This window comes from Talpa europaea (assembly GCF_964194135.1).
Source record: "Talpa europaea genome assembly, chromosome: 3".
Classification (NCBI taxonomy): domain Eukaryota; kingdom Metazoa; phylum Chordata; class Mammalia; order Eulipotyphla; family Talpidae; genus Talpa; species Talpa europaea.
In genome coordinates, this window is record NC_140069.1 from 102,534,136 (window position 1) to 102,646,087 (window position 111,952).

General features: G+C 39.7%; 2 protein-coding genes across 3 annotated transcripts; one reads left to right on the forward strand and one right to left on the reverse strand.

The window, feature by feature from the left end:
- Positions 1–7,476: 7,476 nt before the first annotated feature.
- Positions 7,477–17,574, reverse strand: FKBP14 (FKBP prolyl isomerase 14). Its single transcript, XM_084229314.1, has 4 exons — positions 17,363–17,574; positions 14,123–14,274; positions 10,027–10,154; positions 7,477–7,898 (listed from the first exon to the last, which is right to left on the reverse strand). The coding sequence occupies exons 1-4, from the start codon at positions 17,557–17,559 to the stop codon at positions 7,740–7,742; spliced, it is 636 nt and encodes a 211-aa protein (XP_084085440.1). The 5' UTR covers positions 17,560–17,574; the 3' UTR covers positions 7,477–7,739.
- Positions 17,575–19,782: 2,208 nt separating this feature from the next.
- Positions 19,783–81,786, forward strand: PLEKHA8 (pleckstrin homology domain containing A8; the record flags this gene model as incomplete). Of its 2 annotated transcripts, none has more annotated exons than XM_084229867.1 (14): positions 19,783–19,822; positions 41,426–41,542; positions 42,672–42,827; positions 44,182–44,306; positions 49,011–49,181; positions 50,201–50,241; positions 53,311–53,468; positions 55,324–55,483; positions 55,884–55,969; positions 61,721–61,779; positions 62,138–62,268; positions 62,907–62,977; positions 76,576–76,637; positions 81,589–81,786. In XM_084229867.1, 14 exons carry the CDS (start codon positions 19,783–19,785, stop codon positions 81,784–81,786), a joined length of 1,575 nt encoding a protein of 524 aa, XP_084085993.1. The 2 variants fall into 2 exon arrangements, with proteins under 2 accessions (XP_084085993.1, XP_084085994.1); XM_084229868.1 differs by having other exon boundaries at positions 49,011–49,169.
- Between the last annotated feature and the right edge of the window lie 30,166 nt (positions 81,787–111,952).

Below are 111,952 nucleotides of genomic sequence, written 5' to 3' on the forward strand. Positions count from 1 at the left end.
AATTCTCTCACCCTCCCACGCTTCTGACTGTACCCAGTGCTTGTATAAATAAATAAATAAATCTTAAAAAAAAACTCAACTTTCACAGATATTTATATAAAAAAAGAATTATTAGAAAATGTCTACATTAGGCAAGAAAAGAGAGAAAGTAAATTGGTGGTTGCTTAGGAAGTGTGGGAAAGTGGAAATTAATGGACTGATAATGGTTCTGGGGTTTTCTTTTTGAACTGATAAAGACATTCTAAAATTGACTACAGTGATGTTTGCACAGTTTATTGAACTTTAAAAATAATCATTGTACTATATGTTCATTACATACAAAAATACAATCTTGACCTCAAAAAACCATTGCTTGGCTCAGAGGAAATAGGTAAGTGACAACAAATTTATAGTGCTGAAGCTAATTATTGCCATGGTACCAAAATATTAGGAAAAAAATCCAAGCAGCAGAGTTGATTTATTATTCAGTCTTAAAGTAAGGATCAATTAATTTTAGTAGGCTTCCTGATTTTTGTTACAAATCCTTTTTAAGTTCTTCCCACTTTTCCTAAAAGAAAATGTTGCCTCTTATTTTAAGGCAAATCTGGATCGGTATTCCTCTTCCTCTTGATTACTCTGCAGAAGTATAATTACCCATTTAACAAAATTTAGCTACTAACTTCAGAATTAATTAAAAAATCTAGAATGTCTTAAACAGGAAGTAGTCTGCACAAAATAACTTCACAACAATTCCAGGAGACATTAACAAAGTGAGAAAGAGCCTCTAATATGTGGTTGAACACTATGAAGTCTTAGTCGCCTAACCAGATATAAAAATAAGATTCAGAGTTATATTGATGTAAAATGCATTGTGGCAAAGTAACTCTAACAAATGAATGAGAAAATGTTATAAGAAATTGGAATTAAGCCCCAAGTGTTCTTCCTATCCTACTTCATTCTTTATAATAATGAAAACTGTTCCTCAATACTTCAATTTATACTGTGCATGACCTGTTTTCACTGCAACTGTTTACTGGAGAGGAAATTGTCCTTATTCTAATGCAGTATGGAATTTCAAATTAATGAAATGACTTGTGAATTCCCAGATATCCCCAAGTGGGATATAATTTAGCTGTTAACTAGAGACCAAGGGGATACCCTTCACTTAACTCTGAATTTTAGAGAAAAACCTCAACATTCATGTCATTTGGTTTTTGTTGTTGTTATTAAAGAGATGTTTATTGATTTAAATTGGTACCTGTCATAACCAATATCTTCTAGATCAATAATCAGTAATGTGAATTTACAGTTTGTGAACTCAGGAGGCTTACAGCTAAATCAAAACATGTCGTTTGTTTTTAGATCATAAAACAAAATTGATGTTCATCTAGCTCACAGGCACTTAGATTGGCTTTGCGTATTATTGGCTGACTCATACCCACTAAAGTTATCTACTTTATGCCAGAGGTTTTATTAGTACAGGAACACAAAGAGCTGGTAAACAAAAGAATCCAGAGTGTTCTATAAGCTTGCAGATCTCCCTGCATCTTCCAGCTTCTCCTTAACAAGAATCTTTAATACCAGATGAGCCATGAATCCCTTCAGTAAACCACAAACTGAGGGAGTAAAAAGATTACTGTTGGTTTTACATGGAGAATTACTAGAAGATTTTACTTAAGTTATAAGTTAAACACAAAGATGTGGGCAAAGTATAGAATGACAGACTCCAAATTAACAAAAAAGAAATTTGACTGCATGATAAAGACAACTTTTCAGAGAAGTGAAATCATGTACTAGGGAGAATATTTCAATGACTTCTTCAGTACAAAACACTAGATAGATAGATATCTACAAACATAAGCAGAATATAGTTTATACATTAATATACACATATTTTATATATTTAAGTGTTTATATATAAATGCTTATATACATCTGTATTTTCCAAGAGGATAGTTTTATTTTTTTCCTAACCCTCCACTTATAGAGGGGTAGGTTGCAGATAATTCTGAAAAAATAATATAGACGATATTCTGGAAAAGTGTGGAGTACTTTTCTCTCTTCTGGTAGGAAAAAGATTAACAAAAACATATTTATGTACCATGTAACTTTTTGCAGTTAGAATTCAGAGTCATTAAAAGTCTCTAACCAGGGGAAAATGGCATTGCCATACAACTTATCTAGACTATAAGAAAGAGTATTCGTAGATGAGAAAAATATAGGAGACTATATTTAAGGGCAGAAAATTAGTGAAATTGATTATCACTCAAATTAATGTTCTTAGACCACCTGCATCAGATCATCTAGCAAGTGGGTTAAAATGCAAATTCATGGGCCCAACCCAAGAATTAATCCAAATCTCTGCAGAAAGGATTTGGGAATCTGTACCTTTAACACATTCCATGTAATTCTTCTACCACTGAAATGCAAATTGCTGCTATAATTTTGCAACCATTAGTAACCATAACATACCTCTCATTGTATCTGATGGTTAAGCTATGAAACCAAATGTCTGCTAAGGTTATTGCTTGGATCAAGAAACCAGAGGTAGCAGAAGCAAAGCCAAAAGCAGAGGCAAAGCAACATATTTTTTAAAAGATTTATTTATGCATACAAGAGCTGGGGTGTAGGCCAGATGTTGGGAGCGGCGGAGGGAGTGAGAGTATTCACCAGAGACAGAGCGGGGAGCAGAACAGAGAGATTGAAAGAAGTACACTGCTGAGGGGTGCAGAAGGTGAGACAGCAGAGGTCTGCTGCACCATGTGGGTCAGCTCCCTGGCCAGGGGATAGAAATAGTGCTTCAGTGGCTGTGGCTTCACAGTGCTGAGATTTAACCCCCTGCACCACTAGGGAAGGCCCAAAGCAATATTTTAAAGAGAGGAAGGAACTTGGGCCTCCCCGGTGGCACAGCAGGTCGAGCGCAGTGTTGTGAAGCTATCCGCAGCCTCTGCAGTGCGTATTCAATTCCCGGCCTGCCAGGGAGATACCCACATGGCGCGGCAGACCTCTCCTGTCTCACCCGCAGCTCCCCTTAGTAATGTATTTCGGTCTGTCTGCCTGTTCTGCTCCCCGCTCTGTCTCTGGTGAAGCCTTTCACCCTCCCACGCCTCTGACCTATACCCCAGTTCTTGTATAAAAATACATAAATCTTTAAAAAAAGAAATGAGAGGAAGGAACTTATCTTCAAATAAGATTCTAAACCCATATGTAAGCATGTGTGAACTTCAGTATACTAAATAAAATTTGCAAATCCTTCCACAGAGAATACTACAGCTTTTAAGAGATAGAAGTACTATAATTTTAATATTTTCAAGTGAGCATGTGACTTTATAATCACGATGGACAATTTAGATTTTAACTCAAGATAAAGTGGGTAAGAAGCAAAACTAAACAAGAAACCCTTATGTCCAAGTGCTCTACATCCTGAAAAATACATTCCTTGCTGTCTTTTTCCAGGTTATTATTCCAATGATAATTTGCTTTTTTAATAGACGGGTGAGAGAAGTATTTGTCCCATAACATTTCTCCAAGTGTTTCCTCTTGCAGTTGCCAAACACTGAGAAATCATCCATAGACTCAATTCAGTGGGAAGAGATATCATGCTGATATCTAAATAGCATTACAGATGTCAGCAATATCCTGAACCATAAAAAAGAGAAGTAAAAATTGATTTTCAAAAGGCATTTTCTGATTAATTGCCCAACTGAATCAGAAATCACTGTTTCTTATTGTTTTTATGACAACCCAGCATTTCATTAAATCACAGAAGGCATATCACAGCAATTGTTTACTCGGTGGGCATAATCATCACAATGTCCACCTGTGCCACATAATACAATCCCGAAACAAAACAATAGTACTAATTTGGTGGTAGGTGTGGTGTGATAATATATATCTGAAAAGGTGTGAACCTGTACCTGTGAATCATCTATAGTGTTGTAAACCAACAGTATCTCAATAAAAAATAATACAATAAAAAACAATAGTGCTAACTCCCATTCCTTCCCAAAATACAAAAACCACATACTGTTTTATTACTAAAACTTACCTTAATTATTTCTCAAGGTTTAATGCTTATTTCAAGATAATTTAAACTAACCCACAGATTTCATTATAAATATATTTAAACAGAGCAGGTAATTAAAGCACATTGAAAGTGTCACTCCTACCCCTCTCATCCCACTATCTGTTCATCTTCCTCATTTAGTTTTGACATAAAACCTGGAATAAGTTTAAAAAAATCTAGAAAGCTAAAGAAACTGGGGCTTTAAGAATTTTTCGTAAACCCAATTATTTCCCAAAGAAACTTTATTTTGAAAAGAATATCGTAACCATCACATAAATTTAAATATGACAAATCTGCTGTATCAGGGAGTCAAATTATCTACAAGTGAAGTCACTAAACTAAATGGCAGATAACTAAAAAAAAAAACAAAAACAACTATTTATCTTTTCATTTCACACTTGCATCTAAATACTTAGATGGGAACTGACACAGATTCATACGAGATAAAGAATTATCCTGCCTGAGTAATCAAAATTCTTTTTATTATTCTTGCTCTACATAGGTAATATCACTAATGTCTATACAAAGCAGCAGCACCCATATGACAAGCTACTTTCTTCTCCCAATTAATACAGTGGAGAGCTTTCAGTACTGTGGCTTCTAACTTCTTCTGGGTGAGGAAAGCCGTAGTGACAACTAAAAGTTTTCTAGATATGGCTGATTTCATTTATACATATTGTTCCCAAAAACCTTATCATTTAGTGAGGAAAATATCAATATATAATCAGTGAAAGCAATTATAAGGTAAATGGAGGGTATCAGTTTTTTCTGCCCTCCCGATATTAGCATCAATGATCAACACCTGTGGTCTTACACGCAGGCCTGATGTGAGTCACCTAGACCATGGTGTGAGCGTGCATGAGTGGGCGCACCTGAGCCTAGAGGCTGAGCATATAAGGACGGTGTCACAGAGATGCAGGAGCAGAGGACGTGGCAGCAGAGGAGGTGGTGGCAGAGAGCAGCAGAGACCAGAGGAGATCAGGAGAGAACGCCAGAAAGCCCAGTAAGAGTAAAAATTCGCTGGGGGCTAGGAGGCCTGTCAGCCTCCTGGCGCCCTGTGTTCCCCTGTCTTCCCTGCGCCTGGTTGCCTCACTATAAATGGTGTAGCAAAATATTAAAAGCCTGAAAAAGCCATAGAGGGCACCAGGACTCCTCTACCCATCTGCCCGGGTCCATAGAGAACCTGCTGTGTGCCTTTCTGGCACTACAGTACTCTATATATGATATAATAATTGTTCCTTATTCTTTTTTTTAAGATTTATTTATTTATGCATACCAGAGCTGGGGTGTAGGCCAGAGGGGCAGAGGGTGAGAGGATTCACCAGAGACAGAGTGGGGAACAGAACAGGCAGATTGACTGAAGTACACTGCTGAGGGGAGCAGTGGGTGAGTCAGGAGAGGTCTGCTGCGTCATGTGGGTCACCTCCCTGGCCAGGATGGAACTCTGTGGATTACTTTATAGTGCTGACACTTAGCCCCTTGTACCACCAGGGAGGCCCCTGTTCATAATTCTTTTAAAAAATAAAAATTTAGAGGTATATAAGAACCTGGATACAGACCTTGAACTTCTCACTGCACAGGGTCTTGGAGACAATTCAGTGCTTTACCCCCAGATGATTCGATGAAACCACAAACATTTTCAGTTCACAGGGAGAATTCTAAAGCACTGGAAAATAGCCAGTAAACCATCATCAAAAGATGAGGACTCAAAGACAAAAAATAGAGCTGACTGCTAAAAGTAAATTGAAGAGAAAATTAGACTCAACAAATTTAAAGAAAATTTTCACCTATTCAATAGTAGAGGGCAGTAAAAAGATACTGAACTAGCAGACTGAAATTTGTTTGTACAGTTAGCTTTTGACTTTGGACACAACAACTATAAAGTAAGTGCATTAAGATCCGTTGGCTTTTTTATAGGCTTCAGAGCTATGATATTTAAAGACAATGATGCACTTCATATCACTATGTAAACTATGAAGTTTACTATTCTTAGTAAATGGAGATTTTAAAAGCATTAAGGAAAAAAGCCAACTTGAGGTAAAATTATAAACCATCAATCTTTTGACCCAGAATATCTCTCTATTCAATAGTAGCTGCTATGAGTTGCCTCAATTTTCCATGAGGCAAAAATGGGAAAATTTGAGTTGACTTAGTCTCACCCTTAATTTCTCTTATGATACAACATGATTTTAATATAGTTTTAGTTTTAGTTAGTCTAGTTTTAGAGTTTATTCATTAAGAACTGAGAAGGGTAATTTGCTAGTATTAAAATGTAAACATTGTCTGCAACTCTCTACCTCTACTACAATGTTTTGACATATTTCATTATGAAGAAACAAACACAGAAGTAATTCTATTTATGATAGATTGTTAGTCAATAGGAACAGAATATTATGTAACATAGTTCTAGGCAAAATGCATGTTTCAACATATACACTTTTATTTATAAATTATTACCTTTATTACTCACTTCAGCATTGCAGTCTCCTCAGTAAAGCAGTAAATGTTAACAAGTAGAGCCCAACAACCATTTTCCTCTTTTCCTTAAGCAAAACTCAAAAGCAGTTACAGATTCATTGGTTCATTGCAGAGGCATCCCCTGCTTTTGAAAACTTTGTGCTAGGCCATTCCACTTTTACAAAAGACCAACGTTTAGTGCCTATTTTCAATAATTAAAAGAAATTCAAAGATGATTTTTGCTTTAATGACAAAAGTGAAAACAGCATCCACATTTGTTTTTCAGTAGCCATTCCAGAGAACACACACCCCGAGCTGGAGTGGATGGAGCTGCCAAGCTCCTTCCCAGGAACTGCTTTAGACAGGCTGTGTATTTGCCATGTCATTCCTACTTTTACTATATGTTCGTATTATTTTAGTTTTATGTGGTACTTGGTATGATTTGGTGGATTGTTCTGGTCTAGGAACACTATGAGTTTTTTCCATATACAATAATGGTAATTGTTTCTTCACTTGATGCCATTTTGGCTTATGGAATGTTTCATTGTAACACTCTACTTTTGGATAGCAGGGGAAATCTGTAACAGGAAAACAGTAAGCTTTGGGCTATTGCAAAAGATTTTTCAAATATTAATATCTAACTTGGAGAAGACAGGGAAGCAGTAACAAGGGAGACCAATTTTGTGCTATAGTCTGGCCTTATGTTGTGGCATGTTCTCAGCTGTAATATTTTTTTATTCTTTTTATGAAGATTTATTTTTATGCATACAAGAACTGGATGTAGGCCAGAGGTGTGGGGTGGGGTGGGGTGAGAGGATTAACCAGAGACAGAGTAGGGAGCAGAACAGGTGGATCAACTGAAATACACTGGTAAGAGGAGCAGAGGGTGAGACAGAAGAAGTCTGCTGCACCATGTGGGTCAACTCCCTGGCAGGGGATGTAACTAATGCCAGCTGTAATATTTTTAAGTTACAAGTAAGCAAGTAAAACAAACTTTCATATATAAAAAGAGAAAATGGTCCAGAAGTCTTCTATTCAAAGACAAATTGTTTTCTTCCCAGTAACTTATCAGAAAGAAATGGGTACTTAGAAAACCTATGGAATTCTTCAAATAATATTCAGGAAAAAATACAAAAATAAAAATAAATCAAGACCATAATTACAAAGTAAGACTTTCTTGTAAGATGACTGTCCCCTCTTTATGGATAGATACTATATAAAAGGGGCAGACAGAGCTCTATAATTCATCATGTTTATATGTAAACTCTCTAGCAGATATAAATCCATCTTTGTCTTCATCTTCTTTATCAAAAATATCCTCCACCAAAACATCATGATGACTTTCATTCACCACCGCACCATGTTTTTCAAATTCCTTCTTTAAGTACACTTTAACCTACAAAATAATAATTCTAATTAGTTAAGAGATCCACATTGAGCCAAACAATATCATAGGTTTGACTGGTCATTATTAAACTCTTTATAGTGACGACTAAATAACCATTTTATGATAGACTTGTAATGATAGTGAAAGAATTATAGGGCATGTCTTCCCTTAAACACCGTTGCTACAGTGCTACAGTAGATAGCATATTGCTCAGAGACAGAAATAAGGCTTATCTCATCTGAAAACATTTGTTCTTAATCTGAGTTGTAATAATGCCAAGTTTTTGAAAATCTGCTGTCCTTTCATCTACTGAATTACCCAGATCATGTTTTCTAACAAGGATCACAACTCCAGACATTTCACTTAAATGACTTTTTTTTTATAGAAGTGTCTGGGCATAGTACATGCTGTGGACCTCACTATGACTATACCACACAACCTTTTAATTTCAAAAAGTAAAGCAAAGTCCAGTCCGATGAGTGTTTAATCTAAATCTTTCCATTATCCTTCAGATGTTTAAAAATATAAACAAAATACTGCTTCCATTTAACCAATAGATTCACCATTATGGAATTCAACTTATATTTTCATTTTTAATCATATCTCTAGCACTCCTTTTATATCAGCAATTTCATATCTTCTTTCCTCTCTCTATTGCCAATATGCATACACCTGGAGCATATTTATTTGTAAGATTAAAATAATTTAATTCTGTTGTAAAAATTAAAAAAGTGTGGTGAAACTCTTCCGATTAATGTAGAATATCTGTAGGATATATTGTGTGAATAAACCAAGACACCAAATAGAATGTATAGTGTGCTATCTTTTTAATAACAAAGGGGGAAATAAGAATATGTATTCATATTTGCTTGTACTTACATAAAGAAACTATGGAAGGATATATTAGGAACTAAAATAATACAAGTGGATATGGAAGAAGGAGGCTCACACACCAGAAGACGATGAGGGTAAGAGAATGACTTCTTAATATCTTAAAATTGTTTGATTTTTTTTTTTGATCAAGTGAATGTGTTGAGTGTTCAAGAATATTTTTAATAAAAGGGAGTTAAGATTTATCTTGGATAGAAAAAAGTCATGGAGCTAGCAAACACCGAAAGGGTTCATAAATTTATAAGGCCATGATGCACTACAACTTTGCTTACTCAAGGCAGTCTTTTTTTTTTTAAGATTTATTTATGCATACAAGAACTGGGGTACAGGCCAGAGGTGTGGGGGTGAGAGGATTCACCAGAGACAGACTGGGGCACAGAACAGGCAGACTGACAGAAATACACTGCTGAGGGGAGCAGCGGGCAAGGCAGGAGAGGTCTGCCTCTCCTGTGTGGGTAAGCTCCCTGGCCAGGGATCGAACTCACACTGCAGTGGCTGTGGACAGCTTCCTAGGTTGTGTCTTAACCACTTGTGCCACCAGGGAGGCCCTTAAGGCAGTCATTTCTTGACCACCAGAGTGAAAATGATCAAAACATAAGAAGGAACTTAATTTCTGATGTGTCAAGCCAGAATGGAGAGCATAGGGATTAATTTTGACTTTCACTCTATCCACATATCAGCCCGACTAAGACAGGCGAGTACAGCAATGCCTGTGAAAGCCCAAGTTAGAGGGAGAAGACTTCCTCCTTTCTCCTCACCCAAAAACTGGGGCTTTGGGGTGGGGAGGGGCCTGGGAAAGGCTTCCTGCTGTGGAAAAGTTCAATCTGCAGTCCCCCTTCTCCAGGTGCTGAGCAAAACTGAACATGTGAGTTTCTTGCTATTAATTGCTTGGAAATAACTCTCTGCTAGGAAATAAATCTGTGTGTGTGTGTGTGTGTGTGTGTGTGTTCAAAAATGGGATTTGTCCAGGCAAAACAAATCTTTCAAAAACTTGGGGCAAGAGAAAGCTATATAGTGAACACTAAACATTGGGGAGGAAAAAAAACAAAAGAATGAATGATTATTTTTTTAAGTGTCAATATATTGAATGAATGAAACAATGAATCTATGAAAAGCCGTGGTATTTTAAGAAAAATAATATATAGCATTTTACCCCAACATTATTTTCTTTAAAAATATATTTCTAAAAAAGTCAGCACCCCCCAAAAAAAAATAAAAAAGAGGAATAAGAGAAAGAAAAGGTCACCTCATCTTTAGAGAGTTTCCAGTCATCATTAAGATCCATTTCTTGGAATGATTCATGGGATCTTGGTCCATTTCGAATCTCCAGGAGATCAATGTTGAATATTAATGTACTCTCAGGTGGAATTTTACCTGCCATGGGGAGAGAGGGGTTTAATTTTTATTAAAAAGCTTGGCCTTCTTGGTGGCTTGGGGTTAAGTCTCGGTGCTATGCTGCTGTCACTGCTGAGGCCTGAGTTTGATTCCCGGCCAGGCAGCTAACCCACGTATGGCACAGCAGACCTCTCCTGTCTTGTTCACTGCTCCCCTTAGCAATATATTTCGGTATATCTGCCTGTTCTGTTCCCCACTCTGTCTCTGGTGAATCCTCTCACCCCTCCTCCCACTGCCACACCTCTGACCTGCACCCCAGTTCTTGTATACATAAAAAACTAAAAGTAAATCTTTTTTTAAAAATAGTTCCCAAACTTTTGGTGAATGAAAGTTTATGTAATAAACATATATTTCTTTTAATTGAATTAAATGAAGAATCTTTCTAAGACAATCACATATGATGGAAATTCTAATAATTACATTTTATCCAAACAAATAGAATAAAGGAATAATCTAAACTCATAGACTAAAAGCAATGTTTTCAGCTTTGAAATAAAAAAAAAATTGTTTTATACACAAACATATGTCTAGTGTCCCAGGTATTAATTTTAAAATATAATTAAGATGTTACATATCAAGAATGACTTAAAGGGCCTTAGATAATTTGAAGTTAATTATATTACATGCAACTTACTAACAACCAGGTTAAGAAAGTCCAGTAGCACTGCCATTTTCTGCCACTGGGAGGCAGTATGTAACTAAGTGAGCTATGGCATCATGCTGTCATCAGTTCAGAAAGTGGGACTGAAGTTACTTGGCCTGTCTTAAACCTTAGTTTCCTCTTTGATAAAATGCAAATGACAAATATTGCCACTTCAAGAGCTTGTTGGGAAGATGAAGGGAAATAATCCATGCAAAATACCTAAATATGGATTATGTCTCTTCTTCCTGAATAGCAAACTTAATACGTTACCAAGATTAAACTCAGATAGACTTATGACACTCCAGCAATTTTAGAAATTTAGGAAATACCTCTTCTAATATAGAACATTATACCTATGTTTAAGGATTGTCACGGGGGCCTCCCTGGTGGCGCAAGGGGTTAAGTCGCAGCACTATGAAGCTATCTGCAGCCACTACAGCACAGCACAGCACAGCGTTAGCTCTCCTATCCCCAGAGGGCCAAGGAGTTACCCACATAGCACAGCAGACCTCTCCTGTCTCGCCCACTGCTCCCCTCAGCAGTGTATTTTGGTCAATCCACCTGTTCTGCTCCCCACTCTGTCTCTGGTGAATCCTCACCCCCATACTTCTGGCCTATACCCCAGTTCTTGTATGCATAAGTAGATAAATCTTTTTTTTAAAAAAAAAAAAAGAAAGAAATGTCATAGGCGGGGAAAACATTAAAGCAAATTCCTAGGAAATGAGATAAAAATCTTTAAACATGAACAGCTTTGTTAACATCCCCAAGGAATCAAAAAAACAAAAAACTTTCTCAGATGTATGGATACTTTTTATCAAGTTGTTTAGTTATAACTATAATACCCAGGTCTGAGTATGTGAAATAAATATATATGAATATTTCAAATATTTCTTAGTTCCTCCCAGCCCACATATTTTCATGAAAGAGCATTTGTAAGTGCAATGAAAACAAAACTTACACTGTATGCCGAAGTTTACCAATCCAGATCTAGACAAAGAAGGTACATGCACTAGAGGTCATCAACAAAACTGGTATTTTCCAAAGAAGGCATGCAAACATGGTACTAAAAGACTACAAAATTAGTGTTAAATACATATTAGCAGAATTAGTTTCATGTAACTTAGAAGGAAATGACTCACATTTAGATCTCTACTTGCTATCAAGTAAAACTGAGTTAAATACTACAGTTTGGAGAAAGAATAAAGGACTAATTATCTATAAAGTTTAAAGATGAAACAATAAAATACAGGAAAGTGATAGAATATATTGAAACATCAGAGAAACATTTTCTAGATACTTGATTTTCTTCTCTAACAAGAATGTCATTAAACAAAGAACTGAATTTGGTTAGTAAATCCTGGTTTCTGCAAAAGATTCATATAGCAAGTTTCCTTTTAGGTCACATAATGCTTCACATGACATCTATTCTTAAGAAACTGGGGCTAGAAATCCCAATTCCCACTGTACAAATGGTTAAATTAAGACCAAAGGATGCTGTGAACTATACTTAACTACATCAAAGAGTTTTGATAACACTAAATTTTTTCTCTTCATTTTGTGAGATACATGCCAATTGTAGAAAATTTGAAAAGAACCAGAAGTAAATAGAACTATCGGCCCCAAAGCCCATTGTTAATATTCCATGTATTTCTGGTGATTCACTTTGCATGTATTTTTTCCCAATACTTACTGTTATATACTATAGCTTTATTTTCTACTTTATTTTATGTATAACATATAATACACATTTTGGATATAGTAGTACTAAAAATCTTTGAAGCACTATTTTTACATAACTAAACCATGTCTTCTTCATCTAATCCCTTCCCTTTATAATCTAAGATTGGTTCCAGTTTTTCTGAGATTCTAAACAATATAGTGATAGGTGTTCCTGCAGTAAGGAACACAAATCTTTCACTTGATACCTGTATTCCATTAGGTTATATTCCAGTAAAGGAATTGTAACATAGATGTACATAAATATCTCCAGGCCTCTTGTAACTAGCCCTTTGGCAAACTGCAGAGGTTCCTGGTTGAACAGGAGTATGTGCCTGCTAGTGAACAAAGTAGCCCAAAGTTTCCCCAACTCATTTCATGCTACTCCATTATTTTTTAATTAAATTATCAAAAGTATTATAAAATAACTTTAAAAACAAATATGATAGAATCTTCAATAAGGCCTCTGTTGTGGGAGACTTTGATTGTGAGTCACACACAACTCACATCCAAAATTGCCTTTAATACCTTAAAATCTGTATTTCAACTGTTTGACTCAGCAAGACAATTATGTTAAGTAATTTTTCTTTTTGCATTGTTAAGACATATTGTGAGTCTCATTTGGCATGGAGACAAAAGATGTGGAGATGGAAAATGGTGATGCCTTGTCCAATAGTGTGAAATTACTTGATGCCACTCAACTGTATGCTTAAAAATGCTTGAAATGTTAAACATGTGGGGCCTCCCTGGTGGCGCAAGGGGTTAAGCACAGCACTGTGAAGCTATCTGCAGCCTCTACAGCACCAGTTCGATCCCTCGCCAGCCAGGGAGATACCCACATGGCGCAGCAGACCTCTCCTCTCTTGCCTACTGCTCCCCTCAGTAGTGTATTTCATTCTGTCTGCCTGTTCTGTTCCCCATTCTGTCTCTGATGAATCCTCTCACCCCCACACCTCTGGCCTGTACCCCAGTTGTTGTATGCATAAATAAATAAAAATCTTGGGGCCTCCCTGGCGGTGCAGGCAGTTGAGCACCGCACTCTGAAGCTGTCTGCAGCCTCTGCAGCATGGGTTCGATCCCAGCTGGCCAGGGAGATACCCACATGGCACAGCAGACCTCCCCTGTCTCGCCTGCTGCTCCCCTCAGCAGTGTATTTCATCAGTCTGCCTGTTCTGCTCCCTGCTCTGTCTCTGGTGAATCCTCTCACCCTCCCACGCATCTGGCCTGTACCCTGGTTCTTGTATAAATAAATAAAAATAAATTAAAATCTTTAAAAAAAAGAAATGTTAACATGTTTTTATATATATATATATATATACACATTACACCAAAATTTAAAATAACTCACTATATTGATGAACAATATTAATAAAGTACAGCTACAGAACCTTTTTCTCATTAACTCGGTTGACCATTTAGACAATATGGCCTTAGTTGGCTACTTTAAATGATAATCAAAACATAATTATATTTCCCAAAGAAATATTAGTTCTTTATTTTCTAGGGGGGAAAAACACAGTAGTTACACTAATTTCTGTCTCTAACCCAGAGAACTTAGTGCTACAGTAAAAATGTACAATGTTATTACCTTTTCCTTCTTTTCCATAGCCTAGGGCAGGAGGAATGATGAGCTTTCTCTTCTCTCCTACACACATTCCCATCAAGCCCTGGTCCCAGCCTTTGAGAGCCTCTAGGATGCCCAGGGTAAACCAAATGGGCTGACCATTGTTATGTTTGTGACTACAATAGAAAAAAAACACATTAGAACTCTTCAGTTACTTTATTTTTCCCTTATTGCTGGTGCTATATTTTTTCCACCCATCCATGGTTAACTTTATTAACGAGAAATTAATGAAAAGTTATTCTTTATACCCAAACATATACCCCCAATTTTTTAGCAACTTATTGGCCATCTTTCTAGATGCAAATTTCACAGTTGACTGAGGTAGAAAAGGGCAGAGGGAATAATCATAATAACCATTAACAATTGCTGAAGCATTTACTGTGTGAAGGTATTCTTCTAAACACTTTGTCTCTTCTAACTCCAATAATGATCATATAAGTACCATTATTTCCCTTTGTATTCATGAGGGCACTGAGGTTAAGTGTTTGACCTAGCTCCAAAGTTCAAGATCATAACCAACAAATGATGCTGAACCAGGAAGGCTAGTAGAGTGCAGAGAAGTTAGAAAATAATAGACAATGGATGAGTTTGGAAAGATGGCACAGAACACTGGAGAGGCAGGTGCACAGCATCACATGTATTGCCTCCAATGCAGACTGATGTAGAGTCTGCTGATGACTGATAGGGGAGAAATGCTTCTCCTCAACCCTGAATTCCCACTCAGACACTGGCCAGTTTCCTCTCTCTAAGGGTTTACTGAGAGGCTCTGCAGGGAAGCCTGGAGGAGCGGCCCCTCAGAGGATGGAGGAAGAAGGGATGGGGTAAGGGCCTCTCTGGTGGCGCAGGGGGTTGGGCACCACACTTTGAGGCGGTCCGCAGCCTCTGAGGTACGAGTTCAATCCCCGGCCGGCAAGGGAGTCAGACCTCTCCTGTCTCACCCGCTGCTCCCCTTGGCAGTGTATTTCAGTCGGTCTGCCTGTTCTGTTTCCCACTCTGTCTCTGATGAGTCCCCCTCACATCTCTGGCCTGTGACCCAGCTCTTGTATGAATAAGTGGATAGATCTTTAAAACAAAGAAAGAAAGAAAGAAAGAAAGAAAGGAATGGGTAAGGTAGTGCATGCATGGTTAAGGTAGTGCTCATGCACTGAAGAGAGGCCACCGGAAGAAAACAACCTATGAGTTACTGCAGCATCCTCAGTCCTATTGAGGACTGAGCAGCATCTAAGTTCATTAGCTTTCTTTTGTTACAGTAAGTAAAGTGTTTTATTCAAGGACACCTTATAGGTAAGAACTAAAAGTCACTACTGGGCTTTGTGGGTAACCTGATTACTAAATCTAGGTACAGGTCATTACTTCCTCTTTTCCTTAATTTCCACCATGATCAAAGCAATAAAATGGCAACTATAGGAAAATGGGGAAAGCTAGAGAATAAAGAAGAGAGAAACAACGCACCACCCAGCACTGACTACAGTATTGGCACATGTTTTGTCATATCTAAAGGACTTAAGCTACTTAATACATAGGCTATGTTTCCAGAAATGTGAAATATTTTTAATAAACTGATGATAGTATTCCTTCATAATACTCAGAGTTAGCAGCTCTAACATGATACTAGTCCCCTCATCAGAACTTTATTTACTTATTTTTTTTGTGGGACCCTCGCCAGCAGCCAGAGAACTGAACCGGCGCTGCAGAGTCTGCGGGCAGCCTCGCAGCCCAGTGCTCAACCGCTGCGTCACTTGGGGAGGCCCCTCATCAGAACTTTAGTAGCAAACTGCTAAATAATGTTCCACGGTTGCCACTAAAGTCCCCAGTTCCGAGACTGGAAAGAAATCAGGTTGAGTCTAAAAGAGATCAGACTAAAAATAAGAATGTAGTTGAAACATATAAATGCAAGTCATATTGTTTAACATTCACTGTGTCAATAGCCTTATTGATAAAAGGATAGGACTGTTGAGAGTTCTATAATTCTATCACCATTTTGGAACTTTTTGCTAGGACAAATAGAATTCAGAGAAGAGTCTTTCACTTGAAAAGCTCACAACAGATCAGGTCTGAATGCCATTAATGGCAGTTTATCAGAAAAAGAGGTCTAGGGTGGGCTGTGATTCTTTAGTTCATGCCATCCTCTCTACTTGTCTTTCCTGCCCCTTCTCCACAAGGAAATCTCCATCCCTTGTTCCTCTCAATTATGAACTCTGGGAAGTCTTACTTTTCCTTACTTCTCAGAGCATAATTAATTCCAGATTGCATTATGCTTTGTGAGCACTTTGAACATCCTCTACTCTATATTGTGAGTTATTTACTTGTCTTACTACCTCTGCAGACAGTGCACTGATAGAGGACTAGAACCCCATTTCAGTCATCTTAGCATCCCCAGGGCCTGCCTTGGGGGAGCAAACTCAATCAGGGTTTGATCTGGTGCATTGATGAATCAATGAATGAGAATGGAGAGAAGCCAAACTTTTTGAATATCTCTAGTATCAAGCACATAAAAGAAATACTTAGTAAATACCTTTGGAATGGAGTGAAGAGACTCATGCCTAATTGGAAATCATTACACTCAAAAATTTTTCCATGTTGCAATGTCTTTGTTTACAGAACAGAAATAATGATAATGTAAGCATCTGAAAATGCTGTAGGTATTGGATTAATCTCCAGTACCACACCGGTTAATAAAGTCTCTGAATTTCTAGAAAGAAACAAATCATGGTCCTGTGCCTAGACCAAAATGTCATCTGTCAGAACAAAAGTTAAATAGGTCAATGGACTAGCATTACCATACCCTTCAACAGATAAGTGCATGTGCTTTCTGCTGTGAAAAGTTTTAAGTTTTCTGCGAAAAGTTTTAAGTAATTTTCACATATACTAAGCTAAAAATGAACTTGAGAAGTTTCCCCTCAGGAATGGAGCTTGACATATAAGAATTCCTCTAAGCATTTTCTGCTTATTGCCTAACTATACACCTAGTTATTTCTGTAGTATTTCCACGATTCTAGTCCTAATGTTTATAGTGAAAAAATTAAGTGTTTTATGCCAACAAGTTTCAAATATGACTTTCAAGGCCCTCCTATCAGGTTGGATTCAAACGATTTGCTTTTCCGAGGAAGGAATAAAGTCAAGTACACGCTCCCTTTCCAGCTTAAGAGCTGGCAGAGGTGGGTGGATTCTTTTATTATTTTACTGTGAGGCATAATGACTTACGTGGAGTGAAATAAGGAGCCATCCTTTTCTAAGTATCCTTCATAGTGAACCAACATCAAATCCCCTCCTTTGGTCTTGCGATGGCAGATGAACGGCTTCTGGAGAACTTCAATCTTCACTTCTGGTTCAGGGATCAGAGCCCCACTCAAAGGAGTGACTAACAGCATAAGGACTGCGTTCCACAGGAAAAACCTCATGCTGCTGGAGCAGAGAAAAGTTCCTACAAAAACAGAGAAAGGGCCCCCGACCTCATAGAGTTAAGAAAGTAGTTGAAAGCTAAAGACAACTGGCCTCTTGCAAGTTCAAGACTCCCCCTACCCAGCAGACGTGGCACAATTACTACCCACAACTGTCCCAGTCCCAAGTCACCATAAAAGAGTTAAACCCACACCCGGCCTGATTTGCTCTTAGAGCACAGCCGCCGGGAAGAGCGGGCTTCCATTGGTCGATGGTTTTGTCCCTCACGAGCCTCTCCAGCTAATGATGCTGGGACCCTGTAGTTTACAGCCCCGTAAAGCTGGACAGTTACCCCGGGGCCAATCAATCCGAGTGGTCCTAGAGTGCGACGGATTAAAGAATTGCACAACCTCAGACTTTGGTGAAGGGGTGGAGACAGAGCTAACCGGAAACTCCTTAGCGGATTTACATCTGTAAAGAGTAGGGCGGAGCTTGGGGGAGCTCTGGAGCCTGGTGTACTAACAGCGGATTCAGTGAATATTCGTTTATTCTCATCCTCTGTGAGAGTCTCCCCAAAATTCCACAATCCAAGGCACCAGTTATGGTTTATTTAATTTACGATAAAGACTTAGCGCTTTAGCGTTCACAGAGCGTGTCCCTGTGAGTAATCCTCACTACACTGCAAGTAAAGCGATTGCTTTATCCCATTTAAAGGAAAAGCATATTTACACTAGGTATAGAGGTTAAGTGTACTGTGGAAGGTTAAGGTTAAGTTAAGGTTAAGGTTAAGTGTACTGTTGTTCAGCTCCAAAAGATTTAAGTTCCATCTTCAAACCTGGTCTTCTGCATAATAATTTATCACTTAGGTGACCTTATCGCAAGAGGGTCAACAATAGCCTGTATTGAGGATAAAAGAATGTGAAGCCTTATGTTTCAAAGAAGAAATAGCAATCACTGTTACGAGTTATTCAGACTCAGTTTAAATTTTTTAGTTCTACATTTTTTGCCTAATTTCAAAAGCAGCATACGTTCATTTGTAGTCGATTTGGATGAAATTGGAAAGCACTAAGTAGGGTTTCCAACTAAAATACAGGAGCAGAACTAAATTTGAATTTCAGATAATGCATCGTAACTTTGCACTAAAAAAAAGAAAGACCGGCTCGAAGGCCATGAGCCATAAAAATCATCCTAACATTTTGGTGCATGCTTTTGCTACATATGCCTGAAACAATTTAGATCATATTGTTCACTTTGTTTCATATCCTGATTTTTCCATTTAATCAATAGCTAGCATTTTCCCAGGTCAACTATCCTTTAGCAGAGTACTTTCCCACACTTTAGTGTGCATAGGAATCCCCGGCGGGATTTTGTTAAAATCCATATTTTGATTCAGGAGATCTGGATTTGGGCAAAACCTGCCCTAGGACAACTCTTGGATGAGTCCAATGCTGCTGCCCAGGTATCTCACTGCCCGCAACTGGGCCTCCTCTAGAATTCAGACAGCATGTGTTTACACTGCTTGGACAGTGAAACCCCCACCATTACCGTAGGCCCTAGGGTTGCACACCTCGGGGTGTGTGTGATCAGTTACTGTTGAAGAATTGGACCCTGGGGGCTAGAACCCAGGCTGTACCCCAAGTGGCTACAAGGACGCCCAAACATCCAAAGGTGGTACACGATCCATCCACACGCACCACTAAAAGTCACGACTGAGTCCCACTCTTGTCTCAGAGGACTCGCCGCGTCACAGCCCTCCCCCTGGCACCGGTTTCCCTGCGAGCCGCTTTGGCGCGGCCGCCCTCGCGGACGCGGCGAAACCCCGGAGTGGATTTCGGGACCGGGCGCGCCGGCGGCACACTGCGCGTGCGCGAGCGGAGCCCGGGCCCGGCGGGCGGCAGGCGCAGGTAGCGCGCCGTGGGGAGCCTGCGGTCGGCTGCCTCCCTGGCCGCGCTTTGGAGGCTCAGGGGCCCCTCGGCCGCCCTGGGCTTTGGCCTCCGGGCGGAACGAGCGCCGGCCCGGTCCTCGCGTGCTGCGCCGCCGCAGTGACCCCGCCCCCGCCGAGGATGTGAGCCTGGCTGGGCGGCCCCGCACCGGGCCCGGGCGCCGGGAGTGGGCGGCTCGGCAGCGCCGGGCGATGGCCCTGCAGCCGGTGCGCCGCGCCTCCTGGGGCCTGGGGCTCTGAGGGGACCCGCGGGCTGGAGGGAGCGGCCCCGCGCGCCGGGGGCGAGGGACCCGCGGGCGCCATGGAAGGGGTGCTGTACAAGTGGACCAACTATCTGAGCGGTGAGTTGGGGGCGCCCCAGGGCCCCGGTCCTTTGTTTGAGCCGCCGGAGGGCGGCGTCGGGACGCGCCTCCCGGGGGTCGGGGGCCGGTGGGAACCAGACCGCGGATTCCTGGGCGCACCAGGAATGTGCCCCCCGGAGCAGTTTCTTAGGGACCGTGTCACCCCTGCTGTGCGGACACGGCCCCTTGGGGCGGGGTGACGGCAGCAGCCGATCTTTCCCCTAGAAAGAGACGGAATACTAAGATTTGGAGTGGTTTGGAAGGTGGATGCCCAGGGGTCGGTGGGAGAGGCGCTGGCGGCCGCCTGTAGGGTCCTGCGGGCGTCTCCAATTCTGACCGAAGAGCGGGTCCCATGAGTTAGCAGATAGGTTGAAAGGTTCCAGGTGAGTTGCCAGCAGTACCTGTGATCCAAAGGTGAAAGGTCCTTTTTCAAACAGTCTTCAGTGAAAATACTTTCCCTTTGTTACTTCCAGAGTCATCAAGTGCATCAGATTTCCATCTAAAGAGTTTCAAAGCCCCAAGTATGCACAAGGATTTTGATTTTTTTTCTTTCTGTTTCATAGACTTAGAAATAATTCACAACTGTTTTTTTTTTTTCCCTGAAAAGGACCCCCCCCACCCCCTTTTCTAGTTGTGGAAGTACTTTTTTCTTATCTTAAGAAGTACATCATTTTCCTTCAGCTGTTAAGATAATTCAGGGGCATTTTTTAAAAGATTTATTTATGCGTACAAGAACTGGGGTACAGGCCAGAGGTGTGGGGGGTGAGAGGATTCACCAGAGCCAGAGCGGGGAACAGAACAGGCAGACTGATGAAATACACTGCTGAGGGGAGCAGCGGGTGAGTCAGGAGAGGTCTGCTGCGCCATGTGGGTGAGCTCCCTGGCTGGCTGGGGATCGAAAAGGGCATTTTTTTTCCTTTTGTATAACCAGTATTTGTTTTAAAAAGCCTTCTATATGCTAGAAACTGTGCACTTTGGGAATTCAACTTTTTATTACGGAAAATGATTTTGACACTTTTAATTTTAATTGCAATGCCTTAGAAACTAGAAATGCCCTCATAGTTCGTAGAATGAGGAGGTATATTTTCCATCCTTCTCTTAGTAGGACAATTTTTTGAATGATTGTAGCATGGTGATGCTCTGGCATGTTTTAATGAAAGGGTGTGTGGGAGGATCAGTTGTCATAGTGACCAGATGAAGTTTAATAGCACAGTCAAAAGTGTGTGGGGGGGGGGGAGGGGCAGGAGGTCGTTCCCAGAATCTCTTCCCTATACATAGTGTGATTAGAAGTGAGTTCTGTTTATTTTTCCTGTAATCAGTAGAGAGCGAGTGAGGAAAGGTGTGTTAGAAAAGCTGGCCTTTGCTTCAAGGACCTTCGCTGATGTCAGTCCATTTCATTAGATGTGGATAACTCAAGGCGGCACTTCTCTGAATGTCCAAGGCTGATTAAACACCTCTAACCTAAAGGGAGGAGATGCTTTGTGTTGCTAGTTTTTTACCTCTATCACACTTTTTGACTTTTTTTTTTCTTTCATTCTCAGTGCTTTTATTTTTAATCCCTCCCCCACCCACCTTTGTTTTGCCTCATACTTTCTTCCTCTTCCTCCTATCTATAGAGTTTAGTGTCTAGTATTACTTCCTGGTTGTGAAGTGTTTTTCTTCTTTTTCTGACTCTTTTATTCTTAAATAAAGCAAAATTTCTATTTGAATAATTTTTTGAATCTTTATCATGTGACATCTGCACATTCTGTTTCATTGGAAAAGAATCTGCTTTATTCTTCCCTAAGTAATGAAGTTCATTTTGTGCAGAGGGCCAGAGTAGAAACCCTAAGGGAGAGGGATGCTGGAGTCATCGCCAGAGGCAGCTGTCCTTATACTGTATAGCTTGTTCCCTTGGCCCTCATGCCACGTCTTTGTTGGCACACAGTTCATAGAAGCCCATCACACCACTGGGTGCTCTTCCTGGGTATACTTAGAATTATGGTTCAGCACATTCTCTTTCATTAAGAGATGAATTTACTTTGGAAAGGAACAGTAATAACCTAGGAGGACCAAATGCATTCTTGTTCCATTCACCTTCCTATAGAGTTAGTCTCCCAAAAAGAGCATAGCGTGAGTATTAATGACAAGCTTTGATGGGGCTATCACTACATTTTCTTCTTGCTTATTTTTAAAATTAACATTTTTTTTTCATGTGGTTTCTTTCACACATAATAATTTTAAAGTACATATAATCCCAGTTCAAGTTTTTGTTAATTCTGGGTTATTCTCCAAAAGAAGTAGATAACCTGTTTGTGTAGGTTGTATTTCTGTCATGCCCACATCTTGATATGAGATAACTTGTGTCAAATTTGAGTGAAGTAAGGAAGTAAGGAAATCAGTTTATCAGTTGATCCTTGGAAAGGATGTTTTAATGTCATGTATCACTTACTTATGTGGGCACTGTGCTAGGCATAGGACAATCAACACTGAACATGACAGACATACCCCCGCCTTCCTTGAGGTTATGGTTTAGTGGGGAAGAAAGACATTCATCGAATAAGTGGTTATAAGCAAGCTCCAAGTGTGTGTATTTGGGGGTTTCAGGCAGAACAGGAGAGGTTAATCTTAGTCATTGGAGAGGGATGCTTTTTTTTTTTTAAGATTTTACTCATTTATTTTTGTGTAGAAGAACTGGGGTGTAGGCCAGAGGTGCAAGGGATGAGAGGATTCACCAGAGACAGTCTGGAGCACAATAGGCAGATCTACTGAAATACACTGCTAAGGGGAGCAGTGGGCAAGACAGGAGAGGTCTGCTGTGCCATATGTGGGTCAGCTCCCGTGTCTGGGGAACGAACTCAAGCCATAGCAGTGGTAGAGCTGAGACTTAGCCCCTCGGCCACCAGAGAGGCCCTGGAGAAGGCTTCTTTTAGGAAAAAATTTAAGAAGAATCTGAAGGTGGAAGCTAGATAGGTGGGAGGCCAAGGCAGAGGTGCAGTTGGAGGCTCTAAAAAGGAAGAACTTTTTAAGTACAGGGATATCTCTGTGAAGGCTCTAAAGCAGGGTGGAGAACTGGTGGGTTTGAAGAAAGGAAAGAAGACTTCTGATAGGAGAGCTGAGAAGTGAGGCTCCAATTAGACTATAGGAGTGGGAGGCTTGATGTTGTCGAGGGCTGCATGGGTTGGTTTAAACACTGTGGAGTGATTGTGTGTGAGAGAAAAATGATGAGATTGTTTAAAGACTTACTTTGATGCATTTATTGTATTTTGTCCATTACTCTATTTGTTTTGTGAGCTTCTCTTTCCTCTTGAATTAAAATGATAGGTACCAATTACTAGAAGTTAGAAACAGCCTCAAACCCTGAGAATAGCATCTTAATTGCTTGCATGAGTATACCACTAAAATAAAAAAGAGAAAGGAAGAAAAGTCTTTTTTCTCTCCTATACTAGGCATACCCAGGTACCCTGTGCTCCTTCAGAGGAAAAGGAAAAAAACAAATGTTTATTTGTATTTTTTTCAGTAGTCCTGAGCCATCTTGCCTTTTGAACAGCAGAACACTGGATATAAGAAAAGGGAATGGATTTCACAAGCACCTGTGTTGTGGGAGACGTGGTGCTAGACACTGCATGTTTGTTGTTTGTATCTTTCAAGCCGTCAGAGTTAATCAAGGGATATGCTACATGTATGGTAATACATATATAGAATTTTAGTGTCTTCCTCCATGAAAATGAGAATTACCAGCAATAATTATAACAATAGTAAAACAAAATTATTAATGCTTACAATGTACCATGCACTATTAACTCCTTGATTCTTTGTAGCAATTTTAAGAATTTTATTCCCATTTTATAGATAAAGACATTGAGACACAAAGTAGGGTAACTGGCCCAAAGCCAAACAGTGAATGGCACCAGAGGAAATACTCCATTACATAATACTTCTTGCTTGATCATTATATAATTCTAGGTGATTCATAATATACCTATATTTAAAAAGTGTTGACTTAGAATAGCAGATTCTATTTGGAAGTGGGAGGTAGTGGGGGAGTTTGGAGGTGAAGAAGACTTTGCCCAAATGTACATGCATTTTGTCACAAGGAAATTTCCTGAGCTGTGCTGTGAGTTTTCTTTTTTTTTTTTTTAAGATTTATTTATGCATACAAGAGCTGGGGTATAGACCAGAGGTGTGTGTGTGGGGGGGGGGGGGTGAGAGGATTCACAAGAGACAGAGTGGGGAGCAGAACAGGAAGCTCTACTAAAATACACTGCTTGAGCGGAGCAGGGGGTGAGACAAGAGAGGTCTGCTACGCCTTGTGGGTTTACTGTCTGGCTGGGGATCAAACTGGTGCTGCTGTGGCTGTGGATTGCTTCATAGTACTGAGACTTAACCCCTTGTGCCATGAAGGAGGCCCTGTGCTGTGAGTTTTCTTCCTCAGTTTTAGGTCCCTTTCCTACCTGCTCAGTAGACAGAATGACTTCTGTCCTGAGCTCCAGCCCACTGCAGGCTTCTTGGGCCCTCAGGCAGGTTAGGGTATACACACTTTGCTATACTGCATTCCAAAAATAACAGAAGCTTTTATTATGCTGACCACATGGTTATCACTGAGGAGTTGCTATAATTTTGTTTCCCTCGCCCCCGGAAGGTGGAGGAAGATGATTCTTGCCCATATATGTTTGTGTTATATAAACATTGCCAAGAATATGTGTAATCTGGAGCAAATTATTGTTTCACAACTACTGGTGAACCTTTTTGTTTTTTAACATCTTTATTGAAGTACTAGTTCACCCATTCAAAAATGCACTTATTTTAAGTGTACTAGTCAGTGGCTTTAGTATATTTAGAGTGCAGGCGTTACCACAGTGAATTTTAGAATATTTGCATCATCCAAAAAAGAAACACGGTACCCATTATCTATCAATCCCCCTCATCCTCTTGGTAACTACTAATCATGTCCGCATAGATTTACCTAGTCTGAAAATTTTCATATAAATGGTGTCATACATTATGTCGCCTTTTGTGCCTGGCTTTTACCTAGTATAATTCGTTCCATTTTATGACCAAATAATATTCCATTGTATTGATATACTGTATTTTATTTATCCATTCATTAGTTGATGGACATTTGGGTTACACCATCTTTTTGATTATTATAAATAATAGTACTGTGAACATTTGTGTCAAGATTTTGTGTGATATGTTTTCATTTTGCTTGGATATTTACCTTGGAATGAAATTGTTGGCATATGGTAACTCTTTGTTTAACAATTTGAGGCTCTGTCAGACTGTTTTCCAAAGTAGTTGCACAATTTTACATTTTTTTTTTTTAGATTTATTTATTTATACAAGTACTGGGTACAGTCAGAAGCGCGGGAGGGTGGGAGAATTCACCAGAGCCATAGCGGGGAACAGAACAGGCAGACGGACGAAGTACACTGCTGAGGGGAGCAGCGGGCAGCAGGAGAGGTCTGCGCGCCATGTGGGACCCTCACCTGGTGGCTGGGGATTGAACCAGCGCTGCAGAGGCTGCAGGCAGCTTCGCAACCCAGCACTCAACCACTGCGCCACCGGGAAGGCCCCATTTTACATTTTATTAGTAAGGAAAAAAGAAAAAAGGTTCCTATTTCTCTGCACCATTACAAACACTTGTTATTTTCTGCCCTTTATTGTAGCCATCCTCCTGAGTGTGTTGTGCCATGTCATTGTGGTTTTAATTTATATTTCTCAAAATGATGAATGATCTTGGTCATTTTTTCATGTGCTTCTCTATCTTTGGAGAAATGTCTATTCAGATCATTCTGCCCATTTGTTAATTCATTTATTTTTTTTATCATGGCACTTCTAAGAATTCTCTATCTGGATGTGCGTTCCTTATTACAGATATAATTTGCCAATGTTTTTCCTCTATTGTACATTGCCTTCACTTTCTTGATCATTTGCCCACAGAAGTTTTTAATTTGATGTCTGATTTACCCAATTTTTTTCTCTTATTTATTTTTGCTTTTAATGTCATGTCTTAAGAAATCATTTCTTAACCTATGGTCATGAAAACTGTAATTTTTTTTAGTTATTATAAAATTTCTTATAGTTTTACGTTTAGATCTTTGAACCATTTTAAATTTAGTTTTGTGTGTGCTGGGAGGTAAGGGTACTTCATTCTTTTGTATATGGACCTCCAGTGGTCAGCTCTTTATTCATGAAATTCATGGGTTCAGTGACAGGGCCATGGACCCATATATTTGATTGCTTACATACAAAATGCTGGTGTCAGAAAGTCCTGAGTACTAACCTGTGTCCTGCTTCTTACTAGTGCTGACACATTGGGCAAGTTACTCTATTTCCCTGAACCTTAGTTTTAACAGGATTGCATGAGTAATAGCCATGTATATGTTTGTAAACAAGATGAATGGACTGCCTTTGTGAACCTTCCTGGTACATAGTTCACTTAAAAGTAGGTTAATTGGTTTGTGTTATGATTACTGGTGCCAGAAAAATTCATCCTGTTTGTATTCCAACTTTCTGTGAAAATTGTGGCTTCTGAGGTTATATGTATCTTGTATTCGTTCAGTCCTCCTTTTGGAAGTTGGAGAGGTATATCTTAAAAAGGAAAACAATTTAAATGATTAGAATTTTTGGAAATGACTCTGTAGTCCTAAGACAGTCTTCCTTTTAGAGGAACGATGGATAATTACAGATCATGTAATTCTGTGTACTCTGCAGTTTTGCTTCCAGCAAAAATTAATTTATAATTTGTTCAGAAACTTAAGAGCTGTTAGTCCATTGTCTCATTGGCGCCTCATCAAAAGCAGCACCAGTCTTCCTGTTGATCCTGATCTTTAATGTGGTTGGAGGTCTTTGTAGTGATCTGCAGAGTTTTATGTCATTGGTCTGTGGATGGAAGAAGCCTGGGGACCATTGTTCTCGGACTATATTCTGAGTATTTAATCTTTACCACATTTTGTTACCATTCCTTTCATCTTGTTTAGATTTAACTAAAGCCAGTTAAATTCCTTTTAGAAATGGATTTGAGATGAGATAGACAAGAAAACAGGCTATTGAGCTATGTTGGATGTAAGACAGAAGAATGAGACATCAAAGGAGGTAAGTCTCAAGACCAAGATAACAGGGGAGGGTAAGTCCCCCTAAAACTGTGATACTTGAATTCCAGGAAAGATGAAGAAATACTGATTCTTGTAGAGTTAGCCAGAGAGGGGGCTGATGTTTCTCATTAAGGGAAGCAAAATACCATTTACTTGGGCCTCCCTGGTGGCGCAAGGGGTTACGTGTCAGCACTGTGAAGCTATCATCAGCCACTGAAGCACTAGTTCAATCCCCAGCCAGGGACCTAGCCCACATGGCACAGCAGATCTCTCCTGTGTCCCCCACTGCTCCCCTCAGCAGTATTTCAGTCAGTCTACCTGATCTGCTCCCCACTTTGTTTCTAGTGAATCCTCTCACCCCTCCCCACACCTCTGGCCTACACCCCAGCTCTTGTATGCATAAATAAATAAAGGTTTAAAAAGAAATCATTTACTTAAGAATCTACTCCATGTCCTTCTTTTAGAATTTTTCTTATGTATTCCAAGGCAAGGATGGCTCTGTCTTAAAATTTAAGTACTAAAGAAATGATTTTAACAGCCTACCTTAACATAGTCTAATAATCCCTATTCAATCATCCTTTCATTTATTCTAGAAACATTGAACATCAGCTTCTTACCAGATCTGTATAGGTATTGGGGATCTTTGTTCTCAGTGAGATTATAGTCTAGTAGAAATACTTCTCCAACTCTGAAGATGTCTTTATAGCTAAATTTGTGATTTTGACAACTTTTATGTGGTGGTTCTGAGACTGTAGCTTAACAAGACTTAGAGGGATTATATTGCACAAAGCTGGTTCCTAGAGGAAATAAGCTATTAATTTATCACCCTCTGCTATCTTTACTGAAATTTTAAAGGCAAATTTGGGACACCACTGACAGGTTAGAATATTAAAGTCTTTGGTCATGGAGGTGACATCATACATGTCCAGTTGCTTTTTTGCATTTGCTGGCTAATGTGTATAACCATTATGGAGACTAGCCTTTCAACTTTTGAGTCCAGTGTAAGCAGCCAGAAATTAGGCAAGAAGGAAGTAAAAGAATGAAATGAAGGTGTAAAGGTGGCCAAAGAAAAAGGCATACCTTTGTCAAGAAAAATATTGAGATTTCTTTTTCAGGAGGGGACAAGGAAAATTTCATGGAGGAAGTGGGACCAAGAAGTAGGTGGAATAGGGCTGGACACATGGGGGATGGTGAGGGAGCAGAAGTGACTTAGTGGAAAAACAAGCATGAGAGTTTTTCTGGGAGCAGGAGGAAATATGAGTGCATAGCTGGAAGGGGGTTATGTTATTAAGCCAAATCAAGCCAAACAAGGCTAAGAATTTAGAATTGGTAAGGGAGTCATTTGGGGTTCTTTACTAGAAGGAATGAATGGGTAAAAATAGTATTTAAGAAAGATTCAGTTGGCTTAAACATGGTAAGGGAGGAAGGAAAGCTGAAATACAGGATGAGAGAGTGAAGGAAGGGAGGAGGAAGGCATTATCCTCCACTTCACAAATGAACAAACGAAGACTCAAATAATTAACCTGCAGCACGTAAGTCTTGAACTAGGTCTCCCTGTCCTTTCTACAACTTCACACTCTGTGCCCCAGTAAGGTTGGTGTGGTACCTTGAAGCCAAAAATAGAAATGAGGGAAATTAGGAAGAACTTAGTGACTTACCTGGAGGGTGAGTGGTCCTTACATTTGGAGCTAGTATGGAGAGAGGACACTGGGTCTGTTAAGGGAGGCATTATAGTCAGAAAGAAGATGACACCTTACACTTGACATGCTCAGTTTTGTCCATCTCTTTCAGTTTATAAATTGAAAAATAATGTCCAGAGGAATTAAGTGATGTGTTCTAGATGACACATCTGGATGTTATGAGTCTGAACTTGAACCAGAGTTTTCTGACTGTTCTTTTGAGTGAGGTGATGGTGGGACACGTAAGAGGCATTGTTCAAAACAAAATACCCAGTTGAGTAGCCCAAATCACACAGCAGAGATAACTAATAGTAGGCTCTAAGTGAAGGTTCTAAAGAGAATTTGATGTAATAATTGCAATTGTAGTTAGTTTACCCACCATATGCATGCCTAACTCCCCACTAGCCTCTCACTCCTAAAGAGCTGGGATCTTTTTTCTCTAAATATACAAGTCTGGCATATTATAACTGCTCAATAAAATGCTTTGTGAATTGGGCCTCCCCTGGTGGCGCAGCGGTTGAGCGCTGGGCCGCAAAGCTGCCGCAGCCTCTGCAATGATGGTTCAATCCCCGGCCACCAGCAAGGATCGCACATGGTGTGCAGACCTCTCCTGCTGCCTGCTGCTCCCCTCAGCAGTGTATTTCAGTCCTTGTGCCTGTTCTGCTCCCCGCTCTGGCTCTGGTGAATTCTCTCACCCTCCCGCACTTCTGACTATACCCAGTACTTGTATAAATAAATAAATAAATCTTTAAAAAAAAAGGCAACATCTCATAACAGAAAAAAATTGTTTTTAAAAAATTTTAAAAATGCTTTGTGAATTAACTAATGGTAAATTAAGAAGTCTTAGACAATACTTGGTTATCTGTTAATATTAGAAATGTCTCTTCCCTCGCCACAGCAAAACTTACTGACTGACCTCAGCAGAACCCAAGTGTTTGTCATCTGCTTTTCTTTCTGGAGCTTCCCTAAGGAAGTTCCAGACAGTGTCCTGATGAGGTGGAGTTTGGCTAAGCATCTAGGGTTGGACACGATGGAAAATACCAAGGCCTCAGTAGCCGGGAATCAATAAAACTGTGCTTTGTTTCAATTTAAAAATGATAGGGCTTTTCACTATTGATATATCCATAAAACATGCATAATACCATATTTTATAGCTATGATGTATCTGGGCTTATGAGCACAGCAACCATAACTTATGGTGAATAAATCAAATCTTGGCTCACCACTCCAAAAGAATGTCAATCTTTCTGAAATTTAAACTCACTTTCTTTTTTTTTTTAAGATTTATTTATTTATGCATACAAGAACTGGGGTACAGGCCAGAGGTGTGGGGATTGAAAAGATTCACCAGAGACAGAGTGGGGAACAAAACAAGCAGAAAGACTGAAATACACTGCTGAGGGGAGCAGTGGGTGAGTCAGGAGAGGTCTGCTGCGCCATGTGGGTAGCTCCCTGGCTGGGGATCGAACTTGTGCTGCAGTAGCTGCAGATAGCTTTATAGGTTGCATCTTAACTCCTTGCACTACCAGGGAGGCCCTCACTTTTCTTTTCTTTTCTTTTCTTTTCTTTTCTTTTCTTTTCTTTTCTTTTCTTTTCTTTTCTTTTCTTTTCTTTTTTCTTTTCTTTTCTTTTCTTTTTTAAGATTTATTTATTTATGCATACAAGCACTGGGTATAGTCAGAAGTGCGGGAGGGTGAAAGGATTCACCAGAGCCAGAGCGGGGAGCAGAACAGGCAGAAGGAACAAAGTACACTGCTGAGGGGAGCAGCGGGAGGCAGGAGAGGTCTGTGCACCATGTGGGACGTTCACCAGGGGCCAGGGATCGAACCGGCACTGCAGAGGCTGCGGCAGCTTCGCAGCCCAGCGCTCAACCGCTGCGCCACCAGGGGAGGCCTCCTCACTTTCTTTTCTTTTTTCTTTTTTTTTTCTTTTTTTTTCTTTTTTTTTTAAATTTATTTAATTTTATTTTTTTTTGTGGGACCCTCTCTGGCGGCCAGGGAACAAACCGGTGCTGCAGCAGCTGCAGGCAGCCTCGCAACCCAACACTCAACCGCTGTGCCACCAGGGGAGGCCCACTCACTTTATTTTCTTTTTTTTTTTTTAATTTTTTATTTTATTTTTTTAAGATTTATTTATTTATTTATACAAGCACTGGGTACAGTCAGAAGCGCGGGAGGGTGAGAGAATTCACCAGAGCCAGAGCGGGGAGCAGAGCAGGCAGAAGGACCGAAGTACACTGCTGAGGGGAGCAGCGGGCGGCAGGAGAGGTCTGCGCGCCATGTGGGACACTCCTCCGGTGGCCAGGGAGCAGCCGGGGATCGAACCGGCGCTGCAGAGGCTGCGGGCAGCTTCGCAACCCAGCGCTCAACCGCTGCGCCTCCGGGGAGGCCCTCACTTTATTTTCTTAATGTTACTTTATTTTGAAATAAATTCTACAAAAAAAAATTGAGTTTCCTGTTATTTTGTCTTATGATAGAGGTTCATAGGTGTGGAAAGCTGGAAGAGATCACTAAGAACTATCTAAAATCATGCTGTAATTCTGTAGAAGAAAAGTAAAGACAAAAGAACCAAGAGACTGGACTTAGTAAGTGCTTTTCAACTTGATAAAAGTATCTATAAAAAATTTCTAGCTAATGTCACACTTAATGATGAGGAACTAGAATCTTCCTCACTAAAATCAAGTACAAAGTAAGGATGTCCCTTCTTACCACTCCACTTCAAGTCATTCTTGGAAGCCCTTGTTAATGCAATAAAGCAAGAAAAGGAAATAAGACCAACAGATTGGGAAGGAAGACATAAAGCTGTCTTTGTTCACAGATGACATGATCATCTCCATACAAAATGTGAAAGAACTGACAAAACCTGGAACTAATAAGTGATTTTAGCAGTACTGCAGGGTGCAAGGTTAATATGTAAAAGTCAATTGTTCTCTTATAAAGCAACAATAAACAAGGGAAATCTGCAATTTAAAACATACACCATTTATATTAGTTTACATAAATCAAATACTTAGATATAAATCTAGAAAAATATGTACAGGATCTTTATTAGGAAAACTAATAAAATCTGATGAGTAAAACTAAAGAATATTAAATAAATAGAAAGATATGCCATGTGTGTGAATAGGAATACTCATTATTGTCAAGATATCATTTCTTCCCATGTTGCCCAATAGATTCAGTGCAATCTCAGTCCAAATACCAGTGAGTTATTTTATGAATATTGACAAATTAGTTCTGAAGTTTATTTGGAGAGGCAAAAAGCCCAGCATTAAAAGACTGATGCTACCTGACTACAATACTTAATAGAAAGCTTCAGTAATAAATATTATGTGGTATTGGTAAAGAAATAGAAAAATAGATCCATGAAAAATAATAGCCATCCCAGAAATAGATGCACGTAAATACAATAAACTTATCTTTGACACAAAGACACAAAGATGGTGTCTTCAAGAAAACTAGAAAGTATTTTAACTAAAATGAAAATAAAAGTGGTTGCCTGAGGTAAAATTTGGGGGAGAGCTTAACTACAAAAGGGTAGCACAAGGGAAATTTGAAGGGAGGGTAATGAAGTATTTTTCTATCTTGATTACTGTGGTGATAGAGGACTATGCATTTATCAAAAGTCAGAGCTGTTAACCAAAGAAGAAAATACACTGTAAATTTTTAACCAATATTTTTACTAAACTTAAGTGTCTTTAATGGAGTACAGTTGTTTTTATATTTATAGTGATATATTTGGATGAGCAGTCACAAGGCTGCTCAGTGAAAAAAGAAGGGAAGCTGCAGTTTTTTTAGTCAGACATTGCTATGACTCACAATCACTTTTTTTTTTTTTTTTTTTTTTGGTTTAGATCTTTAAAGGAATAAGAACATCTCTATTTGGAAATTTTGATTTTTTAAATGGTGGCTGTTTTGAAATAAAAAGGGAAGAAAATATATTGCAAAATGAACTTGACCTATGCCATTTTAGATCCAAATATAAGTGCATTTTTGAAGAAAACTATGCTCATTAAAAAGACAAGTGACTTTTGAAAATAACTGCTATTAAGTATAGAAAGACATTTATATTAAATGAACAAGCTGCCTAACAGTTTTAAAGTATTGATCTTCAAATGTTCTTTAATTTCTTTGAATAATGTTTTATAGTTTTTAGGATGTAAATTTTACAATTCTTAATCTCATTCCTAAATATTTTATTCTTTTTGATGTTATTATAAATTAAATTGTTTTCTTAATTTTCAGGTTGTTCATTGTAACTGTGTAGAAATACAACTGATATTTCACATTGGTTTGTGATAAACTCATTTGTCCTAATAGAATTTTAGTGGGTTCCTTAAGGGTTGTTGTGTGTGTTGTTTTTTGTTTCTTTATACAAAAATAGCTCTGCAAAGAGAGGTAGATTAACTTCTTCCTTCCCCAACTGAGTGCTTTTTATTTCATTTTGTTCTCTAATTGCCCTGGCCAGAACCTTCCATACAGTGTTGGAGTGGCCAGAGCAGGCATTTTTTTTTTTTTAGGTGCATTTTTTTTAAAGATTTATTTATTTATTTATACAAGCACTGGGTACAGTCAGAAGCACGAGAGGGTGAGAGAATTCACCAGAGCCAGAGCAGGGAACAGAACAGGCAGACGATGAAATACACTGCTGAGGGGAGCAGCGGGCACGGCAAGAGAGGTCTGTCGCACCTTTGGGACCCTCGCTGGTGGCCAGGGATCGAACCGGCTCTGCAGAGGCTGCGGGCAGCTTTGCAGCCCAGCGCTCAACCGCCGCACCACCAAGGGAGGCCCCAGAGCAGGCATTCTTGTCCTGTTCCTGATCTCAAGAGAAAAGCATCCTGTCTTTTGCCATTAAGTAAGATGTTAGCTGTGGGATTTTTTTGTAGATGCATTTATCATATTGAAGAAATTCCTTTCCATTCCTAGTGTGTTGAGTATTTTTATTATGAAAGGTTGCTAGATTTTGTCAAGTACTTGTTCTCCATTTAGTGTGATGAACTTGAGATGATCTTTTGTGTATAGGAAAACCCAGTTTAGGCCTGGAGTAAAAAGGGAATCATTTAACTAAAAGCCCAAAGGGTATTTTCAGATATGATGTGGTCTGATTGAAGTTTCAAGAGCTGTCATCCAGATTTGTTTCGTCTCCCTACCTCCCTCAAGTCCTCCCACACCCCTTTTCCCTTTATTTGTGAATCATGTTTAGGTCCTATGTAATGACAAAATAACTCGGCACCTACTAGCAAACATCTTCAAGCCAAAGAAGAAAGCTACAGTCTCCATTTCTTTCTGCCTTTCCCCAGTCCCAAAAGAAGTCCCAGAGATATCCCTGATTGGGTCACTTGCCCATCTTGGAATATGTCATTGAGGACCAGCGATGTGAAACTTCACTGACACCTGTATTACGTGCCCACTCTAGAAGTGGTCAGCTACACCCAAACTGCATGGATAAGCTGTGGAGAAGAGGATTTTTAGTAACAGAAATATGGGGAGTGAATGCTGTTGCCAAAAATAAATACTATTCTTTCTATAATGAAATTATCCAAGATAATACAATGTATTACAAGTTGGCATTTAAATATTCTTCTTTCCCTTACCCATCCCTCTCTAACAGAAGTAGCTTGTATTAGCTTAAACTGTTTCCTTGCTAATTGAAGTTTCATCCACTCCTTCCACATAGGGAGTATGGCTGATACCAACTCCATCCCTAGTGGAGGATGGCAAAAAGAGGGAAATAGGCACTGGCAGGAAGATGAGTAATTAAGGAAACAGAAATTGTTACAGACCCACTATTTTCTTCTTTTTATTTGTTGGTTTAACTGTTTTATCATTTCCAACTATGTTAGTCAGGGTTCTCCAAAGAAACAGCTAATTAAAGATAGATAGATGAATGGAGGCAGGGAGGGGAGGAGGGAGCTGGATGGAGAAAATGTTTTTTTTTTTTTTATTAATTGAGTTAACACTGGATTACAATACTATGATTCAGAGGCACAGGATCACACCTCCTCAGGTACATGTCACCTCACCACACCAGGCACTGAGTTTCCTACAGTAAGAAGAGAAAATAGAATTGGCTCATGTATGACTCCCCACAACATGGCAGAATAGAGGTTGGGATCACCTTCATCCCTAAAAACAGCTATAAAAGAAAATAATATTTGCTCAAAGCAAGACTGAAGTTGCCCAATTGAGTCCCAGGACTTTCCCATGGAGAACTAGAACTAATGTTGGTGGTTTCCAAGGGGAAGGAGAAGATAGAGGCAAAGGGCAGCACGGCTGGGCAAGTTATACTCCAGCCAAGAGCTGGAGCCAGCTGTCCAAGCTATGACAGTATTCTGGTGTACTGCCAATTTCCCTGAAGGGACTTTGCAGAAAGGGAGTGAAGTCACATGTGGGCACAGGCTGGACCTGGGACGCTGGAAACTCCATGACTGGCACAGGTAAGGAAAGCTTTTCCCACAGTGCCCTCTCAGAAGTAACAGATTGAAGAGTCACCAGGCTCCATGGCCAGCCCAATAACAGAGAATAACTGGTGAGAGAATTCATTGATCTCTTGGAAAGTATCAAGTGGGCACAAGGAACTTGCAGCCCTGGTCCCTCAGAAGTGGTGCAGCAGTGGTGCAGGAGAAGACAGAGGTGGCTATTGTGTCCATTGCCAAACATTAGTGTACACACCCCACTCCAGCACCTCCTGCCTGTCAGGCCCAGCTAAATCCCAGGGCATGAGCTTTGCGGACCAGGGCTAGACTCCCTCACCAAGAGATTTCAAGATTCATAGAGCACACTATGGCAGAAAGGAGCAGCATAGAGTTGGGCTAGGAAGTTAGGGCAATTGAAGCACTGAACAGATCTTCCTATGGAGAGAAAGGGAAGGAGGTTGAGGAGAGCAACTTCACTCACAACAAAACTGAGATTGTGTATTTAAGCTACATACTTCCTCCTGTCCCCACCTCACACCAGAGTAAACTAAGCAGAGAAACAAAGGTAAACTCACAGCTCCCCTTCCACAAAAAAAGCAAATAAGGCAATATATATGCCTAGGAAGCAAGGAATGTCCTAATACAAGATGGAAAAGCAAAATCAGGACAGACGTCTGGGACAAATATAAAGGGTACAGAAATACAGGACCTATTAGACAAAGACTTAAAAAAACCTATATTAAAAATGCTAAATAAGATAACACCACACTTCTGTGAAAATGGCCTGTGTCAATGAGATGGAAACAACAAATGTTGCCAAGGATATGGAGAAAAAGGAATTCTTTTTTTGACATTCTATAAAATTTTATTTTTTAACATGTTTCTTAAATTTTTTTTTATTTTTTTACATCATTGTTCATTTTTAAACAATATTTGCTTCCCCCCACCCCCTTAGGGTTTCCTTCACCAATGCACCCATGCACCATCACCTCAGTCCCCTGTGCTCCTCCCTCCCTCCCTCTGATCTCTTTCCCTCCTCCTCCCCTGCAGGATGTTTCTGATTTATAATTGTCTGTTTTTGCTTTGTTGTGTTTTGTACTGTTACTATTTTTTTATACTGATGTCTTACTTGGTTCCCCTATATTTCTGCTATAAGTGAAACCATCTAATATTTTTCTTTTTCCGTCTGGCTTATTTCATTGAGCATAATTCCATCTAGTTCCATCCATGTTACTGAGAATGGCATGACTTTATCTTTTTTGATTGCCAAGTAATATTCTATTGTGTATATATGCCACATCTTCTTGATTCAGTCATCTATCTTTGGGCATTTGGGTTGTTTCCAGGTTTTAGCTATTGTAAATAGTCCTGCAGTATACATAGGTGTACAGGTGTTCTTTTAAATCAATGTTTTTGTGTCCTTTGGGTAGATCCTAGTAGTGGAATTGCCGAGTCATATGGTAGCTCTATTTTTAGTAGACTGAAGAACCTCCAGATGGCTTTACATAGTGGTTGGACCAGTTTGCACTCCCACCACCAATGTAGGAGAGTTCTGGAAAAAGGAATTCTTACCCTCTGTTGGTGATAATGCAAGTTAGTGCAACCTCTATGGAAATTGATATAAAGATTTCTTTAGAAAATAAAAATGGAAATACCGTGTGATCTAGCAGTAACATTGCTACGTATTTATCCAATAAATAAGAAATTCTAATAAGAAAAGACTTATGTATGCCTGGTAGCACTGTCCAAAATTGCCAAATTGTGGAACCAACATAAGTGCCCATCAGCAGATGAATGGACAAAGGAATTGTGCAATATATTCCCAATTGAATACTGCACAGCTATTAAAAGATGATAAAATAGTATTTTTTTTAAAAAGATTATGCATACAAGAACTGGGGTACAGGCCAGAGGTACGGGGGGGTGGGGTGAGAGGATGCACCAGAGACAGGGAACAGGGAACAGAATGGGCAAACTGACTGAAATACAGTGCTGAGGGGAGCAGCAGGTGAGACAGGAGAGGTCTTCTGTGCCATGTGAGTATCTCCCTGGCCTGGCCAGGGATGGAAGTCATGCTGCAGAAGCTGCAGATAGCTTCATAGTGCTGTGCTTAACCCCTTATGCCACCAGGGATGCCCTAAAATAGTGTCTTTTTGGACAAAATGGATGAACCTCAAGGTGATTTTGTTAAGTGAAATAAGCCAAAGTGAAAGATAATCGATGTTTTCACTCATTGTATAATATAAATAACCAGAAAGCTACCCAGGTAAAATACCGCAGGAATAAATCTTGGACTTAGTCAGATAATTTCGTGGCTAGCAGAGGGACTTGGTAGGAAAAGAGGCAGACGGGGATTGGCACGGGTGGTTTGGTGGAAGGTGAGTGGAACGTGCACATATGGAGGAGCCATAATGTAGCCACATAATTAAACTTAGTAATTAAAAAAAAAGAAGTGGTTCCTCTGTTTCTGAAGGCTGAGAATTCCCATGATCTGCTGTCTATAAGCTGGTGAATCAGGAATACTGCTTATGTAATGTAGGCTGAGTTCAGAGCCCTGAGTATTGGGATGCTGGTGGGGTAAATCCTGGACTGAGTCCAAGAGTCTGAGAACCAGGGGTGCCATTGTCCCAGGACAGGAGAAAATAAAGGTCTCAGCCACTGCAGAAAGTGCAAATTCTCGCCTTCCTCGGCCTTTTCTATTTAGGTCTTCAACAGATGGGATGATGCTAACCTGCTCTGGTGAGGACACTCTTTATTCTGTCTACTAATTAAAGTGCTATTCTTGTTGGTGACACTCTCATAGAAACACCCAGCAATAATCTTTACTAGGTATTTGGATATCCCTTAGTCCAGTCAAGATGAAAAATAAAATTAACCTTCACAGTAGCTCTAGGTAATTGCAGATTAATTAAAATAGGAAGTAGTTTAATAGCCTTTTTTCTTTTCTCATATTCATCATTCCTGAGTTGTGTTTGAGCTTCCAGCACAGGGCATGATGAAAGAGCAGTGTGTCACAATTCTGCTCTAGATGCCCCTTTGCTCTGCCTTTAAATCTCATGTGATAGAATGAGACTTCTGCATTCTTTTAATGTGCCTTCAAACTCCAGGAACTTTATGCTTTAAAGAAAAGTTTTTCTTGGTCATAGTTTTTGTAGTTAGAGAATAAAATAACAATATATTGAACTGCCCCTATATAATGATAACTTCTAGATAAATAACAGAACCTGCTACAGGAAAGGTATTATTTCAGTTACTGTTCTAGTCCATCTGCTACTTTCAAAAAGAACTGCAGCTGTGTTTCGTGTACGTGTGTGTTTTAGGAGGAAAAGGGGTTCTGTTTAACCTTTTTCAGAGTTCTGTAAGATAAATCTAGTTTAGTACCACATTTTTTTGAAGTTTCAGGCATTTTTCACATTTCAATAACTGAAATCGGGAAGTATCTTAGAACTAGTGATCTCATTTTGATGAGGTATAGGGTTCAATGAGCACCATCTTTGGGTCCTCTGAGAAAAGTTTCAGCCAAGTTCTCTTTTCAGCAGTACACGGGGGAATTTATGCTGAGTTTGCCCAGGAAATGAAGACATTTGCACAGTCACAGGCAGGTGAAGTTTGCATTTTAAAAGGACAGGTTTATTGGAAAATGGAGAAAGAAAAAAGAGAGACACTTATCTACACACTGATGGGCAGTCTTGGGAAGAGAGCTCCCTTTTACTGAGAAATTGTTCTGATAGAGTGTTCTTGTTTTGGGGAGGGGTTCATTCCTTTGTGAAATCATTACCTATTGTTAATCACTTTTAGGATGTGATTAGGTTAATTTGTGAAGACAGGTGATTGTCTTAGGGCCCTCAACCTCTCTAGCCCCACCTCTGGTCTGCTCCTCTAGATTCTTTCTACAGAGCTCCTAAGGGGTTAATTTCTCTAGCTGGTTTAACAACTATGTTAATCATTTTTACCCTTACTTTCAGTGTCTGGATTTATGATGCCTCTATCACAAATTTTCTACTCTAAGCTTCCATCAGTGCCATGTAATTGTTTAATGGGCAGGCTATTTTTTTCTTTCTTATATTAATTACGTTAAATAATGATATGTCTTGAAATTGATGGTGTGTAATAGTTAATTTTGTGTGTCAACTTGCCTGGACCATATGTTTTGCCAAATTATGATGGGTGTGTCTGTGAGAATGTATGGGGATGAAATAACATTTGACTTGGTAGACTGAGTAAAGTAGATTGCTTTCTCGTATGTGAATGGGTCTCAGCCAACCAGAGACCTGAATAGAAGGAATGAAACATTGGTCCTTTTCTGCTTTTGGACTAAGACTGAAATATCAGCTCTTCTTGGGTTTGTGGTCTGCTGACTTTGAGACTGGGACTGGGGCTAAATGTCAGTTCTCTTGGGTCTCTAGCTCGCCCAATGCAGATCTTAAAACTTCTCATTCTCTATAAGTCAATTGCTTATAATAAATATAGATATATAGTATATAAATAGATAACACATTCTTGTACTATACATGTATGCACATACATACTGTTGGTTTTGTTTCTCTGGAGAATTCTGTCTGTTGTAGGTATGGTCCTAAATTTGACAAAATACAGCAATTGAGGATATCCTGAATTTCTTCTGCCAAAAAGTCATGGTGGGTTTGGGAAGTGTTCACATCATAGTCATCAGAGTTAAGCGCTAAGGAAAAAGATGTATCAGGATAGCTTTCTAGAAATGAAGGGTCAGGGCTTGGGGGTTCTTATGCCAGAAGGAGCAGTATACAAAGACCTGGTTCTCTTTCCTGTTCTGCTAAGTACTCCTATGTACCCTTAGGTAGGCCACTCAGCATTGGTTTCTTTACCTATAAAACAAGCTAGCTGCACTAGGTGATACCAAAGATCTCTTTCATTTCTCACAAATTGATTCTGCTTCAGTGAGGGAAGATAGCCTCAGTTATAAATAAAAAGACTCTTGTAAAAGAGCTAAAATATCACCATAATATCTAATTCTGGGAGTTCTTCCTTGCTTAAGGCATAGTCCGATGATCAGTGTGATTTCCTGGTTTGTAATGTTTCTGCTAAGAACAGTGGCCTTCAAGTTTGAATTTCTGTGGAGTTTGATGCCAAAATCAGGAAGCCTCACTTTATGGAATAAAAATTTGCAAGTCCGGGGAGTTTTTCTAGCCAGTAACTTGTGTTGATGTTAGGGTAAGGACGTAGGGGTTGCTGACATCCAGTAAAGGAAACAAGAAGAATATAAGTAAGCCAGAGTTTTAGAAAAGATTGCTTATGTTTGGTCAGAAAGACTTGTGTGGCAGGATATTTCAGAATAATTCAGATACTGAATTATTAGAGTGTGGATGTTGAGAATCAGTCTTTAACCAGTTTTGTTATTTTTTTTTTAAGGAAATAATAGATATGTTACTTTGTCAATATGAATGCTCTTACCCTTGGGCCCTGCAAATGTAAAAAATGAATGAAGCATCCATCTCTCCTGCCACCAAACCCCTGCACTTAGGTTTAGATTTGGTGTTAATCATTTAGCTTCCTGATGTGCTACGTCATTTCCCTGCTCCCTGATCTTAAGCTTGAGGGTGTTTCCAGAAGTACACTAATTTCCTATAATAATTTAATAGTGACACTATTTTAATCTCAAATGGTGTCTTAATCCTAAAGCCCCCACTAACCTTTTCTGGCTGGCCCAACTTCAGAAGAGTCCCATGAGAGAAATGGAAAGCGGTATTCCATTTCAGAAAGAAAAACAAAACGTGTCTGAGGAGACTGACAAGGATAATGCAGAGAGGAATGGCATTTTAGGAAGAAAATACAGCTGGTTCAAAAGCAGGAATATAACAAATCTGGTTTGACTAAAATATATAGGTTTTATAAAAGGACTAGATAAGATGTGTATTTCTACTCTATAGTTTGTTCCTGAAAATTCTCTGAAAAGTTGTTGAGGTCTTGAATGTTTCAGTTTAGTTCATTTCAGTGATCAGTACTAAATAGTAAATCAAAGTCACCTTAGGCAGCCTTACTAGACAGCACCATGTGTGATATTGGTAGGGCAGTATAATCTTTTGCCCCATTTCTAGGTTTGGGATAATTCTTAACCAGAGAGGAGGAAAGCAAATATGTGATAGCAGTAACATTCAAGACACAATGATCATTTAGAAGCTAGTACTGTGTATTAGGGTAAGTAGGGGATAAAACTCATCAGTAATCCAATTACCTACAGGTAGTTGTTGCTGTTACTTCTATACTTCAGTACATTACGTGACTAAAAATAAATGTTTCTGGCAGATTGTTTTTAATTTTATCTTGCCCCTAAAAATGAAATCAAACATACAGGAATGTACCCTTGGAGCTGGAACCCAGCATCTTGTTATTGTTTCTTGGGAGGCACTTCACATGCAGGTGGTAATTGAGACCATGCTTTTGTGTCTGTTTTCAGGTTGGCAGCCTCGATGGTTCCTTCTCTGTGGGGGGATATTATCCTATTATGATTCTCCTGAAGATGCCTGGAAAGGTTGCAAAGGAAGCATCCAAATGGCAGTCTGTGAAATTCAAGGTGAGAAATGTAGAGACTTGCAGAGTTTATTTTTCTGTTTCCCCCAAAATATAAAAATACTAACTTTTGTGTACCTTTCTGTGTTGCTCTCATAGAACAGACAAAGATATATAGTGTTATGCCCCAAAAGAAAGCCTATTAATAAGACCTAAAACTGCAGCCAGTTTTTACAAGGAGGCTGATTAAGAGATAATGGCGCGCAGACCTCTACTGCCACCCGCTGCTCCCCTCAGCAGTGTACTTTGGTCTTTCTGCCTACTCTGCTCCCAGCTCTGGCTCTGGTGAATTCTCTCACCCTCCCACGCTTCTGACTGTACCCAGTGCTTGTATGAATAAATAAATAAATCTTTAAAAAAAAAAAAAAGAGATAATCAAAATAAATGAGAGCAGTGTATTAACCATACATCTATTGCTCATTCCTTAGTCACCTGCCCACCTGAGGCTAGTGTAAAGCTTATTTAAGTATATTTATTGCAACATCAAACACTTCTGTTTAAATCAGGACACACAGACCTTCTCACTGCACCACATAGTAAAAACAACTAGCACCTTTAATTAGCCTTTATTTCTTGGTTTGGGGAATCTTCAGATATGCTTGAGAAGTGCCTCAGACACAGATCAAAAGGGAATTTTGGAGGTGATGGCAGGGTGGGTGAAGGAGAGTATGGTTTGCATGTTTCTTCTGAAGGGCTCTGAGGGCATTCTCAAACTTTTGCTTAGGCTTATCAAGGAAAGTAGGAAAGAAAAAATATTGTGCTCTTGATTGCTTTCCAATAAAGCCAAGGAGATAAAGAGTTTATCCCTACTTGTTGGCCTTAAAACATCATACTTCACACATACACAAGCCAAAAGAGTCCTTTTCTAGTCTGATAAAAGATCCTAATTCCAGTAGGGGATACTTTTTTGGACCAAAGTCTCGGCCATACCTTGGAGACAAGTTTTTCCCTCTTCAACCTCAGAGGCATCTAGAAAGAGGTAAATAAACTAGAAGAGGGAGTGACAGCTGGCATCCTTTCTTGGGAGAAGCCTTCAGTGACCAGCTCCTATTTTGCACAAGGATTTGAGTGGGTTGGAGGCTACCCAGATAGGGTTCTTCTAGGTCTCTAATCTCCCTCTACTTTGCTCCCAGTTCATTCGGTGGATAATACACGCATGGACCTGATAATTCCTGGAGAACAATACTTCTACCTGAAGGCCAGAAGTGTGGCTGAGAGACAGCGGTGGCTAGTAGCCCTGGGATCAGCCAAGGCTTGCCTTACAGACAGTAGGACACAAAAGGAGAAAGGCAAGTATTGTTGTCTGGTGTAGGGACCTTGGGAATCGTCCCAAGTTGACATCTCTGGATTCCCTTTTTATTACCTTGCCCCTAACCACCTAACTTGGTATGTATATCGTAGAAATAATATATACCTCAGTGGGATTTAAACCAGGATTTGTATCTAATTCTTCTTTATTAGGATATCATAGTAGAAAAAGTAAAGACTTTTGAGCCAGATACAACTAGCTTCATATCTTGGCTTTGCAAGTTACTGATTTTGTGACCTTGGCATGAGTCATTTAATCTTTCAGTTCTAGTTCTCAGTTGCCTCATATTAAAAAGAGGTAGTAACCTAGTGATATGAAACTGTCTAGTACCCAGTCTGGTGCAGAGTTGACCTTGATGAAGAATTGCTGAGCCAGAGGGGCCTTGCATCAAGGTGCCTTCTACAGTAACACCCCACGTCTCCCTTTCCTTGAGGTGGGATGGATGGATACTTAAATGTTAGGTTGCTGCCCCTTCGTGCTCATTAACTTGCCACCATTAGATCTCCTGAGAACCATGACTCAAGCTTCTGTTTAGATTTGGTCAAATCTTACTGCCTGAACTCTCCTAGCTCATGGGTACACCTGAGGAAATTAGTGAGAGCGAGGGGCCTCTGTGAAAAAGTGTTTCATGACCTTTCTGATGACATGTATGGGAGATGTGCTTAACTTTTCAAGTAGACACAGTAAGATGACCACATCGTGGGTTGTTTTTTAATGCTAAAAACAACATCAGGAGCACATTCTAGATCCTGTCAACTTTGACTCAGATCAGGTGGTAATGCACAGCATTTTCATGGAGAAGAAAACCGGAGGCAGCGATGATTGTATCTGGAATGTCTGGCTAATGAGAGAGCTACAGATATGTAAAGGATGCCATTAGCTTTGATAGATAGCATGCTGGACAAGTCCTGAATTAACAAGTCTTATTAAGTGGTAATTTCATGTAATAGGACACTGTTTCCTATATTTGAGCACCATGTTAGCAGAACTGTGTGGCAGAACTGAGGCCAAACTGAGCCCTTGACTCTGCTCCTAGTTCAGACACCTTTACTGGTAATCGTGCAATATGTTGACTCAAGAAATAATGCTGTGCACTTCTAAAGACTAGAAGTCTCCTTTTTTTCTATTGATTTGCTTCCATATCTTCATCTAAATCATATTCTGTAACGCATTCTGTAAACATCTTATTGGGGGCATAGGTTGTTATTTATTCTCTGTATTATATTCTATATTATATTCTCTGTATTATATTCTGTATTATATTCTCTGTATTATATGCTAACCGGTAAATCAATTATTCATTTTTATAATTGCGTTATCATTTTGTCATTTAGAGTTTGCTGAAAATACTGAGAACTTGAAAACCAAAATGTCAGAACTAAGACTCTACTGTGACCTCCTTGTTCAGCAAGTAGATAAAACAAAAGAAGTGACTACAACTGGTGTGTCCAATTCTGAGGTAAAATGTTGTCTTTAACCACACAAAAAGTAGCATAAGCTGTTGCTTACCAGTTACACTTATTTTCTCAAAATCCCTGATTATCTTGAAATTTACTACTTCTCTCAGAAAAATTAATAAAATCCAACAAAGAGAAATGTTTGCATTTCAGCATATGGAAGCTTATGGTTTCCCTTTCTGGAACAAGTTTAGGATTTTATTAATTAATAACATATGGAACCTTTAACTATGGTACTAATGTATGTTTCTCACAGTTTTTTAATACAAACTTACCTGTGTAACAGAGCCATTTCTATTAAGATGTCAACATATGGGCCTCCCTGGTGGTGCAGTGGTTGAGCGCTGGGCTGCGAAGTTGCCCGCAGCCTCTGCAGCACCAGTTCGATCACCGGCCACCGGCGAGGGTCCCACATAGCACGCAGACCTCTCCTGCCGCTCGCTGCTCCCCTCAGCAATATACTTCGTCAGTCTGCCTGTTCTACTTTCCCATCTGGCCCTGGTAAATTCTCTCACCCTCCCGCGCTTCTGACTGTACCCAGTGCTTGTATAAATAAATAAATAAATCTTTTAAAAAAAAAAATGCCAACATAGTGTCTCGCATCTTTGATAAGACTAACAGAATTTTATTTCACCACAGTAGTTATGTTTTCGTGTAGACTGGTGTCTCCTAAGATGGAGACACAGTCTTTTTTCTCTCCATCATCAACAAGGATTCAAATTTTAGCATTACTTATAAGGTTGTCATTCGCTCGTACTAACATCTTTTAAAAGATCTATGTAGTGTTAAACTGTTCATTCAGTGGCTCACATTAACGAGGGAGATCTCTCTTCTGTGCTCTCAAAGACATTTTAATCTGAAAAACAATGCCTATAAAATGAGGAATCTGCAGACGTAATTTTCTAATTTTTTTATTTATTTTTTTTTTTTTTAAGATTTATTTATTTATTTATTTATTTATACAAGCACTGGGTACAGTCAGAAGCGCGGGAGGGTGGGAGAATTCACCAGAGCCAGAGCAGGGAGCAGAGCAGGCAGAAGGACCGAAGTACACTGCTGAGGGGAGCAGCAGGCGGCAAGAGAGGTCTGCGCGCCATAAGGGACCCTCCTCCGGTGGCCGGGGAGCAGCCGGGGATCGAACCAGCACTGCAGAGGCTGCGGGCAGCTCCGCAACCCAGCGCTCAACCGCTGCGCCACCAGGGAGGCCCCGACATAATTGTTTTAAATTACTTTTCTTAGAAAGGAAAAGAATACTGTGTTCCTAGTAGCATATGTGCGTTGGGTTTTTCTAACACAGGTGATTTAATTCACTTTCATTCATTTCCTTTTGGGTTGTCTCATTCATTCAGCAACTGTCTATTATGTAGAAGACATTGTGCTGGGTAGGGAAAGAGTATATAAAAAAGAATTCAGTCCTGCTGTTGGGATGTTTATAGTCTAAAGCAGAGAGTGATTCTCAATCTAGAGCAGTTTTGTACCCCAGAAAACATCTGGCATTGTCTGGAGACATTTTTGGTTGTGGTCACTAAGGGATTGCTTTTCGTATCTAGTGAGTAGAGGCCAGTGATGCTGCTTAAAATACTGCAATAAATAGAAGAGCCATTCCCTCTATTTTCCTCACTCCAAAAATTAATCAGCCCCAAATGTTTGTGGTACTGAAGCACTGGTCTAGAGGGAAGGGGAAATGTGAACATGAATTTTAATTTAAAGAAGTGCCATGGGGACTTGGTGATGAAACTGTGGTTGTGATATTGTAGAAATAAGTGTTTGGTAACACAAATTTGGCTTTTGGAAAGAGCCTAAGTAAGGGGGCTAAAAATGGGCAGAAGAGGGCCTTCCTGGTGGTGCAAGGGGTTAGTTAAGACACAACCTAGAAGCTATCTGCAGCCACTGCAGTAGGAGTTCCATCTTTGGCCAGGGAGCTACACACATGGTGCAGCAGACCTCTCCTGACTCGCCGGCTGCTCCCCTCAGCAGTGTATTTCAGTCAGTCTGGCTGTTCCGTTCCCCACTCTGTCTCTGGTGAATCCTCTCACTCCCCACACCTTTGGCCTGCACCCCAGTTCTTGCATGCATAAATAAATAAATCTTATTAAAAAATGGGCAGAAGACTTAAACACACACTTCTACAAAGAAGACATACAAATCGCCAAAGGCACATGAAAAAATGGTCGTCCTCATTTATCACCAGGGAAATGAAAATCAAAACCACAGTGAGATACCACCTTAGTGAGACTAGCCCATATCTAAAAGGCTGGAAACAAGTGCTGGCAAGGATGTGGGAATGTAAACTGGCCCAGCCTCTGTAGAAAACTGTGGAGATTTTCAAAAGACTGAAAATGAATCTGCCATATCATTCCACTCCTAAGTATCTACCCAAAGAATACAAAAACACTAATTCCAAAGTGAACCTACACTCCTACATTTATTGCAGCACTATTTAAAATAGCCAAGATGTGGAAACAATATAAGTGCCCAAAAGCAGGTGAGCGTATCAGGAAGGTATGTTATGTATACACAGTGGTATAGTGCTCAGAATCAAAAAAGATAAACTCATATCATTTGCAGCAACATAGGTGGAACTGGAAGGAATTATGCTAAGAGAAATAAACCAGAAGGAGAAAGATAAATTCCAGAGGGTGTCACTTAATATGTGCAATAATAGAGAAACCAAACAAAGGGTCCGAAAAAGACAAACATTAAAACCAACCCTTGAAAGCTCACTATAGATCTGAGATATTGAGATGGGGAGGGAGAGAAAGTGGGGTGAAACAAGGGGATGAGGGAGTACACAAAGGACTGCAGTAGAGGACTATGGTGCTTTGGTGGTGGGAATGCTATAGTGACTATACCTGAGGGGGGAATCCTAAACTGCCAAAACACTAACGAGGATGTAAAACAATGGTCCTTCAATAAAAAAAGAAAGAAACATTTGGGCTTTGTCCAACTTCTGTCACAGAGCTCCTAGAATACTTGGAATTGCCTGTGAGAAGAATGATCGAGTTGTGGCTTTTGGGAGGCAGCTTTTGGAAAGAGCCTAAGAAAAGGGTACTGTGGCTGATAGATTGTGGAGCCCACCAAGTGATTATAGCATTGACCCTTTTAATCACACCCCTCAGTCCCTATATCCTGGGAATGAAGAGGAGGTGTGGAGCATGAATTCAATCACCAGATCATTGAGTTAATCAATTGTTCCTATTAATGAAGCTTTCTTAAAATTGAGTTCAAAGAGGCCCTAAGTTGGTGAACTTGAGGCGATTAGGGAGTATAACATACTCAGAGAGCATGGCTCTCTGCACCCCTTCTGTTTGCTTTGCCCTATGCATCTCATCCATCTGACCTTGAGTTATATCAAGTTTTATAATTAACTGGTACTCTAGAAAAGATGTTTCTTTGATTTCTGTGACCTGCTCTCTCAAAATTAGACCTAATTAATTTGACCTCTCCATTGAAATCTCCAATCAGCCACTCAGGTGACAACCTGGATTTGCCTTTGGGGTGGGACAGTCTTGTGGACTGAGCTTTTGACCTGTGGAATCTAATACTATCACTAGATAGCTGGTGTTTGAATTTAGTGGAATTGTATGACCCAGATAGTATTGGACAGTGGTGGTGTAGGAAAAAATTTGGTGTCAGAATCATAGTGGTCCACAGCCAGTAAAATTATCCTCTAGCTTGCTAGAATTACAAAATTGAGGCAATTTGAGATCTCTATTAAGAACGAAATTCAAATAAATTTCTAAGGTCTTACTGGCTTTATTCGGTAATTCATGAACTGGGTAGCTTCCAGTCTAGCAGATAGAATGGAGCTCTGGAGAACTGTACAAAAGTAGCGATTTTTATAGACCAAAGCGACCAGGAACAAGGGAATTATACTGAGCATTTGCTGATTGGCTCAAGCAATGTTATTTTCCTTACATATAACAAAGGTCTGGTAACTTGTGCTGAAGAGGCAATCCTGCTCTGAGAGATCTGAGCACAGAAACTTAGTGTTTGGTTTGCTGACATAAGACTTAGCATGAGCACCTCCATCATGGGCCCAATCTAGTTCCTTGATACCACTAAATTGTGGTTGCCACATTTTCTAGTCAGGGTGTAGTGTCAGTTTCCTAAATAGCTTATTAATATTAATATCCAGAAGGAAAACACTTTAAGCAAGTAAAATAACTTAGGGGAGGAAGGAATTGTTGGATATTTAAAAGAATTCCAGTTGCTAAAACCTCTTAGACTCATCTATACTGAAAACCAAAAAAAATCCATTCAAGCAGAAAATGTGTGACTTGTAATTTCCAGTGCTTCTGTTCTAGAACCTCATTTTCACTCAGTAGTGGGAATCATTTTTTTATTGATTCCAGTCTTCAATCTGTATGACTTCTTGTTTCAGGTCTGTCACCCCTTATAGACTGGAAACCTCACGAGGGCACTGTGCCCAGCCCCGGCACAATATCTAGTTGAACAAACTTGTTGCTTCAGCTCAGTGGGTGAGTGGGTCAGTGTGAACAGTCAGATTGAGGGTAAAGCTTATGTATGCTTCAAGAACTTAGTCTTTTTCTGAGTACATATTTGTCTGGCAAATACATATTTGTCTGGCAAATACATATTTTTCTGACAAATACATTATTATATTGAGGATAAGAACATTCTATACTTGGACTTTATCTTTTTTGGCAAGGTAAACAAGTCTTCCACTCTGGTTGTTTTTGTAGGAGGGAATTGATGTGGGAACTTTGCTAAAATCAACCTGCAATACTTTTCTGAAGACTTTGGAAGAATGCATGCAGATTGCAAATGCAGCTTTCACCTCCGAGTTACTCTATCGAACTCCCCCAGGATCGCCTCAGCTGGCCATGCTCAAGTCCAATAAGGTAACAGCCCAGCTCAGCTTGGCTGTAGCAAAGCATACAGAAAAGTTGAAAGCAAAGAAGGTGATACTGAGTTATGTTTTCCATCACCCTTTGGCGACTGAGAAAGACATATTTTAGTCGATTTTCCTTTATGTTCACTTTTGTATCTGCCCTCAGTCCGAATATCAAGTTAGTTATTTTTGGCAATTTTACCACCTAAACATGTCTCTAATGTGGCTAACCTCCCCTCTAGCCTCCATGACCAGAGAGTCTTCCTGAGTTTTGAGGTAGCCTTCTAATTAGTAGCCTTCAACCTAACCCTTCAGGCAACTAACAGTATTTCTATTCACACAGTACAAATTGGATTGCTTTTCCTAAACCTTCCAGTTCCCTCTTTGCCTATAGGTTAAAGTCAAAATGTCTTAACCCCATCTCAGATCCCCAGCCTCTTTCTCGGTCATTACCTGGCTTGATTGTATTAACTGCTTAGAGCTCTCCCCACATCTTTGTGCTGTTTCCCAGTGCCAAGAATGCCTTCTCAACCATCTTTCCCTGTTAGCTCTCATTCAACCTAAAGATTTAATCTCCTCTACCCTGACTTCCTAGGCTGAGCTAAGTATACCCTCATGCATAACATTACCCTAAAATTCAATTTAACATTACCCTAAAATTCAATTTACTTCAAGGTCATAAACACCATTCTGTTCTTCCAGTGTTCAATATCATGCTTTGTCATAGTTTGGTACTTACTACTATTTTACCAGTATTGCTAAAATTATATGAAAAGGCTAACCACCAAGGGTTTGGCTATGATAATTATGTCATTCAAGAGACTGTCTTCCTTTGCCTTAGAAATTTGTCTATCTTTATTTGAATAAATAAGAAAGTTGGAATCAATGACTCCCTGCTTTTGGAAGGATCTCACATTGTTTCAATCGAGTGGGACAGAGTATGTTTTGGTCATGTTTACCATTTTCATGTGTAATAAAATTCTGATTATGCTCTGTTGGAAGTTTAACATGTAAATTTTTATTTCTTTGCTTCTTTTAAAGATGAAACATCCTATTGTACCAATTCATAATTCACTGGAAAGGTACAGTAACTTTTTATCTTTCTAAATAAAAAAAATAAGGATATTGTTTTTCCTTGTTTAAAAAAAATAAAAATGTTTTGATTGTATGGTGACTTCCTTCATGATTTGAGTAATAATCAGAAGGAAACGATATGGCTTTCCTATTTGGGGTGATACTGAAACAATATATACCTTTCATTTAGCATCAAGTACTACAGAAGCTGGTTTCATTTTCCTTAGAATCTGGACCTCACCCATCACGTCTAATAACTTTTAATGTCTCTAGTTTCTTGAGTATTGGAACCTTGCTCTTTTGGGGAAACTAAGCAATGATTTAAGTGTGTTTTTTGTCAAGAAAAGACAGTGCTATTTTTTTGGTTAAAAAATAAAAATATTATGTAGTTTTACAGGTTGAAAAAAGAATTTAGCATCAAAGTATAAACTATTTTTTCCTCTAAATTCTCCTTTGATTTAATAAAAAAGTGTTAATTCATAATTGTTTTCCAAATATTTAGAGTCTTTATTCCATTTTTTAATTTCATATAAGCATTCCATATTTTGACATGTTCATATAGTTGTCTTTTCAAGTTACTATCTAATATTTCAGCTCTTTATATACTACTATTTGCATCTTTAGAAAAAGTATTATTCCCAATTAGCTTTTGTTAAGTAAACAAAATTCAATAGACTAAATTTTAAAGATATTACTGGCTTTATTCAAGGAATCATGACTCAGGTAACATCATATCTAGCTGATAAAAAGGAGTTCTGAAGAGCTATGCTGAATGAATTGTTTTTATAGGCAGAAAAGGGAAATTGTTAGCAAAGAGAGTGTAGTTGCAGGCAAGGTCACCTTCTTTTGAGGGATAAAGTTGAAGAAAAATAGGTCTCTCCAAAAATGTTCAGATAAGCTTTTCCAATATATGTCACCTTGGCATGTGTAGCTAAGGTCAGTCAAGACCCTGCAGGTCTCTAGGGAAGTTGTTGTCATTATCTTAAAGAATGAAGATTACCCAGAGTTAGTCACCTCCAAAATTAACCTTTTTATTGCAAAGACCTATTTTGAGGCAGGACAAATCTCTGGAGCATCTAGTTTTGTTATGTGAAGTCATTCTCTCCTTGTCAAGTGAGACCCCTTCCCATCTGCTTGATTCCCTAGGTCCTTATCCTAGTCTTTATCTCAAAATATTTATCCTCTGTCTGTGTCATTTACTCTAGAACTTATAGCTGTGTAACTTTTCTATGTTTATAATTAAATTTGGTCTTTTCTCCTTCTCCTCTGTCTGATGTTAATTAGTTTGCTCTGAGAAAAGAAGAGGGACGATTTCCCCTTGTGCCCCCATAGGGTCTATCAGGCAGTTTACTTGACTGAAAAATTTCAGACCAACTAGTTAAGATTACATTTCTGGGGGAAACTGAAACAGCAATTAGGTTTAGTATTGAGTGTCAGTTTGGTAACATGGGCTCAGCACAAATGACTCCATTTGGGGCCTGTTTCTTTTAACAGTTAATAACAATTTTTTCCTGTTGATTGGAATAAAAGTCTCAATAATCAAGAAAGTTTATTAGATAATCAAAGTGAGGATTCAAACTCAGAAAACAGTCTAATAGATTTTACTATATGGGAACTGTTCCAGCAATCACAAATTTATATACTAAACTCATTGACATCAAAACAATACATTCTTATTATCTTGACCTAAGGATAGGTGCAACTGGTACACAGAGGAAGGCAAATGCTGGGGTTTAATCACTACTGTGTTTCTAAAGAATGTGCTGTGGCGCTTCAAAGACTGGCTACCCACTTTTATATCTTCATCCTTCTCCTTTGTGGTTATGATATATATCTTCACACATTGTTCTAAGCATTTTTACTTGGAACATCTTTGTAGGTTTTATGAAGGTGTTTTCTCAGTATACTCTGTGTTAAACTTGATATGTTGAAATATGTATGGTAGTTCTATAGAAAGTAAGTGCTTTTCTCAGAATCAGCATGTTTTTCTAGACTTTTTCCTTTTATTTATATTCATTTATTATATTTATATTATGTATTTTTTCTCATTGGGCTGGGTATAGTCACTTATAATAAGATGTTATAAATTTTACCTTTGACTGAATCAACTGTCCCTCTTTCATATTAGCCTTTTCTGTTACCCTAAAGAGCAACAGGTACTCAGGATGTATCTAGTCCTTCCAAATTTTTACTGTCAGACATACTTTGAAGGGAATATTTTCCCCTGACCACAGCATGAGGTTTCTTGACAAGTGAACTACCACACAAATATATTGAAGTAGCTAGTGATTTTGAAAAGGGATAAAGTTGAGGGATAAAGTTGAAAAATAGGTCTCGGGCCTCCCCAGTGGCACAGCAGTTGAGTGCTGGATTGCAAAGCTGCCCACAGCTTCTGCAGCACCAGTTTGATCCCCAGCCACCAGGCAAGGGTCCCACATGGCGCATAGACCTCTCCTGCCGCCCGCTGCTCCCCTCAGCAGTGTATTTTGTCAGTCTGCCTGTTCTGTTCCCCGCTCTGGCTCTGGTGAATTCTCTCACCCTCCCACGCTTCTGACTATACCCAGTGCTTGTATAAATAAATAATTAATCTTTTAAAAAAAAAAAAAGGAAAGAAAGAAAAATAGGTCTCTCCAAAAATGTTCAGAAAAGCGTTTCCAATACATGTCACCTTGGCATGTGTAGCTAAGGAGAAAGTGTCTTCTATGGAGAAGCTAGAGAAAGTGAGAAAAGTGTTAAATGTGCCGGTAAAAAACTGATTGAAAACCAAATTGTTGTCAATAACTATTTCCTGTTACTGGCAGGGAACTGGAAGACTGAGTCAGCTAAGGTTACATGAAGGGCAATGAATGCCTCTTTAACATCTGAACTTCAGCCAGATATTAATCTACTGCTGTTACAGGCAGGTATCTGCCTTGGAGGCAAGAGGATGAGGGATCTGGCTTGATTTAACAATTCTATTTTTTAAGTGATTTAAAAGGAGTTAGTGTTTGTGAACTCTTTCCCTACCCCTCAGAATAAGATCTTACCTGACCAAATAATTGGAGTTTTTTACTGTTTTCTTTTGAAAAATGTTTCAGGCAAATGGAATTAAACAATTGTGAAAATGGATCTTTAAATATGGAAATAACTGATGATGAAGAAATCCTGATGAAAAACAAGAATTCCTTGTACTTGAAACCTCCAGAGACAGATTGCAGCATATCAAGTGAAGAAAATGCAGATGATAATGTACCAGGTAGAAACAAAAGTAAAGTCTGAAGCAAACTGGTAAACTATATAGAATCTTGGGAGTTTGATTCATTATCTGATCATTTTCTTGATAGGGTTGGACTTCTAGACCATCGGCCAAGTATCTCATGAGGAGATGTTGGCCCCGTAACACATTGTCATTCCTTCTTCACCCCGATATTTCTCCCCACTGCATTCTAATCCAGTATCGAAAAGGCAGAAGACGTTGCTGTTCCCTGTGCTGTGATGTTCATGGACTACAAAGAGCAGTCGCTGTCTGTGATGACTTTTTAGAGTATTGCACTGGTCTTCCACTCTGTGTCCCAAAGTCCTTTGAACTTAGACTGTGATGTCAGACTTAAGAGGACATAAAGTTACGGCCGTTCAGTTTTTCATCTTCCTGCTTGCTGATGAGATCAGGATGTCAGAACTCAGCAGTCACCTCCAGGGTTTCACCTGCATCCTCTGTGTTCAGCACGTTCAAGTCCCACACTTCATTTAATAGCCTGTACTGGAAGAGGCTGCCCTTTGAATTTGCTAATTCATTCAGTGCTAACCTCTAAAACCCTTTTCAGACAAGCCCACAATAACCATATTAGAGCTTTTAAATTGTTTGAAGTACATAATAAAATTGTTTTGAAAATAAAATTTTAAAAAATTCTCATCTCCCCTGAAATAAGAGACCTTGTTTTTCCACATGAGTTGGGAGAAAAGAAGATACATTTTCTTAGCTGTTAATCTTAGGCGAGCATTTCACTCATGACTGAAGTCTTATCTCTTGAGCAAATAGTAAAAACAAGAGAAATGCTATTGAAACAGTAATTAATTTAACCCCATAATTTCACTTTTAGAATTTGTTCTCAGGGAATAGTCATGTTTAAGGACAAATATCTATGAATGGGGATATTCTTTGTGATATTATAGTCAATTCTCATTTTTTCATGTTAGTTGTGTTCTACCTATATATAAAGTGTACTTTTGAAGTCACTGCTAAATTAGCAAATATGATCACTGCTCCTATGGGAAATGTAGGGATAGGTACCTATAAGCCTCTGGTCATGACATTTTTGTCAATTGGTAAGTATATTGCCTTGCTTTATGTGTTTCTACTTAAGGAAACCTTTAATATCTCTTGTTGATTCATTGACATTGAATTCACAACCAGTATTACCATACCTCATGCCTGAATAAAGCTCATCTACATAAGTACTTTCTCTGTAAGACACATCACGGCCTTCTTGCACATAGGAATACTGGATAGTACTATATTTGTGGCACCCTTTTAAACAGCAAAATCAACAACAAAAGTGCCCAAAATGTGGGACTAAATAAAGATACTTGTCTATGGTATGAGAGCTGAATCCAGAAGGCAGTATCACCTGTGTAATCTCAGCTAAGAGTATAGAGTATGTCCGGCTACTCAGATTTTCACCACTCTGTATGTATCCACAGATGACTGCAGACTTCACAAGCATTGATTTTTAAAATAAGTAAATGTTAGCAAGTAGGCAAATTCACAAATACGGAATACAGTTAAGAGAATCAATTGTATTTATAATACTAACATTTTAGAAACCTTCTAAATACCTTCCACATTAGCGTGATAGATTATTACAGTTATTAAAATTACATGTTGAAGAATATTGAATGCTAATGACAATTCATGATACACTGAAAACAAGTGGGCTACAAATCAATTTACATCTAAAGCCAATTTTGTGTGTGATATATATTGTAATTGCATAGTATTTTACTTATTTTATTCTGTATACTTTTCTGTGTTTTAAAAATGTTCAACAATGAATATATAATAATTTTATAATAAAAGGTAAGATTAGTAATAAGCATCTTATACTTTATAGCCCAAGGTAAAATAATAAAGGATGATGGAAAGGAAAACCTGGGAAATCATGACAACAAATTGGCACAGCCTGGATCAGACTCCTCAAGTTGTTCTCCAGAATCTCACTGGGAAGAAGGCCAAGAAGCTATCCCAACTTTCTTTAGCACCATGAATACCAGGTAACCTATACTCTATAATAGCACTGACAGTTGTATATCAGCTTCCCTTCTGGAAACTCAATCCTGATGTTTCTTTCAGGTGATGGCTTATTCTAATAGAATAGAGGATATGTTACACCAATTATCTGCTTACTCTTTACTTGTCTGAATTAATGAGAAGGAATTGGATTGTGAGTGTATATTCTGTGAACAAATTTACCTTGTTTTGGTGGATTATCTTTGGAAAATGATTTTATTGAACCATATTATAATAGAAATATAATCACTGGGGCATATCTGTGAAATCACACCAAATGAATTGCCCTATAGAGAGGCAGGTATTTTCGTGACTACCTCGAAACTGCAAAGAGTGTTAATGTTGTATTTTCAATCTTTCCTCCTTTTAATCACTAAATATAAGCTTTAGTGACATTGAGCTTCTGGAAGACAGTGGCATACCCACAGAAGCATTCTTGGCATCATGTTATGCTGTAGTTCCAGTATTAGGTAAGATTGCTAATTCCCCTAAATTCATTAATCTCTAGAATCTGTCTCTAGTTATTTTGCAAGAGAAATATCCTCAATTGTGAGTATGTGATAACCCTTCTTATCTACTTCGTATCAGCAGACACAGCTAAATCTGTACGATCTTCAGCATTAATGCATATTTCCATTTAATAAAATATTGACCTCGGGATAGTATAATGAAAAAGGGATTTCTGCTTTTTAAAAATCATACATGTAAAGCAAAAGTGATAAAGTAGCTGGGAAATAGACTTTCAAATCATTTGGTACTATGAAAAATAAATTGTACCAGCTAAAACTTTTTTCAAAGATTATGTGTAGAAATTTATTTCAGTGTCAATTACAATTACTTTTCAGACTCAGTGGTACCTGAGATTGCTAATTTGTTAAAATTTGCTTTATAACCGTAAGTGTCTTGATTCAGTGAGTTTTTAATAAATGTACCTACCTATGTAATCTATATCCCTGTCAAGACATAGAATGTTTTTATCACCCCAGAACATTCCATATAACAATGGAATCAGATGATAGAATTTGACTACCTATCATCTAACCTGAGGCAACCATTTTGTCAATTTCTGTCACCATACATTCATTCATTCTAAAATCTCATATAAATAGAATCATGTTATGTATTCTTTTGCATCTGAATTTTTCTCTTGGTAGGATGTTTTCATCCTTATAACATGAATCAGTAGTTCATACCTTTTAATTGCTGCTTAGTGTTCCATTGTGTGAATCTTTTTTTAAAAATTTATTTTATTTATGCATACAAGAGCTGGGGTGTAGGCCAGAGGAGTGTATGGGTGGTAAGGGGGTAAGAGGATTCACCAGAGTCAGAGTGGGGAGCAGAACAGGAAAATCTACTGAGATACACTGCTGAGGGGAGGAGAGGGCGAAATAGGAGAGGTCTGCTGCGCCACATGGGTTAGCGACCTGGCTGGGGATCCATCTTATGCCCCAGTGGCTGGCTATAGCTTGATAGCGCTAAGACTTTAACCCCTGCACCACCAGGGAGGCCTTATCACAATTTTTTATTCGTTCTCCCATTGATGGTCATTTGGGTCATTTCTGATTTGGGCTGGAATAAATGAAATTGCTCTGAACACTTTTGTATCTAAGCGCATATGTTTTTATTTCCTTTTTTTAATTTAATTTTATATATTTTTTTACATCATTTTTCATTTTTGCACAATGTCTGCATTTTCATCTTGGTTATAGTCCCCATACAATTCCCACCCCCCTTGTTTTGATCCTACTCCCTTCTCCCCACCCTGTAGTGTGTCTCTGGTTTATAGTTGCTTGTTGATTTTGATTTTTACTTTATTATAATCAGTATTTTTTCTGGTTCCTTATTTAGGTTTTCTAAATTCCTGCTATGAGTGAGACCATCTGGTATTTTTCTTTATCTTTCTGGCTTATTTCGTTGAGCTTGATCCCTTCCAACTCCATCCATGTTGCCGCAAATTGCATGAGTTTATCTTTTTTGATAGCTGAGTAATATTCCTCTGTGTATATGTACCACATCTTCTTGATCCAGTCATCTAATTGAGGGCAATTGGGTTGTTTCCATAGCTTAGCTATTGTAAATAGTGCTGCTATAAACATAGGGGTGCAGGTGCCCTTTTGAATTAATGTTTCTGTGTCCTTTGGGTAAATAACTAGGAGTGGAATTGCTGGATCATATGGAAGCTCCATCTTTAGCAGATTGAGGAATCTCCTTACAGCTCTCCATAGTGGTTGGACCAGTTTGCACTCCCACCAGCAATGAAGGAGAGTTCCTTTTTCTCCATATCCTCGCCATCATTTGTTATTGCTAGTTTTTTTAATATGTGCCATTCTCACTGGTATAAGATGGTATTGTAGTTTTGATTTGCATTTCCATGATTACAAGTGATGTTGAACATTTTTTCATATGCCTATTGGCCATTTGCATTTCCTCTTTGGAGATGTTTCTTTTTAGCTCTTCTGCCCATTTTTTGACTGGGTTGTTTACTTTGTTTTTGTTGAGTCTCGTCAGCTCTTCGTAAATTTTTGTGATCAGTCCTTTATCATTAGTATTGTCTTAAAGATGGCACGTCTGGGGGATGCTCCCCTGCGCGTGCAGTCTGCCCCGGCGGTGGCTGGATCCCTCTCTAGGCTCCTTGCAGGGTTTCAGCTCACCTCTAGCTGTGTAGACAGCCCTTTCTCAGTTCTACACAGTTTTGGTGAGGTCGGGATGGGACCCTCCCTGTCTCGAGATGTTTTTATTTCTTTTGTGTAAATACCTGGGAGTGGAATTGTTGATTCATAGGGTTCATATGTTTAACTTTATAAAGAATGATTACACTTCCAGCAGTAGTGATTGAGTATTGTTTGTTTCACATTCTTTACTAGCACTGTGTCAGTACTTTTGGTTGTGACAAAAATAAAGCCACAGTGAGAGACTCTTATGAGTGTTTAGACATATCTCATTGTGACTTTATTTTGTATTTTCCTTATTTCTAGTGATGATGTACACTTTCTCCTATAGTTACTAACCATTGCTACCTCTTCAATTATGAAATCTGTTCAAATATTAAATCCATTTTTTAAAGATTTATATATTCATAAAAGAACTGGGGTACAGGCCAGAGGTATGGGGGATGAGAGGATTCAACAGAGACAGAGTGGAGAACAGAACAGGCAGACTAAGTGAAAAACACTGTTGAGGGGAGCAGCGGGCAAGACAGGAGAAGTCTGCTGCATCATGTGGGGTGCCTCCCTGCCTGGGGATCAAACTCGTGCTGCAGTGGCTGCAGACAAATCCATAGGTTGCGTCTTAACCCCTTGAGCCACCAGGGAGGCCCTAAATCCTTTTTTTTAATTTGTTAATTTCCTTTTTAATTATTGACTTAAGTATTCCCTATATGTTTGGAATAACATTTCATTGTAAACATATGCATTGTGAATATTTTCATTCAGGCTATGGCTTGCCCATTTCTTTCCTTACTGATATTTTATGAAGATCAGAAGTTTTTTATTTTCATGAAGTCCAATTTATCTTCTCTCTTTTATAGTTAGTGCTTTTTGTGCCCTTAGCACCCTTTGCCTACCCCCAACATCATGAAGATTATCTTCTGTGTTGTCCTCTATATTCTTGAGTTTGATTTATGTTTCCATTTATAATACATTTTGGAATTAGTTTTTATATGTGATGTGAGGTAAGGGTGTGGTGTGGGGTGTAGGCCAGAGGTGCTGGGGTTTGAGAGGATTCACCAGAGACAGATTGGGGATCAGAACAGGTAGATCTACTGAAATATACTGCTGAGGGGAGCAGCAGGTGAGACAGGAGAGGTCTGCTGCACCATGTGGGTTAACTCCCTGGCTGGAAGATCAAACTTATGCCAACTCTTGCAGCAGTGGTTGCTGATAGCTTCATAGTGCTGAGACTTAACCCCTTGCGCCACCAGGGAGGGCCCAGTTAATGTATTTTTATATTAAGACTTGAACTCAGACAATATAAGTCTTCCATTTTTTTTTCCAAGATGATTTTGGCAATTATAGGTCCTTTGCATGTTTAAATTTTGACTTTTAAATTTCTATTAAAAAGTCTGTTGGGGCTTTGATTAAGATTACGTTGAATTTGTAAACCAATTTAGTAGGAAATTAACTTCTTAAATAATATTGAGTCTCCTAATTGGTGAGCCTGCTATTTTTGCCCATTTACTCAAGTAAATATTTTCTCAAAAGTGCTTTATATAGTTTTTAGTGTGGTGGTCTTACACATCATTTGCCAGGAATAAATTTTAGAATTATTTGAAATATTTCATTTTCTGATTATTCATGGACATCATATAGATACAATTCACTTTTGTATGTTGAGTCGGTTTTATTAATATTCATAAATGAACTAATTTCATAAAGTGCATCTTCTATGTTTATTGAAATTGGCTTTTTCCTGTACTCTGTTATGTCGTGAATATATTTGGGTGAACAAATATGTTGCTATTTGTATCTACCGTCTTGCTATTTTCAATTTAGCCTACTTATTCTTTGTTCCTTTTTTACTCTATTCATGACTTCTAGCCAATTAATTGATTTTTTTTAGTATTCTGTTTTATTTCTTCTTTTGGCTTTTTTAAAAATATTTATTTATTTATGCATACAAGAACTGGGGTACAGGCCAGAGGTGTGGGAGGTGAGAGGATTCACCAGAGACAGAGTGGGGAACAGAATAGGAGGATTGACTGAAATACACTGGTGAGGGGAGCAGCGGGCAAGTCAGTATAGGTCTGCGGCGCCACAAGGGTAGCTCCCTGGCTTGGGAACAAACTCATGCTACAGTGGCTGCAGACAGCTTCATAGGTTGTTGTCTTAACCCCTTGTGCCACCAGTGAGGCCCTCTTCTTTTGGCTTTCTAGCTATCTTTATTCCTGCTTTTCTTTTGGATCAATCAAGTATTTTTTAGTATTCAAACATATTTTCTCTTTTGACTGTTTAGCAGTATTCCTTGCTTAATTTTTTTAGCCATGCTCTTGTCCAACAAATATTTAAACCACTGCGTACTTTCAGATTTTCTAATAGCATATTAAAATATTAAGACAAAACAAACACTAATTTTAACAATGGACTTTATTTAACCAATATATCCAAAATATCATTTCAACATGTAATCAATATAAAATAATCACTGATGAGATATTTTGCATACTGTTTCTGGTACTCTATTTTACACTTTAATAGCATATTTGAGTTTGGAATAGCTACATTGCTGTTACCAATCACCACTCACTTTCCCTCAGCCAATAAAAGGAAACAGTTTGAGAAGGAAAGTAGTTTAATTCGTCGACAAACTGAGGAAGGCAGCAGAATCCTGTCTGAAAGACCACTGTCCTGCTCTTTGGTAGAGGGCAGGGGTATTTACCCAGTTACAGGGGAGTAGAAGGGGGAACAGGCAAGGGCCATCATGTTTATCCTTGCTACCAGGTGATGCTAGCTTTTCATCATCACCTGGTGTTCAGCAATTGAGAATGTTATCTTCCTAATGATGCTCTTTTCCCCGGGAATGTAAAAAAGAAACCAGATAAATAAAGGTGACAGGAATGCTTATCCGGTGGGACAGAAAAAGAGTCTTTTATCATTGTGTCATTGCAATTGCTAAATAGCCACATACTTAATAGCTACCATGTTGGACAATGCACCCCTAAAGATTACAATATGCATTTTATTTTTTTTTAAAGATTTTTTTTTTATAGAGGCATGTTTTATTTATTTATTTGTTTGTTTGTTTGCTTGTTTGTTTATACATGCACTGGGTACAGTCAGAAGCGCGGGAGGGTTAGAGAATTCACCAGAGCCAGAGCAGGGAGCAGAGCAGGCAAAAGGACCGAAGTACACTGCTGAGGGGAGCAGCGGGCGGCAGGAGAGGTCTGCGTGCCATGTGGGACCCTCCTCTGGTGGCCGGGGAGCAGCCGGGGATGGAACTGGCGCTGCAGAGGCCACGGGCAGCTTCGCAACCCAGCGCTCAAACGCTGCGCCACCGGGGAGGCCCTACAATATGCATTTTAAACTTGAAAGATTGTCCTCATCTAATCTGTCACTTAGGGCCTTTTTATATCTATTCAACTATGTGCAGTATAATATAAATAGGTAAAACTTATATTTAAAAACAAAACATAAAGTTTGGGGGAAGATCTGCTTAATTTATTATTATAAAAATATTTTCCACTTGTATAAATTGTTTCTTCAGACATTTTCAATCTTTTCTTCTAGACAAACTTGGCCCTACAGTGTTTGCTCCTGTTAAAATGGATCTTGTTGGAAATATTAAGGTGAATACACTGGCTTGTCTCTATGGTGACTATATTTGGAGGAAATGGTTGCATGAAATCTCATTCAGATACAGATGATTTTGAGTTTTATACTCAGAATAAAAAGTAACAGCTAGCTTCTGAGGTAGGGAAAAAATGTTTTAAAAACCCAAGGCAGCTGTTTAATTTTAGTTTAAGCATCATAGAATTCTCAAGCAAAAAAATCACAATACCTTAAAAATATAGGAAAATATAATAGAAATGCAATTCATTTTAATTTCTTAGAGGTCTATTGACACTTACAAATTTCAGTATTATAATGAGTTGCTTGATATCCTTAATACTTTAAATTTAGATTATTTCTCTGCTTTTCCTATAGAAGGTAAATCAGAAGTATATAACCAATAAGGAAGAGTTCACCACCCTACAGAAGATAGTGCTGCATGAAGTGGAGGCTGATGTGGCCCAGGTTAGGAACTCAGCCACCGAAGCCCTCTTGTGGCTGAAGAGGTAAGGCAGCTTGGATGGGTGGCAGTTAAAATTTAGCTCAGTTTAAATGTTACCAGAAAAGCAAAATTTATACAAGGACTACTTCTGAGTGAAAGATCTAACCTAATCACATAACCTTTTCTAGAAGAGCTGATGAATAGAAAAACTTTTCTTTTTTGCCACCCTCTTGATGATAAATACTGCCATGTATCAGTAGTGTGCCAAATATCAGTAGTAGTATGTGTCATATAGGAAGCTTAAAGGACGATGAAGTTGAATTGGTTTCTGTTTAAGTCGGTGGATCTTAAACTTTAATGACATCATTATCACCTGGAGGAGTTGTTAAAAACACAGATTACCATATACCCAGAGTTTCTAATTCAGTAAGTCTGGAGTGGGACCCAGAATGTGCATTTCTCCCAAGTTCCCAGGTGATGCTGGAACCATATTTGAAAACAACTGCTGAGGTATATTAGATGAGAAGGGTCCAGGGCAAGCTAAAGGGAAATGACAGAAGAGAGATAGAAGGCGCTGCTGAAGGATTTGCCTGTTTACTGCTATGCCCAGATACTGAAAAAGAAGCTGGTGCTTGTCATTTCTTTATACCCATTTAACATAGTGAACTTTGAAAATAACATTTCTCCCCCTTTTTGTTTCAGAGGGCTCAAGTTTTTGAAGGGATTTTTGACAGAAGTGAAAAATGGAGAAAAGGATATCCAGACAGCCCTGAGTAAGTGTTATTTACAAAGGGTTTGCGGCAGGCTGACTTTGGGGCCCCTGCCTCGAGTCCTCATTTCTCTCACAAAAGGTCTTTTCCACCACCTCTGGACTCCTGCATGTTTGGATTTCTCATATATCCCTGAGCTTCCAGGACAGACTCAATCATGTTCTTCCCATGTGTCCTAATTTTGATGGAGGAAAAGAATAGAAAACTTAAAGGAGAACCCTGTTCTCCAAAACCATCAACTCCAAAAACGACATCAATTTCAAGTAGCAAAAGTATATTCACCATAATGATTCATACCCCCAACCAAAGTCTATCATACTATATGACTTGTGTAATGATTAGGATCAGGAATCTGGATTTTACCATCTCAGAGCGCTGTGCCCTTAGGCAATTAATTTTCTTGTGACTCAATTTCTTTAAAGTGGGGACAATGGTACAATGTCCCTTTTAAAGTTGTTGTAAATATTAAATAGATTATTGCATGTTAGAAATAAAAAGGTTAGAAAAATATTTGGCACCTAATAAGCACTCAATACAAGTTGTTTATATTTTTATCATCATATTATGAAGTTGTAACCTGCAAGAAAATGGGACTTATTTGTGCCAAATCAGAAATGAAAATGGAAAATTTCCAAAACTCAGGTGCCAAGCCAGAAATTTCTCTCCAGACTAACTTCTTAGTGTGGAAATTTCACACTGAGAGGAAGACTCATCTGCATTAAGGAAAGTAGAAGATGGGGGATACGGAGCTGTGCCTGAAAGATTCCACATGGCACTGGGTGCTGTTGCTTTGTTAAGGCTGTCTGTGTGACTGGGGGAAAAGAAGCTAATCTCATTACCACTCTGCTGAAGTGGGAATGAATGGAACCCAACTGTTTACAGGACACTAGCAAGTGAAAAGAAAAGCTTTGACCCCTGGAGGTAAGAGGAAGTTAAAGACATACCCTTGCTATCTTGCCCCCACCCAAATTCTGCCACTGACCCTCCCCTGCTTGGTACTTTTCAGAGACTGTACTCAGAGTCCTTAACTTTGTGAAGAGAGAAGAAACATGAAGTGCAAATGCTGCTTCAAAACTAAAATAAACACAGCAAATCTCAGCTTTTCCTGCCCTTTTTCCTCAAGCACTGTTTGATAGAAAGGAAAATTGGGCTGTAAATTTGAGGTTTTCATCCTGATATTCAGGATTAGTTTTTAAAAGTTTTTATGATTTTAAATCAATCTTTGCTTGGAGAGATCCTTAGTTTTCTGCTGCTGTTAAATGTGTAGAGATAAAGTTCCCCCAGACCAACGCATTCCCCTCTCCGCCATACAAACACAAAAAGCTCTGTGCAGACATACAATGAAAAATACTTACATATTAACTATTCAGAACCATTGGCTCTTTGATGCATGTTTTTTCTGGATTAATGGCTTCTCTCATTTGAAACTACAGCCATTATAAGTGGAACTGATATCTTGCCTGAAATGAGGGAATTTGGGTATGTAATGTAAAAGAAAATGCCTGTACAATTTATATGCCATATATAGGCAAATTAACTTGCATGCTTTAAATTTTAAAACTGAATTTGAGTTATTGTGATAACAACTACCATTTATTTACAGCACCATGTATAGATAACACACTAGGTTCTCAGGCAACACTTCATTTAATTTTCCCTGTGCTCCCCTTTTATATCAAACTGAGGTGTTGTAGAGTCTCCCCCTAGACACAGCCCCCATTTCAGAGGTTTAAAGAAACTAAGTACCTATGTTGCAGGGCAGGGAAAGGGGTACGTTACGACCGCCAAACCTGCCCGCTCTAAATAGGTTCTGCCATCCGCTGCATCAACACAAAACATATAAGACTTTAATGGAAAGGAACTTTAATACAATTAGTCAACAACACAGAAAAGACAAAGAATATAATTTCTAAATCAAGCACCCAAAGTTGCCCATCCCTTTGTGGGTAAAAGTCCACCCAAACAGGATTGGCCCAGAGCAAGGCCCCAAAGCCTGCCACAGGTCTAAAGCACCTTTCAGTGGGGACCCACAGAAAAGGATCAGAAACAACGAGGAAGGAAAAGAGCAAAATCAAAATCAAGATGAAAGCTGCCATTGTCACCTCCCTACGGGTCTCTCACCCACATCTTTGTCACCCAGTCCACGACCAAAAGGCAAGCGCAGTTTCTTCACGTGTCTCTCTGCTCCATGTGCCTCCTCCAGGTCTCCTTCTGGCTCTCTATCCTGCTTCCTTCCTTCTCAGTCTCCCCTGCAGCTTCTTATTCTCCCTGCTCAGCTTTGGGTGGGGCAGGGAACCTGGAACTTCTCCTTTTCTTGGGGACTACCCTGTTATACCTTCCCTAGTAATACTATCTTGAGGTTTTTAAGTCTGTCTCCTAACCAGGAATTGATCCCAGGCTGCAACAGCTGTGCTGAGTCTCAGCCACTAGACCACTACGGCTTGGTGTCTCATAAAACCACAGCAGAAACTTTGCTGATGCTCAGGCAAGCAAGCAAAAAGAGGCAAATTTCATTTAGAAAAATAGATAAAAGGAAAAGTTTATTAGGGACAAAAGGAACAGAAATAAAGTGGGACTCCCTGGCTGGTGGAACCAGGCCAGGGAGAGGCAAGGAAGCTGAAGTGGGGTCGTGCCTCAGGAAATATAAATATACACCTTCTTTCCTTAATTATTCTAAAGCCCTGTCAGTCTCTGTGATTGGTTAGTTCTCTGTGGTCTCACTCACTCTGCCATAATGTCTCTGTGCCCAGAATTACGTCTTGCATCTCAGTCCTTATCTGAGAGTCCTTTTTCTATATAGTCCTTGTCAAGGAATGTCCTTCTGCCCCTAGTTGGGGTGGGGTAGTGAGTTTGATTAGTCCCTTTTGGAATTTGTTGCCATATCTCTGGAGCCTTCGTTATTCCTCTGAGGCTTTTCCTAATCTATTCTGCTTCTAGAAGCTATCCACTTGCCCCGGCCTCTCTAGGGTCTCCAGTCTATTATCAGTGGTCCTCATAATGGTACTGTTATAGGACAGGGAGAGGGGCAGCCCAAACCCCGCAAACCTGCCTATTCTAAATGGGTTCTGCCATCCGCCGCATCAACACAAAACATATGAGACTTTAATGGGAAGGAACTTTAATTAGGAAACAATACAGGTAAGGCAAAGAGTCTAGTTTCTAAATGAAGCATCCAGAGTTACCCGTCCCCTCGTGGGTAAAAGTCCATCCAAATGGGATTGGCCCAGAACAAGGCCCCAAAGCCTGCCATGAGTCTAAAGCATCTTCCAGTGGGGACCCACAGAAAAGGGTCACAAACAACCGGACAAGCCCGGAAGGAAAAGAGCAAAATCAACATTAAGATAAAAGCTGCCATTGTCACCTCCCCACGGCTCTCACCCACATCTGTGTCACCTAGTCCACGACCAAAAGACAAGCTCAGTTTTTTCACGTGTCTCTAGGCTCCACGCGCCTCCTCCAGGTCTCCTTCTGGCTCCATTTAGCTTCCTTCCTCAGTCTCCTCTGCAGCTTCTCCTCTTCCTGCTCAGCTCCACCCTTCCTTGGGTGGGGCAGGGAACCTGGAACCTCCCCCTTTCCTGGGGACCACCCTGTTACAGTACAAGGACAGCAATACAGTGGCAGAGAGAAACTTTCACCCCACATAGGTTCTTAGGTTGGTTGAGCAATCAAATTAACATCAGATAGGTTAGTAGGAGAAAGAGAACAAATTTAATTACCTAAGTATGGCGAATCTACATACCTCTAAATTCTAGAGTAAATAGAACAAGCCAAGGGTTTTTGTCCTGAGTTAAGGAATGGGATAGAGGCCTAAGGCTTCAAGTAGAGAGGAGGCGGACTCATGACAAAATCCAGATGCACTATAACTAGATAATTGCCCTGTATATAGTTAGTTTATGCCAATAAAAAGTATTTTTCTGAAGATAAACCTAAATCTGGATAATGCCCCCAATCTTCACTCCTCTATGTGGTTAAGGTAATGGTAGAAGCTTCTTGTGAGTCCATAGGGCCTTCATTCACCTTAGCTCAAAATAAACTACAAGCCAAAGTGGCACATCTTGGAAGATCTGTTCTGGATGCCCTGGAGAGGCCTATTTGAGCATCCTGGGAGAACTTTCTGAATGTCTTTAGTCTTAAGCAGCATTTTTATCACCTATGCAAACTACCAAACCCCACCTAAAATCTACCAATTCAGGGGGCCTCCCTGGTGATATAAGGGTTAAAGACACAGCACTATCACAGCCACTGCAACATGAGTTCAATCCCTGGTCAGGGAGCTGACCCACATGGTGCAGCAGACCTCTCCTGTCTCACCCGCTGCTCCCCTCAGCAGTGTATTTCAGTACATCTGCCTGTTCTGCTCCCCCCACTCTCTGTGGTGAATCCTTTTACCCCCCACCCCATACCTCTGGCTTACACCCTAGTTCTTATATGCATAAATAAATAAATAGCTTTAAAATTTTTTAAAAATAAATAACTCTTTTTAAAAAATAAAATAAGATCTACTGATTCAGAAACTCCAGAGGAAGGCCCCAATAATCTATATTAACAAGACATTCAGATGACTCTAATCTATGCCAGAGTTTGAGACCCACTCATCTAGAACTAGGACACAGAAGCTTACTGTCGCTATACTACATTTTGATTATTTGGGAATTTTGATTGCATCTGAGTGATTAAGCAATAATAAAAGTCCCAAAATCAGCATAGCATTAGTTAATTTTGCCTCCTTTTCATAGTAAGTAGTTCTCCAGTGACTAAAAATATTTCCTAACCTAGGAACAGCAAGGCAATTAGTAGGAATAAATTAAGAGTAAATCTTCAGTGATACTCCCAAATTTAAGACAGGGTTTTGAGATTAAATATTTATGAAACTTGCATAATAGTGGCCTTGGAAGGTGGGAGATGATATGTAGAGTCCTAAATGACAAAGTGGAAGCCTTAACCTCTAATAACTCAGAAGATTCGTGTATATTCCTGTATTGCTACATTTCTGACCTGAAGTTCCCAGTATCTGGAAAGTGGCCTTAGGCTTTATAGGCCTCTTTTTGTATGTGAATCATCACTTGGATTCCCCATAATGATGACCAGAGTGGAATATTTTGTTACCTTTGCCAAAAGCTGCTCTGTACCTTTAGTGTCCTGTGGCATTCTCCAAAGGTTATTCTAAGGAAAGAGTTGGCTCTATAAGATAGATATATTTAATGGTCTGTTCTAGAGCAGAATCCCTCCATTCACAGATGCCATTTCAAAATAAAAAGAGCTATTGGAGAGCAATCTTGTAAATGGACGAAAGTTGCTCTGGCATTTCATGCACCATTGTACTAAATGTTACAAGCTCTGCACTGTTCATTCAGTGGGATAGCATACCTCAAAATGATTCCATAAATGTCAGATAAATATGAATTCAACCAAGATATCTGCACAGACTAGAAAAATCTTTTGGGAAAAAAAAACAAAAACAAAAAAAAAATCTTTTAGGAATGCTCAGTTATACATTTAATATGAAAGGTTTTCATAGACAAAAGAAAGCTATGTATGAGAACGTCAGAACTCATAATCACATATTTAGCATCAAATCAGGACTAGAACTCGGCTCATTTTTTAGAAAATACATTGGAACATTAATCAAATCATACCCTTTCCAAAACTACTAATAGTTTGTACCTATAAAGGCAGAGTTGCCTACAATATATAAGTCTTCATCTTAATAGTGTCTGAAGTTAAGAAAGGATATATCTGGGTATATGTTTCTCCTGTGTCCGCTGGTTATTGGTTTGGCGTTTCTCCAAATTAATTTTGCCTGAAGCTTAGTCACTATAAAGAATTCAGAAGGTACTTTCCAAATAGTTCAGGTTTTTGATTTTTTTTTTACTATTATGATAAATATTTCAGACATTTAACAAATAATCTACCACTTAACCAAATATATAAAGTAATTCAGTATAGTACCCATATGCCACCCATGACCCCAATGATCCTCTCATTCTCCAGAGATCTTCATAATGAGTTTATTATTATATAATGCATGCTTTTATACATTTACTATATATTCATGTGTCCATAAGTAGTATCTGGTATTGCTTGTTTTATACTCACAGACATGGTATCACATTGTTCATTTTCACTCAGTATTATTTTCAGATTTATTCCTTGTTTATTCACTTTCAAACCTCTGCTAGCTCCTGATTCTTGCCTAGGGAATTCCCAGTTCAGTCCTAGCTCATTCATTTTCCCTGATGTCAAGTATTCCATTGTATGACAAGATCACAGTTTTGCAAACTAAATATACTGTTGATGGACACTTTTAGTCCAGATTTTCACTGATAAAATAGTGCTGGTGTGCATGCTTCTTTTGCACATATTCCTGGTCATATAAAAAATTGTTATTTCAAACAGCATGCGGTGAAAAGCAGAAGGCTGCATGTAGCTATTAGGTGGACTGACTCTGGGGTTCTGTCCTCAGACCTATAATTCATTTGTACATTCTAGTTGAGAGACTGCAAAGCAGTGATTCTCAAACTCTCACATAAAAGCGTCACCTGAAGGGCTTGTTAAAACACAGATTACTCTGTAGGTCTGGGTGGGGCCCAGGAATTTGCATTTCCAGTTCCTCAGGTGATGCTGAAGCTATAGTTCTAGGGACTACCACATGTGGAGAATGATGCTGTAGAGTATATAATGGAATCAGAATGACCAAATTGCTTTCCTTTATTCTATATAGCCTAATTGCTCTCCAGAGTCTGTAACTACCTACAAAGTAGTGAGAGTTCCAACGTTCCACAACCTTGCTAACATTGTCATCGCCAGGTATTTTAATTTATGCCTTATGGCTATAAAATATGATAGAATAATGCCAAGTATTTTATTCTTAGATTACTAGTAAGGTTCAGCAGCTTTACTATCTATCAACATTGGCAATCTGGGTTTCCTCATTAGTGAATTGCCTATTTTACTTCTACCATTTTCCTCTTGTTTTCTTTTCCTTTTCAATTTCTAGAGTTGTTTATGTTTTCTGGATATTAGTCATTTTCAGCTGCAAATTATAAATTTTTTTTAAAAAAAATTTTATTTTTATAAAATAAATTTTTATTTATTTATACAAGCACTGGGTAGAGTCAGAAGCACGGAAGGTGAGAGGATTCACCAGAGCCAGAGCGGGGAACAGAGCAGGCAGAGTGACAAAGTACACTGCTGAGGGGAGCAGCGGGCGGCAGGAGAGGTCTGCGCACCATGTGGGACCCTTACCCGGTGTCTAGGGATTGAACCGGTGCTGCAGAGGCTGCGGACAGCTTCGCAATCAAGTGCTCAACCACTGCGCCACCGCGGAGGCCCAAGTTATAAATATTTTCTGTCAGTCTGTGGCATAGCTTTTCTCTCTGTGATGTCTTTTGGTATTCAGAAGTTTCAGATTTTATGTAATCAGCTATGACATTCTTTTCCTTTCTGGGTTGTATGAGAAATGCTTTTCTACCTTGAAATTACAACAATGTTCTCTGATATTTTCTTCTCAAAATTCTGTAGATTTGCTTTTAATATTCATGGCTTCATTCATTCTTGAATTTATTTTTGAATATGTGTAAAAACTAGCTGTCATAAAAACTAGCTGTCATAGCAGCATTTATTGGATTGTCTATCCTTCCCCTCTTGTAATACCACCACTGGCATATGTATGGATCTTTTCTAGACTCCATATTCTGACCCATTGTTCAGTTTGTCTGTTCCTGTGCTTTATCATAAGATACAGTTCTTGCAGGATAAGTTTCTTAATATTTTAAGTGAGTCACTGGACTTAACTCTCTGTCATAGGACCTAGGGCAGGTGCACTCCACCATTGTGTAGCCTCTTGCCAAACTAACTCCTACTTTCAGATCTCTCCTGATTCCTGAAACTTGCCTGTGGAGTGCTTAGTTTAACTCATTTCTTTTTTTTTATTTTTTAAATATTTATTTTAATAGAGGCATGTTTATTTATTTATTTGTTTGTTTGTTTGTTTTGTTTATACAAGCACCGGGCACAGTCAGAAGCGCGGGAGGGTGAGAGAATTCACCAGAGCCAGAGCGGGGAGCAGAGCAGGCAGAAGGACCCAAGTACACTGCTGAGGGGAGCAGCGGGCAGCAGGAGAGGTCTGCGCGCCATGTGGGACCCTCCTCTGGTGGCCGGGGAGCAGCTGGGGATCGAACTGGCGCCACAGAGGCCGCGGGCAGCTTCGCAACCCAGCGCTCAACCGCTGCGCCACCGGGGAGGCCCTTAACTCATTTCTTAAGATCAGTGAAAAATCACAGTTCCACCTTGGCCAGCTTTACTTACCTACTTTCTAAGCTCCCTCTTAAAACTTAGATTATCTCGTTTTCCCCCCTTATAATCCAGAGTGACTTTGCAAATTCTTAACCAGTTACAGATTTACAGTAGAGAAAAATTCTCATATGATCAGTCTATCAATAATAATGGGAATGGGCCTCCCTGGTGGCGCAGTGGGTTGAACGCCATACTGTGAAGCTGTCCTCAGCCTCTGCAATGCAGATTCAGTTCCCGGCCTGCCAGGGAGAAACCCAAATGGTGTGGCAGACCTCTCCTGCCTCACCTGCTGACCCCCTCAGCAGTGTCTTTGGTCCATCTGCCCATTCTGCTCCCCACTCTGTCTCTGGTGAGTCCTCTTATCTTCCTGCACCTCTGGTCTGTACCCCAGTTCTTGTATAAATAAATAAATCTTTTTAAAAAAAATAAAAAATAAAAATAAAATGCCAATTTAAAAATAATAATAATAATAATGAGAATGATGTTCTCACCAGCTACTGTAACAGGTCTCTGAATACCTCATACCAGGTTTCTGAGTTACCATTAAAGAAACCAGATCTGTGCTCTTTCCAGAAACAGAATAAGAATCTAAGTTTTTCAGGAAATAGTTGGAAAAAGCAAAATCTTTATTTTGTTTCACAAAAAGTAAATAAGGCAGAATGGTCTAATGTGACAAAAATGCCTCAAGTTCTTGTTACTTTTAGTTTTGTGATTTGGGCAAGTCACTCTCACTGGGTCTTCTGTTTCATTGTGAAAAGAAGAAAAGTCTTACATGAAAAAAGGTGAATTGACAACTTTCTGCTTTGACGGTTTGACTCCCTCATGGTGCAGGAGTTAAGTCTCAGTGCTATCAAGCTGTTGCCAGCCATGTAGCATGAGGTCAATCCCCAGCCAGGAAGCTAATCCACATGGCGCAGCAGACTCTCCGGGCTCACCTGCTGCTACCCTCAGCAGTGTATTTTCGTAAATCTGCCTGTTCTGCTCCCCACCCTGGTGAATCCTCTCACCCCCCCATACATCTGGCCTACACGCCAGTTCTTGTATGTATAAATAAGTAAAAATAAATCTTAAAAAAATTTTTTTTGACTCAGAGGAACTGACATATCTCTAAGAATGGGGAAAAAGCATCATTTATGTCTTTCAAAGGCCAAAAATACTCCCAGATTACAGAATATACACTATGATAATGAATGAATATTGCAGTGAAGATTAATGTATTTCATTATCTAATCTTCTCTAGGTAACCAAAATAGGTCAGGCTTAGACTTCATCTTATTTTAATGCAGCCTCATGTGACAGGGATATTTGCAGCCCTAGAATCCAGCTAAAGACTTTTGGCAAGTTTTTTTGTTTGTTTGTTTATTTGTTTTTGTTTTTAACAAGTTTCATTTAGCTAATTGATTTTAAGTTGCAGTGGTGGTCTTCCCAGGCCTGAGTCAAGACCACTCCAAATTCTCTTACTCCCTCCTCTTTCATTAGAACACTGGCCCCACATTGTGCCCTAAGGAACTTTCCTCGGCAGAGTACAGGCATAGCAAGGATCAGTTACCCTCCATAGAAGGCCTGTGGGGGGGGATAGAGCAGAGATGGAGTTCCTGCACAGATGTTCCCTTCTCCTTAGACGTAGCTACCTATGTTATATGGACTCAGAGTACTCTTGTCTTCTTGCTATCCTATAAAAGGGGACATAGAGAAGAGTTTCTAGACTTTGAATGTTTGACTTAAATGGCAAAGCTTAAGAAAGGTATCAAGTTCCTAGTTGGTGTCCCTTGAATCCAGAGCTCTTGTTACAGTTTGTCAGGCTAAGTGGACTTTGGACCTGAAGGCTCAGAGACCGGGATAGTCTATAGTTAATGCTTACTGTGACTCTCACCTTGTTACTTTTTTTTTTTTTTTAATTTATTTATATAAGCACTGGGTACAGTCAGAAGCACGGGAGGGTGAGAGAATTCACCAGAGTCAGAGCAAAGAGCAGAGCAGGCAGACGGACGAAATACGCTGCTGAGGGGAGCAGCAGGCGGCAGGAGTGGTCTGCGCGCCATGTGGGACCCTTGCCGGAGGCCGGGGATCGAACTGGTGCTGCAGAGGCTGCGGGCAGCTTCGCAGCCTAGGGCTCAACTGCTGCGCCACCAGGGGAGGCCCTCGCACCTTGTTACTTCTCTACCATATTCCCATATCAGAATGATCCTAACTTTGTTATTAGAAGAAAACAATGATTTTTGTATAGGATAATACACTGTGGCTATCACTAGTAGACATGAGTCTTCCTTTTTGTATTTTCCATATTTTTGATAATGAGCTTTAATTACTTATGAAATCAGGGGGGAAATAGTGAATATTATTTTTTTTTCCCTCTATGCTTCAAGTGGAAGTTCAGATTCTTTGATGTGGTATGTAAAGGTCCTCACAATTTGGACCCAGCTCCAGTGAAGCCTCCCCATTGTCCAACATGCTAAGATCTCTCACAGCTCCATGGTACATGTACATACTCTGTCTGCCACCACCCTTCTCTCTGCCCTTCCTATCCTTTGAGACTCTGAGCATTCCCAGTTCACAAGCCCCAGGCTGAAGTCATCTCTTCTTTCTGTCTTTATAGCATTATATACAGTCTTCAATATAGCAGTTTGACTTGCATAATAATAATATATATATATACATAAAATAAAATGTTAAATGGCTGGCTCTTTTATAAACCTTGAACTTCTGGAGGGCAGGGGACTAAGTATAAATCACCCATGCATCTCTGCTGCCTAGCACAGAATGGGAAGTTTGATAGAATGTCACTAAATTCTCATTGAATGAATTAATAGCTTTTTCATTGTAGATGTCCACCAGCAGTGTTTAATTTATTTATTTATAATGAAACTTCACACTTTACCTGAATCAGAATCACAAGGAAAAAAATGTATTCCCACTATCTTCCCTCTGTAGCCATGGACTAGATACTACTTTGCTGCCCAGGTGGCTTCTTAGATGGTTGGGTACCTAGTTATCTTGCTGATTCACTTCAGAGGCTGTACCTAGTTTCTTTTGCCCATCTTCGCTATACACTGATAGCCCATTAGCCCTTTACACTCCTGAAGATCCCTTTACCAAGATAAGTTTTAAGTTGAAGACTCATATCTTTGACCATGCCCTAGTCTATTCAGACTGTTTCCTGAGGAAAAAACTAACCTTAATTTTGGGTTCTCCTTTAGACTGTCTTCATACTTGAATTTATTAATTCCTTATTATTTCTGCTTAAGGTTTACCATGTTAGATACTGGCATTTCAACTGGTTCTTCTAAAACTTTAGAGAGATAGCCAGGAAAATCAGTTGTTATATTTCAAATATAATTGAATTTTATGCAAACTTTAATTATGTAAAATTAAAATAGTAGGATATGCTAGAAGTATTAACCAAGCCACACCCCAATTTTTTAAATAAATGTTGACAAGGTTCACATAATTTCAAAGCAAGAGAAGACTTACAATTTTCTTAAGCTACAGCCACATGCCAGCTCCATTTTGGTCAGGTATACCTGATGTCCTTTTGTTATAGGACAGGGAGAGGGGCAGCCCAAACCCCGCAAACCTGCCTATTCTAAATGGGTTCTGCCATCCGCCGCATCAACACAAAACATAGGAGACTTTAATGAAAAGGAACTTTAATAAAACTAGGAAACAATACAGGTAAGGCAAAGAGTCTAGTTTCTAAATCAAGCACCCAAAGTTACCCGTCCCCTCGTGGGTAAAACTCCATCCATATGGGATCGGCCCAGAACAAGGCCCCAAAGCCTGCTACAAGTCTAAAGCATCTTCCAGTGGGGACCCACAGAAAAGGGTCACAAACAACCAGACAAGCCCGGAAGGAAAAGAGCAAAATCAACATCAAGATAAAAGCTGCCATTGTCACCTCCCCACAGGTCTCACCCACATCTGTGTTACCCAGTCCACGACCAAAAGACAAGCACAGTTTCTTTACGTGTCTCTAGGGTCCATGCGCCTCCTCCAGGTCTCCTTCTGGCTCCATCCTGCTCCTTCCTCAGTCTCTTCTGCAGCTTCTCCTCTTCCTGCTCAGCTCCACCCTCCCTTGGGTGGGGCAGGGAACCTCCCCCTTTCCTGGGGACCACCCTGTTACACTTTGCCAGTATTCTGTGACCCACATTTTTTACTACATAGAAACCTATGGTTTTGGTGTCTGTCTTTCTGTTATTTAACTTCAGCTGTTATAATTTAAAATATTTTTATATCATTATAATGATTAAGATTTGCTAAATGGTGGTAATATTCTGTTTGTGCTACTACTGAAACTGGCACATGTGTTTGGAATAGAATTTAGATGTGATAAAACATGATGAAGGAGGGAAAATAATTCCTAACATACACTGTTAATTTAGGAATAGGCGTTCTATAAACTACTGGAGATGATGATTAGAAAGTAAAATGGAGCATTGAAATAAAAATGCACTGTGGTGATGTAGATCTTTGCCTCCTGAAAGTGCATTAACACCTATGGATAACCAGTTTTGAATTTTGCAAATATTGAATTATTCAAACCCTTCAGGAACACTTCCCTTACATAAAATGCCGTCATAGATCTTGTTCTTGAAATTTTTTTTTCAATAAGTTAATAAATATATATCAGTTTTACAGTCTCTTTACACATGAAACTCACTGGGACAAAAATAATAGCCTGTTATCTTTAAAGTTTAGAATATGAATGATTAGTAGGCCTGAATTTATAACTAGCTGAATAACTTCAAGCCATTCTTTCCGTAATATTTTTGAAGGTTCTTTGCACTAATACTGTAGATCCAGAAGCGTAGGGATATTTAGGATAAGCATTTGACATCTGGAATAGATGTTAAAATTGAAATTTGGAGGTCACTTTACAAAAGGGGAAACATATTTAGAGAAGGCAGTGAAGGGACTGACTCAGAGTCACACAGCATTTCAAATAACTGCATTTTTATGTTCTTACAGTTTATTTCTAGTTGTATTTAGTCTGAATTTTCCAATATCCTTTCTTCTCTCTTTATTTCCTTCTTTGTATTGAGCTTTTCCCACAATGATAATAAGCTGAAGTTCAGGTTTATTGACACAGAGTAAGAGTAGCCATTTATTTTTCTTTTTTAAAAATCTGTGTAGGCTTTTTTCCTTCTCAAGACTTTTTGGAGAATGGAATCTTATAATTAGAGTTAACTTTTAATCAGTTTCCAAAACCAATAGGACCATGCTGCTGCATACATTAGAAGCAGCATAATACAAAGAGCACATCAAATTGCGATCAGACTGTTTCTAATGGAGTTTTTCTTCTTTTCAAGATAACGCTTATGGTAAAACATTACGGCAGCACCATGGCTGGGTAGTTCGAGGGGTTTTTGCGGTAAGTAATTCTTCTGCCTCTTGTTTTGATGGTCACAGCAAGGGTGTGTGTGTTTTGTGTGGGTATTGTTTCCATTTACCTTGTTTTTAAAAGTAAGAACTTAGTCTGAAAGTTTATTTCCTTTAAGTCTGCTTATTTCCTTTAAGTCTGTAGGTCTTTCTTGTTATTTAACAGTAAAAAGTGTCTAGAATAGAGAATGTGCTTTATCCTAGCCAGTTCCAATGACCTTGTGGAGCTTTGCCTCTGAAGTGGTTGCCTTTCTAATGAGATAGCATTATGGATGCAAAGGTAGGTGGAATCCAGCTTCCCACACTCACTGCTGACTGCAGTGCAGTGAGGCCTTCAAACTCATAGCTACCTCTGCTGGTCATAGCATTCAATCCTGTTAATTCCCAGATTGTGATTTATTTTTTCTTAGTTGAATTTTATCACTGAATAGTAACTGAATTCATTATGCCGGCAGCCTAGACTAGAAATCTCTTCTTGTTCAGTTCTTTTCATTGTGGAGGTGTTTGTATATATGTGTTTGGGTTCCTGTTATCTACTATTTCTTTCTTCCCATTATACTGACCTAGGAAGAACACATACCTAGAAATCATATCTCCTGGAAAAATCACTTAGCTTGCTTTGCAAAATAACCCTGTATTTCTAGTGGTAGTACTCTGGTTTTCTCATCAGGGGAGAGGTCAACTTTTATCAGTGTTCTTTGAAAGGTCAGCAGATAAAAATAGCCTACAGATGTCTTTTACTAATTTAAAGGATAGTGGGCATCATTTGCCTAAGGAAGGAATTTCCTAGGTAGTGATTTATTACACAGATAAAGGGGGAAGAATTTGCAGTAGAAGAAATAAAGTGTTAATGAAAATGAAATCATTTTTGAAAGCATCAAGATGGCTAGCCCCAAATTCTGCTGTTCACTGGAATCGGAGACAGACCAGTTAAAACTGCCCACGCTTACTTTTAAATGCATGTTAATAATCACAATAGTAGCTACCATGTGGACCCCTCTTTTGCACCAGAAACTGTGCCAGGTACTTCCATGTTCATTACCTTATTAATCCTCAGGATTAACTCTCACTCTTGTACAAATTTAGAACTGTTCATTCCATTTCCGGAGTTCCAAAATGAGGCTATGGCAGAGCCCATGCTTAAGCCCACGTTTAAACATAGATCTCCTGTCTCCAAGGCTAGTGCTCATTCCCCACTTCCCAGCTCTCTACAGCAAAAACAGTGTAAGAAGCTGCTAGTACAGTTGGTGCTGCTACTTTCTTCTGTCTCACTGAGTAAATGATGTGATTGCTTGCAGGTACCTGACACCTGACTTCCTTTGATGAGACAACAAAGTATAATAAACATTGTTGCCCTTTACAGGAAACATAAATTTTGGGAACATTTCAAAGTTTCTTGAACATTACTGCCAATAATTTTTTTAAATTCTGGTTTTAAGAATATAGATTTATGTTGAACTTTTGGCAGTAACCTTATCAATAGAGGAACGAGAGTGGCCCTTTTCAACCTCTCTAGTATTATTCTCCAAGCATATTAAGTTTCCTAATATGCTAATTAGCAGAGATAAACTCATTTAACTCATCTCAGTTGCTCAGGGAAACATCTTTTACACCCAAGGAATTTGACTCATTTACCAGCCAATAATAAACTTTTGTTTTCACACAGTTGCAAACTGCTGAACTGATGCCTCGGCCAGGCTCTGCCCCCAGCTTGGTCACCACCCATCTGTCATTTGACCTTTTGGTTTCCTCTTCAGTTCAGTCCTCTACCAGTGGTTCCCATTATGGACTTGGCTGTATCACAATCCTCTAGGAACCTCTCAGAAATACGTAGTCCTGGGCTCTTCTCCAGAGAAACTTCTTAAAATTTGAATTTTCTACAACATATGTTTATAGGGATTGGTTTTAGTTTTTATTAAAAAGTCCAAAAAGGCGGGCCTACCCAGTGGCGCAGTGGTTGAGCGCTGGGTTGCGAAGCTGCCCTGCAGCCTCTGCAGCACCGGTTCGATCCCCGGCTGCTCCCCGGCCACCGGCGAGGGTCCCACATAGAGTGCAGACCTCTCCTGCCCGCCCGCTGCTCCCCTCAGCAGTGTACTTTGGTCCTTCTGCCTGTTCCGCTCCCCGCTCTGGCTCTGGTGAATTCTCTCACCCTCCCGCGCTTCTGACTGTACCCAGTGCTTGTATAAATAAATAAAAATAAATCTTTAAAAAAAAAAAGTCCAAAAAGGCTATAACAAAAAAATAGTAGTCCCTGTCTTCTATTTCCCAAACTCATTCCCTCATTCCAAAGAGACTGCCACTTTCAACTTCTCATGACTGTTTCTTCCAATACCTCCATAATTCTAAAAATGCTTACTCTTCTATGTGATTTTATTAATTTTAGTCATTAATGTTGACTTTCTGTTACAGATTGTAATTTAGCTCTTAGACCTTCTTAGCACTGTCTCGCCTCTGCTATCTCTACCTTCCCAATATAATATCACAAATTAACCTTATTATGATAAGCCAAAATTCTGTGATTTTCTTTCCTTCTATCTTATACAAAATTTTTTTTTAATTTTTATTTATTTATGCATACAAGAACCGGAGTCTAGGCCATAGGTGTGGGAGATGAGAGGATTCACCAGAGGCAGAGAAGGGAGCAAAGCAGGCAGACCCACTGAAATACACTGTTGAGGGGAGCAGAGGGTGAGACAGGAGAGGTCTGCTGTGTCATGTGGGTTAGGTCCCTGGCGGGGGATCAAACTCATGCCACTGTAGTTGGCAATAGCTTGATAGCACTGAGACTTTAACCCCTGAGCCACCAGGGAGGTCCATACAAGTTTTTGGCGGGGGCTAGGAGTGGATGGTCTTACTTACCTGTACCATCAAATTTCTCAAGTTAGCATCATTCTGAATTCATTGATATATGAGGTTATCTGCCTTTTTTCCCTTGGAGACTTTTGTCTAAAATTTTCTAAACTCTTCTTCCAGTCTAAATCAATTTTCTCAAGCCTGTCATGATGCTATTCCCCTAGAAATATTCTTTACAACTTGTTCTGTGTTGGATCCCTGCTTCATCCTTATTTCATTTCCCAAGACTTTTTACTTCCTACTTCTTGATTTAATCCCTTGTTTTGGTGGTTTCCATCCTCCAATAGCTTCCTTAGAAGAGAACTAAATTTTTTAATTTCCGCATGCCTGAAACTACTTTTATTCTACTTTTTTTTTTAAATGCAATAGTACTTTGACTAGGTATAAAATTCTAAGTCAATAGTTGCCCTCAGAATTTTGAAGATATTCTATTATCCTCTTGTTTCCACTGTTTCTATTGTAAGTTGTAATGTCACTCCAATTTATGTTCCATCGTGTATAAACTCTTCCTCTCCCTGTTCTGGGTGCTTTTGCAATCTTTATCTCCGTGTTCTAAAGTTTCAAGATTCCCTTTTTTGGTCTTTATCATTCATTATACTGAACACTTGGGAAGGTCTTTTAATCCAGAGACTCATACTCCTCCATTCTGGGAAATTTTCTCCCTAAATTTTTGGATAATTGCTTTCCCTTTATTCTCTGTTCTCTCTCCCTTATACTTCTATCATTATCTGAATACTCATTATGTGTCAGGCAGTGGGCTTAACACTTTATACATACCCCATAGTCTTTCAAGTAAAGAAAGCGGTATTAGTCCTCTACAGATGAGAAAACTGAGTGAGGTTCTAGGTTAGGCACCTTGCTTAAATTCCTCAACTTGTTACATGACAGATCTGGATTCAGTCTTCTTCAGCCATACCTCTGTTTTAACTGCCCTATGGTAGTGCCAGTTAATTCTCCTACTGCAGAAAGGGGGAAAATTGGGCCTCCCTGGTGGCGCAGCAGTTGAGCGCCGCGCTGCGAAGCTGTCCGCAGCCTCTGCAGCATGGGTTCGATTCCTCTTCTGCCTCACCCGCTGCTCCCCTCAGCAGTGTCTTCGCTCTGTCTGCCTGTTCTGCTCCCTGCTATGGCTCTGGTGAATTCTCTACCCTCCCACACTTCTGACCTGTACCCCAGTTCTTGTATAAAATAAATCTTTTTTTAAAAAGGGGGGGAATTATTAATTTACAAAGACTCTCATAGTTTGCAGAAGCTCAAGAAAGCATCTATAAAATGATAATTCAAGATGCCAGAAAGGCACCAATATCTCAGCAGAACCAACCCAGTGAATACCAGACAGCAGATTTTAGCAAGTTTAGGGAACAGTTGGCTTGTGAATGGAGGGGAGATATAAGAAGCCTCGGAAATCTTCCATCAGGAAAGCAATATGGTGTGGTGGCATCATTAAAAAAAGCTTAGAGATGATCCGAGGTTCAGACCCCAGCCTTAGCACTTGTTAGCTATGTGATATTCATCTATAAAATAGGGATGTAAACTATACAGGGTTCTTATAAAGCTTAACTGAGATAAAATACATTAAAGCATCAGTGCATAAGCAAACAACAAATGTTAGCTCCCTTTTTAGAAAATATTCAAGATTGCAAATAGAAATATTGTCGGGGGGTGTGGAGGTAAGAGATATGCAAAGAAATATATATGAAGATCAGGCACAAATGGGAAAGTGAGGTGCTCTGGAAGGCTGGCTACATGGGAGTGTGTGCATAGGTTGATTCTGGATCACTGTGAATGAGAAGGGAGCTTTTCTCAAACACTTTTTCTCTCAGTATTTATTACCAGACTTGATGGCATTATTAATTCTCATCGAATGTTTTTCTTGTCTAATCTTAAAATTATTTGGTTTGGTGCTTGAAATGTGACTTTTACAGTCTACAAGTTAGGAGGGTATATTCCACATTTTTTACTTTTGCTCTCCTCAGTTATGTGCATGTATGTGAGTGTGTGTGCATCCATGTACATGTGCGTTAGAGTAAAGTGAGAGAGAGAGAGAGAGAGAGAGACATGATGCATATTCTCACAGGAAATTCTTTTTTCAGTTAGCTCTGAGGGCCGCTCCATCCTATGAAGACTTTGTGGCTGCATTAACCATAAAGGAAGGTGACCACCAGAAAGCAGCTTTCAGTGCTGGGATGCAGAGGGACCTCAGCCTTTACCTTCCTGCCATGGAAAAGCAGCTGGCAATACTGGACACTTTATATGAGGTCCACGGACTGGAGTCTGATGAGGTGGTATGACATCTGCAGGACAGCCGCCTCCTAACTTCAGGGAATAAAGTTTGCTGAAGTGTTCTGTTTCCCTACTTAATTTCCAGCAGCAGCTTCAACCCTCTTCAGTACCTTACTAGGGATGGAGAGGAAGGGGCAAAACCTAGTGCTTTTATATTTAATTTTTTTAATGCAGATATGTTTTGTGTGTTTAAAAATCAAGGTGCTATATATTTCAGTTTAAAGGGCCTCCTGGAAACCAAATCATAGCTTTGTTATATAGACTTGAACAGCAAGTTATAAGAGCAGATTTGACAAGTGAATATGTTGGCTTTATGTTTTGTTTTGTTTCTAGCTCTTAGTTTAACGGCTGCCCAAGCCTAAGCTGAAAACGAGCAAATTCTGTGTCAAGGACTATCATTCATAGCCAGTGTTTCAATGAACCTAGACTAAAAATTTGGAAGGAAGCTAAGCCCCTTTATTAAAGTTATTGAGATGTATAGTTTGCAATCCCAGTTCTTCCAAGAATCCCCTGCTCCGACTCTAGGTGAGAAGAACCTGTGTGCTCGGGGTCAGGGCATTGCTGTGACCTCATTAATGTGGAAGGCGGAGGAAATATAAATAAGAAGCACCGTCCCTTTTTACCATGACTGTGACTCTGAAGAGATGAGTGATGTGCCCTGACGCCAAGCAGGGGGACAGTCTGGGGCCGGTGGGACAGTTGTCTGAGATGACCCCTAGCTAGTGCCCACCCTTTGCCAACTTATGTTCCCATGTATTATCTCATTTGGACATGACAGCAAAGTTGTGACATTCAGATTATTCCCGAATTTCAAAAGGACGATTTAGAAGTTGAAGGATGGCTCCTGCAGTGTCCTGTTCCACCTCTTAGCTTCAAGGAGTTTTTTGTCACAGTTTTGCTTACAGTCACACAGCCTCTAAACAGAGCAACCAAGTGATTTGTAGGTGTGATCTCAGCCATCTCAGCATCAAAATCACATGGAATGGCTGTTCAAAATGCAAATTCCCAGGCCTTACCCCGACTGACCTGAAGAACCAGAAAATGGGAGTGGGGCTCCTGAGTCTGCATTTGAATAAACTTCGCAAATGACTTTTAGACATAGAGTTAATGAACCACTAGAGAAGATTCTAGCTTACAGAATTCCCAGTCTCCTTTGTGAGCTAAGTAACATATTCTTTTTTCAAAAAGTATCATTTAAATAAAATATTTAAGGGAAAAATAAAAAGTGGAGCAGGTTTACTCAGCAGCTTTCTTAATTGAACCAGCATCAGCGCCCAGCCAGCAGACCTTGGCTTTGCACCAGGGACCACAGTTCTGAAAATGCTCTCTGATCAATTTTGGTTTAATTACCAATAGTACAGAGCAAGCTAAATGCAGCTACTTATCAATCTCAAAAGCTTTGGGACCATGTGAAAGTTTAAAGATCACATTTAAATCTTCCATAAAATAACCGTGGGTACACGTTCTTTTGAAAAGTAGTACACCAGGACTGTGACTGTGGTTCAGTCGACCAAGCTGCCAAGAGTGTGCATGGGAGAGAAGCCGCAGTGCCTTCCCCCTAGGGGTTGCTTCTTCCTAGTGTACAGAGAGAAGCTGCAGCATCAGATGGTCCCCCAGGGTAGATTGAGTTCCTTTGAGAGGTGCAGGTGAATGCCTCCCTAGCAGCACCAGCTGAGACTCCCTGCCACTGAGCCCTGGGAGAGGTTAATACAGGAGGGGTATTGATTTTGTCTTTTGGCTATCTTTAAACAAATGGCATTTATTGAGCTCTTATTAATGAAGCAGGTACTCAGCTCACATTAGGACTTCTGGGAAATGCTTACATTTAGAAAAGCAAAAAATCAGATGTTTTTAAGACTAGGATGGAAAAGCATGCTAAAATAATATTGATTCTTTCATAGTTAGCACTTGCTGGTGACGGTTGCCAAGGAGTGTGTAGTTGTTTCCCCCACTCCTGTGAATAGTTAGGGTAGAGCTCCTTCTCTGGCTAGTGTGAATGTGGTGGCAGGATTAGGGCATAATTTAGACTTCCTGCCCTTGGCATATCCACCTGAAAGGGAAGAGGAAAGAGCCAGTTTTGCCTGTACCTTGAATGAAGTGAGTAGGCACTGTGCCATTTGTTACTAAGAGACTGTTGTGAAACATGACTTTTCAAAGCAGGTGCTCCCTGTCACCTCCGGTGAACATGTGTCATCTCTTGGAAGGGGGTAAGCACTCAAATTTGCCACCAAGGCCTTGAATATATACAAAATGAAATTACGGGCAGTTCACATTTATATTAGTGCTGTCTCAGCTTATATGACCCAGTTTTCTAGAGAAAGCTATTAGAATAGCTTAAATAACTTGAATAAGTTACTTCTTACCCTTTTTCCAACTTTATAAAAAAGGGTGATGTTTTGGATAGGTATTTTCCTCACCGAAGCATGGTAAGTTTGCCTAAGATGTGTAAAACTCTGAAGGTCCTTACATAAAAATAACTAGAAATTATCTAATGCCAAAGTTACCTAATGCTAAATAGTAAATTCACTTTGACCTGAAGTTTGGCATAGACAGAGCTCCCTCCTGGATCTGTAGTAGTTGCTTCTCTGTTTTAGTTAAGGTTTTCATTTGTGCTGATAAGAAATTTCTTTCAAAGAAAGGACCAATGAGAAAAGATCATTACGGCTTTCCATTATCCTCCAAGATTTTTGGGACATCTGCTTGCCTTCATTCTGACAGTGGAAGGAGATGAGAAAACACCAGCGTGTTTATTGATACAATAATCACCTTGTTCTCATCACTCAAAGCATTTTTAAGATTCTAGAGTAACCTTCAGAGAGAGCCTAGATCTCTTGTCAGGATGGTCAGGTGGCCTAAGGCACCAGACTCAAGTATACCCTTCCAGTTTGGGGGATTTCTAGAGAGAACCTAAAAGAAAAAGTAATGTATTTTCTAAGTATTAGTAGAAGTTGACAAGTGACATTTGGATTGTACAAATGACATTCATTTTTCACAAGTGAAAAATGTTAAGTTGGAGGAAGGGATACCTTTGGGGCATAAAACCAACCTGTAACTCTAAGGTGGAGATGATTTTCTCATCAGCTCTTGATCCAGCTCTGCAGGTAATTTTAGAAGTGAGACTCTAAAATGTCTGACTTTTTCTCAAATTGACTGAAATTGAGAGATATTCACTAAGATATGTAAGTCACGGGTTGAGGCACCTTAACATCAGTACTTACATGTCATCTCAAATGTACAGCTTTCCAAGAGTCATATTCTACAATAAGTGTTGTCTGGACACCACAGTTGAGCCTTGCTGTGTCTCTTTTCTTTTCTCTGCCACTAAAGATTGCGAGTTTCCCTGGCAGAGCATCAAATGTACCCTCTTTTAGCTGTTCTGCCCCATTCCTTAGCAGCCTTTTCAGCACATTTGTGGAGCATCTGTCACACCCCTACTCCAGGGTTCGGTGTCCTATCAGTGGGGATTCTGTTCCTCCCAGACTGCAGGAGCTTCTTAACCCATGTCTCCATTTGTAGCGGTAAAGCAGGTGACTGCCTTGATATGTGGCATCTGGGAAAGGGGTCTTTTATTAGATGAGAGCTGCTGGGAAAGTGTGCAGTCTTCTCTTTGGTTATTAGGGACGTGTGTCTCTATCCATCATGTTTATTTACTGGCGGAGGCCAGTAAAGTATGCTTCACTTTATTAAATTTGAATAAAAGAGTTGGATGAAGTGAGAAGTATCTTATTATGGAAACAATCTGTGAAAGCCATATAGAGAGAAATACCATCTAAGGCAGTAGAGTCATAGGATTATTAGCTATATAAGATGATGTTAGGTATTTTGGAGACTTTCTGGAAGAAAACTATTTTTATGTTTTTTTTTTCCCAACTAAATACCATGTCCTACAAAAAGTTGATGACATTATGGTACATTTCTACATCTTCAATTACAATCAGTTGCTTCTGGTTTTAATTGTAGATTTTATAACTCTTCAGGTTCCCTACCCTTGTGTTTCTTTCTTTTTTTTTTTTTTTAGGTAAATTATCCACATTTTTTACCATTTTAGATCTAGAATTTTTAAGTAAAATTTATTTTATCCTTATTCCGTTATCTGAGCTATTGTGTTTGCTCTCAGAGGCTCCTCTTTGTGATCTGGTACAGTCTGTACACAAACTTCAGTGTGTCTAGTAATCGTCTGTTCCTGTGAAGTGTATATGGAGTGCTTGATTTAGAACTATGCTCTGCTCCTGGATGTCCCTTTGTAATCCACAGTTGCTTACTCAGGGGTTTCATAATAGTGACATAAAAAGTAATCACTAGCTGTCTGACGGTATTTTAAGATTTCTTAATCCGACAGGATTGCCCAGGGTTCTTTCAACAGTTCCATGAACATGCTCTTCAGTAGACCTTCTCTGTAAGCATTCCTACTTCCCATCAGTTGCAGTCAGCAGTCCTGTGTACAGAGAGGCCAGCTGCATGATTTCTCCTTGCGCTGCATTAAGGCACTCTAGGGCATGATTAAGCGATCCTTGACAGCGCAGTTGACGCATGCATTGATCTTTCTCCTCGACTCTTTTTATATAGCCTTCCATTAAAAGGAAAAAACATACCATGACTCCGCAATGCAAAAGTTTTCATAATTCTTTAGTTACCCTGTTTAATCACTTCTCTTTCGGAGTGAACAACTATTTTCAGCTAAGCAAAATGAGAATACAGGAAAGAAATCATGCTTAGTTTAAGCACCATCCTTTCTAGTACATATATTTCATGTATTTTAAAGTGTGGTCAGTATTTCCTCCCTGTACTTTGTAAGCAGCAGCCACCTGGATTGGTTAGTACCCCTTGCAAAGCTGATTTCATCTACACAGACTCCTGTGTATATGTGTCTATTTATAGGTGTATGTGGAATCGGTGATGGCAAGTAACTCTCTTGCTGCCCAGAAGGCTAATGAGCCAGTCTCTTGCATGTTTGATGTTTGAGTCTCCTGTGTCAGGACAATTTCACTAGAATGTCAATAAGCAGCCCAACTACCTCATGTGACATTGGCTGTGGACACTCTGTGTCAGATGAGACATGTGTTAAGGTTGATTTAATCTGTTGAATAGATCGGACAAAATGATGTCTCTATAAAGAAGAAACCCATTAGACGAGACGCCAAAGGCTATAATGTACATAGATTTCTTGGATTAATTTTTTAAGTCAATATTTAATTCCACTTCTAGTATTCTTCTCTTGAATATCTGGTTTCATAGATGCACTTTGAATGCCTGTCATACACACTCTTATGTTACCTGTTCTTGTCCTTCAGCGTTTTAATGAACATCATAATAATGATAATAGAAAGCAAATGTCAAGTGGTTTGTTGATTTCTTAATTTTACTGGACCTTTACATAAAATATGATGTGTTGGAGACATTTAGGCCCAACTGATGAATGAGAATTTCGTGTTTAGGTTTCATGTAAAACTCTGTCCAACTTTTTACTCTATCTCTTGTGGGAATGGGGAACAAGGGAGGGTTTTACTTTTTTTTGCAAAAATGTTTGAAAACATCTGTCAGATTTTATATTCCTTAGTTACAATAAACTTATTTTTTAAATTATTAAGTGCTTCTCTTAAAGATTGTTGTATGGGTTTCTGCTGACTGTGCCAATAAGAAGTATCACTTATGAAATCATGTTATTTGCAGGTCATTTACAATTATTAACACATTTAATCCTCCTAATGAACCTATGGGACTAGCTCTGTTGTCCTCAAGTTACACGTGAGAAAAGTGAGGCACAGGGTGGGGAAGCCCCGCCTCAGTTCCCACAGCTAGTGAGGAGTAGTGCCAGGCGTCACATGCAGCCAGGATATATAAAGCTTCAACAGCTTTATAAGACTTCTTAAAACCTAAAGAAAAAAATTAGTTTTGAAGCATCAAATGACCTCTGTAATGGCGCTGCCCTGGGTATCCTAAGCACTCTGTAAGACTAGCACCTTTCATAAGTGGCTATGTTCTTTGGCCTGTTTTAATTCTATCCTTAGAGAAACCACAAATGCAGAGAGATAGATAAATTTGCATGTTTCAGTGGCTATGTGGTTTATTAAGTTTACATTCAGTAGCAGACACTTTTTTGCCTAAACCACTTTATGACAAAAAAGACGAATATGTCAGCTTTTCTTAAACATGTGCTTGTCGGTGGATGTTAAGTACCTGTGGTACATATATATGTCTCTCCTCAAAACCTGCCCAAACACAATAATTGCAGTCATCAATTTTACCTCTTAGCACCTCCTACATTGCTAAATAATGTTGTATAAATTAGAACTCATGATGGCAGGTGTGACTACACGGAGACAGGACTAATTTGTGGGTGTATGCTTTAATTACTGGTGTCACCTCCTCTCACTAAGTCATGAACTTCACCTTATTCAGGTCGGTGCAAACAGTAGCTTACAGTGCCTTCCTTATCTATGGGAAGATTCCAGGCTATCTTAGGAGCTGGGCATTATCTCAAATAGTACTCTCTGGCTCTTTTGGAGGTGTTGGTTCTATTATCCAAGTAGATAAAAATATTTTATTTATTTATTTATTTTTTAAAATTCTTCAGGAAGCTGTGGAAGCATTTTTTTTTTAAGGTTTATTTTTATTTATTTATACAAGCACTGGGCACAGTCAGAAGCGCTGGAGGGTGAGAGAATTCACCAGAGCCAGAGTGAGGAGCAGATCAGGCAGAGGGACAGAAGTACACTGCTGAGGGGAACAGCGGGCGGCAGGAGAGGTCTGCACGCCATGCGGGACCCTCCTCCAGTGGCCAGGGAGCAGCTGGGGATTGAACCGGTGCTGCAGAGGCTGTGGGCAGCTTCGCAATCCAGCGCTTAACCGCTGCACCACCGGGGAGGCCCGATAAAAATATTTTAAAAGCAAAGTCATACATCTCTATTCCTTCCCGCTTCCTTGGCTACTCAAGAAGTACTCTGTATGACCAATCCCTTAGGGTGTAAATGATTCATGTTTGTTATATTTTGCATTTATTAATACGGGTATAAAAGTGGTTTAATGTACCAAATTACAAGCAATTTAGGCAAAGTCTGGCTCATGACTCTCAGCCCTCTTTGTACATTAAACTTATTAGAAGGACTTTAAAAACAAATAGAAACACTGATGTCTGAATCCTTCTCAGATCATTTCGAACAGTGACTGGAATGCAACCTGTCATTTGTATTGCTTAAATCTCCCCTGTGATTTTAAAGTGCAGCCCAGGTTGAGAACCCCAGAGCTGTTGGTTTAGTCCTTTAAAAGTGTACTTTGGGGCCTTTTGGGATAAATAAAACCAGATCACAAAACCTCCATCCCCTAAAGCCTAATAAAATGAACTACCAAAATAAATAAAAAGTAAAAATCAGTTAAAAAGAAAAAAAAGCAATGAAGCAAGGGTAATTAGAAAGGTTGTAGACTTTACTAACTAATAAATAAAAAGTCAGAAAAGGCAGGTAATACAGTATCCATCTCCTCTCATTTTCATAGCAGAGTTGATATTGTCTAAACACACATACAATAAACTTAATTTGGGGAGTAATTTTTTTTAACAAAAAAAATTAAATTGGATAAATGTTGAAAGAAATACCCATTGAGATACAATTCTTAAAGCTTAGTAATTGTTTCAGTTGAGTTTCTTATCTTAAATATAAGCAAGCTAGCCGAATATGTTTTAATGTGATTAGAAATATGATAAATAAAAATATGATAAAAAATAAAATGTTTATAAAAATAACCTCTATCCTTTTATCTGTATCTGTGTAGAAAAAAGTCAGGAATGAGATTCACCTTGCATTAATGATGGTCATTTTAGGTGTGTATTTCTTTTTTTTAAAGATTTATTTATTTGTGCATACAAGAACTGGAGTACAGGCCACAGGTATAGGGGGTAAGAGGATCCACCAGAGACAGAGTGGGGAACAGAACAGGCAGACTGACTGAAATACACCGCTGAGGGGAGCAGCAGGCGAGTCAGGAGAGGTCTGCTGCACCATGTGGGTAGCTCCCTGATCAGCCTGGGATCGAACTTGTGCTGCAGAGGCTGCTGATGGTATCACAGTGCTGTGTTTAACCCCTGCGCCACCAGGGAGACCCCTTAGGTGGGTATTTTTTTGTTTTACTCTTTCCTTTGTACTTGACTATATTACTGACTTTTGTTTGAGAACCATGCTGTCTTTTTATTTTTAAAGTTGGTGGGAAGAGGTTTTCTAAAAGCAACGTTAAAAGAATTGGTAGTATGGATGGGCTTTTGGTATATGCTGTTTTCTGTAGTCACATTTTGCTTTGTAACTCCTAAGTTTAATTTTTAATTTCACCATACTTGCTTTTCTTATTCTGGTTATTTTACATTCATGAGCTGCTATTCCTTTAGCCCACATCATCTTAACTTATCTTAACATCCCATTTCAAACAACTCAAAAATGTTGCATTCTTTGGGGACTAACAGGAAAAACTGAACACCAAGTCATACCTAGTGACTTGCTCGGTATACAGCTGAAACAAATAGAAAAAGAAGCCATTTGGAGTAGCTGACAGTCATCTTGCAAGAGGATGCCAGAAAGACTCAGCAACACGGGAATTTTGCACATGAATTGGCCACAGTCCATTGGAGGAGCTGAAAGGTTTCTTTCTTTGTGTTTCTGTGAGTTTGGAAATGAAATGTCAACCCTTTCCCTGCCCAAGTAAAATTGCTGGGCAACAGAGCTGTGGTTCAGTATGAGCTTATGCCGATCAAACCCAGCTGCCAGTGATGGCAGATGAGAGAATGCAGCGGCAGACTTTACTCAGTGAGTGTTTGTTGTAAGGACCATTCAGCATTATGTTTGTGGAAACCCGTGGCAGCCCTAGATTCTGTTATAGCATGCGAGAGGGCAATCCAGACGCCCTCCGTGTGTGTGTGTGTGTGTGTGTGTCACACAAAGAGTTTTAGAACACCCCCAAATTCTTGACTTGATTAGTCTAAAAAGATGAATGCCACCTTGAAGGTGTCTTATCTGTCACAGAAGCCATAATGGCTATCACAAACATTGTCTCACAGATCAAATCAGAAATTGAACAGAACGTGTAGAGCAGTATCTAGCAAGCGAAAAGCTCCCCCAAAGGTTATTGTTTTAAAAGGAAGTAAAACTTTCAAGGCCATCACACGTGGCATTTTTCTGGCCATATAAGTCTTTTCTTATTTGGGCCACTTGTCTCTGCTGCCACAAAGGTTTCACTAGTGCCCCTTGAACAGGTGCCTCCCACACTGAATGTCATGTCACCTTCAAGAATGAGACCTTCCAATCACTTTGCCTGTAGCATGCCCCTTCTTTGTCTCAGCCCTAAAGCTGAAGATGCTTCACAGTCATAGTCCAGTTGAAAGATTCCAGAAGAATGACTAACTGGACATTAGGGTGGAACTGACACTTTCAACAGGGCCCCTTCCTCTCATTCCAAGGAGCAATTAATCCCTTTCTTGTTTAAGAACATACTCCTTCCTTTGAGTAAACTGCTCTTTGCCTACCCTGAGTCTGACTGAGCCCAGCCTGTGGGCCACAACAAAGGACATGTGATTCAGAATAAGGTCCTGTCCTAGGATTTCTCTGGGACTCTACATTTGAACACTGAGACAATATCCTCATTAATGAGCTATTTGAATACCTCCAAAATATAGATGTTGAAATCTTAGCTCCCTATGAGATGGTATTGGGTCATGGACTCTTCTGGTGGAAATTAGGGTTAGATTAGGTCATGATGAGATCAGCGCCCTTATATTAGAAAGAAGAGGAGACAGATTTTTCTGTGTGTACTAGTTAAGAAAGGCTATGTGAGGACATCACCAGGAACCCGAACTTGCTGGCACCCTGATCTTAGACTTCCAGCCTCCACAACTGGGAGAAATGTCTTGCTTAAGTCCCTCTAAGGGAATAAAATAGGTTACTCCCTTCTAGCACACTCCAGCTACACCTGAACACAAAGAAAATTACATTATCTGGAGGGACATCTGTAGACTGTTCATAAATGTCATCACTTAAGGCTTTTTTAAGCTCCTTTCAGTTATTTGATTTAATTTGCTAAATATTCAGGATGGAGGGAGAGCAAATTAAAAGAAAATGACTTAAAATATCTCAAATTTCAGAAAATAAAATGTTGAATCACACAAACAGAAGTGTCTCGCCATTTCCCTGCATTGTTAAACTGAACATTATTAATAGAAGCATCTCCACAAGCAGGTAAGAAACAAAACACTGCAAACAAATGAATGCCTTTGGTATGTAAGGCACTGTAGTAGGGGACTTGCAGACAAAAATATGAATCAGACATACTCCCTGCTCTGCAAGAATTTACAGTCCAAGAATGGAGATAAAACATGTTCTTAAATAAGCATGCTCTAAAATATGTGCTATACAGAATGTAATACAAGCTCTACAAGGAGTACAAACAAAATGCTTTGGGAAGCCAGAGTAGGGAATGTGTCCTTTCAGTGGAAGGCATAGTACAAAAGCAAGGAGGCTCAGGAGTAAGGAGTGATGTTAGCACGTATGGTTGCAGGTGACCAAAGACCTGGGCAGCACTGTCCAGAGATCAACCCACTTGATCCAGAGATCACCCACTTGATCTCGTGGGTATGCATACAGCATTACATAAAGGTGCATTTGTAGCATAGGTACCTTTTCAAGTACGCATGGAGCACTCAACAAGTTAAACCATGAGCTGGACCATTAAAAATTGTTTAAGATCATTGGTCTGAGGATAGATTCTGGCAATGCGGAAACAGCAGCTACATAATTTTGACTGTGAATTCCCACATAAAAGTGGAAAGACCAAAAATTCATGAACAGTTTTTACTGCAAAACTAGATATATTTGTTTTCTAGGGCAATAACAGATTACCATGAACTATAGAAATGTGCTCTTTTATAGCTCTAGAGACTAGTCCAAAAATCTATCTGTTGGCAGGGCCATACTCCCTCTGAAGGCTCTAGGGAAAAATCATTTACCTCTTCTTAGCTTCTTAGCAACTGACAAAAGTGTTGCCAGCAATCCTCGGTGTTCCTTGGCTTCTGACACCATAACTCCAATCTCTGCCTCTGTCTTTACATGGCTGCTGTCTCCAAATCTCTGTTGTTATAAAAATGGCCGTCATTGGATTTAGGGCCAACTGTAATTCAATATGACCTCATCTTAACTTGATAATACCTGCAAAGACCCTGTTTCCAGATAAGGTCATATTTACAGGGACCAGGTATTAGGAATTAAGTATATCTTTGCATAGGCACAATTTCATCCACAACTCTGGATGTTAATATATGACCGTGAATGTTGTCTCCCAAGAATGGCAACAAGGTAAAACTGTATGCTCTTTCTTTAATAATATCCCTTGTTAAAGTTCAACTCTTAGCCAGCACAATAAGGCAAAAAAAGGGGAAAAAAATGTATACAGATTGAAAAGGAAGAACTAGACCTTTAATTTGCATATGATGTATTTAGAAAACCCTAAGAATTCTACAAAGACTACTAGTGCTGATAGCTGAATTTGCAGAATACAAGATCAATATAGAAAAAAACAAATTAGTCCTGGAGAGGAGGTAGAGAAAGGAACCATATTACACTGATGGTGGGAATGTAAACTGGGGCAGTCATTTTGGAAAATGATTTGAATTGGCCAAAAAAAAAAGATGAAAATTCCATATGACCCAGCAATCCTACTCTTGGACATTTAGATGAAGAACTTGAAACTATCAACTCAAAAAAAAAATTTGCTTACAAAGTTTGCAACATTATTTATAACAGCGAGGACAAGGAAACGACCTAAGGGGATTGGATAAAGAAGATGTGGTATAGCCACACAATGGAACAGCATTCATGCATAAGAAAAGAGGAAATATTACCATTTACGTAAAATGGAAGGAGTTCTAGGGAATTTTTCTAGTAAAGCAAATCAGAATGTCAAAGACAAATATTGTGCAATTCAACAAAGCAAATACTTATAAATACTAGTGGACACTAATATATGAAGCAAATCTTCTGACATTAAGATAGAGAGGGAGAAAGAGTCAAAGGAGTATGGGAGTAGTGAGGGATGTTAGTATATATTTCTGAATAAATAATAGTGTATAATATTAAAATGCAGTATAGAGATAAGTTTTTGAGGGAGTTCAGAGAACAGGACTTAGAGATGTCAGGAAAGGGTTCATAAAGATGGGGGATGTGAGGCAGGGGAAAGGGAGAAATGAAGGTCGATACTGGGGGACAATGATGATGCTGCAATCTACCTGCAGGGGAAGACCAGAGAACTTGGGGACCAAAATTTTTCCCAGATTGTTAAGGCACTTGAAATTCAAGCAGGGAGAAAGTTCATTTGCCTCTAAATTGTTAAGGGAAGTTTACTGTTCCCCAGGGTAAAACAGGCAGAATGGTAATGAGTCAGTCAGCCCTCAAAAAGAAATACACACACAGACACACACACACAATACAATAACAAGAAACAAGTATAGTAAGATATGTGCAAAACCTCTACATTGATAACTATGAAGTGTTTCTGACACAAAAGAGAGAAAACCTAAAATGTTTGAAAGTATACCATGCTCATGGGTTAGAAGATTTGCTAATGGTATAATTTCTTTTTTTTTTTTTAAGATTGATTTATTCATGCATACAAGAGCTGCGGTACAGGCCAGAGGTGTGGGGAGTGAGAGGATTCACCAGAGACAGAGTGGGGAACAGAACAGGCAGACTGACTGAAGTACACTGCTGAGGGGAGCAGCAGGTGAGTCAGGAGAGGTCTGCTGTGCCATGTGGGTAGCAGCCTGACCTGCAATCGAAGTGCTGCAGTGGCTGTGGACAGCTTCATAGGTTGCGTCTTAACCCTTTGCGCCACCAGGGAGATCCTAATGGTGTCATTTCTTCCAAAATCAATCTAATGATTAAATGCAACCCTAGATAAAATAGCAGCATGTAAATATGACATCAACCTTGATCAACAGAATAAAACAGATAAATTGGACTTCATCAAAAAAAAAAAAATGTTTGCTTTTTCCTGTCTTACACACCAGTGGAAAGCTCTAGTACCATGTCAAATAGTAGTGATAGCACAAATCGTCATTGCTTATATGAATGCTTTCACATTTTCACAGTTATACATAATATTGAAAATTGCTATATTTTTGGTAGCTACCATTTACTAAGCTAAAGTACTTTGAGTTTGCTATGGATGCTAATTATGAAACAATTCTGCATTACCAGAGGTTTTCTGCCTCCATTGAGATGATCATATGGTTTTCTCCTTTAACCAGTTAATATGGTAACTCTAATTAATATTCTTTATAATTTTAACTACATTTAACTGTAATTTTAACATACTTAGGGGGAATCCAACTTGATAATGATTTATTTTTAATAGGCATTTCTGGATTCCATTGGCTAATATTTTATTTAGGATTTTTGCATCTATATTTTGAAGTGAGGTTAGCCTTTAATTATTACATTCTTATGTTGCCTGTTAACTGATTTTGCCATCAGAATTATTTTACCTCCTGGAATGAGGTGGGCAGTGTTCCCTTCTTTTGTACTCACTGGAACAGTTCATTTTAAGATACTGATTTGCTGTTCCTTGAAGTTTGGTCTGACAGCTAAAACCTTCTGGATTTAGTGCGTTGTTTTATTTAATCTTTTTTTTGGTGGGGGAGGGGAGAGCAGATTTTCAAATTCTGATCCGTATTATAATTCTAACCAAATTTTATTTCTTCTTGAATAGTTATGTTAATTTTTTCTAAGAAATTTTGCATTTTGTTTGTTTTCCACTTACCAGTTATGTGTGTCAAGGAGAATTATGCACAAATGACCCTGAGAACCCACTCTAAGTAGAGTGCATAAGAAGCCACCAAGGGCCACCCTTCCTTTTTCTTTTTTTTTTTTTAAAGATTTATTTTTATTTAGTTTTGCATAGAAGAACTGGGGTGTAGGCCAGAGGTGGGGGGAGGGTGAGAGCATTCACCAGAGACAGAATGTGGAGCAGAAGAGGTGGATCTACTGAAATACACTGACAGGAGAGATCTGCTGCGCCATGTGGGTCAGCTCCCCGGCGGGGGATCGAACTCCGGATCAACCTAGGGATGGAACTCGTGCTGCAGTGCCTAGCCACAGCTTAATAGCACTGAGACTTTAACCCCTGTGCCACCAGGGAGGTCCCACGCTGTCTTTTTCTAAATGGAGGAGGCAGCCACACTCAGCGTCCCACAGGACCACTAGGTCTCTTCCTTTGACCAGATGGTCCACCGCGCCCCACCATGTGTTTCAGGTGCTGCACAACTGACTTTCTCAGCAACTACCATAAACAGCAAGCGCTTATATTCAGATGGGTCGATGTGCCTCCAGGTCCTGCCATGACGGGAGAAGAGTGGACACGAACCTTGTCTGCTGAGCTTGTGTTGTAAGTTCCCCCCAACAGAGTCAGTTCCTTGCCTCAAATTGAGGCACATTGTGAAATTCATCCTCAGCTCAGAACCCTGACAGGCGGTGACAGTGAAGGAAACTATTTTGCACAACATGGTATATAACTATTCTCGAATTACTATTTTACAGTTTATATCCCATTTGTCATTTCTAATTGCACACTTGTGCATACCCCCTCCCCCATGTCTCATCTTTGCCCCCCGCCCCACCAGTGCACTAAAGATTTGTTGTGGTTGTTTTTTTATTTTTATTTTACTTTCACTTGCAAAACCATCCCATTGATGCAAGTGCCATTAATTTTCCCATTTAATAGTTGAGGAAAGAAAGTGAGACACAGAAATACTGGGTGACTCACCCCAGTTGACATAGGATTGTTGGTGATGATGCTGCAAATTCTTGGAGGGTGGAAGAATGAAAAACATTCTTAAGAGATTAGAGTTCCAGCTCACAGGAGTCATGAAATCAAGCTAGTCGGTGGTACCATCCAGGTCAGAGGTAGGAGTTCTAGGATTTCAACCCAGGCGGTCAGCTCTGCTTTCTGTGTTCATAACTATCATGCAACAGTGCCTTTTATAGGACATGATCCTTTCTTGGTGGTTTAACTCCATCTTTGAGTCCTTTAATAAATTAAAGCACAGCTTTTTCAAATAGTTATTCTATTATGTGAAATTTCAGGGAATCTTTGGTACTATTTATTTGTCTGCTGACTCTTACGGAGGAGTTTGTCTTCCTGAATTTCATCAGTTTTGTTTGCCAACTCATCTTTAGAGAAGCCCGTTTTTCTGTGAATATCTCCTGTGGCCTAACTGACTTCATGCCTCCGATAGAAGCCTTCCATGTAAAGCAAGATATTGTATTTCTCCAATAGAACTGGTTTTCACTGCCTATTCTCTGCTATAGTCTCAATATGGCGGCTGGTCTCCAATTTGCTTCTTTCCAATTCTATTTCTTTTTTTTTTTTTAAGATTTATTTATTTATGCATTTAAGAACTGGGGGAGAGGCCAGAGTTGTGGAGGATGAGAGGATTCACCAGAGACAGAGTGGGGAATAGATCAGGTGGATCTACTGAAATACACTGCTGAGGGGAGCACCGGGTGAGACAGGAGAGGTCTGCTACTCCATGTGGGTAGCTTCCTGGCCAGGGATCGAACTCATGCTGCAGAAGCTGCGGATAGCTTCACAGTGCTGTGCTTAATCCCTTGTGCCACCAGGGAGGCTCACCAATTCTATTTCTTGTTGGAAATTGTTCTCTTAGTGAAGCTTGGAATGTGTGAGGTGGTCCTCTAACACAGTTGCTAAATAAGGACTAGAGAGAACAGAATTTAATAGCAAGTCTCTCCATGGGCCAAGGTATAAAAATGATCTGAAACTGAAGATGGGGAATCATAAGTATGCCTGATGGAATGGCATTCTCTTTCCCTTCTTCTGAGAGCAGCTTGGCTTCAGGAGGAGGGGCGTTGTGTTTCACTTGGTCTTGCAAATGTAGGTCTAACTTTGGCACAGTCTTTCCATCTGGCCTCCAGCATCCATTACCCTGATTGACATGAGGATAGTGGAAGGCAGAATGAACATTAGCAAGAAGATAATCCTAGAATTTCTGAGAGGCAGGCAGAGTTGAAAGATAGGATGCCTTCTTGGAAGACTTCCCAAGAAATCAACTCACACTCGTACAGCATGATAAAATTGTTGTGTGTGAATTTCCTCTAAGATACCCCTCCCCAGTTTAGTTAGTGCCATGCAATGTCTCAACCAAATGCATTTGAGTTCCAAATTGGTTCTTGAATGTCATATTAGTTCCAAGTTAGGTTCTTGAAATTATAGCAGGAACAGTCTTAAAATCTAACACATTTAACTTACAATAGCCAGAGTTTATGAGAGAAAAAGAAATGTTAAGTTTCAAAGGCTGTCCCTTAAGAAGATCAAAGCAGGGCCTCCCTGGTGGCGCAGGGGTTAAAGACGCAGTGCTATCAAGATATTGCCAGCCACTGGCCAGCCACTGCTGCATGAGTTCGAGTCCCAGCCAGGGAGCTGACCTGCATGGCGCAGCAGACCTCTCCTGTCTCAACAGCTGCTCCCCTCAGCAGTGTATTTCAGTCAATCTGCCTATTCTGCTCCCCACTGTCTCTGGTGAATCCTCTCACCCTCCACACCTCTGGCCTGTACCCCACTTCTTGTGTGCATAAACAAATAAATCTTTTTTAAAAAAGAAGAAAAAGAAGATCAAAGCATAAGGTTTATGTTACAAACTAGATAAAAAGGATTAGGAGAAGGGACAACTCTACTTCCTGCAGATTAAAGATTGCTTAGTTTCTAGTTAAAAACCTTCTTATTAAAAAAAAAGATATGGGCCTCCCCGGTGGCGCAGCGGTTGAGCGCTGGGTTGTGAAGCTGCCCACGGCCTCTGCGGCGCCGGTTCGATCCCCGGCTGCTCCCCGGCCACCGGAGGAGGGTCCCACATGGCGCGCAGACCTCTCCTGCCGCCCGCTGCTTCCCTCAGCAGTGTACTTTGGTCCTTCTGCCTGCTCTGCTCCCCGCTCTGGCTCTGGTGAATTCTCTCACCTTCCAGTGCTTCTGACTGTACCCAGTGCATGTATAAACAAAACAAACAAACAAACAAATAAATAAATAAAACATGCCTCTAAAAAAAAAAAAAAAAAGATATAAAAGCATTCAGATGCTGTTTCTAAAATGAGGCATAGGAATGTCTGAAAATGACCAAAGGTCTGTGGAGGTCTGTCATTTAGAATAAGGGGGCTGGAAAGTGGCCCCGAGGACATGACAAACCAGAACCAGATGTGCCACATCACATCTCAGTTACCCCTTTTTCTAGGGGATGAGTGTAGGCTAAATGCCTACCTAATGCCAAGATGCCCAAGTCTATAGATGTCAATATGTAGAAAAAGAAATGTATGAGAATAACCTGGATTGAGGGAAACCTAAAATGCCTGGAAAATGCTGGAATGCCTGAAAATTTACCTAGGGCTTACTTTACTGCTTTCCCCCCTCCCCCCCATCAGATGGAACTAAGGCTCAACAATTATATTACAGGACAATAAAATTCAATCACCTGCTTGTTTGAGTTTATGGCCTGTGAAAACCTTGCTCATCAAATTGTGAGAAGCAGCCTGAGGGAATCTATTCTGAGCATGCAAGCTGGGTGTCTCATGGGATCAACAGGTAAAGGTGTGAACTGGGCTCAGAATGGACTAGCACCAGGCACTGGAAAGCCAGTGGAGTGTTTAGTTGTTTTTTTCCAGCTCTCTGGCTGGTTCTCTCTACGTATCTACTTCCCTCTCCTCTCCCTGAGGACCAGCTTTCTCCTCTTTCCCATCCATATGCCAGAATATAGTGGCATCTGCATCATAAGTTAAGTGACTTTGTTCGAGCCATAAGCAGGTTATTCTCACTTTCTGTCTCTTTGCCTCAATTCCAAATTCTTGAGTAATAATTTGATTGGGGACCCATTTTGGTCCCTTGTCTGTCTCCCTCAAGTCTGTCAACAGTGATCAAGAAACAGTAGCCTGTGGTACAAACTTGACCACTGTGGGACCATCTCCCTGGTTCAGGGTGCAGTTCCCTGGGGAGTTGGAAGTGGGTGTAGGCTGGGAAGATCTCCTAATACATGGCGCCTTATCATTCACAGGGATGCTCGTGCCTCACTTTTCCTATCTGAAAGTAGGAATAATATCTGTAATAACCCTACTTTCAGGTGAAGGCAAAGGGACCTAACATATACTGATGTCTCTCCACATGCCAGATGTTATAGGAAGTTACAGGTTGTGTTTGTTTTTCCTGAAAACAACCTAAGGGGTGAGCACTTAATTTCCATCTTTATCCATAAAAAAATTGATGTTCCCAGAGGTTAAATCCCACAGCTAATAAGTGGCAGAACTCAGATCTGAATCCAGACAGAACCAGTACAGCAGCAGGGAAAAGGCTATTTAGATTGAGATCATGTCTGAAAGGTATGCATTGCATTCTCAGCTGTTAATAAATTGCCTGGGACAGTATCTTACATGTAATAAATGCTCAGATTTAAACTTCATTAATAAGAGCACCTCACCCTTCAAATACAGCAGAAATCTTATCATCGTAGAGTATCTTGCTCACATTAATCCACCAAACACCTCTGGAAAGTGGGTCCCACCTGCTTTAAGATGTTTCTGCCAAACATGTTTTATTAAAAATAAGAAGAGATGAAAACAGCAGCCAGTACTTGTTTTAACTGTAATTGACCTTCAGTCACCGTTTGATGCAATGGATTAAGAGTGTCTAAAACTTTCATCCCTGCTTCATGTTGAGGTGTGAATTTGCCAGCTTCAAGCTCCTTGTCAGAGTCTTAGACTGTGTATCTTTGTGCTCTGATCTTCTGCCCTCCTGAAGCTAAATATAACCCTTTTTGATTGGCGCTGAGTGGATGCACAATGCTCAGAATTTCCTTGTAAATGTTTGCCAAATGAGAGGTTTGTCAACAGGTAATGATTAATCACCTACTGGATTCTCAGCCTTGAGAATATTAAAGTTCTAGCATACAACACATACCTCTGAGAGCAAACAACCTTTCCTGTGCAATCAAAAACCTAAGAACTTAGTCATTAGGGAAATGCAAATCAAAACACAATGAGAAACCTCTTAATACACTCTAGGATAGCTGTCATTGCACAAATGGAAATTAAGTATTGGCAAGGGTAGGGAGAAATTGGAACCCTCCTACACTGTTGGCGAGAATGTCACTGGAAAACTTAGTCCCTAACTAAGTTAAACGTTGAATATCTATATGGCCCAGAAATTCCTCTCTGGGCGATATACACCAAAGAACTAAAAAGAGGTGTTCAAGCAGGAAGCTTACACACAAGCATTCATCACAGCACTCTTCTTTTTTTTTTTTTTTAAGATTTATTTATTTATGCACACAAGAACTGAGATATAAGGGGTGAGAGGATTCACCGGAGACAGAGTGGGGAACAGAACAGGCAGATCTACTGAAATACGCTGCTGAGGGGAGCAACGGGCGAGACAGGAGAGGTCTGCTGCACCATGTGGATCAGCTCCCTGGCCCGGGATCGAACTCATGCTGCAGTGGCTGGGGATAGCTTCATAGTACAGTGTCTTAACCCCTTGCGCCATCAGAGAGACCCCCACAACACTATTCTTAAGACCAAAAGGTGGAGACAACCGGAAGGTCCATCAACTGATGAATGGGGAAACAAAATGTGGTGTATCTATAGCATTCCAACAGAGAAAGGAATAGAAGGCTGCTAAATGCTGCAATGTGATAATCCTTGAAAGCTCTGTGCTAAGTGAAAGATACCAGCCGCAAAGGGCCATCTAATGTATGATTCCATTTCTAGGAAGTTTCCAGATTTATTGCTATATATGTAATGTTATATTTATGTTAATATAGGAAGAACTGGAGGAGCCCTGACCAGTGACAAGAACCTCAGTGGGAAAGGCCTGGCGACTGTGCCTGAGCGCCCATCAGTTGGGCTTCCTTTTAAGAGTCAGAATCAGAACATATTAGTGTGGGAGCCACTGTTGGAAATTGGTCCTGTCTAGTTATTCTAGTTGAGTTCAGAAAATAACCACCACCAGATGCATATACTGATGTATCAGTTTCCTCACTGCCTAATATAGATATATAAATCATATAAGACCCAAAATTGTTGATGTATTATCCTTTTGGTTATACTCCCACTTTGTTCCTACCACCTACTGCATTCTTTATTTTTTTAAAGAAGAAAGAATTTTTTTGAGAATCGGAATCATGATTCATCCCAAGGTGCATGCTATCAGGCTTCAGAATACATGGAGTTTTAAAGGGTTACACAGGGAAGTGGTCTGAGAGTAGGTCACTGTGAACTTTTTGGATTGGTTCTTACATTCGTCTGTCTGTCCATGAATGGTGGGCAAGATGCCAGACCAAAGGCTGAGGGGGGAGGTCTGTTGTCACCATTGGCAAAACAAGATGATTTCTTGTTTTCTCAGTCTCAGAATTGCTGAGTCAGGATGTTTAATTTTCACCTAGAAGCCTCAAAGTGGCAGTTTGAGATAAGATGGAATCTGACTGAAAATCCAAAGCTAGGCATTACAGTCAAAATTAGAATTTCACAAAAACCCCACTGTTTTTTAAAAATAGTGTTATTGTGACTCATGTTCAACTTTATATATTCTATGAATTCTCCTCTGCCAAGAAGTTTTTTCCAATTGTCTCTCTAAAGTCATATAGTTCTAAAGTTCTTTCTTAACAGTAGTTCTTTGCTCTTGTATAGAAAAATGGTCCTAAATGTTGAAATAGGCACTTATGGGAGCATCACCCTATGTTTGTGATGAATGACCCTGTTCTGCTGGCAGTGAGTGGACACCTGACCCAAGGTGTGGGGATCAGATGGAGTTGGGGTTCCCATATGACTGACTTTAGTAGGAATGAGGATTGTGGGACTGATGAGTGGAAGCTGCCACTGTGGAAAACCCTTCCAATCCATGAGTCTGGAGAAGTAGAGAACGTAGACCTTTAAAGAGAAGGGAATTGATATGCAAAGTAAAGTTTAGATGAAAAAGATGTGGGGCTGAGAATGAGAGAAAGAAGAAAGGAAGGAGGGAGGGCAAGGGCCGGGAGGGAAAGGTAGGGCAGAACAAAGCTATTCCTGGTTGTTCCCCAAGTCCTGGTCGTCAGCTCTCATGAGGTCCACTGCTGCCTTTGGGGGTCTCTGAGATGCTCGGAAGTGTTAGCCAGGTCCCCAGGTTTTTCTTCTCTTTTGCTTAAACTCATTTGAATGAGTTTCTGTTATTGACAATCAGAAGATCATTGACTAAGAACTTACTTCTCTAGCTCACTTGGAACCCCAAGCAGACCAATAATCCTTGATTCTTTCTGGATTAATGAAGCACAGTTACAGTCATTCTGACCTGGAATCATCTAATTCAATCCACTCATTTTATTTTTTTATTTTTTTTTTTTTAGTTGTAATCAGTTCTTTATTTTTTTTTTAAAGATTTATTTATTTATTTACACAAGCACTGGGTACAGTCAGAAGCGCGGGAGGGTGAGAGAATTCACCAGAGCCAGAGCAGGGAGCAGAACAGGCAGACTGATGAAGTATACTGCTGAGGGGGGCAGTGGGCAGCAGGAGAGGTCTGCCGGCCATGTGGGACCCTCGCCGGGTGGCTGGGGATCACAGCCAGGGATCAAACCTGCGCTGCAGAGGCTGCAGAGGCTGCGGAGACTGAGGGCAGCTTCGCAACCCAGTGCTCAACCGCTGCGCCACCGGGGAGGCCCTGTAATCAGTTTTTTATTTTCAAGTGGTGCCCTCAAACATTGTTTTGGGCAGTTTTCTTTTTCCCTCTAATTCTTCTCCTATGTCAATTGTCTTCTGTGTTGAGACCCAGAAATCTGACCGGTCTGGGTTTTCTTTTTTTTTTTTTCATAACTTTTTTTTTTTTTTTTTTAATAAAATTTTATTGTTATATTCCCCATACAATTGCAGCCCCCCATTCTGACCCCAATCCCTCCCCTCCCGCCCCCGCCCCCCTAAAAGTGTCTCTGGTTCATAGTTTTTTGTTGATTTTGATTTTCACTTTCTTATAGTTATTCATTTTCCTGGTCCCTTATTTAAGTTTTCTAGATTCCTGCTATGAGTGAGACCATCCGGTATTTTTCTTTTTCTTTTTGGCTTATTTCGCTGAGCATGATCCCTTCCAGCGCCATCCATGTTGCAGCAAATTGCATGTGTTTATCTTTTTTGAATGCTGAGTAATATTCCATGGTATATATGTACCACATCTTCTTGATCCAGTCATCTATTTTTGGGCATTTGGGTTGTTTCCAAAGCTTAGCTATTGTAAACAGTGCTGCTATAAACATAGGGGTGCAGGTGTTCTTTGGAATTGATGTTTCTGTGTCCTTTGGGTAAATACCTAGGAGTGGAATTGCTGGGTCATATGGAAGCTCTATGTTTAGTAGGTCCAGAAATCTCCACACAGCTTTCCACAGTGGTTGGACCAGTTTGCACTCCCACCAACAGTGCAGAAGAGTTCCTTTTTCTCCACACCCTCGCCAACATTTGTTGTTGCTAGTTTTTTTAATATGTGCCATTCTCACTGGTGTAAGATGGTATCTCATGGTAGTTTTGATTTGCATTTCCCTGATGACAAGTGATGTTGAACATTTTTTCATATGCCTGTTGGCCATTTGCATTTCCTCTTCAGAGAAGTTTCTTTTAAGCTCTTCTGCCCATTTTTTGACTGGATTATTTTCTTTGTTGTTGTTGAGACTCATCAGCTCTTTGCAGATTTTTGTGATCAGTCCTTTATCATTAGTGTTGGGTGCAAAAATGTTCTCCCAGTTGGTGGGGTTTCTCTTTGTTTTTGTTATTGTCTCTTTTGCTGTGCAAAAGCTCTTTAATTTGATATAGTCCCAGCTGTTTATCTTTGCCTTCACTATCACTGCTTTGGGTGATGTGTCTGTAAAGATGTCTTTGATGTGCAAATCACGTAGTGTTTCGCCTATATTTCCTTCTATATATTTTATGGTTTCAGGTCTTATGTCTAGTTCTTTAATCCATTTTGAGTTGATTTTTGTGTATGGTGTGAGGTGGTGGTCAAGCTTCATTCTTTTGCATGTAGCGACCCAGTTTTCCCAGCACCATTTATTGAACAAACTTTCTTTGCTCCAATGCATAGTCTTTGCTCCTTTGTCAAAGATTAGTTGACCATAAACCTGTGGGTTTATTTCTGGATTTTCTATTCGATTCCATTGGTCTGTATGTCTGTTCTTGTTCCAATACCATGCGGTTTTGATGATTATGGCTTTGTAGTATAGTTTGAAGTCTGGGAGTCTGATGCCTCCATTCCCTTCTTTTTTTTTCAGGAGAGCTTTGGCTATTCGGGGTTTTTTGTGATTCCATATGAATTTCATCAATAATTGTTCTATTTCTTTGAAGAATGACATTGAAATTTTGATTGGAATAGCATTGAATCTGTATATTGCTTTTGGAAGGATGGCCATTTTAATAATGTTTATTCTTCCAATCCATGAGCAGGGGATGTCTCTCCATTTCTTTGTGTCTTCTTCTATTTCTTTTAACAGTGTTTTATAGTTTTCTTTGTATAGGTCCTTTACCTCTTTTGTTAGATTTATTCCCAAATATTTGATTTTTTTTGTTTCAATAACAAAAGGGATGGTCTTTTTGATTTCTTCTTCTTCAGATTTATTGTTTGTGTATAGGAAGGCTACTGACTTTTGCGTGTTGATTTTGTATCCTGCCACTTTACTGAACTGATTGATGAGTTGAATTAGCTTTTCTGTGGAGTTTTTGGGGTTCTCTATGTATAATATCATATCGTCTGCAAATAGTGATAGTTTGACTTCTTCTTTTCCTATTTGGATTCCTTGGATGTCAATCCACTCATTTTATAGACGAAGCAAGGATGCCAGAAGTGAAATGATTTGCCCAGCCACAGAGTTAGGGGCGAGGTAGCCCAGCCAAAACTAAAACCGAAGTCTTTTGAATGCTAATCTGAGGTCCGTCCCACTCAGTAAGGTTGCCTTTTCATGTAAACAGCACCGCACTTGTGCAGAGAATGCCTGTGTCCGATTTTGAATGATGCAGTACATGTGGCCATCAGGGAGTGTCTCCTCCCAAGCACAGGGGTGGACAAAACACAGGAGTGGGCAGGTGATCCGGCTGTGTGCTTAAAGGATCCAAGAGCTCTGCGCTCAATGATTGGTCCAGGAATGGACTCTGCTTAAAGTAGAGTTACTTAAGGACATTTTAAGGAAAAAATCACTTATTTAGAGAAAAAGAGATATTGCAAATTTCTTGTTTTTCTGAGTTCTGAGACAGTAAGGATCATGTGAGCTTAGGGATTGTCTTTTCAGCATGACAAGAATGTCTGCTAAAGAACAGGGCCAGCCCAGAGGAAGACAGAAGCAAGAAATGGAGAGAGACAAACCCAGAAACTTTATTTGAGCACTTTATTAGAGTCAACCATGTGGAAGGTTTTCAACTTCTCCATCATCTACTCCATGAATTTCCAATTTTGCTTAAACTAGTTTGAGTTAACTTTCTAGTGTATGCAACCAAATTCAGTAGAATACCAAAATGTTGATTACTGAATATAATTTGATTTTACATACTTTTGCTTCTTAATTTCATATGCTACAAAAAGAATATATCTTTGGATCATTATAGATAGAAGTTAATTATTGTGGTTAAAGTTTAATTTAATATGGGCCTCCCCGGTGGCGCAGCGGTTGAGCGCTGGGTTGCGAAGCTGCCCGCAGCCTCTGCAGCACTGGTTCAATCCCCAGCTGCTCCCCGGCCACCGGAGGAGGGTCCCACATGGCACGCAGACCTCTCCTGCCGCCCGCTGCTCCCCTCAGCAGTGTACTTCGGTCCTTCTGCCTGCTCTGTTCCCCGCTCTGGCTCTGGTGAGTTCTCTCACCCTCCCGCCTGCTCTGCTCCCCGCTCTGGCTCTGGTGAATTCTCTCACCCTCCCACGCTTCTGACTGTACCCAGTGCTTGTATAAATAAATAAATAAATCTTAAAAAAATTAAAAATATATATATTAAAAAAAGTTTAATTTAATATGAATTATTGAGGCTACAATACAAGCAATAGTAACAAAGAAATACAACCGTGTACGTGATTTTATTTTCCAAGGAATAAGAATAATTTTGTCCTCAGGCAGTAGTTCTTAGACATTTTTTGTTTGTTTGGGCTCCATTTACACTCAGGATCCCAAGAAATTTTTGTTTATGTAAGTTATAACTATCACTATTTACTGAATTAAAAATATAAACTAAGGGCCTCCCTGGTGGTGCAAGGGTGTAAGACACAACCTATGAAGCAATCCGCAGCCACTGCAGCACGAGTTCGATCCCTGGACAGGGAGCAACCCACATAGAACAGCAGACTTCTCCTGACTCACCCGCTGCTCCCCTCAGCAGTGTATTTCAGTCAATCTGCCTGTTCTGTTCCCCACTCTGTCTCTGGCTCTGGTGGATCCTCCCACCCCCCACGCCTCTGGCCTGTACCCCAGTTCTTGTATGCATAGATAAAGAAATCTTTTTTTTTTTTATAGAGGCATTTTTTTTTGTTGTTTTGTTTTGTTTGTTTGTTTTGTTTATACATGCACTGGGTACAGTCAGAAGCGCGGGAGGGTGAGAGAATTCACCAGAGCCAGAGCGGGGAGCAGAGCAGGCAGAAGGACTGAAGTACACTGCTGAGGGGAGCAGCGGGCGGCAGGAGAGGTCTGCGCGCCATGTGGGACCCTCCTCTGGTGGCCGGGGAGCAGCCGGGGATCGAACCGGTGCCGCTGAGGCCGCGGGCAGCTTCGTAACCCAGCGCTCAACCGCTGCGCCACCGGGGAGGCCCGATAAATAAATCTTTAAAAAAGAATTTTAAAAAATAAAAATATACACTGAGAGTTTTTGGAATATTTATTGATTTATTTGATGGCAGTGATGGTGAATACATTCCCAGCTAATGTAAATCTTTTTCTTTTTTAAAGATTTATTTATTTATACAAGCACTGGGTACAGTCAGAAGCACGGAAGGGTGAGAGAATTCACCAGAGCCAGAACAGGGAACAGAACAGGCAGACTTACGAAGTACACTGCTGAAGGGAGCAGCAGGCAGCAGGAGAGGTCTGAGCGCCATGTGGGACCCTCCTCTGGTGGCCTGAGAGCAGCTGGGGATCGAACCGGCGCTGCAGAGGTTGCAGGCAGCTTCGCAACCCAACGCTCAACCGCTGCGCCACCGGGGAGGCCCCAAATGTAAATCTTAGTATTAGTATAAAATTAGTTTTGACTTTGGAATCCCTGATATTTTTTCTAAATTGTTGGTTTGTGTTTGAATATAAAAAATTCATAATTTAGGATATGACTTGGAAAGTGACTTTATTTGCCTTAGTTTATAATATTTGTGTCTGAAAAGTAGTTCTATAATGTGTTAAAAATCTTAGCAAAGTTTGCCCAATTTTGGTGGACTTGTCGCATTTGGTTTAGTGAGTAATGCCTTCACCTACAATATGAAAAGTTATCATTACTTCCTATGGAATCTGCCTGGATAGCAAAGGTTCTAGGTCTTACCAGCATAATTCCCTCTGCTTTATGTTAACTTTATTTTTCCTTAATTATATAGAAGGGAAAAAAGAATGTTTTTACACTAATGAAAGAACAGATTCTTTTTCACTGTATTTCCATCTATTTTTTTAAATGCTGTGTCATGACTAAATTAAATGGTAATCAATTTTTGTTTCCCACTCACGACCCCATTTTAATGAAGTATTAAATTTCTAATTAATTGTTTAATCCTCCCCAAATTGGAGTTAAATTTAGAAAAAATTAAATAAGATCAGAATTGGGGAGTGAGAGGCATTCTTTATTATAATTTTAAATCTTTTTAGTGTAGTAAAATATAATAACATTAAATTTACTATTGTAATTATTTTTAAGTGTATGCTAAAACAAGATACCTTTTCTACCTAAAATTATCTTCAGATTCTCCAGAGAGCCCCTGGAAATCACAAAGAATTGTCCTTTCACCTTATAAAGAGAGATGCTTAGTTTCATGTTTTACTATTGTAAGAGTTGCAAGATATCAGTTGTCAAATTGGAAGAGACATTCAGCTTTCCCAAAATTAAATTTGTATATAAAATATGGTTAATATAAATGTTTCAGAAATGGTATGCTTTCTAGGAAGTCCCTGGAGATTTGTCAACATATCTATCCGTGATCTGATTTTACCCTCAAGGAAAATACTGATCAAAACTCCTATGAAATAGTTGTGCTGTATTTTCCTATATTTAGTAGAGTCCTGGCAATACTTTGCCTGATGATATTAAATGAAAACAGTATAGTGTTCTTAGTCACAATTTCAGTTACAATTTAACATGTTACCTGGTCTGGCCATAGCCTTATTTTCTTCCTTTGAGTTCTGGGGGAGAGGAGCAGAATGGTAGCAAAGTGGAGGTGCTGGGTTGCCTTCCTGTATGTGTGCACAGACCGCAGCAGAACAAATCCAAGCATTTCTGAATAGAAAACAGATGATTCGGAGCCACTAGGAGCAGCATGTGTAGGAGAGGAGTGCTAGCCCCGAGTGGAACAGGCCCAGCAGGTAGCCTGGGCTGCCAAGGTGAGCACTGGCTGTTTGGTGGACCCATAAGCAGCAGAGCGGAACTGGCAAGCAACCCTGAGGTGGTAGGCCTAGAAGACCACAGCAAATCCTGAGACGGGACCAGGAAGCAGCCCCACCAAGGTAAGCCCCTGCAGACCTCATCGAGTCCCAGGATAGGACCTGGAAGCAGGCTAGGCCCATAGGCCCTGGCAAGCAGTAGTACAGGCCCTGACATGGAGCACAGATGCGATAGGTCCTAGCAGACACGCCAGCAGGGCCTAGTCCTCATTGGCTGTAACTCTTGGAGCAGCCAACTGGAGGGGTATTGTTTGTCATGATAGTCCAGGTAGGACTGGGGTTGATTATTCCTTGGACAGTGGAGAACAGTGCAGACATTAGCAGGGTTGACACTGAGGAGATTCATCTACATCAATTAGGAGGCAGATGGAGAGAGGAAACTCAGAGCTGTGGTCTGGAAAGGCGGACAGTAGCATCAAAAAGTATTAAATATCTAGAAGTAAACTTAACAAAGGAGGTGAAGGACCTATCCAATAAAACCTAAAAGACATTGCTAAAAGAAAGAAGATATAAGGAAATTAGATATTCTTTGCTCATGGATTGGAAGAAGTAACGTGATTAATATGTGCCTTTTACCCCAAACCATATGTAGACTTATAAGGGTAAATGGCTTTCAGGCTTTTCTGCCCTCCCACCATTAGGATTGTCCTGCCTGATGGGGCACCTGCAGTTGTTACATTGTTGTAAGCTGCCTGGTTTACTTCTGTGGGCCATGGGAGGAGTATTGAGATACTGGCCAAGGGAAGCAGAAACAGGCAGAGGCCAGGGAGAGAAGGGAGAAGGAACAGAAAAGAATGCCAGAAAAGCCCAGAGTGAAAACTTGCCAGGGCTTGGAGGCCTGCCGGCCTCCTGGCCACCCCTGCACTCCTGCCTGCCATGTACCTGGTTGCTGCATTACATGTAAGAGCTCAATAAAAGCCTGAGAAAGCCTCCTAGGGCTCCAGGACTCCTCCTTTACCCCATCTTCCAGATCAGAAAACCTGCTCAGTGGCCCATCCTGCCTCTGCAAGACTCAATGCAATCCCTATCAAAGTTGTAATGAAATTTATCAATGAAATAGAGTAAATATTAATGAGACTTACATGAAACCACAGAAGGCCCACAATAGCCAAAGTAATCCTGACAAAAAGAAGAGGAATGGAGAGATCATGCTCCCAGACGTCAAACTATACTATAATACTATAGTAATAAAATAGTATGGTATTGAAATTAAAATAGACAAACTAATAGAAATAAATCTGCATTATATTTGGGGAATTAATCTATGAAAAGGATCCAAGAGTATACAATGGAGAAAGAAAAGTCTCTTATATTGTTGAAAAATGAAACTAAAACAGGTGTATAAACACAAAAATTAACCCCAAATGGGTTAAAGACTTGGATGTAAGACTGGAAACCAATAAAATACAAGGATGAAAACAGGCAAAACACTCCATAACATTGGTGTCAATGACGTCTTTGGAATCAACTCCAATGGTAAGGAAAACAAAAGCAAAAATAAACAAATGGAACTACATCAAACAAAAATGCTTCAGTACAGTGAAAGAAACTATCATTAGGACAAAAAGACACCCTGGGCCTCCCCGATGGCCTAGGGGTTGAGTCTCAGGCTATCATAGCTGAGGCCTAAGTTTGATCCCCTGCCAGGGAGCTGACCCACATGGTGCAGCAGACCTTTCTCCTGTCTTGCTGGCTGCTCCCCTCAGTGTGCATTTCAGTACACTCCGGTTCTGCTCCCCACTCTGCCTCTGGTAAATCCTCTTACCCCCCAAACCTCTGCCTGCGCACAGTTCTTGTATGCATAAATAAATAAAAATAAATCTTAAAAAAAAGCAAAAAGACACCCTGCTGAATGGGATAAATTATATGCATTTCAACTCAACATAAAGAAAACTAAAAACTCAAGAAAAAAATGGACAGAAGAGATAGACACTTCTTAGAAGACATACAGATGACCAACAGGCACTGTTGGTTCAACTTCACTGATAATCAGGGAAATGCAAATCAAAGCCACAATGAGATACCACTTTACTCCCATGAGACTGGTCCATATTTTATTTTATTTTTATTTTTTATTTTTTTTTAAAGATTTATTTATTTATTTATACAAGCACTGGGTACAGTCAGAAGTATGGGAGGGTGAGACAATTCACCAGAGTCAGAGCGGGGAACAGAACAGGCAGACTGACAAAGAAATACACTGCTGAGGGAAGCAGCGGGCGGCAGGAGAGGTCTGCGCACCTGTGGGACCCTCGCACGTGGCCAGGGATCAAACCGGTGCTGCAGAGACTGCGGGTAGCTTCGCAGCCCAGCGCTCAACCACTGCACCACCAGGGGTGGAACTACATGTGACTACTCTGATTTCTCTCTCTAGGGCTAGCATGGTGCCTGGTTCAGACCCACTGCGTTTTCTGCAATCCTGTAATGCCTGTCCAGTCCCTGAAGCCAGCGAGCACTCAACAGGTGCAACTGCTGGACCATGTCCTCTCGTTTTAAAATACACGTTCTCGTCCAAACTAGCAGCTGATCGCTTTAGGTTA

Excerpts from the sequence above, each read along its gene's own strand:
- FKBP14 (XM_084229314.1), bottom strand. The coding sequence starts at position 17,559 with ATGAGGTTTTTCCTGTGGAACGCAGTCCTTATGCTGTTAGTCACTCCT. Across the intron at positions 14,275-17,362 it reads GGCTCCTTATTTCACTCCAC|TCACAAACATAACAATGGTC; the intron begins GTAAGTCATTAT and ends TTTCTATTGTAG. Across the intron at positions 7,899-10,026 it reads GGAAACTCTCTAAAGATGAG|GTTAAAGTGTACTTAAAGAA; the intron begins GTGACCTTTTCT and ends ATTATTTTGTAG.